This window comes from Talpa occidentalis, unplaced genomic scaffold (genome assembly GCF_014898055.3).
Source record: "Talpa occidentalis isolate TD23 unplaced genomic scaffold, MPIMG_talOcc4v2.1 talOcc4.7, whole genome shotgun sequence".
Lineage (NCBI taxonomy): Eukaryota > Metazoa > Chordata > Mammalia > Eulipotyphla > Talpidae > Talpa > Talpa occidentalis.
In genome coordinates this window covers 47,476,399-47,620,577 of record NW_023605083.1, presented here as the reverse complement: position 1 = coordinate 47,620,577, position 144,179 = coordinate 47,476,399, and the positions used below count along the sequence as shown (strand labels likewise).

Here is a 144,179-nt window from a genome sequence, read left to right as displayed (position 1 = left end):
TGTCCTTTGATCCATTCCCAAGACTTAGAAAATTTGCAGTTGTAATCTTTTAACATTTTTCTTTTTCTGCCTTGTCTACCACTATTTGAGGTTAGAGTCAGATGAATGCTGTCCCGTTCTATTGAAAGATTCTAATTACAGGTTGTCCTTCCACTACACATTCTCTACTTGTAACCCATTCTGTATGTCACTGTCGGAGTGATTTGTCATTCCCTCATTCAAGAAACTTTCCTTGGGGAATGTGGGCCAAATTTGGAGCCAGACAGCTCCCCTCAAATTTTTTTCTTTGACGCTTTTTAGCTATGTTCTCTCAGGCAAACTTTTAATTCTTTAAGTTGAAGTTTTCCTACCTTTAAAATAGAGGCAATCATTTAAAAAAATATTTTATTTATATATGAGTAAAAGAACTGGAGTCTTAGCCAGAGGAGTGAATGGGTGAGAGGATTCAATAGACACAGAGTGGGGAGCAGAACAGGCAGATCTACTGAAATACATTGCTGTGGGGAGTAGTGGGTGAGACAAGAGATGTCTGCTGTGTCATGTGGGTTGTTCCCTAGCTGGGCATCAAACTCATGCTGCAGTGGCTGGTGATAAATTGATTGTGCTGAGACTTTAACCCCTGCACCACTAAGGAGGCCCGAAGCAATTATTATTATTGTAAACCAGCTATAACTCAAATTCTCTCAAACACTCTTCAAGGTAATCATTGATGTTATCACTCTAAGAATGAAATGTCTGTGGCTTATAAATTGTAAGTGAATTGCCCGGCATTAAAAGACTAGGTGCTTGAGGTATTATGAATTTTAAACGGGCACTGTCCACTTTCCTGTCAAAAGCTGTAGAGCTAGAAAAATTATTTGAGGATTTTAAGAACTACGATATTAATAAAATATAGTTTTCTAAATTATTTGCTGATGCTAAATAGCACTCTTCTTATGCCTTCCAAGCTTAGCCCCTCTCCTCATGGACTTATTAAAGTTTGGACTTATGAACTCATACCTGGACTGTATACATGTGTCTCATCTGTAGGGAGCTGAATAGACATGGACACAGGGCCAATCAGTATCATATTTATTTTCCAAATTTTTGAACTAAGAGGAAACAAAGACATTAATCAATTATGGATCAGAAAGTAGAGCTAAAAATATTTGTAAATGGAAGGAGTCCTTAAGTCCCTAGTGAGAGAGAGAGAAGAGAGAGAGAGAGAGAGAGAGAGAGAGAGAGAGAGAGAGAGAGAGAGAGAGAGAGAGATAATGGTGACAAATGATAAGAAAATGTATAGATGCACAGAGAAAAGGAAGAAAAAGAAGCAAATATGAATAGACTCAGGGATGAGAGTCTGTGTGGTTCCATAGAGTAACAGAGAAATGCAAAGAGAAAGTGCCTTGACTCTCAATGACTTTTAGTTTCTAACTCCAAGGTTTCTTTGCATATTCTGTGAGGATATGCCTTTCCAAAAAATTGCTTTTTTTCCCCCCTTTGGGCTAGTTTAAGTGGATTTCTGATGCTTGCAAAAGAATGAATTTTGCTTTAGTTAGTTTTCTACAAAATTGCTTCAAGAATAATTTATTTATACTTGCTTCTCCCAAACACTATCTCAATTTACACTCTACATTTATCCAGAGTGGTCTTTAAAGAAAAATAAAAATATGAATGGTTTCTTCCCTGCTTGAAATCATGCATTGGCATTCCTAACCCATTTGGAGTAAAATTCAAGCTCCTCAGCAAGTTCAAGGCCCTTCATATATCTTGACTCCATCCTCAGGACATCTTCCCATCTCAGGACTGCACCATCTCTAGGGGTGTTGCTTCAGCATCCCTGGCAGGCCCTACTGGCTTCCGCCGCAGGGTTTTAGTGCTCCGATTCTCTACAACCAACATTACTCACCACATTTGCTCAAAGTTGGACAAAGTTTATAAACCCCAAATTCATAAAATCAGACTTCTTGAATCAAATATATATTTTAGATATTGCCAAATTCTTATTTTTTTAGTCTCTAAAAACTTACTAGGAAAATAATGAGAATATCAGTCACAGACACAGCTTGCAAACACTGCTGATGTGCTTCCCAAGTAATTTTATGCTTCTTGTATTGTTTTAGATGACCACAGGTACCGTCCCATACTCACATTCCTTTTAGCTTCTTATACAACCCATGTTCTCTTTCTGGTCCTTCACAGAAATTATTTTTTTTCTAAAACTTGTCTATATCACTGACTCCCACCCATGACTGCCCAGCACTTTACTCACTCACAGCCATCTTTCTCTTCTCAGTTCAGCGCAGATGCTTCTTCTGTACACCCTTCTCTGATAGTGGGCTCTAGGAAGCGGGTCCTCTGTGGTTCTCCCAGAGCACCTTGTCTCCCACATCACCATCTTCATCACACTGCTTCTTAGCTCATTTGTTCCATTTCCAGAAGCCCACAATGCACATCGGCACCCCGTGGTCAGGCACTGTGGTGACCTTCTCCACTGCTGTTTCCCTGGCACCTAACTGTCCATTAGGTGCAGTGTGGAAGTTGGGTCACTTTTTGCCACTGCTGCTAAACAGTTCACCTCCAAATATCCACATTCACTGCTTACTGAAATCTGGAGACTGTCACAGAATGCCAGCAACAGCTGTTTGGTATTGACAGTCGTGAATGTACCAGGCACTTGCCCAGTCTCATCAGTCTTCTTGACAAACACATACAAATCATAAGTGAATCTCTTAAGATTCTCAGTTTAGATGGAAAATGGGGCACAAGGAGGTTGAAAAACAAAGACTGATACTGATTTTAACAATTCAAGTGTGGTTTGACATCTGTTGGAAGCCGGCAACTATAGTAAATTGGAACATTTTGGATGTCTCTGATACTCGGAGCAAGAACCGCCCATTTTGGCAGAAAAGTTAGATACCCACAGTGAGAAGACATGGAAAACAATACTGTTCTTTTTTAAAAAAAGATTGTGTAGGCCAGAGGTGCAGGAGGTGAGAAGGTTCATCAGAGACAGAGTGGGGAGCAGAATAAATGGATCTACTGAAATGATCAGCAACTGTTATTGCACTGAGACTTAATTCCTAAGCCACCAGGGAGGCCCCAAACTGTTCTTCTACTAGTAAGGGGGACTGGACCAACAATCTGTGAAATGGTGTCTTGGAAGGCCTCCCCAGTGGTGCAGCGGGTTGAGTACAGCACTGTGAAGCTGTCTGCAGCCTCTGCAGCACAGGTTTGATTCCCTGCCAGCCAGGGAGATACCCACATGGCGCGGCAGACCTCTCCTGTCACGCCCGCTGCACCCCTCAGCAGTGTATTTCAGTCCATCTGCCTGTTCTGCTCCCTGCCCTGTCTCTGGTGAATCCTCTCATCCACCCACACTTCTGGCCTGTACCCCAGTTCTTTTATAAAAATAAATCAATCTTTTTTAAAAAAAAGAAATGGTGTCTTGTAAACAACCATCTTACATTACCTCCACCTTAATTGTTTTAAAAATGGTGGTGGAGCAAGAAGCATTTTGCAAATCTTGCACAAGCCACCCACTGGAAAATGTGAAGGCAGCAAGCATGCTCCACAAGTGCACAGAGCCTCTGTGACAGTCAGTGTGATCAACCTATACCTGAGCTTCTGAGCAAAGTGGTCTCTTAGTTAGGTGTTTGGAATGGAGGAGTTGTCTTTATTGCCATCGACCTAATTTATAAATCTTTGATTTAAAAGTTAGTGATAAAAATATAACTCTATGACCTTAGTAGTGTTACCATACATCCCATATCAAAAATGACAGCCCGTTATGTGAACTTTGTGTCTGATTTTGCTGTTATCTAGGGATATCCAAGGTTATTTGGAGCCTGTGAAACTCTGATATTTAAAGATGTTGCCTGCCTCTGTTGAAACATTCTGCATGATGAGAAGAAATGGTGCTATAAAGGCAAATAGATCCTCTGCTTTCAAAAAGATACTGTATGATATGAAAAATAATATTTATCTTCACTTCTATTTAATAAGAATGTTTCAGTCCCAGTAAATTAATCATAGAGTCTTCAGCTGAAAAAAAAATTGTTAGCTGTATTTAGGTTGTTTCAGGTTCCAATGCTTTGCAAACAGGCTATAAGTTTCTTCAGCTAACACTTCTGGTGACTGAAAGTAAATATTCTGTGTAAAGTGGGTTTCATTATGTGTGCAATTGTTAATGATACGGCTTATCACTCTCAATCCCATCTGGTACTGAACTCAAGTTTTTCATATGCAAATTTATTTCCATATTTTTAAAAATTCAACATTTTGGAAATTTAAAGAACTCAAAACATCATCCTCTACCTGACACTCCTTAAAATATTTGGATACAAACCCTCTCCATATAGATTTTTTTGTTTATACTAATTGTTCATGAGTTCCTCAATTATTAATAATTGTGAATTTCCTATCATTTGCTGGTAATTTGATGAAACTGTAATCTTTAGGATTTTGCAATAGCTTTGAAAATATAAATTTCCTAACTAAAAATGGTAATATTGATTATTTTATGACTAAAATTTTTGAAGAGATGTTATTCACCTTTATTGAAATATGTAAGATTTCATGTGTTTACATGCAATGGTGAATATCCTCTTTATCATTGGATTTTTGTTTTCTTAAGATATATTTTCCCCTTTTCATTATAACAAGACTTTTTTAGATACAAAAATATAGAGTAATTTTTAAAAACTACTCATTATAATCCCACACAGAGACTAAACATTTTAAACTGATGATATTTGGCATACTTTGCAATTAAAAGAAATATGACTCAGACATACATAATATATATTATATATGATATAGTATCTATATAATATCTATAAATATATAGATAATATATAATTATATAATAGCTGTATTATATATAATATAGCTATATAATATTATATTATATAATATAATTATATAATAGCTATATAATATCTATAAATAATATAAATTATATATAAATTATAAAGTATGTATAAATTATATAAATATAAATTTATATAAATTATATAAATTATATATCACACATAAATTATATATATATCTATTTAATAAATAGCATTCTTGTATACCTCTGTATTCCTTCCCCCAAAGTTATCACTTTTCTGAAGCTCAGTGTTTCCTTCCCATGCATGTTTCTCTACTCCATGTCTATCTACATCTGCACTGACACTCCTGTACATATTCATCATCATCCCTCTGCTTATCCCCAAGGTCTGAGTTCGGGCCTCAGTCTTGCCTTCCCCCTCCAGGCACACTGCAGCACACAGGTGCCGGCAAGTACCACAGGCTCTTCCAATTTAGAAGTAGAAATAGGGGCCGTAGAAATTCTGGTCCCTGATCCTCATGCCACTACTTTGCCTTTTTAGGTCTCTTCTTAAAAGCCATTTCAACTCCCCATCCTAAAATGGATGCTTTAACAAAGCTGTGGCATCCTTTATTATTTCTTTATACATCAGAGATATTTATGTGATTATTATTTTTTTTCAGGAAGCTGAGGAGAGAGGGGATCTGTCTTTCTCCGCATTATATTTCCAAGCAGAGCATATTGCTTGGCATATGTAGATGCTTAATAAATATTTACTGATTGATTGAATGAATAGATGGATGAACTACCAGTTTTTAGAAACATATTAAGCTCCTTCAAAATATTTTGATTGATTTAAATAAGGATGTTATTGTTTTAAATGTGGAAATAGGTGGCGGCCGCCGCGCCGGGAGCCCAGGGGCCGCGCCTTCCTCGCCGCGGGTCGGGCTCGGAGCCCCCACCCTGGGCCTCTGCGCCCGAGCGAAGCTGGCCCACCGGAAACACGAGGCCGAATTCCAAACTATTGTCCCGCCTCGCCTGGGGTCGCGCTCTCTAGAACCGGTGAAGATTAATAGAAAACTCAATTGAAAGTCCTTTCAGATCCATATTTGTGTGGTTCCTGACATGGACTTCACTGTCTAGTGGGGCAAACAGACATCAAACAAGTCATCCTACAGTCTCAGGTCATCAGATTTATTCCCTCAAGAAGGTATTTGCGGCTCCCCTCCCCCGCCCACAGAGGCGGCACTCTCCGACCGGCAGAGAGGAGGAAACAACAAACCAAAACGGCCCACAAGAACAAACGACGCAGCAAGCGGGACTGTGAGTGGAAAGGAACTATTGCAGCCACCACACCCCGTGAACGGGAGCTGAGGCGAACCCTGCAGGATCCGCCGCGGCGGTGAGCGAACGGCTCCAGGCGCCATTAGAGAAGAACAAAGACCCCGGGAGAGGCGCACACAGCCCGGGCTGCCGGTAAGCCTGCGCGGAAACGCGGCGCGCTCCGTGCGCTTGAAAAGCAAGTGCAGACCTGGATCTCGGCTGCCCAGGTCCCCGCGCCTGCGACCTAGGCTTGCGGGGAGACGACCTAGGCTTGCGGGGAGACGCGCGGAGGTCCTCACTGAGGTGAAGGTCCCTCCCTGAGTGAGCAGGAACCAGGCGCCCAGGCACGGGAGCTGTGCAAAAGGCGCCATTCCCGCGCCACTGAACTGGGCTACAGCCCGCGTCCTGGAACTGAGGGCTTTGAACTGAGACCCGGGGCACGAAAATTCGGGGCGTGGTTTCTCCACGACGATGGGGCACAAGGCAGACACAGCACCCCAAAGCTGTTGAGGTGTACCCTACCATTCCCGCTCTGTTCTCTGTCCCACGGGGTGGGGGGAGGCGAAAAACAGCCCCCCAAGGACAATAGGAGAGATCTCTGGCGCCACCTAGCGACCAGGAAAAAAAAAGTCACTAACACCCTATAAAACAGGACATTTCTTAAGACTGCTTGAAAAGGGCAGAAGGTTTCTGGAGGACCCAGTGGCCAGCCGGGAAGTTATTCCACGCCAGGCCCCTTCCGACCAGCAGTCTGAGCCCACAGAGGGAGCAGGCACCCACGTCTGGGGCAGACTGGGTGCGCAGAAGAGTGTGCCTGAAACCGGAGGCGCAGGGACTGCATCCCGCTTCGCCATTTGAGAACAGGGACATTTCTTCAGTAAAAACTGCCTAAAACCAGCAGAAAGCTCCCCCAGAAGACAGAGATGGCTCCTGGAAGAGCCAGAGGGGAGCGGAGAAGTTCACCCAAGATGTCAGTCAGTCCGAGCAACACAGTGTCCCAACGCATACGACAAATTAGAAAACAGACAGTAGGGAGTAGAAGAACCACACGCAACCTAAAAACTCCTCAGGAAAGAAGCACACCACAAAAAGAAAACCACTCCCCAGATTGCAACGACAGCAACTTGGAAGAACTTCTGAGCCTTCCAGAAAGAGAATTTAAAATTGCCATGATTAAAAAAGTGATAGATCAGAAGAAGGAAATTGAGTCCCTAAAGAGGGAAGTAAGAGAAATGCAGGAGATCAAAGAATTAATGGAGGAACTAAAGAACTCTGGGAAAAGCAATGAAAGCAGAATAGATGAAATGGAAGAACGAATAAGTAATCTTGAAGACACAGAAATAAAAAGAACCAAAACAGAAAAGGAAAGAGAAGTACGAAGGAAAAAGAATGAAGAAAGACTTCGGGAACTATCTGACTCCATGAGGAAAGGAAATATAAGAGTTATAGGAATTCCAGAAGGAGAGGAGAGAGATGTAGGAACAGAGAAAATATTCATGGATATAATTGAAGAGAACTTCCCAAATGAGAAGAAGGAGCTGAAAATTGATATACAAGAAGCAAGAAGAACACCAAACTTCCACGACGAAAGGAAAAACACAGCAAGACACATAATAGTAAAGCTCCCAAGAATCCAGGACAAGGAAAAAATAATGAAGCTGACAAGAGGGAAGAAACAGATAACATTCAAAGGAAAACCAATCAGGCTGACATCAGACTTCTCTGAAGAAACACTACGGGCAAGGAGAGAGTGGAGGGACATAGTCAACAGACTCCAAGAAAACAGATGCCAACCAAGAATACTCTATCCCGCAAAGCTCTCTTTCCTCCATGAAGAAAGAATATGGACCTTCCCAGACAAAGAGAAACTCCGGAATTTCATTGCGACTAAACCCCCACTCCAAAAAATACTACAAGGAATCCTAAAGCCAGAACCTCAGAGGGACGAATAACAACGAAAGAAGACCAAAAAAAAAAAAAAAGTTATTAAAAGAATAAAAAAAAAAATCAAAGGAAAGACAAACATAATGGCAAATATAGATGCTAACATATCAATATTAACTCTAAATGTAAATGGACTAAACTCTTCAATAAAAAGACACAGAGTTGCAGCCTGGATTAAGAAACAAAACCCAACCTTTTGCTGTCTCCAGGAAACACATTTAGCTACAAAAGATAAAAATAGGCTCAAAGTCAAAGGATGGAAAACAATCCTACAAGCAAATGGGCCAAAAAAAGAAAGCAGGAACAGCTATACTTATATCAGATAAAACAGACTTCAAACTCAAAAAAATAAAAAGAGACCCCAATGGTCACTACATTATGATTAAGGGGACAATACTTCAAGAAAAAATAACACTCATTAACATATACTCACCAAACGAAAGAGCACCAAAATATATCAGACAACTGTTGTCCTCTCTGAAAACAGACATCAGAGAAAACACATATGTAGTGGGAGACTTCAACACACCACTATCAACAATGGATAGATCAACAAGACAAAAAATAAGTAAAGAAACTAAAGCTCTAAATAAGGACCTAGAGCATTTGGGCTTAACAGACATCTATAGAACACTAAACCCAAAAAAAACGGAGTACACATTTTTCTCAAGCGCACATGGATCATTCTCCAGGATCGATCACATACTGGGGCACAAGACAAACATCAACAGATACACCAAGATTGAAATCATACCAACCATCTTTTCTGACCACGAAGGCATCAAACTAGAAATAAATCATAAAAAGAAGGCAAGGAACTATCCTACCTCATGGAGATTAAAAGCCACACTACTGGAAGACCACTGGACTAACGAGGAGATCAAAGAAGAAATTAAAAAATTCTTTGAATTGAATGACAAGGAGGACACCAATATCCTAAATGTATGGGATGCAGCAAAAGCAGTAATAAGAGGAAAATATATAGCAATAGAAGCTCACATCAAAAAACAAGAAAGAACTCAAAGAAACAACCTAATCTCGAAGCTCAAAGATCTAGAAAAAGAACAACAAAAAAACCCCAGAACCAGTAGAAGAAAAGAAATAATAAAAACCAAAGCAGAAATAAATGAAATTGAAACTAAAAAAACAATCCAAAAGATCAATGAAACCAAGAGCTGGTTCTTTGAAAAAATAAATAAAATAGACAAACCCCTAGCCAGGCTCACAAAGGAAAAAAGGGAGAAAGCACAAATACACAGAATCATAAATGAAAGAGGAGAAATCACAACGGACACAGCAGAAATCAAAAGAATAATCAGTAACTACTATGAACAGTTATATGGAAACAAGTTCAACAATCTAGAGGAGATGGACAAATTCCTACAACTCTACAATCACCCAAAGCTAGATAAAGAAGAAATAGAACACCTAAACAGACCAATTACAAGCAGCGAAATTGAAATGGTAATTAAAAACCTCCCCAAAAACAAAAGCCCAGGACCTGATGGATTTACAAATGAATTCTACCAAACATTCAGAGACGAATTAGTGCCTATCCTTCACAAACTCTTCCAAAAAATTGAGAAGGAAGGGACAATACCAAACACGTTCTATGAAGCCAATATTACACTAATACCAAAACCGAATAAGGACAACACAAAAAAGGAAAACTATAGGCCAATCTCCCTAATGAACACTGATGCAAAAATCCTCAATAAAATTTTAGCTATCAGAATCCAACAATGTATCCATAAGATAATTCACCACGACCAAGTTGGATTCATTCCAGGGGCACAAGGATGGTTTAACATCCGAAAATCAATCAACGTTATCCAACACATCAACAAAAAGAAATATAAAAACCATATGATAATATCAATAGATGCTGAGAAAGCTTTCGACAAAGTGCAACACCCATTCATGATAAAAGCCCTTGAAATTCTTGGGATACAAGGAACATACCTCAACATCATAAAGGCCATCTATGACAAGCCAACAGCCAGTATCATTCTCAATGGTGAAAAGCTGAAAGCAATTCCATTAAGATCTGGAACAAGACAAGGATGTCCACTCTCACCACTGCTTTTCAATATAATACTGGAAGTCCTAGCCAGAGCAATAAGACAAGAGAAAGACATCCAAGGAATCCAAATTGGAAAAGAAGAAGTCAAACTATCACTATTTGCAGATGATATGATAATATACATAGAGAACCCCAAAATCTCCACAGAAAAACTAATTCAACTCATCAATCAATTCAGTAAAGTGGCAGGATACAAAATCAACACGCAAAAGTCAGTAGCCTTCCTATACACAAACAATAAATCTGAAGAAGAAGAAATCAAAAAAACCACCCCTTTTATTATCGAAACAAAAAAAATCAAATATTTGGGAATAAATCTAACAAAAGAGGTAAAGGACCTATACAAAGAAAACTATAAAACACTGTTAAAAGAAATAGAAGAAGACACAAAGAAATGGAAAGACATCCCCTGCTCATGGATTGGAAGAATAAACATTATTAAAATGGCCATCCTACCAAAAGCAATATACAGATTCAATGCTATTCCAATCAAAATCTCAATGGCATTCTTCAAAGAAATAGAACAATTATTGATGAAATTCATATGGAATCACCAAAAACCCCGAATAGCCAAAGCTCTACTGAAAAAAAAGAAGGAAATGGAGGCATCACACTCCCAGACTTCAAACTATACTACAAAGCCATAATCATCAAAACTGCATGGTATTGGAACAAGAACAGACATACAGACCAATGGAATCGAATAGAAAATCCAGAAATAAACCCACAGATTTATGGTCAACTAATCTTTGACAAAGGAGCAAAGACTATGCATTGGAGCAAAGAAAGTTTGTTCAATAAATGGTGCTGGGAAAACTGGGTTGCTACATGCAAAAGAATGAAGCTTGACCACTACCTCACACCATACACAAAAATCAACTCAAAATGGATTAAAGAACTAGACATAAGACCTGAAACCATAAAATACATAGAAGGAAATATAGGCGAAACACTACGGGATTTGCACATCAAAGACATCTTTACAGACACATCACCCAAAGCAGTGATAGTGAAGAGAAAGATAAACAGCTGGAACTACATCAAATTAAAGAGCTTCTGCACAGCAAAAGAGACAATAACAAAAACAAAGAGAAACCCCACCAACTGGGAGAACATTTTTGCACCCAACACTAATGATAAAGGACTGATCACAAAAATCTGCAAAGAGCTGATGAGACTCAGCAACAACAAAGAAAATAATCCAGTCAAAAAATGGGCAGAAGAGCTAAAAAGAAACTTCTCTGAAGAGGAAATGCAAATGGCCAACAGACATATGAAAAAATGTTCAACATCACTTGTAATCAGGGAAATGCAAATCAAAACTACCATGAGATACCATCTCACACCAGTGAGAATGGCACATATTAAAAAAACTAGCAACAACAAATGTTGGCGAGGATGTGGAGAAAAAGGAACTCTTGTGCACTGTTGGTGGGAGTGCAAACTGGTCCAACCATTATGGAGAGCTGTGTGGAGATTTCTGGACCTACTAAACATAGAGCTTCCATATGATCCAGCAATTCCACTCCTAGGTATTTACCCAAAGGACACAGAAACATCAATTCCAAAGAGCACCTGCACTCCTATGTTTATAGCAGCACTGTTTACAATAGCTAAGCTTTGGAAACAACCCAAATGCCCAAAAATAGATGACTGGATCAAGAAGATGTGGTACATATATACCATGGAATATTACTCAGCATTCAAAAAAGATAAACACATGCAATTTGCAGCAACATGGATGGCACTGGAAGGGATCATGCTCAGCGAAATAAGCCAAAAAGAAAAAGAAAAATACCGGATGGTCTCACTCATAGCAGGAATCTAGAAAACTTAATTAAGGGACCAGGAAAATGAATATAAGAAAGTGAAAATCAAAATCAACAAAAAACTATGAACCAGAGACACTTTTTGGGGGGTGGGGGGCGGGAGGGGAAGGATTGGGGTCAGAATGGGGCGCTTGCAATTGTATGGGGGAATATAAAAATAAAATTTAATATTTTTAAAAAAAAAAAAAATAAATGTGGAAATAGTCATAAAATGATTTCTATACTTCATTATGACCTGAAAATAACTATTTCTATCTCTTTGAATGCTTAGGTTTTCTTTTTTATTCATGATTTTAAAGTCACACATAAATATTGCAAGAACATTTCCTTGAATTGAAAGATTGACAAAAGAATACTAGATTATGTCTTACTACCAATTCAGATTTTGAGCCAATGTGAACATGAACAGCATTCTCCTAAAGAAGATATGATAACTGAATTGATGTAGTAGATTGATTTAAAAAACAGGCTTGAGACTGGAGAGCCTAGCTATGATATGTTGAATAAATTAATTGTTTAGTTGCTCATTTCATTTATTTATATATAAAAATACAAATATTACCTCAGAGAATAATGGTAAGAATCTCTGAATTAATGTTGATTATGATTGGAATATTGTAAAGAAAGCATGAGTACTACATACGATTATCAAGTTAATGAAGAATGCAAATACTAATGCAAGAGAATTTTTTACTTTAAGAAAATGGAATGTGTTCAAATAATATAAATAAATCCACCAATAATGCATTGCTAATTAAAGCTGACTTCCCTATTTTTAAAATTAGTCTTTAGTAAAACTGCTGGACTAGTTTGAATTACAGCATGTGATGAAAAGCAAGAAAACAACATTCAAAATATAAAAATTTTGCTGGTAGTAATTTACTAAAATTAACATATTAAAACTCATTCATATTTCAAAAGTCCCTGATTTGACTTTTATGTTATTTTCAGGGGTTGCCAAAAATAACCTGCAGTTAAATCTGGGCACTGTTTTTGTGTGGTCCACTAAATTAGATTTTGCCTTTTTTAATGGTTTAAATAATCAGAAGAAGATAAAGTTACATGAAATTCAAAATTCCATATCCATAAATGAAGTTTTATTAGAATTCAGCTATGTTCATTCTTTTACATGTAGCAGTCTATGCCTGCTTCTGTGATACAGCTACAGAGTTGATAGCTGTGATAAAGATTGCAAATCTCAAATATTTATTTATCTGACTCTACAGAATAAGTTTATTATTATGTTAATTAATATTCTTATCATGACACCATAACTAGCCTATTATCGAGTTTGGTCCTTATTGGGATCTCTGTAATCTTGCATATTTGTGTGTTGACCCACTACATATTAGTGATCCTTGCTTTACTGATTTGAGAAAAACTTGCCCAAATCCTTTATCATTATTCATTAATTACCTAAGTGCTCTCCTGTTAAATGGGTACCCCCCCTACCCCTTAACTCCATACACCTAACTCCAGCCTCCTTGTCTATCTCCCTGGGTCTTGAGTTTTAGATAAAATGAACTTAGAAGTTTTCATGGACTGTCCAACCATGTTAAACAAATGTGCAATTGAAAATTATATTGTATAGCAGATAAGCACAGAGCAGATCACAGGCTCCCTGAGGGAATTATTATAAATGAGCATTGTTTTTCTGACTAAGAATCCAACATCAAGTGAAGTAATGATCCAATATAAAAACATATGCAAATTTCTATCATCTAAAATGTATTTCAAAATATAAGCTTTTAGATCTGGAAGTTTCTTTGGAAATAACTCACAATTTTTTTTTGAATTTCAGATTTAAATGATAGAATTAAGTCAGATTTCATCACTTCTCAGCCTTCTGGCTAGGTTCAAGTATAGTTTCTGATCTTATCAGAATTAAGTTATATTTCCTTCATCAGAATTTAAATTTAGGTAATTTCTGTGTTTTTTTCCTTTCTAGAGTCCCTGTCAAAAACAGACTTTCACAAGTACGGTAGTTATTTTTCTTCTTCAAAAATAAAACTTGAATAACTAAAGACTTTTGCAATGCAGTTTTATGCATCAGTAGTCACTACAGTCAGTTCTTGTTTATATTTTATGCTTTCTCTTGTAAAACAAGACTCCAGGCTAAAATATAAAAGAATACAATATTGCATTTTTAAGTAGAAAAGAAACACAAAAAGAAATCTAATCAGCATATGTGAGGAGGAAAATATTGTGGATATATTCATAACCTCTTGGCTAGATTTGTTATTGTGAAACTATTTTTGGTTAATTATATGTATAACACACACACAAATACACACACACACACATAAATATCCCACAGTAGAAATAGCCATTTCTTCCCTTGGCAAGTCCCCACAGAACACAAGAAATGACAAGAGTTAAAGTGATGGTTGTTGGAATTATCGATTAGATAGAGAGTGTAAGAAACTCAAGGTGCTCTGAGTGTTGACAATAATAACAGAGTAAAAGTTTTCTTGACAATGAGTTATTATTCCAGAATGAATTCTTAATCTCCCATCAAGATGCACATTTTATTACAAGACTGACCTAGGTTCTGGGACCTTCCATTCTTCTCAGAGTGATGACACAGGTGTGGCCTGGGATTTCTCAGATGGAGCTTAAGTGTGGAGTTGATGAAATGTGAGGACAACAGAGTCTTGGGAGGTAGATACCAGATGTGGGACCGAGTAAAAGTAGATTGTTTAGAATGGGTCACAAATAATAGGTTTCAAGTGAGAGCTGATGCAGTGCAACTAAAAAATGTATGTTCTGCAAAGGATGAAAATAATTAACTAAATGGATTAAAAGAAAATCTAATTGATTTTAGATTTTTGAACAACTGTGAACGCTAACAACTTTCCTATTGAGCGTCTGTGAATACTAATACCACAGTCACAGATACTCCAAGAATTACTTGGAATATTTTAGAATGACTCCATTTATTATTTTATATTTACTTCTTATCTACCTGTTTACCTAGTAAATCAATAATTGCCATTAAAATGGACACATAGGTGATACCATTTGGTATTTATTTTTCTCTTTATTTTACTTATGTGGATTATACAGTAACCAAACAAAGGTTCAGACAAGGACAAAATTTAAAACCAACTGTTGAAAGCTAACCATAGATCTGAGTCATTCGAGAGGAAGGGACTGGGGAAAGTGAGGACAGGGTGGGAAGAGACACAGTGGACTATGATGAAGGACAAAGGGTGTCTATGGTGGGTATGCTATGCTGACTACAACCTGAGTGGGGAATGCTATAATTCCAAGACACTAAGAAGGTTTAAGGCAATTAAACCTTCAATCAAATTTTCACTAAAAAAAATAAAATGCATGTATAGACAAAAGTATGAAAAGTAACTGTGGAGAAACTGAAGCTATTCCTAGAGGTTATCTAATGCAAACTTTACAACCTTTAACTTATTTCTATTATCAGATGCTTAAATCACTATTCTACTCCCTGAATATTTTAAACTTAGTTAATAAATATTTTTACCCTACATATTGAAATTATGAACTGAAATACATTTCCTTCTAGAAATAAATCCAATATAATTAAACTTTTTCTGTGCTGAAATGTAGCCCTGGCCCAGTAGAAGCTTAAGAAGATGTCAAAATAGCCTTGATAAGGTAGTTGATTTGCAAAATTTCCTCAATTCAGTACTTCATAAAGATTTTGAAGGCTGTAAAATGTCATTGCATTTTAAACCAAATAATCCTTATAGAATATCTGCAATACTCTCAGCTCTAGTTGTTTGGAAATTTTCCAGCAGTCTCATATCTACACTTGCACATAAAATAGAGTAAAATTATAAGTGTGCTGCATGGGAAAATTTCATTTCTCTAAAGAAATTTGTGCTTTTTTCTTCAATTTTTAATATCTTAACACTAATTTTCAGAATGAAAAGGTTGGAGACATTTCACATCTGTTTATAACTAGTTGTTCTTGTCTGTTTCTCTGAGTCTCTCTCTCTCTGTGTGTGTGTGTGTGTGTGTGTGTGAGAGAGAGAGAGAGAGAGAGAGAAAGAGAGAGAGAGAGAGAGGTGGGGAAATCAGTGGGGAAGGAGGGAATCTTCCAGCAGAATTTGATGTTTCGAGTACTTGGAAGGTAGGTAGATATCAGATGTGGTATCAAGTAAAAGTAGAATGTTTAGAATGGGTCACAAATAATACATTTTATTATTTAAAAAGTAGTAATTACCACTTGTCCAGTTCATTTGGCTTAAATGTATGCACTGGTCAAAGTATGAGCTGGCCCATATGGCTGAGTGATCATTCATAATTATTAATTTTGAGACAGTGATTACTATCTCTTTTCCATTAGACTGTAAGCTTTAAATATTCCCAATATTCTAGAATATTTTTGGCACATGGGAGGATTTCCAAGCTTAATTCAAATTTTATTTTTTTTTTTTTTTTTTTTTTTTTTTTTTTTTTAATAATAAATTTTATTGTTGTATTCCCATACAATTGCAGCCCCCCCATTCTGACCCCAATCCCTCCCCTCCCGCCCCACCCCCCTAAAAGTGTCTCTGGTTCATAGTTTTTGTTGATTTTGATTTTCACTTTCTTATAGTTATTCGTTTTCCTGGTCCCTTATTTAAGTTTTCTAGATTCCTGCTATGAGTGAGACCATCCGGTATTTTTCTTTTTCTTTTTGGCTTATTTCGCTGAGCATGATCCCTTCCAGCGCCATCCATGTTGCTGCAAATTGCATGTGTTTATCTTTTTTGAATGCTGAGTAATATTCCATGGTATATATGGACCACATCTTCTTGATCCAGTCATCTATTTTTGGGCATTTGGGTTGTTTCCAAAGCTTAGCTATTGTAAACAGTGCTGCTATAAACATAGGGGTGCAGGTGTTCTTTGGAATTGATGTTTCTGTGTCCTTTGGGTAAATACCTAGGAGTGGAATTGCTGGATCATATGGAAGCTCTATGTTTAGTAGGTCCAGAAATCTCCACACAGCTTTCCACAGTGGTTGGACCAGTTTGCACTCCCACCAACAGTGTAGAAGAGTTCCTTTTTCTCCACACCCTCGCCAGCATTTGTTGTTGCTAGTTTTTTTAATATGTGCCATTCTCATTGGTGTAAGATGGTATCTCATGGTAGTTTTGATTTGCATTTCCCTGATGGCAAGTGATGTTGAACATTTTTTCATATGCCTGTTGGCATTTGCATTTCCTCTTGAGAGAAGTTTCTTTTTAGCTCTTCTGCCCATTTTTTGACTGGATTATTTTCTTTGTTGTTGTTGAGTCTCATCAGCTCTTTGCAGATTTTTGTGATCAGTCCTTTATCATTAGTGTTGGGTGCAAAAATGTTCTCCCAGTTGGTGGGGTTTCTCTTTGTTTTTGTTATTGTCTCTTTTGCTGTGCAGAAGCTCTTTAATTTGATGTAGTCCCAGCTGTTTATCTTTGCCTTCACTATCACTGCTTTGGGTGATGTGTTTGTAAAGATGTCTTTGATGTGCAAATCACGTAGTGTTTCGCCTATATTTCCTTCTATATATTTTATGGTTTCAGGTCTTATGTCTAGTTCTTTAATCCATTTTGAGTTGATTTTTGTGTATGGTGTGAGGTAGTGGTCAAGCTTCATTCTTTTGCATGTAGCGACCCAGTTTTCCCAGCACCATTTATTGAACAAACTTTCTTTGCTCCAATGCATAGTCTTTGCTCCTTTGTCAAAGATTAGTTGACCATAAATCTGTGGGTTTATTTCTGGATTTTCTATTCGATTCCATTGGTCTGTATGTCTGTTCTTGTTCCAATACCATGCAGTTTTGATGATTATGGCTTTGTAGTAGAGTTTGAAGTCTGGGAGTGTAATGCCTCCATTCCCTTCTTTTTTTTTCAGGAGAGCTTTGGCTATTCGGGGTTTTTTGTGATTCCATATGAATTTCATCAATAATTGTTCTATTTCTTTGAAGATGACATTGAAATTTTGATTGGAATAGCGTTGAATCTGTATATTGCTTTTGGAAGGATGGCCATTTTAATAATGTTTATTCTTCCAATCCACGAGCAGGGGATGTCTCTCCATTTCTTTGTGTCTTCTTCTATTTCTTTTAACAGTGTTTTATAGTTTTCTTTGTATAGGTCCTTTACCTCTTTTGTTAGATTGATTCCCAAATATTTGATTTTTTTTGTTTCAATAACAAAAGGGATGGTTTTTTTGATTTCTTCTTCTTCAGATTTATTGTTTGTGTATAGGAAGGCTACTGACTTTTGCGTGTTGATTTTGTATCCTGCCACTTTACTGAACTGATTGATGAGTTGAATTAGCTTTTCTGTGGAGTTTTTGGGGTTCTCTATGTATAATATCATATCGTCTGCAAATAGTGATAGTTTGACTTCTTCTTTTCCTATTTGGATTCCTTGGATGTCTTTCTCTTGTCTTATTGCCCTGGCTAGGACTTCCAGTATTATATTGAAAAGCAGTGGTGAGAGTGGACATCCTTGTCTTGTTCCAGATCTTAATGGAATTGCTTTCAGCTTTTCACCATTGAGAATGATACTGGCTGTTGGCTTGTCATAGATGGCCTTTATGATGTTGAGGTATGTTCCTTGTATCCCAAGAATTTCAAGGCTTTTATCATGAATGGGTGTTGCACTTTGTCGAAAGCTTTCTCAGCATCTATTGATATTATCATATGGTTTTTATATTTCTTTTTGTTGATGTGTTGGATAACGTTGATTGATTTTCGGATGTTAAACCATCCTTGTGCCCCTGGAATGAATCCTACTTGGTCGTGGTGAATTAACTTATGGATACATTGTTGGATTCTGATGGCTAAAATTTTATTGAGGATTTTTGCATCAGTGTTCATTAGGGAGATTGGCCTGTAGTTTTCCTTTTTTGTGTTGTCCTTGTTCGGTTTTGGTATTAGTGTAATGTTGGCTTCATAGAACGTATTTGGTATTGTCCCTTCCTTCTCAATTTTTTGGAAGAGTTTGTGAAGGATAGGCACTAATTCATCTCTGAATGTTTGGTAGAATTCATTTGTAAATCCATCAGGTCCTGGGCTTTTGTTTTTGGGGAGGTTTTTAATTACCATTTCAATTTCGCTAATTGTAATTGGTCTGTTTAGGTGTTCTATTTCTTCTTTATCTAGCTTTGGGTGATTGTAGAGTTGTAGGAATTTGTCCATCTCCTCTAGATTGTTAAACTTGTTTCCATATAACTGTTCATAGTAGTTACTGATTATTCTTTTGATTTCTGCTGTGTCCGTTGTGATTTCTCCTCTTTCATTGATGATCCTGTTTATTTGTGCTTTCTCCCTTTTTTCCTTTGTGAGCCTGGCTAGGGGTTTGTCTATTTTATTGATTTTTTCAAAGAACCAGCTCTTGGTTTCATTGATCTTTTGGATTGTTTTTTTAGTTTCAATTTCATTTATTTCTGCTTTGGTTTTTATTATTTCTTTTCTTCTACTGGTTTTGGGGTTTTTTTTGTTGTTCTTTTTCTAGATCTTTGAGCTTCGAGATTAGGTTGTTTCTTTGAGTTCTTTCTTGTTTCTTGATGTGAGCTTCTATTGCTATATATTTTCCTCTTATTACTGCTTTTGCTGCATCCCATACATTTAGGATATTGGTGTCCTCCTTGTCGTTCAATTCAAAAAATTTTTTAATTTCCTCTTTGATCTCCTCATTAGTCCAGTGGTCTTCCAGTAGTGTGGTTTTAATCTCCATGAGGTAGGAAAGTTCCTTGCCTTCTTTTTATGGTTTATTTCTAGTTTGATGCCTTCATGGTCAGAAAAGATGGTTGATATTATTTTAATCTTGGTGTATCTGTTGATGTTTGTCTTGTGCCCCAGTATGTGATCGATCCTGGAGAATGATCCGTGTGCGCTTGAGAAAAATGTGTACTCCGTTTTTTTGGGGTTTAGTGTTCTATAGATGTCTGTTAAGCCCAATTGCTCTAGGTCCTTATTTAGAGCTTTGGTTTTTTACTTATTTTTTGTCTTGTTGATCTATCCATTGTTGATAGTGGTGTGTTGAAGTCTCCCACTACGTATGTGTTTTCTCTGATGTCTGTTTTCAGAGAGGACAACAGTTGTCTGATATATTTTGGTGCTCCTTCGTTTGGTGCATATATGTTAATGAGTGTTATTTCTTCTTGAAATATTGTCCCCTTGATCATAATGTAGTGACCATTGGGGTCTCTTTTATCTTTTTGAGTTTGAAATCTGTTTTATCTGATATAAGTATAGCTGTTCCTGCTTTCTTTTTTGGCCCATTTGCTTGTAGGATTGTTTTCCATCCTTTAACTTTGAGCCTATTTTTATCTTTTGTAGCTAAATGTGTTTCCTGTAGACAGCAAAAGGTTGGGTTTTGTTTCTTAATCCAGGCTGCAACTCTGTGTCTTTTATTGAAGAGTTTAGTCCATTTACATTTAGAGTTAATATTGATATGTTAACATCTGTATTTGCCATTGTGTTTGTCTTTCCTTTGATTTTATTTATTTATTCTTTTAATAACTTTTTTTTTTTTTTTGGTCTTCTTTCATTGTTATTCGTCCCTCTGAGGTTCTGGCTTTAGGACTCCTTGTAGTATTTTTTGGAGTGGGGGTTTAGTTGCAATGAAATTCCGGAGTTTCTGTTTGTCTGGGAAGGTCCATATTCTTTCTTCAAAGAGGAAGGAGAGCTTTGCGGGATAGAGTATTCTTGGTTGGCATCTGTTTTCTTGGAGTCTGTTGACTATGTCCTCCACTCTCTCCTTGCCCGTAGTGTTTCTTCGGAGAAGTCTGATGTCAGCCTGATTGGCTTTCCTTTGAATGTTATCTGTTTCTTCCCTCTTGCCAGCTTCATTATTTTTTCCTTGTCCTGGATTCTTGGGAGCTTTACTATTATGTGTCTTGCTGTATTTTTTCTTTCGTCGTGGAAGTTTGGTGTTCTTCTTGCTTCTTGTATATCAATTTTCAGCTCCTTCTTCACATTTGGGAAGTTCTCTTCAATTATCTCTTTGAATATTTTCTCTGTTCCTACTTCTCTCTCCTCTCCTTCTGGTATTCCTATAACTCTTATATTTCCTTTCCTCATGGAGTCAGATAGTTCCCGAAGTCTTTCTTCATTCTTTTTCCTTCGTACTTCTCTTTCCTTTTCTGTTTTGGTTCTTTTTATTTCTGTGTCTTCAAGAGCACTTATTCGTTCTTCCATTTCATCAATTCTGCTTTCATTGCTTTTCCCAGAATTCTTTAGTTCTTCCACTAATTCTTGATCTCCTGCATTTCTTTTACTTCCCTCTTTAGGGACTCAATTTCATTCTTCTGATCATTGATTATTTTTCCCTTATCATTGTTTTCCTTTATGACTTCTGTCAGTTTTTTAATCACGGCAATTTTAAATTCTCTTTCTGGAAGGCTCAGAAGTTCTTCCAAGTTACTGTCGTTGCCATCTGAGGGCTGGTTTTCTTTTTGTGGTGTGCTTTTTCTCTGGAGAGTTGCTAGGTTGCGTGTGGTTCTTCTCCTCCCTACTGTCTGTTTTCTAATTTGCCGTATGCGTTGGGACACTGTGTAGTTGGGACTGGCCGGCATCTTGGGTGAGCTTCTCTGCTCCCCTCTAGTTCCTCCAGGAGTCATCTGTCAGTTTCAAGCAGTCTTTATTGGAGAAAGGTCCCTGTCCTAAAATGTCGATGTGGGGACACACTCCCCTGTGCGCCTGGTCTGCCCCGGCGGTGGGTTCCTGCTCCCCCACTGGGCTTGGACTGCAGGCCAGAGGGGGTCTGGCGTGGGCGAACTTCCCCCGCTCACCTCTGGCTCCTGAGGAAGCCTTCTGCAGGTAGTCTTTACTGAAGAAATGTCCCTGTTCTAAAATGGTGATGTGGGACACACTCCCTGCGCGTACGGTGTCAGGCACACTCTTCTGCGTGCCTGGTCTGCCCAGGCTGTGGGCGCTCGCTCCCCTGTGGGCTCAGACTACTGGTCGGAAGGGGCCAGGCGTGGGCTAACTCCCCAGCTGGCCACTATCTCCTTCAGGAGCCTCTGCTGGCTACAAGTCGCTAGGTGGCGCCAGAGATCTCTCCTAGAGCCCTTGGGGAGCTGATTTTCCACCCCGTGGGACAGGGAGCAGAGCGGGGATGGTAGGGTACACCTCAACGGCTTTGGGGTGCTGTGTCTGCCTTGTGCCCCACCGTCGTGCGGAACCCACACCCCTAATTTCGTGCCCGGGTCTCAGTTCCAAAGCCCTCAGTTCCAGGACGCGGGCTGTAGCCCAGATCAGTGGCGCGGGAATGGCGCCTTTTGACTCCCGCTCCCTGCCTGGGCGCCTGGTTCCTGCTCACTCAGGGAGGGCCTCCGCGCGTCTCCCCGCAAGCCTAGGTCGTCTCCCGGCAAGCCTAGGTCGCAGGCGCGGGGACCTGGGCAGCTGCGATCCGATCCGAGCAATCCGCGCCGCTTTCCCCGCGCAATCCCGCTCCGCGTCTGTTTTTCCGGCGCGCCGCTTCCGCACAGGCTTACCGGGTGGCCGGGGCTGTGTGCTGGGGCTGGTCTCCTCCTGGGCGGGGCTCTCTTCAATGGCGCCCGGAGCTCACCTCCGGCGGATCCTGCGGGGGTTCTCCACAGCTCCCGTTCACAGGGTGTGGTGGCTGCAATAGTTCCTTTCCACTCCAGTCCCGCTTGCTGCGTCCTTTGTTCTTGTTGGCAGTTTTAGTTTGTCGTTTCCCTCCTCTCTGCCGGTCGGAGAGTGCCGCCTCTGTGGGCGGGGGAGGGGAGCAGGGTTCTGCGCTTCCCTGCCTTCTGGTCCTCTTTTATGGCAACTTTCTTCTTCGGGCAGTTTGCTGGAGTCGTCCGTTTATCTTCCGTGTCACAGTTCTCACTGGGACCTGCCGCTTTTCCTCCCTATTAACTTTTTTTAATGGGAGATCTTACTCGCAGCGTCTCCTCGCCGCCATGTTGCTCCGCCCTCTTAATTCAAAATTTAACAATGTATTGAAATGTATACAGAGAAAGATAGGCATTGTTGAATTGTTCATCCTTCTGTCCTTAGTATTTCCTTTTAATCCATCAGTTTTTGGTCTTTCCTTCTCTCACCTAACTCCATCAGGACCATAGCTGCCTTGCTCTGTGCTCATGGCAGTGGGGGCACAGACATAGGTGAGCCTCTGAGAAAGAATGGTCCTGTATTTTGCTCCACATACTGTCTGGGAGGCGAGTACTGGTCAGGGAAAATCCTGGGAGAGAGAATGTGATCTCTATTTTGGATGTAGAGCCCCCAAGAAACCCCATAGCTGTATGTTTGCATGGCATGTCTAAGTAGAAAGCTCCATAGCTCACAGAGTGTCCCATGCTGTGCATGATACAGAAGTGAGAGTGACCAGATCAGGAAGCTGGACTCAGGACCAGATGTGACAGAGACATTGACCATAGTCAGTGAGATTCAGAGGTTAGGATAGGGCCATGGCTATGACAGTGGTCAGAAGCAGTCACATTCTCAGGATCATGCTGTAAATATCAACAAGGAAATGTGAAGGTAAGGGCCTCTCTGGTGCTGCAAGGTATTAAGACACAGCCTGTGAAGCTGTCCGCAGCCTCTGCAGTACTAGTTTGATCCCTGGATGGTCAGGGAGCAATCCATACGGCACAGCAGATCTCTCTGACTCTCCCGCTGCTCCCCTCAGCAATGTACTTCGGTTGATCTGCCTGTTCTGTTCCCCTCTCACCACACCTCTGGTCTGTACCCCAGCTCTTGAATGCATAAGTAAATAAATCTTTAAAAAAAAAAGAAATGTGAAGATAAAATCATATTAATGAGATTCAAGGCCTTAGAAACCTAATCTATTGTTATCTACGAGAATTGCAAATTGCCTTAAGGAATAGATTTGACTTGTGGATGTTTTCATTGATTAATGTTACCATAATTTTTAATTAATTTAGTATTTGTTAACATTGGATTATCAGGTTAGTTCATTTAAAAAAGCTGTATTTGCTATTTCTTTCCAAAAAGTCAGTACATTCAGCAATCCTTTACCTTTACCTATGTTCCAAAATATTTCACCATGGATAGAGTTGATGCACACAATCCCATGTAAATAAGAGTATGCATTATGTATAGGATTTGGGTTTGTTATATGAAAATCTTGCTCCCTATTCTCATGCTAGTTTATGACCCCTGATCTAGACCATAGCTAACAACAGTCAAATCCACACCCAAACCCATCTTTTTATCACTGCAGTGCTTTTCATGGGAACACTAAGCATCCATTGATTTGAAATCTCGCTTCTGCTCATGTTCTATATACTGAGATTCTATCTAAAATATAAGTTGACTTTTCCAGTGACATTATTCCTCAGTAGGATAGACACTAGAATTCACTTTTGAACTTCTCAAGAGTTCTAACAATTTTGCAGTTTCTTTATCATTCACAATCACGGGCACCAGAACACACAGGGAATTAGAACTTGGAGAGTACACTCCATCTGGTAGAGGGGACTAAGACCAACATGTCAAGACAAGGAAACCCTAATTTGATTTTTTAAATCAAGATTTAAACTTTAAGACATAAGCTGTGTATTTAGGAGAGCAGAACTGATGGGGAAAGGCCAGGAGTCCAGGGAGAGAAGATATAGCCTCATTTATTATCTGGCAGGAAAAACTCCTCTGGCCACAAACAGTTCCAGAGTATGAAGGACCACAAAGCCAGAGTGTGGAAGCTGAGCAATACAGAAATGCTCAATGTTCCTGGCTGATGGTCCACCTTCAGGGAACCACTTGGGCAAAGTGCCATTAGTAGGATTTTAAGTATCTTGGAAGACTACAAAAAACTTATTTTCTATTTACAAGCACTATTGGGATGGGATACAGAGAACTGGGTAGGTGCCCACAGTCAGGGTTCTTTCTAAGAAACGAGAGAATTAGAAGCAAAGTTCCTGGGACGGTGGTGTTTCCATGGTGGAGGATTCTTAAAAACTTTGGAGTCAATGACCCCAACCTCCTACATCACTGGCAAGTATCTTCTATTAAAATTATTAACACTATAATGGACAAATATTTGTGGATGTTTTAAAAAGCAATTTACCATAAGATATAAAATGTGGTATTTTAAATGAAATCCAAATCAGTGTTCCCTTCTGAATAAGGAGTCGTATAGTGGTGGGGTGGGCCATTCTTTACTGAGTGAAGAATTATTTTGTTATTTGATCCTCTGGAAGTTTCTGATCCTTCTGAAATCAAATAAAAAGATAGAGGATATTTTTAATGAAGAAAACTGGAGACTGGGGATTTCCTCTTTGCTAACTACTCCTTTATCAGTCAAAGACAGACAACCTCATGGAGCGATGTAATCAGCCTTTAAAACATGCTGAGGAAATTCACTGAAGGAGAGCAAAAATATTGGGATGAGTGATTGCCCTATCTCTAGCTTCCTACAGGGAAGTTCCTTTTGCATCTATAGATTATTTATTATTTCGGTAGCGTAGGAGATTATTCCACATGAAATCATTTGGCAGGTAAAAAGAAACAGCCCAGTAAACATCAAGGGGACATTCTTGTGCTAAAAATGAACAGAGACTGTACAAAAAGCCTCCTGGGATGTATCCATAAATTATCTTGTGATGCCAAGGCATCAGCCCAAGCACAGTATGTTAACCAATGCTCACAGTCTGCACCCTAAACCCTGAAGTGTTCACTTTAGCAACAAGAAAATTATTGAAGCTGTCGATTACAGGGCCCTTAAAGTTGGAGTTCTAGAATTGTATGTTGTTTCACTGTATTGCTATTTCTAAATGATAGTTTGGTTAGAAAAAGTTGATTCTGTCCTGACACAAGAAATGCATGCACACACAGGGCAGGTGGAAAGAGCTGGTCACCTGAGCACAGCTTCAGTTGGCTGCAGTCCCTTATGTGTTGGAAGGTGCCCAGTGGGTGATCTGGAAATGTCCTAGTTGTTTCCTTTAATAATCTAATGTCCCTTTCATCACTGGCTCCATTATTTTTTGTTGTTTATGATTTTTATATTTTAAGAAAGGTAACCTGTCATTTGAATAAAAATCACTGCAGTTCTCTTAAGCAGAGTTGTGCTCATTTACTTATTTTGATTACTCAAATATTGTCAGACTAAATCTGTTATTTTTCTCAAAAGCATTGGCCTCTCCGTACTCAGGGGTCTTATGAACACAAAGTTGTTGTTTTTAATAATTTATATTTCCTTCCTGAATTGAAAATATTTTGCAAGGCCAGCATATTGTAATATGGTAGAAAACCGTTACTAGAATAACATCCTTACAATGTGAAAATTAAACAATGCTATATCATTATTGCTATAGTGTAAATTTGTTTTATGGTAAATTTGAATTTTGAGATGTTATTAGCTTTTGAGATGTTTTCTTTTGAGATGTTTATTAGCTTAATGGTAAATATGCAAATATGGCAAAATTACACTTTCATAGAAAAATATTAGCTTAGTGAAAAATAATTCCAACCTTATAAGATTAGGGAAAAAAAGAATTTGAAAGTACTTAAGTTTTCTCTCAATACTTTTTAAGTTTTTTCATCATGATATATTGAATGCAAATTAGGCTGTCAGTCTTCTTAAAAATTTAATGGAAATTAAACATGATTATATATATGTTTATGTATATATACATACATATATACATCTATTAATTCTGAAATACTAAAGTGAATCTTTAATGTAAATTGGCAGGTGTTACTGTCAAACAATTAAAGGATTATGTGAGTTGGGAAAAACATTCCCCAAAACTTTTACTTAAAGTTATTAAAAGCCAAAATCAAGGTCAAGTTTTCTGGCATCATACTATTGCTCTTATTTGACCGTTGTTTCACCTTTTTGCCAAGTTCTGATTCTTAGGACACTCAACCAATCATGAGTGTTTTTCTGAGTAAAAATTAAAATCTATTCTTCTGCCATTAAGAATATCTGGACAAAGATAGAGGAAAGTGTAAGGTGGTTGAATTTTAAATATTATTTTATTTTAATTTCTAGAATTTATAAAAAAATAGATTTTTTACATTTTATTTGAGTGTTTCTCATAACTAAAATATCTTCACATTGGAGGTAGCACATTTCTAAAGTTAAGTATTATAACTTCTAGTTATTAATTTGTTCAGGAAAATTTCTATAAATACATTCTCTCAGTGTTCCTGTTTAATTATTTCTTCTTATTATCTATCTGTCTCGTCATCTGTCATCTATCCCATTGGGTTTTAAAACATGGCCCTGTTTACCATGAACTATCTACCTGAGAGTTGTGAATATCTGCATATCTTTGTTTTGTGAAAAGAAACATGCATTTGAAAATATTAACCAAAACCCAAATGGTGCTCTCCATTTTTACTTACTGACATTCAGTGGAATTTCATTCATGAAACAGTCAAACAGGACTGGCTACACAATTTGGGAGCCAGTGCAAATTAAAAATCCAGGACCCTTTGTTCAGAAATTAATAATAATTTCAAGATGGTGACTCCAGAGCATTATGCCAAGCATCAGATCCTCCCATGTTCAGGCTTTGTGTGATTGACAAGTTACATGCCCATGAAGTCAGCCCTGCAGCCAGGTGTCTGATATGATAGGCAATTAACTTTTACAGTTCATCAATTCAACTTTAAAATATATTCTCTCAATAAATGAACAGAACAACTAGTTTTTTAAATGACAACTGTGACTTTGTAATTAGACAAGGTTCAAAATGATAATAGCTTACAGAACACAATATTCATGTACAACTTATAAATGAGCAGTTTAAGTATGTGTGCCCTGTCTAGAGTCTACATACCTTCATGGTTCTTGCATCACATGATGTTTCTTCTGGAGTTATTGTTTACTTTTAGACTAATTGATGAAAATAAAACTACTGTCATGAAATTGAAGTAGGAAAATTTACCATTAAATAGAAAGTATTTTAATAAGGAGATAGCATTTTATTTATAATTATCCCATCCATATAAAAAAGCAAAGTTGAGCCTCCCTGTTGACACAAGGGGTTAAGCACTGCACTATGAAGAAATCCACAGCCTCTGCAGCACGAGTTTGATATCCCTGGCCAGCCACAGAGAAACCCACATGGTGAAGCAGACCTCTCCTGTCTTGCCCGCTGCTCCCCTCAGTGTATTTCAGTCAGTCTGCCTATTCTGTTCCCCATGCTGTCTCTGATGAGTCCTCTCACCCCCCACATCTCTGGCCTGTACCCCTCCTCTTGTATGCATAAATAAATAAATCTTTAAAAAAAACAAAAACAAAAAGCAAAGTTCTGTAATGCATAGTTTCTTAGACATGTTTCTATTCTGGAGAGAATCAGGAGTTTTAATTCAGTCTCAGAACAGACTTAGAAACTGATGCCCAGAGATACCTCAACAAAGCATTTTATCTTTAGCAGCAAATATGCAAATGTAATAACTTATTTGAAGTTAGTGATCAGATGTAAACTTTAATAGTACAAGTTAAGAACTAAAGCCTTATCCTGATTGGTAGTTCTTATCTATAAGATGGGGAGGAAAGGTTGATACAGTGTAACTCTAGGCTTTCAGTGGATGTAAATTACATTTCAAGTAACAGTGTCCCAATTCTCTGATAAGGAGAGTGAGACTGCTTAGATAAGAAAGAGAGAAGGCAGATAAGGGGGAGCAAATACAGAACACGGGCAACTTGAACACCAGGCTGAGATATTCTGTGTAAATAGCACACTATTTAATTTTGGCTTAACACAAAACATTGGAATAATGAATCCAAGCAAAAGAGACGAGTGGATCTGTTAACTCTTGGTCTGCTCTTGTGTTAGCTTTCCATTTACCTCTTCAGTTTTCTCTTACACAAAGGTAGGGATTATAGAGGAATCATTTTCAAGACTTTGATAGTTCTAAATGTATGTCATGTTCTCATAAGAGTTAGATAATTTTGCAGCAAAGATTCTTGGTTTTCCTTAGTCTCTTTCTCTGGCAAATCTATTGATATCTACTTTAGCCAACATTCGCTAATTGCCTATTTAACACAGATACTTAGTGATAAGTCAGGAAAAACAGTGGCAATTAAAACACAGGCAAGATTAGTGAAACATGTTTCTTCATATTGAGATGAAATAGAAGAAATTTATTTTGTTTTTCTCTTATCTACTGATATTTCTGACAAAAGGGTTATAATCATCCGGATTATAACCTCTCAATAAGATATCCTGCTGTACACTTAAATAAAAGTTTATGCAATTTCAGACTGTAATCTAGAATCTGGTATTTGCTTCCTAAGGTCAAAGGATGTTCTGTCATATTTAAACTTCATTAAGGGAAAAGAGTAAGTTATTAAAATAATAATAAAGCCTGAATGAAACTTTTCAGTGTGATCACTTTAGAGAACAGAAGAGGATTCTGAACCTAGACGTCTACTGTTCTATCCAAGTAGGTAACCTAGAAGTGCAGGAAATTGAGTCCTTGAATTCTAGAGCTAGGAGCCCCTTCAAAGTTAATTCTTTTATTTACTTTCAATTTTTCATTAACATACCATTGGACCATTGGTTTACATCATTGTTTAGTATTTGGGAGTATAGCATTTCCCCCCTCAGGTGTAGTCTCTGTTGTGCACCCACCGCCAAAGCACCCATAGTCCTCCACACAGTCCATTGTGCCCTCTATCCAACCTGGTCTGTGGATAGTCCCTCCCACACCCAATCATTCTATTTTTTTCATTCTTTTTTTTTAAAGTATATATATATATATATATATATTTAAGATTTATTTATTTATTTATTCATACAAGCACTGGTATAGTCAGAAGTGCAGGAGGGTGAGAGAATTCACCAGAGCCAGAGCAGGGAACAGAACAGGCAGACTGACGAAATACATGCTGAGGGGAGCAGCAGGTGCGGCAGGAGAGGTCTGCATGCCATGTGGGACCCTCACCCAGCGACTGGGGATCAAACTGGCACTGCAGAGACTGAAGGCAGCTTCATAGCCCAGTGCTCAACCGCTGCACCACCAGGGGAGGCCCCCAATCATTCTATTTTTATCTCCTCATTTATGGATGAGAAAATTGATACATAGAAAGAATATGTGTCTTAGGCAGGTTTACCAAGCTAGTAAGAGTGAGAATCAGTATTTTTTTTGTAAGATTTGTACCCTCTACCACAGGTACCTTTCAGCACAGGTACCTCAGTGTTACAGTGCCTTAGTGTAGGCTTGACAGGATATGTGATAGGAGAAGTCTTTATGCTGTGTGTGGGCAGGACTTTGGAGTGATTCAAAAGCTACCCTGATTGAAAATCTTGTCTAAAACATATAAGAGGAAGAAGTGGTTTGTCTTATAATAATTAATTTTGTTTTTTGAAAAGTATAGAGCTACCTAAGGAGCTAAAGTTTTTGGAGCTCTAGTCCTGACTAACCAATGGGTCTGAGATACCTTGTTAAGATTATTCAATTCCTAATGTTCTTGGGTGGATTCAGAAATTTACTTTTTCTTAAATGATGATATTGTCTCTGGAACTATAAGCTTCTACACAGATAGGACAAAAATTCTAACAATAACACAAATATAAGATCACCAATTAAATTTCACCTAGCAGAGTCTCTTCCATTTCTGTCCATGTTGTTCCAATTTTATATATATAGCTGAGTAGTATTCCAATGTGTATATATACCTCATCATCTTAATCCACTCCTCTGTCATGGGACACTTTTGTTGTCCCATAAGAAACACGGCTATTGTACACAGAAATAACCTGGGATCACACATATCCCTGATGATTAGTGTTTTTGCATGATTTGGGCAGATGCGTAAGAGTGGAGTTACTGGAGCATATGATAGATCTATTTTTAATATTTTGAGAAATTGCAATACTGCTTTGCATAGAAGCAGTACCTGCCTACATTCTCTGCCTACCAACAGTGTACAAGGGTTCCTTTCTCTCAGCATACTTGCCTACACTTATTAGTACTGTTTTTCTTAATATAGGCCATTCTGAAAGGTGTGAGGTGTTATTTCATTGTGGTTTTGACATGTATCTCCCTTATAATAATTCATAGTGAAAATTTTTTCATTTGGCTATTGGACATTTACATGTCCTATTTGGAGAAATATCTATTGTAGCTCTTCTGCCCATTTTTTTTTTTTTTGATTTGGTAATTGGCTTTCTTTGTGTTGAGTTATATGAGGACTTTGTATATGCTAGATATTACCCCATTGTGTTATATCTGAAAGAGAATCCTACAGATATTTGTAGGGTTCCCTAGCTACTGAGACCTGTTTTTGTAATTATTGAATCAATAGCATATCAGAAGGGTTTGAACTTGTCTAGTGACCAGTGTGAATGTATAGGGAGAGGAAGGGGTAGTTCCTATTTGTAATGCCACCAATAACCCTTTTCTCTGCTGTTCTTGATCTTAGAGTTTGTAGTCTCTGCACTGTCAGTGGTTTCACGAGTTAAGTACCATTTCTGAGGAATGGGCGAGTATAGCTCAGAGCACAGTCTCTGATCTCCTTACTGGGGAACAGGTGGTGTGAAGCACCACAGAGCCTCTGTCTGTGTTAGCCATTGGCCATCGGTGTGTGTCTTCACATTGTTCACTAACAAAAGACATTGAGCTTTCTCTTCCCCAAGCCCCTTGCTCAGTCAGCAGCCCTGCTGTCTGTATTCCTCATCTATGACTGCCACCTCCAGGTGTTTCTCTACAGCTGCCTCCTGTTCAATAAAGCATCACTTTCCTCTGTGTCTCTCTGTGCTGTCTATGTTGGTGTCTGATGTCCAAGGAATATTCCAGTTTCACCCAAAGCCAAGGAAATCTTTGTGTGTAATTGTGTTTTTTTAAGATGAAAGGTTAGATTATTTACTTGAGTAAACAGTTAGATGATCCTCTCAGGAGCAAAGCATGTTAATTCCTCTGTCATGATCTTTGGGATGTTGGCATTCTTCCCTTCTAATGAATTATTTTTAGATCATCTCCCCTGATGTGAACCAAAGGGTCATAAAAGATGAAACTTGTTTCTGTACCCTTGGTGAAAGATGTTTAACTTAGAGGAACAAGTGCAACCCACTTTCCTTTCTTATAGACAAGGACATGGAAAATACTTCAAATATTCCTCAGAGATTTGTAGATGTTTCTCAAATTTGTCATAGGGGAAAATAATATGGAGACTAAAAGTCATACTTTACTTTATAAGGGAAAAATTATTAAATGTTATGAGAAGGGTTGCATATTGCTGTGCACAGTGGAATATAGGCAACTGCTTTTATTTTTTTAATTAAAATTTAAATTTTAAATTTATTTATTTATACAAGCACTGGGTACAGTCAGAAGCGCGGGAGGGTGAGAGAATTCACCAGAGCCAGAGTGAGGAACAGAACAGGCAGAGTGATGAAGTACACTGCTGAGGGGAGCAGCGGGCGGCAGGAGAGGTCTGTGCACCATTTGGGACCCTCGCCAGGGGCTGGGGATCGAACCGGCGCTGCAGAGGCTGCAGGCAGCTTCGCAGCCCAGCGTTCAACCGCTGCGCCACCGGGGAGGCCCAGTAACTGCTTTTAAACTGGAGGAGATCTAACGGAAAAGAATAGTTTGTTCTGGACCCATGATTTGAGGATCTTTGAGGGTTTTTTTTGATATTATATGCTAGAGATCTTGTTGCTATACATATAAACCATAAAATGTTAGAGCTAGAGTAATTTTAAAAATTATTTTGTTATACAATCCGGATGGCCTTTATAGGAGAATAATTAAATTTGACAGACAATTGAATATCATTCCGTGCTAAAAATTAAGCTCTTGAGTCATGTGAATAGAGGAAACTTAAATGCATGTTGTGGAGGAAACCAATCTGAATAGCCTACATACTTGAAGATGTCAACTCTGTGATAGATAGGAAATGCAAGGCTAGGGGGACAATAAAAAGAGCAGTGGTTTTCAAGGGTTAGAGTGAAGGAGAGTTGAGTAGGTGGCGTGAAAGTGATTTTTATGGCAGTGAAACTCTTAGATATGAGTTACAATTGCACAGTTGTAAAAAGCCATAGAATGTACAACACAAAGAATGACCCTAATATAAAGTGTGGACTTCGAGTAACAATGATGGGTTAATGTAGGTTCAACAAATGTGTCACTCTGGTGCAGGATATTCATAGTAGGAGAAGTGGTGGAAGTGGATAGTGGATGTGGGAACCCTGCTTCCTGCTAAATTTTGCTGAAAACCTAAAACTGCTAAATTTATAATAAAATCTATTAGTTTAAAAAATGTATTCAATATAGCTCTATAATTGATGCAGCAGTTAACGTCAATTTTTGGCAAGCCTCAAGTATGGACATTTATATATGTAATATAAAGCATCAACAACACTGAGGATAGCTAGGACACAGCACTATAGTAATTGGGATGCAATTCAATTTCACTGTGGGCGCGCCATCATTCTTTCTTTATTAAGACATGCCCACTCCAAAGGAATGATTTGATGTGTTTAAACCAAGTTACATCTCCTTTCCCATTGCAAATAATCTTTTCATTATCTTCTTATTCCTCCCAGCACACTCAGGGCATAGCATAGTTTCATCTAGGCCTGGAAATGAGAAAGTGCAGGCCAGTAACAAAAAGAAAGTGATCATCCTCTTGGAAGTATCAGGCCCCTGGACCCATTTTGCAAGGCTTTGTAGGAGAACCCAAATATTTGTATATGTGAAGAGAGGTCTATCGTGGATCACATACCATCTGACACCATCGGTTTGAAGCCAAAATGGCTCAACAGATGTAGGAATAAGACAAGAATTCTCAGCTTTAGGTTGAATGAATCTTGCAACAATTCTTACCAATGATGCCAACATGAATTGAAGTTATCACTCAATCTCTCGTTCCGTCTCCATCATCTTACAACTTTTCTGAATCTTTGCTCTTTTGGAGGCCATCTTGCATTTTATTGAATATGACTGCTGTCTAGCCTCCTGTGATTTCAGAAATATTCTGATTACTTTCACAATAAGCGTGTTTCTGGAGCCTTGATTTTCTGGCCATTGGTACTCATTTAATTGTTGACGCTAGTTCCACAAAGTAGCCTGGTAGGGTTTTCCAGTGAGATTAAAGCTTTTAAACTAGACGAGCTTGGAACTTAACGAAGTCATCTGTGTCCCCAAGGTTAGAGTCCTCACCTGAGAATAAAGTCAGTATGAATGAAGGGAGGCAGAACTGAGAAAGGTAGGTCGGAAATAGATAGGACTGAGGAGTGAGAAAGAAGGAAGGTTGGGAGGGAGGAGTAAAGGTTGAGGGAGTAGGAGAGAGGGGAAAGAGAGAAAAAAATGTTTTATGTCATATCTTGATCCTCTAAAGCAATCTTGGACAACTGAGCAAAATAAAACAAGTAACAAATAAGACAACTGAAATATACAATCATGTGAGTAACTTTTCCTTAATTTGGTTGGAAATCTCATACATAGAAGGAATTCTAATATACTTTCTTTTTTTTTTGAAGAAGAAGAGATCATTTTTTTAATTGAGATATAACTCACAATATAACATTCACCATTTAAAGTGGTGGTTTTTACCATATTCATGGAGTTGTGGAAACCAGTACCACTATATAACTTCAGAATATTTACATTAACCTGGAGACACTTTATACCTATTAGTAGTCAGTCTCTATTCCTCATCCCCTAAGCCCCTGGCAACCATTAGTCTATTTTCTGACTTTATGGATATACTTATAGTAGACATTTTAATTAAATATAATTTTACAATATGCTGCCTTTTGTATCAGGCTTTTTCTGCTTAGCATAATATTTTCAAGGTTTATCTTTGTTGTATCATGTATCATTACTTCATTCCTTTTCATGACTGAATGATATTCCATTGTATGGATATACCATGTTCTGTTCTCCCATTCATGAATTGATTGACGTGTGTGCTGTTTGTACTTTTTGACTTCTATGGCTATGTTATGATCATTTGCATACAAATTTTCTTGTAAACATACTGTCTTAGTTTTCTTGGGTATACACTTAGGATTGGCATTAGCAGGCTATATGATAATCTATATTCAACTTTGAGGAACTGACATTATCTGACAGTGGCTGCGCCATTTTATACCAGTAGTATATGAGGATTCTAATTTTTCCTTATTCCTGACAACACTTATTATTTTTTTTAACATTGTGTGTATGAAACACTGATTGTGGTCTTGACTTTTTTCAAATGACTTATAGTGTTGAGCATCTCTTCATATACTTATTGGTCATTTGTAGTCCTTCTTTAGAGTAATATCTATTGGCATTCTTTGCCTATTTTAAACTTGGTTTATCTTTTATTGTTTAGTTGTAACAGCACTTGATGTATTCTAGAAAATAAGGGGGTTGCAATTGTATGGGGAATATAAAAATAAAATTGAAAATAAATAAAAAAAAAAAAGAAAGTAAAAAGATAAGCCGTAGACTGGGAGACAATATTTTCAACTATGTGTGTGACAGGCCCTAGAATTCTAATATACTTTTTAATCAAAGAGTATATATATTATGTTTATGAGTCACATCTCTCTTTCACAGACTGGAGGACTGAGATTCAATTTCTTAGTGACATTAGATGCTACTCCAAAATGGTATCCATAGCTGTTCACTCATCTCTAATTTTGTTCATATCTGAGGTCTAAACAACATGATCACTCTCATTATAATTATACTCAGATAGTTACTGGAGTGATTGGAGAGGGTCAGAAGCATCCTGCATTTCCTAATATGTTATTTTATTGTCCTATCTGTCACCATAAAACCTAATATACTCAAAATATTCTGCTTTGATTCATTGCACTAACCACAGACCTAGAATGAGCTCATAGAATACTATATGTGTATACATGTATTTGTATAGTTGTGCTTGGGGGAAAGTGTTAAAAATAGTTATTGATTGATTTCACATTCAAAATAAATTATCAGATGGAAAGTTTATCAAGGGCAGTGACTCTCAAGCTCTTTGTGTATACAAATCTCCTGGTAGTCTTGTCAAACTGTAAATTCTGGTTTATTTGCTGCAGGGTAGGGCCTAAGTGTCTACATTTCTAACAGATTCCCCAATGATGGCAAGGCTGCCAATCACAGATCTATATTTTAATGTGAGATTTAGCAAACCTCAACCTCACCCAACCAAAGTGTATGCACCAGAGATAAAGTCTCTAGTAGTGTTCTCTAGCTGTAGCAGATCCAAGAGAGATGGTTACAATGGTGCCAATAAGTCTGAAATAATCTAGATCTTCATTATTGCTAAATATCAAAAATTGTACTACAGTTACTGTTTGTCATATCTTGAGTCCTACACAAGAGGAAATACAACTGTAAAGAATACATTTTGCATTATTTCCCTGACTGACAAAAATCATAAAAATAATGATTACAGAAAGAAAGTCAGAAAATTAAAATGTATACCCATAAATAATAGGATAAAATGGGAATGTCAGGCAGAGTTACCTTTGAATAATGTAATTTTGATTCAGAAGCAAATTATTTTCAGAAGGAGTTTATAGTAACGATCCAAATTTCCATCTTTTGATGGACACATGGAAATGCTGAGCAGCTTCTATATTTAAATGGCGAGGATGCCTGCATTAATGGAAAGCAACACATTCATTATTACTAATCAGTGCTGTTTAATATTAAGATGTGCTTTTAATATATTTTATATTTCAAATCTTTGAAGGCAAGCAACCCCTCCTTAATGGCAGTTCTAAGCAATGGAAATCTCACTGTTTGTTGTCTGATAAATATGCTTTTATTTTTTAATATTTTTACAAAGACCACTCACATTTTGGGGGCAGACATGTGGGTTTTTTGCTATTTTCAAAGAATATAAATATTTATTTTATACATTTACATAAAATAATACAAATAAAACATTCCATAAACTTGTCAGACTGAATTAGACACGCGTACATTCTGTTTGTTCGTGTATATTGACTATTACTTTTGGATTATTTATGTTTTTCTTAGTCAAATCCATGAATTGGCTGCAAAACTGATTAATAGTCAATGCAAAACTGATCTATTGCAAATAAAAGCGTAACAACAGTTGCATTTAAAATTATAATAAAATTCATATGTTCCTAATAAGTGAGAAATGGAGGTGAAATTGTGTTCTGTTGTTGACCTGAAAGTAGCAAATATCTGTATCAATAATTGTCTTAGAATTATCCAACCTTTGTCTGACTTGATGGGTAGATTATTTTCTACTTTTACTATCCGGGCTCAACATCCTTGCCCTGAATAATGAGGCAGAAGTACCCTTTTTCACCTAAAGTACATAGTGGAGAGAAGAATAAGAAAAGGGAGTAATTAGAAAAATGGTTTTTGAATTCTTTGTATGAAATCCTGAGCAGAACTTGAGTAACCCCATGTATAAAACCAACCAGAAACAGCATCGCAGAGGCTCGGTAACTGCATTCCAGAGTGGAATATCTCCAAGGTTTCAGTCCAGGTAACATACAAGTGAGGCAGACTAGAATTAACACGGTAAAGGTTTGGAAAACTAAATTGACATTTGAACTAAAATGTACAAAAGTATACATTATGTAAGTTCTGAAGTTAAATAATTTGACAGACTGATAAAACAATGTTTAAGTGGGAAAAATACTCTCTTCACATACTTAAATTTTCTAGAATATTCCTCATATCAAGAATTGAAAATTGCTTTTCTTATCAAGAATCTGGAAAATCTCTACTCAAATGAGAAAGGCAATTAACACTTTCATATATCAAGCAAACACAAATATTGGGGGTCTCCTTGGTGGCGCAAGGTGTTAAGCATCGCTCGATCCCTCGCCAGCCAGGGAGCAACCCATATGACGAGGCAGACCTCTCCTGTCTAGGCCGCTGCTCCCCTCAGTCCATCTCCCTGTTCGGTTTCTCACTCTGTCTCTGGTGAATCCTCTCACCCCCTGCATCTCTGGCCTGTACCCCAGCTCTTATATGCATAAATAAGTAAGTCTTTAAAAAAAAAAACACAAATATTGGAATAATCAAAAGAGGATTTTTAAGCAGCTTCAAAATATGGTTCCAACAAGCAATTACAAACACTCTTAAAATAAATTTTAAAAACTATATATCTGCAGGGAAATAGGAAGGATTAAATGGGACTTCCAAAACATAAAAATAACATGTTTAGGGAATATAGAATAAATACGGATTTACCTGAAAAAATTCTCATTGGAGGAGTTCAATACAAAATTGACAATCACCAAGTTCTGAAAATGGACTTCCCAAAGAAACCAGAGTAAATTCTCTGTTGAAAGTAGTGGGAATGAATGAATATTACATATATATTATGTAATATTATTATTACAATATAATAATAATGGTTAACACTACATTCAGTCTTCCCTCAATAGTATACACTTGACCTGAGCTGCAAAATAACCTTGTGAATGTTGCATTTAGTTTATTTAATACCAATCTGGTACATTAAAAACGCTATTCTCATATTTTATTATTTAAGACAGAGTACTTGTATGAGATATTTCTATGTTAAAATAATTTTATGTTGGGCTATATGATATTACTCTTAACTGTTATTTGGGCAATATAATTTTCAGTCTCCTGGAAAAATAATGTATTTCAATTTTCTGAAAAGAGGCAAAGTAATAATTGAGTAGTTTGGTCCTCCCTGGTGGCGCAGGCAGTTGAGCGCCGCGCTGTGATGCTGTCCTCAGCCTCTGCAGCGCAGGTTCGATCCCGGCCGGCCAGCAAGAATCCCACATGGTGAAGCAGACCTCTCCCGTCTCGCCTGCTGCTCCCCTCAGCAGTGTATTTCGTCATTCTGCCCGTTCTGTTCCCCACTCTGTCTCTGGTGAATCTTCTCACCCTCCTGCACATCTGGCCTGTACCCCAGTTCTTGTGTAAATAAATAAATCTTAAAAAAATAATAATTGAGTAGTTCTCTCAATAAACAAATTTGATACGGTATCTGTAGTGATCATTAAAGCATTTTGTACCATAAGGACATTTAAAAATACTATTGATGGAATGTTGAATAAGACAATTCTTCATGATAGTGTTGTTTTAGATCCCTTGTAACTTTCTGTTGCCTGACATCTGGAAACAATCAATTGTGATGTAATTGAACTTCTCTTTATTTTTTATATTTTCAAAATGGCGTCCTCTACTCAATAGCCTCAGAGTGCAACTGTAACATATAAAGAATGCAATATATTAAAATGCTTGAAAAAACAGCTTAGAGCAATATTAAAACAACATGACAAATATCAGTATAGTGGTGAATATTACATCTTACTACATCACTGCATGTGACAATCTGGAAACATTCTTTTGCATTCTTTTTGTATATAATTTATTAAACAATTTCTAGCAGACTCGAATAAGTGCATGTTGTGTTAAAGATTAAATATGTAAATAAATAATTAAACACTTAAGGACAAAAGTAAGAGGGGAAAGTTTTATATAGTGTTTTAGACTCCCTAAGGAAATCAAAACCCTACTTTTCAAAGGGACTGACATGTTGATTTGTATCAGTGAATTCTTTGTATCTATTAAATTTTAATAAATTAAAATATATATTAAATCATTACTGATTGGAATCATTTAAGGGATATATTTTACATAAGGGGAAAATAACAGAAAGAACAATGATCTATTTGCAGCATTTTACAATCTTAATCACATATCTTAAGATATCTGCTTGATGAAACTTCAACTATTAAGTATTAATATACTTATCAGGTTTTTGATAAGTATATTAAGTCTATTATATGTATAAGCATTTTGAAAAAGGCATAAAACTTTTTGATTAAATGCAGAAATAATAAAACATATCACTAAAGTAAAAGTCTGAAAAACAAAAAGTTTAATTTTGTATGGATCAATTTTAACTGAACAACCCATTTAAAATGTTTATATTTTAGGCAATAAATGTAATATATCTGAAAATTAATATTTAATAGATTATTTTGAGCCTAGATAATAGCTCGTCACACCTTTCATGTAATTGGGAAGCTCTCCTTTTAAATCTGTGCTCAGTTTCTCATCCATAGTTGAAATACATCATAACAACTTTTACTTTGTCTTTGAAACATTCATCTATTCATAACACTAAAAATTGTATTTCCAATAGACTACAAGCTTAATTAGCCCAAGTGCATTGTTGTTGCATTTGTCAGTATATCACACTGGTTAGCAAAGTCCTCGACATATTGGGTTCAATGGAGATAGGTTGTGTAGATATTAGCTTGCTACGGGGCTCAGAGCTCCTTCATGTCACAGTGCAATCACCTCCTTGAACACTTTCTTTTCTTACTGCAAGGTGCTAGGGACATGGAGAGAGTAGGTCATCTCCAGAAGGGTGGTACAGAAATGAGTACTTGGGCCTTCCTGGTGGTGCAGGCGGTTTAGCACAGCGTTATGAATCTGTCTGCAGTCTCTGTAGCACCGGTTCGATCTGGGCCGGCCGGTGAGAATCCCACATGGTGCAGCAGACCTCTCCTGTCTTGCCCTATGCTCCCCTCAGCATTGTATTTCAGTCGTCTGCCTGTTCTGCTCCCTGCTGTATCTCTGGTGAATCCTCTCATCCTCCCGCACATCTGGCCTGTACCCCTGCTCTTGTATAAACAAAAAATAAATCTAAAAAAAAAAAAGAAAAAAGAAATGAGTACTTACAGGAAGCTGTTAAGCAAAACGGAAGATTCAAAAACTAGAAAACCTTCTTATTCTATTTACAATAGCTAAGCTTTGGAAACAACCCAAATGCCCAAAAATAGATGACTGGATCACAAAGATGTGGTACATATATACCATGGAATATTACTCAGCATTCAAAAAAGATAAACACATGCAATTTGCAGCAACATGGATGGCGCTGGAAGGGATCATGCTCAGCAAAATAAGCCAGAAAGAAAAAGAAAAATACCGGATGGTCTCACTCATAGCAGGAATCTAGAAAACTTAAATAAGGGACCAGGAAAATGAATAACTATAAGAAAGTGAAAATCAAAATCAACAAAAAACTATGAACCAGAGACACTCTATGGGGGGTAGGGGGCAGGAGGGGAGGGATTTGGGTCAAAATAAGGGGGTTGCAATTGTATGGGGAATATAAAAATAAAATTTATTATAAAAAAAAATCAAGGCAGTGGTGACAAACTGTAGTAGTAATTGTATTCTTAACTACTATCAATATATACTCCTGTAGTATAAAAGGCCAGTTTCACTTAGGAATGTCTTTGATGAAGCAGTAAATATTACAACTTTTATTAAATAATCTGTGTGATTAAATTTCTTTTAATCTATGTAAAAAACAAAAAAAAAAAAACAACAAAAACTAGAAAACCTTTTATTTGAAACTAGTTGAATGGGAAGATACAATTTCTTCTTTCTGCAGTCAATAAATCATAGACAGGGGGTAAAGAAGAAAGCAGTTGTCACAGATGAGATTAAGAAAAAAATCAGGATTATCAAGGACAGTTTTGAGTCACTTTGAAATGCATTACTGATATATTTCCTCTTAAATAGCCATTAGAAAGCTGATCTGAGTCCATTACTGGTACCTTCACATCTCTGAAAGATGTTGGCGCTATCACAGGTGTCTCCTAGGTCTTCATTGGTACAGTGGTAGATTCAAAGCTGCATGTAGTTCAGAAGTGGAAAGGCTCCTAGAATTATAGAACCATGGAGTGATGACAGACAGAGGCTGAAGCCTAAGAGGGTAATTCCTCAGTTATAGCACAAAAGAATTGTCCGTAATCCACCATACCAAACTCTAGGAAAGCATACGACTATCAGATCAAAATACTGAATGTGGGTGTTCTATAAACTGAGCCCTTCTTCACTTGAATGGATCAGATCCCTAAAATAAATGATTTGGTCTTCTCCAAAACTGATAACTATCAGACCTAGCAATCGGTCTTATTCATATTTACTTTGGTGAAACATAAGACTTCTTAATGTGAGGCCTTTAATTCAATTTGCAGTTTGGACTACTGAGAAGGAAAGATTCATGAGCTTTGCACAGTCTATATAAAGTAAACAGTCAAAGCTCTTTCAAGGGAGCTTTTACAAGTTCATTGAAGCCTCAATTCTATGTGACTTAGATTGTCTTTTATGTCTGATTTTAGTAAGGGGGGAAAAAAAAAACAAATCTTGCCTTACACTATTTTATCATGGTTAATGCAGTATTAGCATATAAACTATGGAAACAGTTTTAACTTTTAGACATTTAACGTTATTCTAGGGTTTTTTGAAGTGTGACCGTGCCAAAAAAAAAAAAAAAAAATCAAGGTGACTGGATAAAACAAAATAGGTATTATAGAAAGCAACTAAACTGGATGAAATGTTTGGAAATGTATTATAACACTTCAAAATAGTTATGTGCAATTTCTATTCACCTGTATAACCAATACATCAATTTTCATGTATTTATAAGTAGATGCAAATGTCTTGATGTGTCTTGGGGTTCACATTTCAGAAAAGAACATGGAGAAACACAGTTGAGCTTTTTCATTCTATCATTGGTTTCATTTCCACATTCCTCAAGTACCTTTCAATGTTACCTGTTGATTTATAAAGTGGTAAATATTCAGTCATAAAAGGTTGAACTTGAAAGGCTGTTGTAGCAGATGCCCTGTCAGAGCCCTCAGCATCCACTCTATAGTGCATCTCAATGTATCTTCCTTTTATCGTCTGTGACTTCCTTTATGCACAGGAGTACACCCCCCTGGGAGTACTCAGAATACTGAGACTGGGAATACTGAAAGGTGGAGTAAATAGCTAGTACTCCTGGGAACAGCCCTCAAACAATGAGGAAAATAAGTTTGTTAATAAACACACAATCTTCCTTATCTGTTAGGTGAGATTATTGCTGAGGAATGTTCTGTGTTGTTTCCTAGGACACAGAATTGCATCTCAGCCCCTCTCTGTCTCTGTCTCTGATTCTCTGTCTCTCTCATCTATGTCCCCCAAACCTTACTGATTCTTCCTGGAATCTATTCTAAATAAGTATTATCACTCATATCCTTATTTCAGTTTGTGTCTGGGGAGGCTAAACCATATCTCTGATGATATTGTGATCATTTTAAAAAGTAAAGAAATACTGAATCTAAAGAAGGGAACTGTGCAGAAGAAATGGCCACAAGGTGAGGAAATGCCAGATTGAACTATAATTCAAACAGAACAGCAGGGAAAGGAAATGAAAGAATAAAAGAATAAAATGCTATGGAGCAAACACAACTGAAAGGCAAAGAACATGATAAAATTAGGTTTTTTTAAAAAGGAAGAGTGTAAAAGTTAAGGGGGAAATGAAGAATAAAATGGTTAATCACTAATTCCTTCCACTGGCCATTTTTTGAGCTTATTATCCTGATCAGGAAACTAACCTCATTAATATGTCTCCTGAGGGACTGGCAAAGAAGGTAACATTAACTCACCCTTTCTGCAAGAGTGTAAAAACAGCAATCAATGTCAGTGCATAACCAGACATTTGTTTAATATGTATATCAAGAAAGAATAGTAATGAGGAGTTAGTGCACAGAGAAACAAAGAAGATTAACAGAGGGGAGATCAAATCAGCATGACTCATGAACCACATAGCCCAAGCAAATTTGAGAACCGGCTAATGAGCCACACTTGCCTTTAACTACTGGAGAAAAAAACTATCTCAGACTTCTCCGTGACATTTGATACTAGTTTCTTTAAGACACTGGACATTTGTTTGCTTTCTTTTTGAGTAGACAGGTAAGAGTAGAATTTCAGACTTAGGGAAAGTAGATATTTACCTTTATAAGAAACTATCGACATGTTCTCTGAAATGGTTTTACACTCCATTGAGCAATGTCTGAGAGTTCTGGTTGTTCCACATCTGTGCCAACATTTGGTCTTGTCTGGTTTTAAGTTTAGCTGTGGTAGATGGTGTAAAGTGATATCCCCAGTACAGATATTAAAGATAACATCTGCTAAAAACATCTTCATGTGCTGTGAACTACTTACATTTCTTCATCTATGAAGTGCTTATTCAAAATGTATCTTCTTCCTTATTTTCCTCTTCCCTTTGGCAAGAAGACAAACTGTAATATTAAAGCAAATCTTTCTCACTATGTACCACAATACATGTTATCTTCAAAGGCAATCACTTTGTGCAATTAGATTCTCATTTAAGTTAATCTGAAACAACTTTCAATGCAAAGTAGATTTGTTGCAGATTCACAGTGTTTCAAAAGTTTTTAAAGATGGTGTGATATATGTGTTGGTATTAGCAGAGAAATAAATCTTTGCATAATTCTAGATTCCCAGGGGCCTCATATAAATAGTAGGTTTAATTTCTCAAATTTGACAAGATAAACACATCTTAATTGTTACTACTTATCTATTTCTCAAATTTAACAGAGAGCTCCATTATCCACACTCAAGTGCCTAAGGGCCTTAAACATGTGTTGTTCCTTATTTTCTTTAGTAAAGAACAAACAAGCTACCTCCTTATCATATATTAGCATGAAAATAAAAACTGTAGCCATTTTATGTAGATTATATGATCCCTAAACATCAGGTATTGTGGAAATACTAGGATAATAACTATTACATAAATTAAAATAGAAAGTATAATATCAACTTTATATGTATGTAGTATAGTTTCCTAATTATTTTCCAAAAATATACCAGAATATAAAGATCTCATCAACTAATCCCATTCTAACCAACATTGAATTGATGAATGATCAAAGCTAAAATCATAAGATTTTAGAGATTGTACCCAAAGGATTCTTTATACCATGTTGCTCCAATATTTGACATATGTATTCCAAAGGATTTGCTAGACACATGAATTGATATGTTTAACTATATTTTTAAAAGATTAATAACTAAAAATTATCTTGATATTGAAGTAATAATTTCACGACAATAAAAATGATTATAGAATTTAAGTTTCGATTCAATGAATTACTTTTGAACCACAATCTTTAGGCCTACAGAATATTATATAACTCAATAATAAAAAATGCATATTTTACAAACTTAAGCAGTAAAATGTCATGATACCAATGTATGTTTTGAATGCACACTGTAACTTATTTACTGAAAATAAGTTATTATCAAGTTCTTAAAAGCCCCTAAAGCTTGTGGCTACTCCTTAAGAAGTTCATGATTAAAGCTATAATATTCTTTTTTTAAGATTTATTTTTATTTATTTATGCATACTAAAAAGGGGGTATAGTCCAGAAGGTGCAGAGGGTGAGAGGATTCACCAGAGGCAGAGAGGGGAGCAGAACAGGCAGATCTACTGAAATACACTGTTGAGGGGAGCAGTGGCAGAGGTCTGCTGTACCATGTGGGTAGCTCCCTGGCCTGGGATATAACTCATGCTAAAATGGCTGCTCATAGCTTGATAGTGCTGAGATTTAACCCCTTGTGCCACTAGGGAGACCCAAGACTATAATATTATCTCTTTGTAAATCATTATGAATTTTATATTTCAAAAAATTTGCAATACAGATAGCAAAATTATATGTCTTCTCTTCCTCTAACACCAAAAAACTGCCCTCATAGCACATATTCTGTGATATCATAGTCTAATACATCACAGAGTTAAAATTATTAAAATACAAATAATTTATTCAGAAGCAGAATATGATCAAAGCAACTTTATTAAGCAGAGTCATGAAGGATTGAATCTTCTCTAACTGGTCCAAAAATTTCAAGGAAAGTTTTAACCACAGAACAGATATGGCAAAAATACTTCCTCTTGAATAATCACACAAACTGGTTAAAAATAGCTGATTGGAGTACCATATTGAGATATATGGATTGAGAGTTCTGTCTGGACTAGAAGGAAAGATGTTTTATTGGGATTGGCTGCTGTGAATATGAGGTTAAGAGTACCACTTGTGATGGTCCTGCTTTATCATTTTTATTGATACTCTCTTATTCAATATATTGAAAAGGATGTGAATTTTACTTACTCATATTTTATATCCCTGATTTTATATATAATGTACATGTATTAACATTTTGTTCATTTGTTCCTAGTTTACTATATAATTTGGGTAGTATTTCTTTGTAACCCTTACTTAAAAATATTTGACAAACTGGTTGTAAGAGTAGAAGGTTTTTTTAAGAGTAGAAGTTTGCTAGACTTTTTTGTAATGCTTCTAAGATATGGAGTATGTAAATTGCAATATGACTATAGAACTACATTTATTAAAAATACTGTTGTTTGGTATAAAATGATACTTTTCTCTAGAGATAAAGAACAGATGATTCAATCACTGCTATTTTCTCCTGACTTCAGGACAATTTTCTTGGACCCTAGGCATCTTTTATAGTTATGACCTCAGACTACATTAAGAAACAATGACTGCAGGATTTCACTATAGACAGGTAGGACTGATCTACAAGTGATAGATTGCTATCCCTTAATGTGTTTTATAAAGTACAATGCTATTTTGCTAAATTATATGTTTATTTGGGTATGTGAAGAATGCTGACAAAGACAGTCAGTGACCAATGCTCTCTCATACTACAGAATTTGCAAAGTGTGTTTTCTCATACACCAAATTTTTTTTGAAGATCATATAATAGTGAAGAAAATGATTGCTTTGTAAGAAATAAGCTGTCATGTGGAGAGACCACACTCATCATTTAACTTGTGATGGTTGCATTGAAGGAATTTCCAGTGCCCTTTTGAATAACCTAAGAGGTTTGATAACGTAGTGTGTTTCCTAGAAATTTTATTTCTAGTAGCAGAATGAAAGAGTTATAGGATGATTCACAGCATCATACCTGACAGATTAGGGATTAGAGATCTCAATACCACCTAATCCAACTGCAGTCTCTTTTGCATGAATCATGAGAGTTTTATATAGATATATAGATATATGGGTATATAGAACATCATCCACTTCCCAAACAGAAGTAAACATGAGTCTATAGGGGCATTCCTCTCTCTAACCAGTGGCTATAGTCACATATGTATAAAATTCTCATCTAAAACTAGTAACCAGACAAAACATGTCCAACAATAGTTTATGACTCAAGAGTGCCTCAACTATTTATTTTTGGAGTTTGACAGTAATGGTTTAAAGGGAGGGCCTGTCAATGCTTAGTGCATACATAATCAAAACAGTAGAGGGGAAAAGGAAATTTAATTTTTTGATTCTGAACACGTTTTGTTTCAGTGAGGAAAAATTACAACTATTGTTCAGTTATTTAGTGTGTTATTGCAACATTATGTAACACAGAACATTTATTGTTATAGAAAGTGCTTTTCATTTTAAAGGCCCAAGTCATAAAAAGTTGTGCACCGGTTATTACCATTTACCTTTTTCTTAGGTACATTACTTTTCATATGCTTTCATTAGTGTTATGCTCCCTAGTGTGCAAGTAACTTAAAATACATTTGCCAAAACTCAACTGGGGAGGAAAAAAGGAGTTATTCTTGCTTCAATTCTTTAAGTTGAAACAAAGCATTCTGTAAGAGACTGTAGTTGTAAAAGAGCCAGACGTGTAGCCTATTAAACGTGGCTAGCTAGCATAGTACTGCTCTTCCTGGTCTGCAAGACTTAATAGGCCTTAGGAAATTAATAGACACTATTAGAATTGTATGTGGTCTTAATTCCGCGTAGCACCTTAACAATGACTGTTTGAAAATGCTTGGTTAATCTTTTCTCACAGAGCTTGATATTTGCTGTCAGCACAAGGTAGATTTTTGTTGTTATTTTTGGGAAAGGGAAAAATATTTGTGATAGTTATCTTGATGATTTGCCTAAAACTTGAAGACTGAGTAAGTCCATTTTTATTTTTCTGTTTACTAAAGTGTCATTTCAGATGATATGATGTCTGTTTCTTGTTACATTTTGGGCAATAAATCAATACCACTCATAAGAAACAATATGCTTTCAAAATGTTGATATTTTCCAAATATTCTTTCAAATGTTTGAAATATTTTGCAAAATATTAGATAGTTTGGGGTGAAGTAATACAACTTGGATTGCATTATCTCTATGTGGTAATACTGGAAAAATTGCAATATAAAAAGACTAAGATGGTAGAGAATCTGGATAATAGTGTCCTGGTGACCCCATGATTTCCTTGGATTTTCCTCTAGAGTTGAAGAAAAAAAACATGCAAAAGAACACTCAAATTGTGGCTTGTCAAGTGGAGCCATCAATTATTGAGTATCAATAATTGTTCTCTCCTTTTGCCAATAATTATCATATTGACAGTGGAATTCACTTAGAAACAAAATGAAATTACCCACCAAAACTGAATTAACATCAGTAGAAAATAGTAAGGAAAAGAAGACCCAGATATCCCAACAAGATAGAGAAATAGATTGAGGTACAGCCTCGTCCCTCTCCCAAAGAAACCTTAGTGATGTCTTAGGAAGGATATTGACAAATCTGTGATATTAATATACAAGCTCTGAGAAGCTTCTGAAGGCAAAGAATAGATTGGGTCACTGTGTCTGGGGACTAATGAGAGGTAAGACTTGGGATGTAAAGAATTTTATCTGTATTCCTCACACCTGCTGATAAGTAGTTAGCTTTGGAGTGTGCAAGTTTAACATCCCCCCTCAAAAAAAAAAATCCACTCACTTTTGCTTTCCATTTGACTGATTTCAGAGACCAGAGAGACTCTTAGATGGGAAGCAAGTAGAAGTCTTTTTCAGAGTTAAATGGATTATTGGAGTTTATGTCATCCTATCTCTGAAACCTATTCCAGTGATAGGCATTCTCAAAATGAGAAATTACTAGAAATAATTTGTTTTTATTCTAAGTACTTCTATTTAATCATTGAACTAGTTAGTCCCCAACTCAATTACTTTGTTCTCAAGGAGTGTATAGTTCTGCAGGATTCACATCCAATGGCTCTAGTACAAGAGTTACAAGGCTGGCAGTAGGTACATCTGTAAATAAAATATTCCATCACTTAGAACTGTATCATGTAATTCATTCCCAGTAAATCTCTGTGTCCTCTGGACAAAATTTACTTCTCAGCTAGGTGTGCCCTTATATACTACCCTCTACCACAGGAAAGTGAGAGCAAATCTTAGTCTACCTTGATATTTCCAGGGTAATAAATGTCAGATGCAAAGACATCCTTAGCTGTATGGTCTCAGAAGAGGCAAACTGGCTCCAGCCAGCACTGTAGGAACCTTACCTTCAGTATAGAGGTAAGGTTCCACCTCATTGGATATCTCTAGTTGTCTCTTCTTATATTCACTACTACCCTTCACTATTCTCCACTTTGTTCTGTGCCTCCAGCAGACATTTTTTTTCTTTGCTCCTGGACAATATAAAGGAGGAGCCTGATGTCAAAGTATCTATAATGCCCACCCCATTCCCCATCCCAGGCTGCATACATGAACTAAGCATCTCAGATTTCATCCTGTATTCACATGGCCACACAATTCTCTCTTGCAGGTCCCTGTTATCTTGCTCCCTCATTGTTTTGTGAATTTAAAATGGTAAAAAGTGCCCCTACTCCTAATTTACTGCCCTGGTGACTTCCCTGCATTCCACCCACATTTTAATAAAGTGTCTCATTATTAATCACTCTTCAAATCTACACTTATTTTCCCCTTATTTTCTAACAGTCCTAGAATGACACATTACAAATAGCTCTTCCTCTTCTCATTATTGGCCCCTGTCTCCTGGAAATATTCTTTCTGGCTTATTTCGCTGAGCATGATCCCTTCCAGCTCCATCCATGTTGCTGCAAATTGCATGTGTTTATCTTTTTTGAATGCTGAGTAATATTCCGTGGTGTATATGTACCACATCTTCTTGATCCAGTCATCTATTTTTGGGCATTTGGGTTGTTTCCAAAGCTTAGCTATTGTAAATAGTGCTGCTATAAACATAGCTATAAACATTGATGTTTCTGTGTCCTTTGGGTAAATACCTAGGAGTAGAATTGCTGGATCATATGGGAGCTCTATCTACATCAAATTAAAGAGCTTCTGCACAGCAAAAGAGACAATAACCAAAACAAAGAGAAACCCCACCAACCAGGAGAAAATTTTTGCACTCAACGCTAATGATGAAGGACTGATCACAAAAATCTACAAAGAGCTGATGAGACTCAACAAAAACAAAGAAAAGAACAAATACATTTTATATGGTTATTATCAGCATAAACCCACTCATTTTTCCACATGGTAGCCAATATATTTTTGAAAACATTTATATAAGTTTGAAATATGCACCCTGAAATTTGACCTTTATTTTTTCCTGCTGAACCTATAAAAAAAAGAAAAACCTTTCTTATGATGCTCTTTCTGATATTTAAATACTGCTACCTTTTCATTCTAAAATACTATTATCCCAGATGAAAATGAACCCATTTTAGTTATTATTCTTAAATGAAATGGTTTCTAGATATCTCTTCATTCTGGGCACAACTTTCTAAATATACACATGTGCAAATACTAATTTTAAGATATGGTGGTCCCCACCACTCCAAAATCATGATTCTAGATTCCACTAGGCAGACAAGTGCATAGCTTAAAAGAATAAGCCCTTTTTTCCGAAGGTTATATATCTAGTAGTAGAGCCTGAGTTCTTGCATACACTTCATTCTTTTGTTCCTTTTTTTAAAAAGATTTATTTATTTATGCAAGAACCGGGGTACAGGCCAGATGCGCTGGAGGGTCAGAGGATTCACCAGAGATAGGGCAGGGAACAGAATAGACAGACTGATGAAATACACTGCTGAGGGGAGCAGCGGGTGAGTCAGAGTGGCACTGCTGTGCCACGTGGGATTCTCTCAAGCCAGGATCGAACCCACACTGCAGAAACTGCGGACAGCCTCACAGTGCAGTGCTCAACAGCCTGTGCCACCAGGGAGGCCCCCCTTTGTTTTTCCTATTCCTTTGTTAGTTCATTCCTTCCTTATTTTCTCCCATTCTATTTTGGCAGTCATATCATACATTAGTTAGTACTAATGTTGAGTTTTCAGTAGCCTAAAATCTGGAAACTATATTGCATTAAAAGAATTCTTTAATTTTTATTTAATTGTTTGTATTATTTAATCCAGCACCGAAAATTTATGATCGCATAGTCTCAGCACATCAGTGTAATTTGTAGATATTGTTTTGAATTCTGATTCTTTCATTCACTATTCATTGTTCCATTTATAAAACCGTTGCTTATTTCCAAACAGAAAATAATCATCTTCTGCATTTCCATGACTTTCAAATTCCTCTCTTAGAGAACTGGTCACTTTTTATCACGTTACAGTTATCTAGGAATAGAATATATTGTTCATAACTGATAAGTTCCTTGATATCAGAATCCATTCTGACTTATATTCATTCTATGGTCTATAACAGTGCTCAGAAAACAAAAATGATGTATATTTTGAAGGGTAAATGAGTGGGTAAATTTAAAATAGCAAGACATTCTTTACCATTTTTTTCAAGTATATTTTTGTTTTTACAGTCAACTTTGTTCCACTCATTTTAGATTGATTTTTTTTTCTGATAGAGAATTTAAAAAAGGAAGAGAATTTAAAAATAAATAGTTCTGATCAATTTTTCATTTATAAACATTTTCTCATCTACTGTGAGAAAGCTGAACTTTCCCTTATTTTTTCTGTATATAGATTTATAAGTATTATGCCACCATCTAATTATTACATTTCCTTTGTTGTGACATGTATCCTTTGAAGAGCTAACTGATCCTCTTGTATAGACATACTGGAATTTTCTCAACAAAATATGTGATTATTTATAGAAATTTAATTTTTAAGGACTCAGCCTTCCTCCCATAGTATAATTGTATATTTTTTAAATATCATACATGTATTGACCCTTCATTGAAATTATATTTTTTGGCAATGTTAAATAATATCTAATCACTTTCCAAGATTCCCATATTTTGTCAACTCACATGTCCTCAATGTTCCATGTTAAGTCTAGAAAATTGTGGTTGCATTATCAACTGTCTGAGAGACAAATACTACATAAAAAAACCTTAAAATTATAGATATACATATGAATATATCTATATTTGGAAAATGTATGTGACTTTTAATGTCAAAGTTAGTGACATATCCAGTTGGTAAACACAATCAATAATTTTACCAAGTAAACACAAAATAAAGATGTCTTCCATCACAAATATTATTACCATTTTTCTGAAATTTTTTGCCAGCGATATTAAACAGAGAGCTATTTTTTTTTTTTTTAATAAATTTTATTGTTATATTCCCCATACAATTGCAGCCCCCCCATTCTGACCCCAATCCCTCCCCTCCCACCCCCGCCCCCCTAAAAGTGTCTCTGGTTCATAGTTTTTTGTTGATTTTGATTTTCACTTTCTTATAGTTATTCATTTTCCTGGTCCCTTATTTAAGTTTTCTAGATTCCTGCTATGAGTGAGACCATCCGGTATTTTTCTTTTTCTTTTTGGCTTATTTCGCTGAGCATGATCCCTTCCAGCGCCATCCATGTTGCTGCAAATTGCATGTGTTTATCTTTTTTGAATGCTGAGTAATATTCCATGGTATATATGTACCACATCTTCTTGATCCAGTCATCTATTTTTGGGCATTTGGGTTGTTTCCAAAGCTTAGCTATTGTAAACAGTGCTGCTATAAACATAGGGGTGCAGGTGTTCTTTGGAATTGATGTTTCTGTGTCCTTTGGGTAAATACCTAGGAGTGGAATTGCTGGATCATATGGAAGCTCTATGTTTAGTAGGTCCAGAAATCTCCATACAGCTTTCCACAGTGGTTGGACCAGTTTGCACTCCCACCAACAGTGCAGAAGAGTTCCTTTTTCTCCACACCCTCGCCAACATTTGTTGTTGCTAGTTTTTTTAATATGTGCCATTCTCACTGATGTAAGATGGTATCTCATGGTAGTTTTGATTTGCATTTCCCTGATGACAAGTGATGTTGAACATTTTTTCATATGCCTGTTGGCCATTTGCATTTCCTCTTCAGAGAAGTTTCTTTTAAGCTCTTCTGCCCATTTTTTGACTGGATTATTTTCTTTGTTGTTGTTGAGTCTCATCAGCTCTTTGCAGATTTTTGTGATCAGTCCTTTATCATTAGTGTTGGGTGCAAAAATGTTCTCCCAGTTGGTGGGGTTTCTCTTTGTTTTTGTTATTGTCTCTTTTGCTGTGCAAAAGCTCTTTAATTTGATGTAGTCCCAGCTGTTTATCTTTGCCTTCACTATCACTGCTTTGGGTGATGTGTCTGTAAAGATGTCTTTGATGTGCAAATCACGTAGTGTTTCGCCTATATTTCCTTCTATATATTTTATGGTTTCAGGTCTTATGTCTAGTTCTTTAATCCATTTTGAGTTGATTTTTGTGTATGGTGTGAGGTGGTGGTCAAGCTTCATTCTTTTGCATGTAGCGACCCAGTTTTCCCAGCACCATTTATTGAACAAACTTTCTTTGCTCCAATGCATATTCTTTGCTCCTTTGTCAAAGATTAGTTGACCATAAATCTGTGGGTTTATTTCTGGATTTTCTATTCGATTCCATTGGTCTGTATGTCTGTTCTTGTTCCAATACCATGCAGTTTTGATGATTATGGCTTTGTAGTATAGTTTGAAGTCTGGGAGTCTGATGCCTCCATTCCCTTCTTTTTTTTTCAGGAGAGCTTTGGCTATTCGGGTTTTTGGTGATTCCATATGAATTTCATCAATAATTGTTCTATTTCTTTGAAGAATGACATTGAAATTTTGATTGGAATAGCATTGAATCTGTATATTGCTTTTGGTAGGATGGCCATTTTAATAATGTTTATTCTTCCAATCCATGAGCAGGGGATGTCTCTCCATTTCTTTGTGTCTTCTTCTATTTCTTTTAACAGTGTTTTATAGTTTTCTTTGTATAGGTCCTTTACCTCTTTTGTTAGATTTATTCCCAAATATTTGATTTTTTTTGTTTCAATAACAAAAGGGATGGTCTTTTTGATTTCTTCTTCTTCAGATTTATTGTTTGTGTATAGGAAGGCTACTGACTTTTGCGTGTTGATTTTGTATCCTGCCACTTTACTGAACTGATTGATGAGTTGAATTAGCTTTTCTGTGGAGTTTTTGGGGTTCTCTATGTATAATATCATATCGTCTGCAAATAGTGATAGTTTGACTTCTTCTTTTCCTATTTGGATTCCTTGGATGTCTTTCTCTTGTCTTATTGCCCTGGCTAGGACTTCCAGTATTATATTGAAAAGCAATGGTGAGAGTGGACATCCTTGTCTTGTTCCAGATCTTAATGGAATTGCTTTCAGCTTTTCACCATTGAGAATGATACTGGCTGTTGGCTTGTCATAGATGGCCTTTATGATGTTGAGGTATGTTCCTTGTATCCCAAGAATTTCAAGGGCTTTTATCATGAATGGGTGTTGCACTTTGTCGAAAGCTTTCTCAGCATCTATTGATATTATCATATGGTTTTTATATTTCTTTTTGTTGATGTGTTGGATAACGTTGATTGATTTTCGGATGTTAAACCATCCTTGTGCCCCTGGAATGAATCCAACTTGGTCGTGGTGAATTATCTTATGGATACATTGTTGGATTCTGATAGCTAAAATTTTATTGAGGATTTTTGCATCAGTGTTCATTAGGGAGATTGGCCTGTAGTTTTCCTTTTTTGTGTTGTCCTTGTTCGGTTTTGGTATTAGTGTAATGTTGGCTTCATAAAACGTGTTTGGTATTGTCCCTTCCTTCTCAATTTTTTGGAAGAGTTTGTGAAGGATAGGCACTAATTCGTCTCTGAATGTTTGGTAGAATTCATTTGTAAATCCATCAGGTCCTGGGCTTTTGTTTTTGGGGAGGTTTTTTATTACCATTTCAATTTCGCTAATTGTAATTGGTCTGTTTAGGTGTTCTATTTCTTCTTTATCTAGCTTTGGGTGATTGTAGAGTTGTAGGAATTTGTCCATCTCCTCTAGATTGTTAAACTTGTTTCCATATAACTGTTCATAGTAGTTACTGATTATTCTTTTGATTTCTGCTGTGTCCGTTGTGATTTCTCCTCTTTCATTTATGATTCTGTGTATTTGTGCTTTCTCCCTTTTTTCCTTTGTGAGCCTGGCTAGGGGTTTGTCTATTTTATTTATTTTTTCAAAGAACCAGCTCTTGGTTTCATTGATCTTTTGGATTGTTTTTTTAGTTTCAATTTCATTTATTTCTGCTTTGGTTTTTATTATTTCTTTTCTTCTACTGGTTCTGGGGGTTTTTTGTTGTTCTTTTCTAGATCTTTGAGCTTCGAGATTAGGTTGTTTCTTTGAGTTCTTTCTTTTTTTTGATGTGAGCTTCTATTGCTATATATTTTCCTCTTATTACTGCTTTTGCTGCATCCCATACATTTAGGATATTGGTGTCCTCCTTGTCATTCAATTCAAAGAATTTTTTAATTTCTTCTTTGATCTCCTCGTTAGTCCAGTGGTCTTCCAGTAGTGTGGCTTTTAATCTCCATGAGGTAGGATAGTTCCTTGCCTTCTTTTTATGATTTATTTCTAGTTTGATGCCTTCGTGGTCAGAAAAGATGGTTGGTATGATTTCAATCTTGGTGTATCTGTTGATGTTTGTCTTGTGCCCCAGTATGTGATCGATCCTGGAGAACGATCCGTGTGCGCTTGAGAAAAATGTGTACTCCGTTTTTTTTGGGTTTAGTGTTCTATAGATGTCTGTTAAGCCCAAATGCTCTAGGTCCTTATTTAGAGCTTTAGTTTCTTTACTTATTTTTTGTCTTGTTGATCTATCCATTGTTGATAGTGGTGTGTTGAAGTCTCCCACTACATATGTGTTTTCTCTGATGTCTGTTTTCAGAGAGGACAACAGTTGTCTGATATATTTTGGTGCTCTTTCGTTTGGTGAGTATATGTTAATGAGTGTTATTTCTTCTTGAAGTATTGTCCCCTTAATCATAATGTAGTGACCATTGGGGTCTCTTTTTATCTTTTTGAGTTTGAAGTCTGTTTTATCTGATATAAGTATAGCTGTTCCTGCTTTCTTTTTTGGCCCATTTGCTTGTAGGATTGTTTTCCATCCTTTGACTTTGAGCCTATTTTTATCTTTTGTAGCTAAATGTGTTTCCTGGAGACAGCAAAAGGTTGGGTTTTGTTTCTTAATCCAGGCTGCAACTCTGTGTCTTTTTATTGAAGAGTTTAGTCCATTTACATTTAGAGTTAATATTGATATGTTAGCATCTGTATTTGCCATTATGTTTGTCTTTCCTTTGATTTTATTTATTTATTCTTTTAATAACTTTTTTTTTTTTTTGGTCTTCTTTCGTTGTTATTCGTCCCTCTGAGGTTCTGGCTTTAGGATTCCTTGTAGTATTTTTTGGAGTGGGGGTTTAGTCGCAATGAAATTCCGGAGTTTCTCTTTGTCTGGGAAGGTCCATATTCTTTCTTCATGGAGGAAAGAGAGCTTTGCGGGATAGAGTATTCTTGGTTGGCATCTGTTTTCTTGGAGTCTGTTGACTATGTCCCTCCACTCTCTCCTTGCCCGTAGTGTTTCTTCAGAGAAGTCTGATGTCAGCCTGATTGGTTTTCCTTTGAATGTTATCTGTTTCTTCCCTCTTGTCAGCTTCATTATTTTTTCCTTGTCCTGGATTCTTGGGAGCTTTACTATTATGTGTCTTGCTGTGTTTTTCCTTTCGTCGTGGAAGTTTGGTGTTCTTCTTGCTTCTTGTATATCAATTTTCAGCTCCTTCTTCTCATTTGGGAAGTTCTCTTCAATTATATCCATGAATATTTTCTCTGTTCCTACATCTCTCTCCTCTCCTTCTGGAATTCCTATAACTCTTATATTTCCTTTCCTCATGGAGTCAGATAGTTCCCGAAGTCTTTCTTCATTCTTTTTCCTTCGTACTTCTCTTTCCTTTTCTGTTTTGGTTCTTTTTATTTCTGTGTCTTCAAGATTACTTATTCGTTCTTCCATTTCATCTATTCTGCTTTCATTGCTTTTCCCAGAGTTCTTTAGTTCCTCCATTAATTCTTTGATCTCCTGCATTTCTCTTACTTCCCTCTTTAGGGACTCAATTTCCTTCTTCTGATCTATCACTTTTTTAATCATGGCAATTTTAAATTCTCTTTCTGGAAGGCTCAGAAGTTCTTCCAAGTTGCTGTCGTTGCAATCTGGGGAGTGGTTTTCTTTTTGTGGTGTGCTTCTTTCCTGAGGAGTTTTTAGGTTGCGTGTGGTTCTTCTACTCCCTACTGTCTGTTTTCTAATTTGTCGTATGCGTTGGGACACTGTGTTGCTCGGACTGACTGACATCTTGGGTGAACTTCTCCGCTCCCCTCTGGCTCTTCCAGGAGCCATCTCTGTCTTCTGGGGGAGCTTTCTGCTGGTTTTAGGCAGTTTTTACTGAAGAAATGTCCCTGTTCTCAAATGGCGAAGCGGGATGCAGTCCCTGCGCCTCCGGTTTCAGGCACACTCTTCTGCGCACCCAGTCTGCCCCAGACGTGGGTGCCTGCTCCCTCTGTGGGCTCAGACTGCTGGTCGGAAGGGGCCTGGCGTGGAATAACTTCCCGGCTGGCCACTGGGTCCTCCAGAAACCTTCTGCCCTTTTCAAGCAGTCTTAAGAAATGTCCTGTTTTATAGGGTGTTAGTGACTTTTTTTTTTCCTGGTCGCTAGGTGGCGCCAGAGATCTCTCCTATTGTCCTTGGGGGGCTGTTTTTCGCCTCCCCCCACCCCGTGGGACAGAGAACAGAGCGGGAATGGTAGGGTACACCTCAACAGCTTTGGGGTGCTGTGTCTGCCTTGTGCCCCACCGTCGTGGAGAACCCACGCCCCGAATTTTCGTGCCCCAGGTCTCAGTTCAAAGCCCTCAGTTCCAGGACGCGGGCTGTAGCCCAGTTCAGTGGCGCGGGAATGGCGCCTTTTGCACCGCTCCCGTGCCTGGGCGCCTGGTTTCTGCTTACTCAGGGAGGGACCTTCACCTCAGTGAGGACCTCCGAGCGTCTCCCCGCAAGCCTAGGTCGTCTCCCCGCAAGCCTAGGTCGCAGGCGCGGGGACCTGGGCAGCCGCGATCCAGGTCTGCACTTGCTTTTCAAGCTCCCGGAGCGCGCCGTGTTTCCGCGCCAGCTTACCGGCAGCCCGGGCTGTGTGCGCGTCTCCCGGGGTCTTTGTTCTTCTCTAATGGCGCCCGGAGCCGTTCGCTCACCGCCGCGGCGGATCCTGCAGGGTTCGCCTCAGCTCCCGTTCACGGGGTGTGGTGGCTGCAATAGTTCCTTTCCACTCACAGTCCCGCTTGCTGCGTTCGTTTGTTCTTGTGGGTCGTTTTGGTTTGTTGTTTCCTCCTCTCTGCGGGTCGGAGTAAACAGAGAGCTATTTAAGAATAGAAAAATAAGGTAGGAGGATCGATAATCACCGTGGCAAATGATTTGTTTGATTTATCTGGAAACCCCAAGAAAACAAACTGAAAAGTTGTAAAATGCAACTTGGAATATAAAAAATATAGAGGGTTCAATTTTTTTTCTCTTTTTTTTTTAATTGAGGCAACATTGTTTTACAACATTGAATATGATTTAGGGGAACGTGTTCATACTTTCTCATATGTAAGTCACCATTATCATACCCATCATTAATGACAGTGCCCTTGCTACTAGAACTAATTTGTTTTTGGAGACTATGTCTTATAATCAGCAAAATCCTTGGTTTGAATATCTCCCCCCCCCCCACTCCAAAAATATATATGTTCTCTGGCTTCAGGTGTTGTTGTTTTGTTGGTTGGTTGGTTTTATTCTTAGCAGAAACCCAAAATATGTAGACAAAAGTCATGTGTTAGGTTACAATAAAAATGACCCAGACATTTGCCTCTCCTGACTGCAGGTCTGTATCAGGTATCTGAGCATAACTCTTTTGCTCTGGTTTTGTCTTTAATGATGGGACTTTGTCCAGTGCAATGTTAACAAGGATAACATAAGCAGACTTGGAAGATACTTGTATAATGGGGTTTACTGCTTCTGCATTATCCTCACCTTGAAAGTTTGCCTACTTGAGAATGAAAGATATTAGGAATAGAGACAAGTCATGGAAGTTATTCCAAATGAAACCATCTGAGATCAGCCAAAAGCCAGCCACCCCCACTCCCTCATATTTTAACAGTTCTCAGAAATAAGCAAAATCATCCAGTCAGTTTGTACTTTTGTATACTAATAAATACTTATTGTTTTAAGCTGATGATCTTAGAGGTCATTGGTTGTATAGCATTGCGGTAGTTAAAGATTCCTGATGAAGAATCTTTTGATGGCTATTTTTCTGTTTGTTTGGAATAAGTGCAATATTTCTATACCACATGGTAACGTCAAGTCCTCATATATCCATATAAATCAATACTCTCTAGCAATTGACATACAACTTAAAAAGTCATCAAAGGACCATTTAAAAATTCTCTTCATCAAATAATCAAAATATTATTGATTTTTTTTGTAAAGTACCAAAGAGCTAATAACCTCTGCTTGTCTGTACTTTCTATTAGCATTAATTTATGTTCTTTCAACACATTCTGTTCAATTGTTATATAATTCTTCTCATTTGCCAGTCTTATCCTACTTCTGACAGTTGCCTTCTCATTTCTGGCTCTCTTGGTTGTGTTTAACCTGCCACAGCCTTTTGTTTCCCCACCCTGTGCTTCAGGAAAAAGAAGATAACTTGGCATACCTGCCAATGACTTGTGACAGTAATATATGAGCAGGGTGGTCCCTGATGTCTTAGAATAAAACACTATCCTCAAGAAGACAAACCCTCTGTCACTTGGTTTCCAGGGATACAAACATATCAAAAAATGCAGAGCTAAATACATTTTAAAGTAAGAAATCCTTTTTTAAAAAATGGAAGTGGAGACAATGATATAGAGGAAAGAACATAGGCTTTGGAGTCAGAACTCCTGGGATTGAATAGTGACAGCCATTTACCTCTGGCAAGTAACTTTACAGCTTGAGCATTCCTTTTATCTTCTGCAAGATGTGAGGACTATATGATATGAAATAACTAAACTCCTAGCATAACTGTCATGTTTCTGCCTTCAAATCTCTCTGGACTCATCAACAACTAAGACATCTTTTACCTCATCTCTAAATATCTCCCAAACCCTTTAGCAATTCTGCTCTATCTCAGCCCCTCCAAACTGATACTCTTTATGAACAAAAGCCTGGTCGTTACTGAGATTCAATCACCAAAGACAAATAGAAGAGAAAGCTAAAAATGATATCAAAATGTGTTATTTTGATACATTTATAAATTGGAATATTTTATCCTTTTTAACTTTTTAATAAAAAATGTGAGCAAAACCATTTCAGAAACACAATTTTAAGTTCCACAGAATTTGCTAAGCAAATCTTGAAAATTATTTAGTAGACCAATTTTGCAAACACTGTTATATACAATTACATGCAATAGGTAATAGGGTATAATTAATCAGTTGGATTTATGGATCTATAGAATGATATCTATTTCCTGAAGGACCTTCCTAAAAGATTGATATTTGACAAAGTGAAAATTCACATTTAGTTTGGATGATAAGTTTTCTTACCTGTTGATTTCATTGGGATAGCAACCACTGAGATATTTTTTCAATTAAGTACCCAAATTTGTGTCACATCCTCCTTCATAGGCTTTGAACTAAAGTTGATAAAGTGGGCCACTCCTCTTTTTGATCATTAAGGTAAATTTCTTGTTCTTACACCAGTCTATACTGGCATAACTACAAATGAGACACTAAGCACCATTTACTGAACACTTCAAAAGTCCTATGTAGTCAAGGCACACCATCTTATTTAATCTAATGGAAACACTTCAGGGTAAACAGCCTATCATTTTATGGGATCATTCTCTAGCAACACTTAACTTTTTTGAGTTAAAAATAATTTACATATAAATGTATTTGGGTGCAAAACTATTAAACAAAGGGCAAAATAACTCCAATAGCCACCACCCTATCCTTCTTTTAACACTCTTATCTAAAAACAATGTACCCATATTTCCCTCCTCCTCCTTTATATAGTAAAATCCATTTATATCCTAATTAACCCCAGTTGCTGCCATTTTCTCCTTATATTTTCCTCTCTCAGAATCTAATTGCATCTTGCATTTGACTAGTAACTCCTGCTTCTCAAGTGAACATCTTATGCTATGTTTGAAGGATTTTAGAGAAGGGTATTTTCATATCAGTGGTCAAAACTTGAACTTTAAATGAAGATGGAGAGAGCTCAAAAGGGGAAGGAATTCTATTCAACTTTTCAAATTCATAATACAAATGTGAAAATAACTTATGAAAAATCAAATTTGGGGATAAATTCAATGAATGGGGCTTGGGTTGTCATCATGAGGTGTGTAAGTGCAACATTTTTTCTGTTCTTTTCTCATTAGCCGTGCCAGGAAAGCTTCTTATCATCCCTTGTAAGATATTTTTAATTATCTTGGGGTACAAAGATGCTATTAAAAATGAACAATTATTTAATCTGTCATTTTTGTATGAAATATCATGTAAGAAAAACATGTGGAGTTTCAGAATCATTTTATCTATCTCTGAATTTGGATGCCAGATTTTCATGACTCTTGGGGGGGGGGCAAAGGAATAATAGTATATAAAATACTAATTTCATGTGATGCTGATAATATATTTTTTTCTCTGATATTTAGTTTATGTAAAACTAAAGAGAGCACATTGGTTTTTAGGAATTCTACAATGATGTTGACATATTGCTCTCAGAAATAGTGGTAAGAGCCATTGGACTATGCCATCAGAAAATAATTCTGAAATAATGATAAACTAGATAATGGTGAGACAGTATACTCTCCAGTCAACCCCCATACTGAAGAATTATTTGCTTTTCAGAATTATTTCACCTAAATAAAACTGGGAAGGAACCATTATTTTAAGGAAATGTAATTTTTTCTTCTGTGTCACGCCTCTATTGTATTTCCCTACCATCTTTTTCTCAAACATGACCTGAGTCTCAACTTCTCTGGAAGACTGAATGAAAATTAATATTTTGCAGCACTTGACCTGATATCACACCCATGCATCACTTCTTTCTCTCCATCACTCCACTTCCTCATATCCTCACCAGGTTTTCCAGGGAATACTTCCAAATAAATCATGTTCACATGGATCCTCATCTCAGGTCTGTGATGTGGAACCCAAACTGAAATAAATCTAAAGTAGCAACATGAAAACTTGATGTCCAATAAGAACTAAGCTTTATTAAATATCCACTCTGTTGTAGCACTGTTAGACATACCATTTCTAATTTTTCTGGAACTGACGTGTCTCATTTGCTTGTTTCAAGTTTGGGTTATAAAATTACCTGTAACTTAGTGTTGCAAAGTACTTCCCAGACTATGTCAACTAGCCCTAACTTTTTGTAGATACTTCAAGAGAAGTTAAACAGTTTAATCATAATTATACAATTGTCTTCAGGTAAAAGCTGGAGCAGGAAACTTCTGTGCTTTTTCTTGCCAGTACAAAGTGTCATCCTGCTAAAATATGAACATTTCCCCCCTTTATTTGTCTTCAGTGGAGACACAGAACAGCTGGTCACCATCCTTCCTGTTTGGATAGAATGAAAGAATAGATTATTATAGAAATCACCTTTTCCTCTCCAAACTAGTGGGTGATGACTCCACTTAAGGGAAGGAGCAATCGAGGGGAAACTTTCAATGCCGCTGGCCTGCTTCCATGTAGTCTGTGTATAATAGAGTGCTTTGATGTCTGGTACATTCATAACCACGAAACTCAGCTTTCCAGTCAACAGAAAAGCTATTTTACACTACTTTTGATGTGATGAAATAACTTAACTAGACATGGTTAATCACATAGCTGGTGATTATGCCATGCAAGGAAAAGCCATTAAAATAAGCCAACTGCCTCTAAAAAGAACAAAGGAAAACTCCCTAGCAGGCATACACAGAGCTGACTCAAGTACTCTGGCATGACTCGGTATTTTACCATCCAGATTCATTCTCACTATTTTCATAACATGAAACATAAATGTCACTGCTTCCACGAGAATTCTGTATACCTGCCGAACTTACTTATTACTTATTCTGTGAGGCACTCATAATTTGTCTTTACTCTGTTCCAGACATATCTGGCTTTGATCATACCGCCAGGCTGAACACCAACAGATTTTGGGACTAAAGCAGAAAAAGCTCTTTTGTATAAATTTAATCCCACTTAGGTCATCTGTTTATTGCTTTCTCCAAAGCATCTAGGTTTTCAGATGATTTCACCAGTATCACAGATACAAATCTTATAATCAATGAGAGTACCTACAGGTTAGCAGCATTAAAGGAAAAAAAAATGTACTGAGGAGAACAGAACTGACATGTCAGTTTATTAGTCCAGCTGGTTATGAAAGCTAACCAAGGTCCTGTTTTCAACAAGAGTATTTATTTGTATCAGTGCATGATGAGCTATTTTATGAAAATAAGTAAACTACATCTGTTAGAGTAGATTATTTCTATGTAAAAGAAGTTCTAATTTTTCTACAACTATATATAATGGAAATGAATGAAATATGTTTAACTCATATTTAAACATTTCTCCAAACCTGGCAACAAATTAATCAGTAGTCTTGAAATTAAACTGTAAGTTGTGATGTATAATAGCATTTTTCATTTTACCACAGGCTAAATAAAACAATGGACTGCATTACATAACCTAAAAAAAAAAATTGGGTGGACTCTCTAATATGTAAAAGTAGAGAACACTGTTGTGTAAAAAACTTTCCAAGGATCAATATAGACCTAAGAAAGTAAAAATTTTAAATTGGGAATCACAGTAATTTTAGAAACGTAACAAACATTGTAAAACAAATCTAGGTTTTGTATTTCGATGATTGATAGGTTTTAGAATGGAGAATGACAAATCACCAACTCATTCAATAAAAGAAAAACTGTATGTGTTTCAATAATGAGTAAGTTTGCTAACTATTAAAAAGAAAGTGTCAATAGGTCATTGAAAGTGTAATTATAGATAATTTTAGTGAATATATCTCACTATATGGGTATATTGTGGAATAGTATGAGAGAGAAACTAAGCGTTATTATGACTAATTCCCTCATCAATGGAATAATGAGTTTTCTTCACGAAAAATATTTATAGGGTTCCCACTATTCATGAGTCAGACAGACCAAGTCTTTGCTCCATGAGGAACTTATGATCTGGTAAAGGAAAGACTGATATGTGAGTAAATGTTCCAAAGATAATTTCAGATAACAGCTCTGAAGCAAATTATGTGACGATGACTCAAAGAAGAAAGTCCTACTTTAGTTAGGGATACTCTTATGATTCGGTATTAGGGCTGAGACCAGACAAAGCAAGAGTAAAGGCCTGGGACAGACTAATATATGGGAGGAATTGGAGGAGAGACATTCCAAAAAGTTGAACCAACCAAAGGACTTAGACAGAATAGAATGTGGTGTGATAGCAAACACTAAGAGAGTGTGGAACACTACTCAGCTATAAAAAAGTGAAATCTTGCCAATTGTAAAAATATGAATAGACTGTGAGGGAATTATGCTAAGTAAAATAAGGCATAAGGAGAGAGACAAATACCACATGATTTCACTCATTTGTGGAAAATAAATATAGAAGTAAATGAATACACATAAGCAAAACAAAAACAAATCTTTAGACGCTGAACAGAATGGTAGTTACCAGAGGGGGAGGGAATGTGAGGGAATAGGTACAGAGGGCCAGTTGTTGGGGATGGATGGTGACAGGGCATTTGGTGACTGGGCTTGATGTGATATAGACAGAGGCTGAAGTGAGAAACTATGCACCTGATCCCATTACAGTACTACAAACTAAAGCTATTCAATTAAAAAAAAAATGCGGCTAGTTGAAAATTTGGATTCATTAAAATTAAATAGATGCTTCTTAATTTTAAGGATTTTATAACATAATAGGATATTTTGGGTAAGATTTATTTTTTCATTTATGTGGTTCTTCCATATTTTTTTTTCTTCTTTTCCATACCATTGCCTTTTCTGCTATTTTCCCTTCTTGATGTTTCATTTCCTATATTTATTTTTTTTAATTTTTTTAAAGATTTATTTATTTATGCATGCAAGAACTGGGGTACAGGCCAGAGGTGTGGGGTGTGGTGAGAGGATTCACCAGAGACAGAGTGGGGAACAGAACAGGCAGACTGACTGAAATACACTGCTTAGGGTAGTAGTGGGTGAGTCAGGAGAGGTTTGCTTTGCCATGTAGGTAGCTCCCTGGCTGGGGATTGAACTTGTGCTGCAGTGGCTGTGGACAGCTTCATAGGTTGTGTCTTAACCACTTCTGCACCAGGGAGGCCCCATCATTTCCTATATTTCATGTTGGTCTGTCTTATACCAATCATGCCTTTACATTCTTCCCTTCCTTTTTCATTGATATTTCTCTTTCTTCCTGCTGCCCTTTCTCTTGGCCCCTCATCACTACTCTCCTCTTTGACTCAGCTTCAATATTCATTTTCTCTGTGCTCCTACATGCAGGGTGTGCTCAGTTGCATGCTTGTCTTTCCAACCGATCCTAGAAACTTTTGATCTTACAGAGACCTGACCAGCCATGGCATTTCTTTGAACTCAATGCCTTTAGTTTTTCTCAATAGCTCTTTCTATCTTCTGCATGTCATTTTGCATCCTTGAGAATTCCAGTTGTTGAAAGATGTCAGTGTTTAGGTGCCAAATATTTGAGGTATTGTTTTCTGACTAGAAATTTGGATAATTTAAATCAGGGAATGACTGAAGTACACCAGTACTTATCCTTTCATTTAAATAAGTCTTAATAAAACCATATTCAAGAATTATGGCAAGAAAATATAAACTTTCATATGAAAATATTAACAAAAAACAGTGCCAACTGTGAAAAAGATATTTATATTGTTGCTTCTTATCAGACCGATATGAACACTTTTCTTAACTCTGCAAAATATCCACTGCAAACCACTACCACAAATTGTAAAGTGATTTAATGTTTTATAAAACCCATCTTTACCAGTCTCATGTATTTATTTAAGCTGGATTATGATTAAGGCAGAGCTATGGTGGAATAAAGGAATTACATGAGTCTTGTATGCAAAAATATGGAAAAAATAATATAATAGCAATTCCTAAAAAGAATATTGAAATAATTACTTACATTGACTCAGATAAATTAATAACAGAGTTGCATGTTACATTAGTCAACTTTTTAAAGAAAATTTCAAACTAGGAACAGTGTAACTCAATTGCTGTTAATTCCCTCCTTCTCCCAATTATACTTAAAGGATTGACCTAAAAATTTTATCTGGAAAAGGATAAAAAATATCTGATTGAATTCGCTAAGCAACCACAATATGAAATTACTTATGATTCTGTGATTTAACCACATTGATTGTGAATATAAACACCAGTGGGTTGTTCCTATGTGGTATAGCTGGAAGCTCGCTGGTTCAGATTCTTTATAAGTAAATAGAAAAAGAAAACATTTTACATTTTTAGTGTGTGTGGAAAATTTTCTAAGGAGTTCACTTAGAAAGAAAGAAGACAGGCAGATAGCCATACAGGCAAGGAAAGAAAAGCTGTTCCTTTCTGTTTTACTGAAATTTGGAGATAACTCTAATAAGATCTAAGAATACTCTAATAAGCTTTGGAGCAAACTTGCTAAAATTATACCAGTTTTGAGAGGTTTGAGAATTGGACTCTGCTGTTCCTAGATTTGGAAGACTGAATATGTATGGTGTTTGTAAGTCACACCCTTTGAGAACATTCTAAGGATCACCAAATTGTCCTCTGTAAATCACCTTATCCTTGGCATTGGTTGGAAACTAAAATTCCACATGTTAAAAGTTTATCCTTTTATTTGAGATTATTGTTCCTTTTTAAATCATAACTTCCCCTAGGGTAGGAATCGCTAAAAATGTGGAAGCAAAATATAAATGTGCTTGAACTCCTTAGACAACAATATGAAACCAGTGGTAACTGTATTATATACAATCACACTGATTATAGCTATGAAAGAAGGGTCTAAAGTGTTAGTTTGGTAGGAAAGAAAAGGGTGGTTCTAGATCAGAAAATACTACCAAAAGAAAAAAAATATTTGAAAAGTAAAACAATAAAGATATTTATAACAAATGTCACACCTTTCATTTTTTTTCCACTCTTGTCCTTAATGTAGACCAATTGAATCTATATCATATTGAGCAAGGTCTGTAGTCCTGAATATTTTTTTCATGAATAAATATCTATTGAGTTTTTACTATGTGAGTCAGGCTTTTGTTTTAGATTCTGGTGACACCACACATATACACACTCATCCAACATCTTCAGTAAGTAGTTGAGTTTCTACTACCTGCTCAGTAATGGTCGGGTGCTCAGGATAGTGAGGACAAACACACAACACATATACCCTAGGCCCTGTTTTCATAAGAAGCAAAACTCCTAAGCCATTGAGAAAGAGGCAGCAAATCCTCCTGCTACTGCCTCTGCTGGGAAGGGTAGGATCATCTCCTCTTTATGAGCAGCCAGCAGAGATTCACTGCCTCTGGGGGAAAGGTAGAAAAACTAGTTTCCAGCCTCTTAGGGAAAGGATAAGGAGTTCTCCCAGGACTCATTACCATGACTGATATCAAGCAAGTGTCTACTAACTGCTAAGGTAGAGTAGAAAATTTGTTCCTTCCCAATCCCTGTCGAAGATAGATGGCAGAGAGTTTTTCTCACAAGAGGAATAGGCATGCATAATGAAAAGACACCATTTCTTACTTTCAGACATAAACACCTGCTTAAGACTGAAATTCAGGACAAATATATATATATATATATATAGAGAGAGAGAGAGAGAGAGATTGAGATTGACTGATTGATTGACTGCTCCTATCACAATCTTAGGAGGCTACTGAGAATAACAATGCACCAGAGTCTGTATATAGAAGGGGGGTGGCGACTAATTGGGAATGTAGAGAAAGGCCCTCCCCTTGATGTGGTACAAATGTCTAAGATCTACTGAAAATTATAGGTACAGAAAAAAAAAAAAAGAATAGAAAAATCTCTGGTAGCCAGTCCCCCACCAAGAACAAGATAAGAGAAATCTACTGTTGGAGGTATTTGAAGCTTGTGACGATTGAAGGTAACAGTAACAACCACACAATCCATGTCTAGCTAAACTGCTGAATTGATTGGCTAAGTCTTCCCAATTAGCAGCTAATTAAAGAACAGACATGTCAATTTCTATTCATAACTACTATTTATTTCAGAGTCAACTGATTTCCATGAAACATGAAAAGCATTCCATTGAAATTAGAAGACAAAAAAAAAAAAAAAACAGAACAAAAGGAAATCAAAATATCCCAACTCAAATCTGTCAACAGATGCAGACTCACGAATGACTCATGATGACACAATTAGACTTTGAAATAACTATCAGGAATATCTTAAAGGATCAAAAGGAACCTACGGATTCAGGGTAATTCGGTTGAAGAATAAAAACAATGAAATCCATATAAATTAATCATTATTGAAAACCTGAAAAATGATAAATTTTAGGACCAGCTTAATTTGTAATCAAAAAGGAAATTATAGTATCCTTTAGTGGCAGAAGAGACAACTTGTTATAGACCTTTGACGTTTTTAAAAATATACAGACTTTTTTGCTTAATGAAGATAACGGCTCTTTAGGAGAAATAAAATAACTTGATTTATTTGATGAGCCAATGGATGTCTTATCAGTATTGGACAAATAAACTATTGTCCTTTTGCTCTTGATTGGTAAAATAGCTATTTTTTAAAAGAGTAGATGGTTAATAAAAGATCTTTGCCTGTTGTCACACAACCAGACAGATTTAGAAGAATATTCTGTTATAATAATACCAGATATTTAATAAATGCATCTATGGAAATATTGCATTGAAGTTTACTACTCAAGGATAGATGTTAGCACAGTATAATTCTAGGCCAAATGGACAAGGTCTTTTTAGGTACCTGTATTTTGAACTTATTGATGCTACTGTTCTGCTCTATTAGTAGGGATAATTGCTATATGACTGCATTGAGTCATTTTGAAAGCTATTAGACTCAATTGAATGCTAAATGCATTTTGCTACAAGTAATATGTTTGGTACTGAAATGAGTTATCAACAGTAAGTTCTGGAATCTTCAGAATTCATGTAACCAAACATGCATCCTTTTCACTTAAGAAATGTGTAACTGGACATCTTGGGATTGCAGTCGAAAGCTTCTTTCTTTTTTTAGGGGGGAGGGTAGTAAGATTAGGATTTTAGTAACTTTATCCCTAATTGCAAATGAGAAGTCATCTGATTTACAAGTGTCACAGGGAAGAGGTGCTACTCATTATATATTACTCAAAAAGATAAAAGAAATTTTATCTAGATCATTGCATTATAATTTATGTAAATTTGAAACTCACATGCAAATTTAACTTGGTCCCAAATCAACATAACTTTGTTAGCCTTTGAAAACACTTCTTCCAGGTTTTATTAATTCTGCAGTTATACATAATTCTCTGGAAAATCTTTCTTTTTTAAATCTAGACATGTTATTTTATTTTCATTTGGTAGTCCAGATGAAAGAAGCTGTAGGATGTACAGTTGAATGTTTCTTTTCTCTTTCTCTTGTGTTTTCACCATTTTACCATCCCGATCAGTTGGTCTAATGATAGCTTTCTCTAGATTCAGAATCTCAGTTTCAAGGCTACCACCTTATTCTAGGGGTAAACTGATGAACTATCAAACTTGCTGAAAACATAGAAAAGTTTTTACTTAGTTTAGGTCAAAAAATGAATTTAAATTCAAGGTGCTCTATAAAATACATGCAGATGCAGAGAAATAAATTAGTATGATGAAGGTCTCTGAGTCTACTGTAATCTGTCTGGCCTGAGCATAGATTAACAGGTCAGTTTAGGCAACATCTAACTCTATCTTTCCTTCTGAAATATGTTCTTGTTATTGACTGTATGACAAACAGGGACTCCATGATGGCATAAATAACTTAAGCTTGCTTAAATCTTTTCTTTTTCTGTTTTATTTTTTAATTTTTAAAAATTTTAGATATCTTTTTTTTTTTTTTAAACAATATAAGCTTTCTCCCCTCAGGTACAGTCACCATAGTTTTCCCATCACCTAAGTGCCTACAGACCTCCACCACACTATCCTTTTCACTTCCTGTTCGTCACTACCCTTCCCCCCTCCTGAGTGTCTCAGATCTATGGTCAATCTTTTTCTGTTTTAAAGTCTCTGATTCCTGGCAGGCTACTATTCAATTCCAATTTCTTATGTGATTATATGTTCCTATGACTAACACAGAAGAAATGATTGTTAGATTGTCAGATTCCCACTGAAAAGTCAAACTGACTCAGGTTGCCTATCTCTGAAAAGAACTCTTAGAAATTCTTTTTGATAAAATTTTCCTTATGCCGTTTAGGGGATGGGTTCAGTACCATTAAGACTTTAAATATTCCCCCATATTAGTAAGATTTGCCATTTATTTATGTCAGTATCCCTGGCCTTATGGGTTAAGGCAAGGAGAATTGTCACTGAGACTATTAGATAATCAGATCCATCCCATTAAGAAAAAAGAAAAATATTTCATTATTTCATCCCCTCTCCAAAGCCATTCTCCTATTAGTTTAATTATAATATTATTTTCAGATGAAGAGATGTTAATTCTCTGGAAATACTTGTAAATGGAAAACATTAGAAAAAGAATATACCATTGAGTTTTGTGTGTGTTGAGGAAGTACTTTGATTTAAGACTACAAATGTCTTAGATACAAGTTTCAAATTTGTAAAAATTATCAGAATACTGATGTTCTTGTGCTGCTTGAACTAAGACTCTTTTTTAATTTTAATACCCTTGATAGAATTCACATATTATCTTTTATTACGATCAAGGTATCAGGCTCCCAAATGGTCTAATAGATCCAAGTTTCTCATCCTGTAGACCATACCCTAGTATGGTAGCCAACGTGTTCTTGCTAAAACAAAAAGCTAATAAGGTATTTCTCCTATGTAAGCCATTCAGTAACTCAATTCAGGGGACATATCTGGCCCCATCCTGTCCTTTCTTGAGCTTTGCATTCTAGTGACTGTCTTCATTTATGTCCGCAGTTGCACCATGCCACTCATCTCTAGTCTCTTACATGGGCCATTCTCTTTCCTAGAATGATCTTATTCATCTACCTCCTCCAAATAACTCCCAATTCCTGCACAATTAAGTCCTTATCATGCTTATACACATACACTTGGCTCCTTTTCATGTCTGTTCATGTCAGCTACATGAACATCCACAGCTCAGTTTCTCTGCAGAGCTGCTGAATAACTTTGTTCCTAGAGCTGGTGATGGTGGTGGCATTGGTGGGTGTGTGTGGGAGGGTTACAGAAGGGAAGGAGATGGATGGGCACCGTGTAAATAGAATTCCCAATTCCAACACTCTTTCCAGAAGCTATGGTTAAAAATGATGTCCTTAAAGATTAACATGTGCCTATAAATTGTGATAAAACACCTGTGATAGTAATCTATGAGTATACAGCCATATTAACAGTGCCAAGCATGGGAAATAGATGCATTAGCTAACCTTGTGTCAAATTTCTCATTCTAAGGCAAGAAATTGGATATAAAATTTATTGAAAATGAGCACATTTTCTATTTGATTTTCCTTTAAAAATCCAGATGGATTTGAAATTGGAATTACAGATAATGCCATATAAGCATTCCTAATGATGTCAGCTCCACTGGGATAAAGTGTCTCACCCCAACCCCTCAGATGGTCAATTATGACTTAAATCCTTCTGAAAGCTCCCTTAAGGCTCCATCGTTATCTAATGTCAATTGTTCAATTATAAATCAGGTTGCAAATGTCTCCAAATTCTGAACACTGAAGAGGTAAATGGGGAAAAAAAAACTGAGAAGTGGAGAAGAACCAGATCAATTTGGACTTTCATTAAACTACACATAATTAACACAGAACAGATGCTTCCCAATTAATTGTGCTGGCTTCAAACCTAGGAAAATCTTTACTGAGTCTCTCGGACAGTACTTAGCAGGGGAAAAAAGCCATTAGAACAACTTATATTCCATAATCATTTATCATAATATTGCTTTAGACACCTACATTCTCTTTGTATATGATAGAATTAACAGCTACTCAGAAGCATATACTTCCATCTAAGAGTTCAAGATTTAAAACATACAATATTGAAAATAACATGTGAAAGGTGAAAAACTTCTAAGTTAGATATGAAGCAAAATCTTGAGAGAACACCTTATTTATTATGTGTAATTATAAATTATATAAACTTTATAGATACACATGTATAATATGTGTAAATCTAAGTGCAAATACTCTACATCATTCATAAAATATTAGTAAAAGAATAAACCTTAGCATTATAGAATATATCACAAAATAAGAAAAGGTCTAATGGACCCTGAAGAAAAAACATCATCTACTAGAAAAAAAGACTGCCTACACAATAAATCCAAGAACTTTAAAAGTTTTCAAAAAGCAAAATTTCAAAGAATGTATGGTCATTACAGTGTCTAACATATTGTTTCTAGCTTTAAAGAGTTAAAAGTATTCATCCTTTCGTTCCCTTCAAAAACTACAATTTTTAAGGATTTTTCTATATCTTTACATGAAGAAATCAAAAAGTTGTAAGAATGAAAATTTAATTGGAGAGAGAATTGTACAATCTAGCTACTCACAAAACACACTAGTCTAATGTATGTCAAAGTATTCATAGTAAATTAAGACTAATTTTGTTTATATTTTCAATTTTTTCCTAAAATTTTGACGATAGCATAGCATTAAAGATCTTTCAAGTAAGATTCTCTGTGAATTTGGTTGTCAGTCTGTTATTCAATAGATATCTGAAATTTTATAAGGTGCATAAAACTGCTATGTACCTCAGTGACACTATTTAGAAAATAATGATAATAGCATTTAAACAGTAGTAGTGTTGTAGGAATCCAATTATGTGAGAGAATCCAAGAAAAATATTTACCAAATTTGCTTAGTACAGTGCAGACAATTTCAGTTGTGCTAATCATGATAATAATATAGATATATACACTATGGGTTAAGTGAATAAACAAGGTTTGGCTAATTTTTCAATTGACTAGCAAGAGTTGGAAATATTATAAATCGAAAGCTGAGAAGACCAGGGGAGAAAGCACAGAATCAATAGCTTGATGAAAATTATAACTCTGTAAAAGTGTGACAGATACTGTTGTCATGATTTGGGGGTTGGAGAGAGGAGATAATCCAATCAAATACGGTAGATTATGGGTGCTTTGGTGACGAGTATGATGTGCTATCACATATCTGAAGAGTGGTGAATCTGTGCCTCTTATATAGCATATATAAGAGGTACCTGTGCCTCTTATATGAGTATCTATGGACTATATAGATATTAGTATTTTAGATGTAGTATTTGAAACCAGTGTTTCCCCAATTAAAAAAAATCAAGAATAAAAACTAGGAAACAAAGTAAAGCAAATTGAGTCTGTGATTAGTGAGTTTTTAAGTCCTTCCTGCTTCCCAGCATCTTCTCTCTCTTTCTAGAGTAGTTAATTAACTTCAGCATTGAGGGATAAAAGGATATACCACAGGAAATCAAAGAGTTGTTATAACCCAAAACAATGCCGAGAGTCTGTGTTGGAGGAGAATCCCTTCAATGACAGAATATGTCATCTGCAGTAAAATGTCATTGTGAACTTCTTCTGGGACAAACAGCTTGAATGCTAAGACACTAACATCCACATCCATATGTCTCAGTGTATGCTTTGCCAAGATGTCTGCTTGCCATTTGCTCTGTCTATACAATGCCAAACACCCAGGTGAAAAGTGAAAAATTAAGTCAGTGTTTCTAAACATCCAGATGTTTGGCACAAAGTAAGTACAATATCTGGATGCATGACAGTGTTTCTCACATTTTCATCTGACTGTTTAGCATCACGTAACATGAACCATTGTTTAGATGCTTAGGATAAGAAAACAAATAGAGAACATGTCACAAATCTGTACCTTTTCTCTAAAGTATTATTAGAGAATCTTGGTCTTAAAAAGGGCTTTAGAAGAGATCTAATGTAACTTCCTCCAATGTCTTTGTGGTATCTCCGCAAGTAATTCCAGGGAACTCCAGAAAAATATGTTATATATTAGGAAAGATTAACCTTTGATCTCTGGTTTTAGGTTATAAGCACGAATACAATTTTATTCTAAAGGTATTGATGGGGTGATTCTGCTGACCCAGATCTACTCATTTTAGTCCTGAGGGGGCAAATTTTTGAAGGGTGAACTGTGAATCCTCACTCTGGTCTTCCATGACTGAGCAATTGTTTCAAAATTCCTTGTAATGCTTAATTTCAAAATGTAAATAATCTCACACCTGACAGAGGTTTTTTTGTATCCATGTTTCTGGTAAAAGATATATGATTTCTTTGGCTATATGGATGTTTACTTCCTGCCTCCCCCAGTTTGATTTTATTTGTATAGCTGATTAAAACAGATCTCATCCCCACTAGTAACTTTGAAAAACTAAGATTGTTGCCATTAAGTAAAGTTCAATTATTAAAATGCAAGCTTTATTTTGGTAATATGAATGAAGTGAAAAATGCAATAGAACTTGCAGATTTCTATTATTTTGCTGTTTCTTTTCTGTTAGAGGAGTTACAAAAGAAAAAAAAAACAGTAAGCTACTTGAATAGTTTATGACCTCTTTAATTTACCTCCTTCTTTACAGTTTGGGGAGATTTCCTTATACTTTCTCTATGTAATTACTCATTGTAATCCAAATTTTCTTTTATGGAGATTGAGTTATACAAGCAAAGCAAGTAAGATAGTCTTTAGGGACTGCAACAGGCAAGTCACTTTGGATTAATGTAGGTCTTACAAGTGCAATATGAAAGTTGTAATGAAACATATGGGAGTCTGGATAACTTACTTCAGTATACTAAAGACCATCACATATATCCCAGGGGTGAAGTCTTGGAATATTCAAAGTTCAAGAAGACAAACTGAAGAAATACCTCTTTATATCTGAAAAAGTCTGATTACAATGTGCTTTGGGATTGCTGGCAACAATTTTAATTTCCTGGGTTTGTCAAAAAAAAAAAAAAAAAAAGAGGAAAAGAAAGAATGCAATAAGAGAAAATACCATAATGTCAGGATGTGGTCATGAGTAAAACTACTGGCAATTATTCAGGCCTGATTAAAGTGGTGGAGAAATAATCTATATAAATAGTATGGTGTTTTTCTTCTGTAAATGAATGATTAGAAAGCTTGCAAAGTTCATTTCTTCAGTGCACGATAGACTCTGAGACTGTGATACCAAATACATCTTACTTACTGTTCTGCCTATCAAAACATATTTTGTAAAAAAAAAGTAGTGTCTAAAGATGGTCAAGTGTGAGTAGTTGTTACTTAGGAACAAATATAACTCCTACCACTGTTATGTATTTTATTTATTTATTTTTTATTTATATAATAGCTTGGGTACAGGTCAGAGGTGCGGGAGGGTGAGAGGATTCACCAGAGACAGAGTGGGGAGCAGAACAGGCAGACAGACCGAAAGCACTGCTGAAGGGAGCAGCGGGCATGACAGGAGAGGTCTGCTGTGCCATGTGGGTATCTCCCTGGCTGGCCAGGGATTAAACTAGTGCTGCACAGGCTGTGGACAGCTTCACAGCACTGTGCCCAACCCAGTGCGCAACCGGGGAGGCCATGTTCTGTATTTTAAATGAGAAATTGCAACATGGATGGCGCTGGAAGGGATCATGCTCAGCGAAATAAGCCAGAAAGAAAAAGAAAAATACCGGACGATCTCACTCATAGCAGGAATCTAGAAAACTTAAATAAGGGACCAAGAAAATGAATAACTATAAGAAAGTGAAAATCAAAATCAACAAAAAACTATGAACCAGAGACACTTTTTGGGGGGTGGGGGGCGGGAGGGGAGGGATTGGGGTCAGAATGGTAGGGTTGCAATTGTATGGGGAATATAAAAATAAAATTTATTATTAAAAAAAATCAATAAAAAGGCAAGCTCGTAAAAAAAATGAGAAATTGAATTCTTTTCAATTATTGGGTGAGATGGGAAAGTAGTAAACAATGTTTTAAATCTCTAGAATTCACTTTATGGTAATACTGCATTAAACACTTCAACACTATTATTCACATGGCCAATTAGAGTAAGAGGGCACACTATCATATAATTCTACAAGGATCATGGACAGAACAGAAGAAAATGGGCTACTCAGCACCAGTACTGCTGTATTTTATCTAATTGCACATGGCCTGTGTTAGCTAAGATAAGGGCATCTCCTGTTATATCAAAAATAGATAACAATTCCTGAAGTTGATAATAATTGACAAAGAAAAAGATCATACTGCAAATGACAAGATGCCTCAGAGGATTATCAAATTTTTTATCTTGAAAAGATTGGATTTTCACAAGACTATCAAAGAGGAGGAGGGAACTGAGAAGAATAAGAAAAACGAGACAGTTAATTGAATTTGAAAGACACATTGACTGTCAACAAGGAGAAAATGAAGGAAATTGCACAGGTAATTCAAGGAAACGCTTCCGAAAAGATTTGACTTTTCAGTTTATAGTGTGTGTATGCAGTGTATGTGTGTGTGTCTGAAAGAGACTGAGAGTTGAAATCATCTTAATATGAATGATAAAGCCAAAACTATTCTCACCATGGTTTTTAGTCAGATAAGAAAAATATTCACTTGTGTAATGAAGTGGAAAGTATATTGTCTTAAGAATTAGGAAACCTGAACTTTGCTGCTCACTAATTGTATAACTTAGACAAGACTCTTAAATTTAAAATCATGGTTTTATTTTGGTTTTTTTTTTTTCTGTTTTTCAGTGGTCCACAGTATCTGTTATTTAGTTACTTAGAACTCAGGCATGCACATATATATCATCTGGTATTTTGTTATAAACAAATTCAGTGAAATAGTTGATTTGAAGTATCTTCAACTCAACAATCTAACAATTTGGAATTTCATCACAAAAGCAAAGTTCAGAAGTGAGATTGCTAGATCATATGATAATTCTATTTTAAATTTTTTGAGGAATCTCAATACCATTTTCCACAATGATTACACCAATTTACATTTTCATAAATAGTGTGCAAGCGCCCCCTATTACCCACATTCTTACCAACATTTGTTATGTTTAGACTTTTTTGATAATAGGCAACCTAAAAGGAGGCATCTCATTGTGATTTTTTATGTGAATTTTATGATGATTAGTGAGTTTGTGCATCTTTTCATGAACCTCTTGCCATTTATACACAGTCTGAGAAAAAGTGTCTATTTAAGTCCTTTGGCCAGGTTTTGATCAAGTTATTTGGGTTTTTTTGCTAATTGGGTTATTTGAGTTCCTTATATAATATGGACATTAATCCCTTATCTATAAATGGTTTGCAGATATTTTCTCTTATTCTATAAGTTGTTTTTCATTTTGATTGTTTATTTTGCTGCGAAAACAAAATTTAGTTTGCTGTAATCTCACTTATTTTACTTTTATTGTCTGTGCTTTTAGTGTCTAATCCAAAAATTCATTGTCAAGACCAATGTCAAAGTGAAACTGAGCAAACCCAAGGGATGTCCAAGTTAGTGGTTCTTATCTACATTCTTATGATTGCAGGACATCACCCAAGAGCAGACACACAGTGCGAAACAACAGTAAGACAGAAAGGATGAGAATTCACAGACGGGCAGGCAGATTGCCACAAGACATCTGTCTTATAGAGAATCTGCTTAACTGAAACCAAGGCTCAAGTCAAAGCCATACATGGCAAACTGGTGGCTTCTCCACGGATACCCCTATTCACAAACAATTCACCAGGATAAATCCCAGGTATACAACTGCCAAAGCACCAGCAGTTCAATTGCCAAAAGTCTCAACTGTTTAAATTGACAAAACCCTTCACCCTGGCCATATTTCCCATTAGCCCCCACTCAGAAGCTGGCTTTTGAGAAGCTCTACCTTCTACCACTGAGTTGGTGTCAGGAAGTAGAATTTAGAAAGTCCCACTTTCTGCGACCAAGTTCACTATGGCTGGAAGGTTGCTCCTCACTTTTCCTCTTATAAAGGAACTTCTCTGCTTTATTTTCTTCTAGAAATCTTAGTGTCAGTCTTACATTCAATCCATTTTGAGTTGAATTTTGTATATGATGTAGATATTCTTCATGGATGTTCAGTTTTCCCAACAGCATTCACTGAAAAGTATTTATTTTCCTGATTGTGTATATTTAATGCTTCATCAAAAATTGACTGCATATGTGTGTGCATGTAGGGTAAATGATTTTCAGGCTTTTCTGCCCTCCTGCCATTAGGATTGCCCTGTCTAATGGGGCACCTGCATTTTGTTACATTGTTGTAAGTTATGTTGTTTACCTCTGTGGGCCATGGCAACAGTATTGAGATATTTGCCAGGAGAAACAGAGGCAGGAGAAAGAGGCAGGAGAGAGAAGGGGAGAAATAACTCCAGAGAAGGCCAGCATGAAGACTTGCCAGGGGCTTAAAGGCCGGCTGGGCTCCAGCCCCCCCCCCCACCACCCATGCCACCCCTGCCTGCCATGTACCTGGTTGCTGCACTACATGTAAAAGCTCAATAAAAGCCTGAGAAAGCCACCAAGGTCTCCAGGACTCACCTTTACCTGGTCTGCTCAGATCATAGACAACCTGCCCTGTGCCCATCTTGCTGCTACAGTGCATCTATATCTGTCTGTCTGTCTGTCTATCTATCTATCTATCTATCTATCTATCTATCTATCTATCTATCTATCTATCTATCCTATCTATTTATCTATCTATCTACCTACCTATCAATCATCTATCTACATATGGGTTTATACTTGGACATTCTATTCTGTTCCATTTAGTTAATATTTTTGTGTTTTTTCCAATACCATATTTGGATTACTATTTATAGCTTTATGATATAATTTGATACATATATAGAGAGAATTCTGCTAAAATATATAACAATATTAATATTTCAATATTCATTTTTGTGACCTAGTGACCAAGTGAATGTGCTGAAACTAATTCCTCCTGTAAGCACCTGTCTTAGATTATAATCTAAGAGTCACAAGTAAATGAGAAGCCCTGATATGCATCTTCCAACATCTCCTGCAACACCTGTGACTGATAAACTCCATTTCAAGTTTTTTAACATGATTTATGTCAGTACCCTAAGGTTATAACAAACGTTAATTTAACAACGTTACAGCAATATACAATAGAATATTATATAACCTTTAAAAAGAAGGAAATCCAAATATACCAACATAGAGGACATTATGATAAATGAAATAACTGGGACAAAGACAGGTACTGTGTGATCTAACTTATATGTGAAATTTAAAATTAAAAGAGTTGAACTTATAGAGCCATTTGGTGGTTATCAGGTTCTGAGGGGTGGCCAAAATATGGAAATATTAATCAAAGATTACAAAGTTGAAATTATGTAAGAGGAGTCCATATGGAGATCTAATGTATAACATGATGACTATAGCTATTGACACTATGTTAGATACTGGAAATATGTTAAAACAATAGGTTTCAGGTGCTCTCATCACCAAAAAAAATTCATAGCTTGAGATATACATTAACTAGCCTGATTATGGTAATCATTTTAGTATATATGCATATATATACATATATTTTACTTTTCACAAATGTACATATATTAAGTAATAACTTGTACACCTAATATATATGCATATATATGATTTTTATTAAAATAAATAGTGAAAGGAAGAAAAAGGTAAAGCAAATACAATAATTTGGCACAGTTGCCTGCTTGATGGTATGAATAATTAAAATTGTCATGATATTAATTGAAGAAAGCCTACTTTTCTCTGTATAATATCAGTATATTATTATATACTTGTATCACAAATATTTTTGTGATATTACTAGAAGTTTCCTAGCCTAAGTGTTTATCCTCCAAACTTAATGTAGATGTCATGAAGGTCAGCCTTAATTTTCTTGATCTGTATAAGGATCTAATAAAATAAAATCAATTCTATATCTTGCATTTTCTTCTCTGTATTAAACTATCTCTCATACGAATGATAAAGACATCATGGAAATGGTCCTGAATTAGTTAATAATAAAAATTTTCTCCCTGAAAGAAATTAATATGTCATTTTGAATACAATTTACTATTACATATTAATTTTAAACAGAATATCAGGCAGGCTCAAGTAAAGATGTTATAATAGTGTCCACAAAGTCCCTCCCTATAAGACAATAAGAAACTTGCATACTTAATTATTATTACACATCAATTATCCACGCATTTGGAAATAGCAAGCTAATGCATTATTTAATTTAACAACAGAATATAAATGCTTCAAAATGTCATTTAAAAATTTTTACTTTAAATTCTCTCTGTATAGAGAGAAAAAAGATGGCAACAAGATGAAGGAACTGGACTTACTTCTCCTTATACTCCTACCTAGCTTGCAGGAAAATGAAGTCAATAACTCCTGCAGGAGGAAGCAGACCACACAGCATACACTGGGAGCAAGGTCCAGAGGACAGGACCCAGCACGCAGTGGAATGGGTCAAGCACATAGACGACCATGTGAGTTGAACTTAGTGGGGCTGGCAGGTCCTGCAAGCAGCAGAGCAGAACTGGCAAGTGGCCCTGAATCAGCAGCCCTGGCAGACCCCAGTGACCTCTGAGATCAGAAATAGAAATGGCCAATTCATGATAGACTGGCAGACCCAAGTGAACCCTGGGGTGGGACCTGGAGGTAGTTACTGACTAAACAACAGAATGCCTAGTAACAGATACAGAGGAAGTTGAAAATTATCAAAGAGAAGATGTGAAGTACTAAGAACTAGAACAGAAGAGAAAGAAATTACAGGGATTTGGGATTCCATTGACTTTCTGTGATATGAACAGGAGCCAAAGACTTATTAAAAGTACCTGCATTCATAATCATATTTACTTATCTTTTTCCATTAGATTAAAACACAGGGAAGACAGGACTGATTTTTTCAGAATGATCTGAAATGCTAAGGAATCACACTGTTAAATCAGGAGGCTGTCAAAATTATCTCATTCAGAAAGACTAACAAATGGAAGCTCCTATCCTGGATGAGAGATGCTACTTACGCTTGTCACTTTCTACTTCCTAGTTGTGTATCAGAAAGTGAAATGAAACTGAACAACTCACTCCAAAAAGCAGCAGTTTAATTTAATGTTATTATTTTTGTTCTTTTATATCCAAAAGGACAGGTTTATTATAAAAAGGGAAGGGAAGTGGACGCTTGCACAGACACAAGCAGGCAGAAAGTGCTGCCCCTGAAAGGGACAGGTTTGCTTAAAGAGACACCTGCCTACTCACAGTCGAGCAGCCTCTGCTGCTTTGCAAAGGGAGGTTAGTGAAGAGAAGCAGCTGCATGGCCACAGGCTGGCAGGAGGGCTGCCAACAAGCAGCAGTTTTACAAACTGTTCCTACCTACTGTCCAAGCAATAAAAAGCTGCCAGAGGACCCCATCCATTAGATGATCCTCTTTAGGTGACACCCACAAGCCAGGAACCCATGCTTTAGTTTTAAGTCCTTTCCTCTTGAGCCCAGAAGAGTTAATATCAATTTACATCTTGTAAAAAAAGTCAAGGGCCTCTGTCTGTTTTCCGTGGGTTGTCACATATCCTTTGCATAAAGTAACACTCAGCCAAGGAGGAAAGTTAAAGCATCCTTAGTAAGTTTCTTATTATTTACTTCTAAATTTCAGGCCTTCTGTAAAACTTTTCTGAGCTCTGTTACCTATAATTTCCCCTTTCTATAGGCAAGTATCTAATTTTCCTGAAGCCCCATTAGAATTTCCTCTCCTTTGAAGAGAAGTTAAAAAATGTTTGTCATTCATCACCCAGACTTACTCTCCTGCCAGGGACCATCCTTTGTTCCCACTGCAGGTCACGCTGCAATGGCAGCAATTGGCAAACCCAGGGCCTGAGTCTTGAAAATAAAGTTGAAGTAGTCATTAAGGCATCTCAATATCTATGTAGTCAAGACCTGAATACATGGGAAACAACTTTTCAGATAATGGCAACTTGGAGGATAAGTGATTTTTATTTGTTTGATAATTGAATATATTACTCTATTATAAACTCCTATTAGTCCTTGGGCAAAAATTTTTATTTTCTGTGCCTTTGGTGTTGGGATTATATGATCTCTGTGTATACAAATTATACATGAAACCAGAATAATATTTGAATTGTGTAGGTTTATTGATCAGGGATTCCCAATTTAGATTTTTATATAAAATGTCAATGTCTGTGATAAGTAACTCTTCATGAGATATCAGACACCTGCATAAAACATGTCAGGTAGGCACAGTTTGGGGTACATTCAAATAGCCTTTAAAATAATTTCTTCTTTTTTTCTTTTTCTATATTTATTTTTTTTCTAAATAAACTGGGAACCCAATTTGTTGTCCGTGAAATTACTCTGCGGACTCTTCAAGTGTATTCCTCTCAGAACTGTCCTCTTGGAACATAATTTGTTCTGAAAGCAGCATTCATCTGATTTGTCTCTATAATCATTGTTTTAGATGAGCGTTCTTCCAAGGACAAATTTAAAAGCACTAATACAGCTTTATCTGCTTGAAGTGGCCTGCTCCGTCATGGGCATTTATGAAGTTTTCCCGTCCGGCTCTAGTGTTCGCAGTAAGTAGTGCCATGTTTTTATTCTGCTTTCACAAGAGCCCTGTACTCTTTGCTCTAATATGTTAGGGAAGGTGCTTCTCCAAAGAGGGAGGATGGGGGTCTCAGAAAGATCGAAAGTGGTTACAGTTGAAGGAGAAGAAAAAGCTTTGTCAGTTGTCCAGGCTTGGTGAAATCATTATCGCATGAAAGTGACCATGAATCTTTCTATTGTACAGGTTGACAGGGGTGCATCTAAGTTAAGTTGACATGGTCAGTATATATTGTATATAGCTGTGGGGTGTGTGTGTATGTGTGTGTGAGTGTGTAGTGTATACATGTAGACATGTGATTTTTATTTCAAAATCAAGTAATTCTTGATTATAATCAAGAATAATTGAGCCCACTCTATGGAATGAACTCTGGTGCTTAGTAAACATTTAATTTAATACTAAGCAATAACAGGAATTTATAGAGGATTTTATTATGATTCCTAAGGATCCTTGTTTGTTTCCTGTGCCCCCAGATATAGAAGTGTGGATTTGGAATCAACTCCTTGTTCTATCGTTTCCTACATGTTAGAATCAGGCAAGCTACTTAGTTATTTTTACTTTATTCCTCTGTAAAATAGGAATAGCAACTTGTCAGTTATTTAAAACTTACAACAATATTGTTATGCTATCAGGGTAACTCTCAAGAAACACAAGTAATTTTACTGAACAGTATGTTTCTAACAGTGTATAGGACCCAGCAACAGTGGGATAGATGTTTATTCCTCTAGAGTACATGACTAGAAACTGTTCAGAACTGATGTGAACAATCTGGTTCTAGAAACTCAGAGATTTTTTTGGAGACAAAGTTGAAAATGTTGATGAGAGTGAGTGTTTGTCTCTTCTTCTTAACTTTGCTACCAGTTGCGATAAAGTTAATCTCAGAACAAATTCTATTGTCTTACATACACACATTAATTAAATATACATTAGTGGACAAACACAACAGTTAATACATCATTGAGGTTTGATGTAGACCAAGCTCCCAATCTTTTTCAAACAAATGATACCTCAGATGAATGATTCAGTTCACTAGAAACAGACATAACATTTCAGATGCTTATTTTATCTTTATCAGTTAGCATCGGGCAATAAAAAATTCCACCACACAAAGACCAGACTTGAGACTTTGCAATGTAGATTTAGGTACCATCTTGCTATTTGTGTTTCTCTTTCCAAAGTCAGATATTAAATTCCTACTATCCCCCAACTATGTGATGATACTTGGAGGTGGGAACTTTGGGAGGTAATTAGGTTTAGATTAAATAATGAAGGAAAGCCCTCATGTTGGGGTTAGTGCCCATTTAAGAAGAGGATTGGAGAGAGATCCCTATCCATACGAGGAATAGGAAAAGGCCAGTGTGAGTGCAACAAGGCAGTTACCTCCAAGACAGGAAGAGGAGCTTCACCAAGAACTCAGTCTGCTAACCTTGACCTTGAACTTCTCAATCTCCAAACATGCAAGAAATGTTTGTTGTATAAGCCACTTAGTCTTTGTTATAGCATGCTGCGGTGACTGAGTCACATCCCAAAGAGTACAGGTGGTAGATCTCATAGATGCTAATTCCTCATTTTATGAAAGTGAAGTATGTTTCCAAAAATATTTTATCCAATACATATCTTGAATTCTACTAATTTCACAATTGAGAACCCATTTCTGACATCCATTATGCTGATTAACAAGTCACTAAATTCACCAAATAAAATTTATTTCCAACATTAATTATGCTAATTTATCACTCATCTGGGATTTCATTAACTTTAAAGGTACATGAAGCTTTTGTTGTAGAAACCTCTGAAATATAACTTTTCTGATTTTACACTGGCTGACCATCTATGGAGTAGTTATTTTTATCGGAACAAACAACTGTCTGATACTACCAAAGAAAAGAGAAAAGCACTAATGCATACATTCATATCCCACTTTTTGCTGAAGACTTTTAAGACAGTGAATAACACCACAACAACAGATATCCAACAATTTCTTGCTCTCTCTCTTTCAGACCTATGTTTTTAATTCCTCTTTTCTAGTGAAAGTAGTCTTGCGGGGTTTGTCATGCACTGGAGCTTTTTTGCAGGTTGGTTCTTCTGTGAATCCACATCAGTAATGTATCCTTCTCCCCAACCCCACACAACCTATGCAGAAGCCAGGACTCCTGGTTACTTCCTTTCACCAAGTATTGCTCTCTGGATGAAGACCCCTGATATTTTTAAGTTTGACAATGCCATGATTATCACATGTGGCCCATGATGACCTGACATTGATCCCTACTGCCTTTTCATCAAGGATAGTAAAGAAATGTATGGGGAGAATAATCAGAGTAGAATTTCTCAGGCCAATGAACATAGTACAATTTTCTATAGCACAGAGACTACACATGGTGACATATATGATCATTCTGTTAATCCTATATCTTTACATTTCTCACATTTTGCCCACATACACCTTTAGCCGATTTGCAAATCCCTAAACTCTGAAACTAGAAAATCAAAAAGTCAGCCAGTGGCAGGAATAATTGTGCTTATGGAGAAACCTAAAATTAAAAATGAAAACAAAAAACACAACCAGGTGTAATGTAATCTAAACACATATACTGTACCTGTTCTGTTGTTTCACACAGAAATATAAACTTGGAACAGTTAGTAAAGCATGCAAATGCATTAGATATCTTTGCTGTTGCCAACATGAAATGTGCATGTCTTTTAGTGTGTGTCTGTGAGTAGGTTTAAGGAAATAAACAGGTGATACATGCCTACTTCTGCCCACTGACACCCTCTCCATTTTGGCAAGACACAGATGTTTGCTGAAGAATAGTCTTTCCTTGCCTTTTTGTTTCTCTTTCCCTCACCTTAAGATTTATATAGAAGCCATTTCCTCTTGGTTCATTCTTGCACCTAAATTTAGTGGTCCATTCTAGTTTATTTATTCTAGATGTTTCTTTTGTACCTCATGACATATGATATATTGTGGGTAGCCATGCTTTTTCACTGGCCCTTATCTTGGATTTCTTGGCATCCTAATTTTTTTTAGGTGATGCAATTTCAGGTAAAACAAAACAAAAACCTGCTAAATTTTGCTCTTGGTCCTCAATAGTGTTCACAATATCCCTAGTTAGGGTATTATTCACTGTAAACACAGCAATCACTTAGACAGCTTTTTCTAGGGGTAGAAGTAGCAATGATATGCTTCAAACAGCAAAAAGTTGAAGTTTTTGAACAATGAGGTAATGAAGATCATTGAAAATTAATCAATACCATTATTTGCATTAGTCTAGAAAACAAACAAACTTGAAAACCCTTGGTTTCATGAAATTAACCGTAATCCTTTTCTAAAATAGTGGTTCCAGTAAGTGCACCTTGGACAATTCAATGCAAGATTTAGATGTTTTTCTTTTTACACAGAAAGATACACATAATTTTACATACTGTTTTGGAAATTTACTTGAAGCCCTTTCATGAATCCCAGATTTTATACTCCTAATCTAAACATATACTGCGTTATAAATTTAGATAAAATCAAGCATTGGGGTTCTGGCTACGTGATAATATTATTTCCAATTTCTGTTTCCATAAACTGAATTGTACTTCCTAATATCAAACAAAGTCCCATTTCACTTGGTATACATTAAATAACCAAGTGCCTTTGTTTTGAGATAGACTGTTTGAGTCTTGTCCATTTGAAAGGAGACCCAAAGACCAGTATTGCTTTTGTTAATGTTAGATCACCACACTGTGGAAGACAAATAAATATAAATTAGATAATAATTAGCTTTCACTATGCTTCTTAGTGATTCTGATCAAGTGGAAAATGGGATAAATTGTGCAAGATTTTTCTCAAAATGAAGCTTTTTTTTTTTGTTTTTTGAGAGTAAATTAAGGGCCTTGAAAACTGCATTAACTCTTTGGCTAGTTTTAGTATTTCAGTAGCTTATCAAGCATTAGAAAATGTTATCCTTCACTTAGTAATTTTCTGATGCCATGATCAATCTTTTTGCTTCTAATTTCTTTCAAAATATGATGAGTTTCACTGAAATACTCACATTAATCATTTTTTAAAATGAGATTGTTGTTTTATTTTTTAAATATTAATTTTTTATTTATACAAGAGCTGGGGTACAGGCCAGAGGCGTAGGAGGGTGAGAGGATTCACCAGAGACAGAATGGGGAGCAGAACAGGCAGACAGACGGAAAGCACTGCTGAGAAGAGCAGCAGCGTGACTGGAGAGGTTGCCTTGCCATGTGGCCATAGCCCTGACCGGCCGGGAATCGAACCCGTGCTGCAGAGGCTGCGGACAGCTTCACAGAGCTGTGCTCAACCAGCTGTGCCACCGGGGAGGCCCCACATATTAATCATTTAATAATTTTAATTGCCCTGCTAAAATTTGTTTTAAACCAACATTCTTTCTACAAGGAAGAAGAAATTCAAAGTGAAATGTTAAAATACTAAAATAGCAAGTGATTTTTAGGACTTATGAATGAATAATATAATAATAACTCTAAAGCTAGCAAAATATATAACCATAAACCATAAACATAAATCTCATGTTCCCGAAAGCAGCTATGTTCACAAATATAGCTGATGAGTTGTATGTTCATTGTATGTGAATTTTGTATTGTTCAGAGTAATAGATTTAAATCATCAATGTTATGAAATAACCCAGAGGCTACCAAGTGATGAGTGTCTCTGTTCGGTACTTTAAGGAGATGAATACAGAAATGATGTATTGAGCTAGATTGATCCTTTAATCTGAATGTCTTTACTATGTGAAGGTAGTGGCTTATGATTTAAATGTCCTTTCCTGTCTATAGCGACATCAATGACCTATTAAGTAGGATTTTGAACAGTGATTCCAACAGTGCTATGAGAGATTCATATTTCCAGCCCTATGTAGTGTCAGTGTTTCTGGCTTCTGAATTATAGTGCTGTAGGTGGAGAGAAGAGACTGAGTCAGATGATAAAGTAAAAATTTCTTTCATGGATGATCAAAAGTTGTCTTTACTATTGCCTCAGCCAATTCACTTAAACTCATCATTTACAAAATACTGACCTGGTATTAACTGTAGATTTTGTAGAACACCCTCTAGTGGCATGCAATGGCATTAAGAAAGAATTTAAAACTGGGAGAGGTTATGGAATGGAAAGTTATAATGCATTAATATTTCCAAGCTTACTTTTGGACAACAGATGTTTGTTTATATTAGCAACACAAGCTCTTTCAGTGTTCTTTACATTTTTGGCTCAATAATCACTTGAAGGAGGTAAATAGTCCTGTCAAACACAGAGAGATCACACTCGTGAGCCAATGGCCCAGAAAGTCAAATTCTGTAGTATAAATAGTTATTATTTTGTATCATATTGTAAAATGATTACCTGGAATTTTAAAAACTGTGTTTCTTTACATTTTAACATTTTGTTCTTGGTTGATAGAAATATTTCATAATTTATTAGATGACGTTGTGGAATTATTTAAATATGCAAATGGCACCCAAATTAACAACTTAACCACTCATATTCCAAAGTTTATTCTAAGCTGGCTTTGAAACCTAGGTTAAAACTTCTATCAAAAGGTAGAAATTCATTAATATTTTAAAATGTAGTACATTAATAACATTTCCATATAAGTATAAATAAATTTGGTACAAAATATTCCACAAACAGAATAACAACAGTAAAACAACCCCAAAGATCTCAAAATTGACATCCATTCTTGGTATTTATAGGAGGATATATATGTGTGTCAATTATAGACATTTCAAATATTTTTCTCATTCTGTATTTCTGTTCATCAGTGACGTGATCATACACATTTAGAAGAGACCTTCTAAATGTTTATAGCAGGGGATTTATCTCCTAACAGGGACAATTTCAATCCAAGTCAATTTATAGTTTGTGCAAAATTTCATTGTAACAAACACAAACAATTCAGTGACTACAATGGAGAATATTTCTAGGTGATGCTATTACCAGGTAAGCAAACAATTCTGCATGAGAGGCTGTTCCATGGGTGATCAATTTTTCAAAGTGTTTATTCCTTTCCTATAGCTTCTTTTCTTATTTTAATTTTCAGTACAATATGAACACATAGGATGTATAAAAGTTCTGTATTTTTTTCCTGTATGCAATATTGTGACCTTGAATTTTGGGCCTGTAGTAATCTAAGAGAGACAGCGGTTTATTCATCAAGCTGTTAAAGTGCAGGTCAATCTTAAGGCTAAGCTACAAGGTATGTAAATCATCAAACCTAGGCCTCCCAAGTCTAGACATTAACCCAACAAACCTCCAAATTCTAATTAGCTTTCTCTTTAACCTCATTTTACTTTCCCTTTCCATTTTCATTGTGTAAAATTTCAAGCTGATAATGGGATAAAATTGCTTCTACCTTTGTTTAGGAGATATGTCATTTCAAAATTTAATATCTGAAAAATGTCCAAAGGGGAATTTCATCAGATACACTCTACTCATTAGTAGAAAGGTTATTGAGTTCTCTATAGAGTACATGTAGAATATAAGGACTTTTTTGGATTCTTTCTTATTTTATTCTTTTTCATTCTTGTCTCTTAAGCTATCTATATTTACAAATATATAATCAGGTATATTTGATACATGCAGAAATCCACCAGCAAAAGAAAGCTGTGCAAATAAACATTTTGAATTATTTTAAGTTAAAGCCTCTGGCAATTTACTCTTATGTTCATATATTCTTTAATGTGATTTTTAATAAATCATGGAAAATTGATGACCAAACTATTTTTCAGTATTTTTTATATTTCATATTTATAAAACATAATTATTGCAATTTAAAGTGTTTATATATATTTAATATATAGCACAGTTATTTGTTTCATGGTTGTCAAGAAGCAGGTTGTATTGGAAACATACTCATTAGTAAAAATATTATTCTAGATTTTAGAAGGGTGTAAATGGAATTATTATTTCTTAATCAACATTGATTATCATAGTTAGTCTTACTATTCTTTCTTATTTGAGCTAGCATATAACACTTTGTGCTATGTTTTTCCATTCTACTTTTGATATCATGAGCTCAAGGTGGTTGTAGAAAATGCTTTAGTGTTATAGGTAGAGAAGAGACAGTAGGATTTGGAAGGTGGTTTCATAGTTTAAGGAAAATATTAATTTGGTTTTGTTGTGTTGACTTTTGCTTGCTTTTCCAAAAGTCTCTTCTTCACTGGTAAGCCCAAAATGTCAGTCTGTAATCCTACAAAGAGCTTTACCAGGTGTGTGTACTGTCTGGATCACATAGTTCAATGAGCTGTATTATCTGCCTCAATACAATCTCTTCTCAAGCCGGTTACTAATGCTGTAATCATAACCCTTGAAATGTATGGGTAAATAAAGAGTTTTTTATCAGAAATGTGTAACTTCCATTCACTTTTCTCAAGAGACTCTTAATGGTAGACTATGGTAAAAGGAACAGTTTCTTTTTTCCTCTTTACTTGAAAACAATAAACTGTACCCATGATGTCAAGATTTCTTTCCAGTGCCTCATTAAATTGGCTCCCACGTTATGTAAAGACCCTTGTGAGGGATGTTTCTAGAGGAAATATGTTTTATTAAATTCCCATGCAACTCCTTTCCCCAAGCTGTGCTATTGCCTTTAGACCAAAGAAGGGCCACAGAGATGTTTTATCTCTTCCTGAGATTATTTAACAAATAATTTCCCTGCCATTTTCCCTATAAATAATAATTTATAACAGTACATAATTACTCCAGTCATTTCCTCTATATTGAATGGTCTCATATGCAGGTCCTGCTCTGGGTTGGCATGTGGAATAGATTAGATATATTTTTTTTTATTTTTACAGATTTATTTATACAAAAACTGGGGTACAGACCAGATGTGTGGGAGAGTGAGGATTCACCAGAGAGAGAGTGGGGAACAGAACAGGCAGACTGACGAAATACACCACTGAGGGGAGCAGCGGGCGAGACAGGAGAGGTCTGCTTGTCATGTGGGTTGCTCTGAGTCTGGGCAGGTATTGAACTCCTGCTGCAGAGGCTGTGGACAGCTTCACAGTGCTGCGCTCAACTGCTTGCATCACCAGGGAGGCCAAGATTAGATATTTTATAATACCAATCTGATATCATTTCCACACACATATACACACAAATATTTACCTAGCAGAGCTCTTCTTTTGTTTTCTCAAAGATTGGGGCACAGCAGATAAAGCATTGTTCTTCTCTACCATGAACCATAAAATTAGATTGGATTTTTTCATGTTTTTCCAGGACTTCACTCCATATTACTGGAATAAAATGTTAGATTCTCAGAACTTGAGTAGTTTAAAGTCATTCTGTAATTTCTCCATAGTATTTCTTCAAAAAGGAGGCTCTCTTCAAGAGTTTCACAGTCCACATTTTAAAACTCTGGTCATAGAGTTTTGACCAGTTCTGCAGGTAGAACAAATAAAATATTTTTCCTTATACTCAGGGTGTTTTCTTTCTCAATGCCCTTTTAGATTTTCTGGTTTATACCTTCTGGAGTTTTCTAGATCATTATCCTTCACTTGTAAATATAAGAGGGAAAACATTCATGAAACATTTCTTTTTTGCACATTAGACTTTTGGTAAAGGCTGTCACTAAAAGGCTGTGATACATAAACATACCTCTACTAACACAGACTATCAATGCCATGTATTGTTTAGACTATGTTTCCTTCCTGTGTTTTATGGGATCAGGTCTTCCATTCAAGTCTTTCATCCATATTAAGTTATTTTGTGTGTGTGATGTGAGATAGTGGTATAGTTTCATTCTTTTGCAAGTGACTGTCCATTTTTTGAAGCACCATTTTTTGAAGAGATTTTCCACACGCCATTGTATACTCTTGGCTCTTTTGTTGTAAATTAAGTGACCATGAAATTGTGGGTTTATTCATGGGCTCTCAATTCTATTCCATTGGACTGTGTGCCTACATATATTCCAACACCATAGTGTTTTGATTACTATAGGTAATAACCAGTTTGAAATCTGAAAATGTGATATCTCCATTCATTTTGTAGGATCACTTTGGTTCTTCAGAGGCTTTTGTGACTCCATATAATTTCCAGTACTATTTTTGGCTTTTGCTGACTTTGGTATGTACTGAGACCTGTTTTTGCAGTTGCTGAGTCATCAGGGTGGGGAAGAGTCCTGGAGGGTTCCAGCCACTTGTGAGAATGTGCTGGCACAGGGTGTCTGTGGCACCTTCAGTATTCCTCCTTGCTCAGGTTCAATAGCTGAGACTGTATGCTCTGGGTTACAATGTGCTTCATGAGGTCAGTCACATCTCTAGGAGTCAGAGAAGGAAAGTGCAGCCTAGAGTTCTTCTGTGTTCTTTTCCTTAAGGAAAAGGTGCTCTGTGGAAAGCACCTGTGGCCCTACACTACACTCAGTGGTGTCTGCCTCCACACAGTTTCCACTCTCCCTTCTCAGGGCTTCTGGGTGAGCCCAAAGCCCTGTTGTCTCTCTCCATCACCTCAGACAGCAACCGTCAGGCATTTCTCTTCACTTACCTCCCTTCTGATGAAGAGTGACATCTTTGTATCCTCTCTTCAGTCTGTGTTGGTCTGTGATGTCCAAGGAGTTTTTCAGTTTCACTGAGTCATATGCCACTCTCAAGTAGTATCTCTCTGTTAACTGTTAAATATTCTTGGAAAGGATCCTCCTCTATCATCATCTTTCTGATATTCAAGTTGGTTCTTGACCATCACTTTCCATCTTTTTTCCCTAGCAATGGTCTAAATAGCAAGAATGGAACAGGCAGACATACCTGCTTCAGTATAGGTAATATTTCATTTCTCAGGACTATACCAACCACCAACCAATACTTTGAAATATTTAACTTCTAATAGAATGCTGAAGTGCATGAAAAAATGGTCCTGTAAAAAACAAAGGAAATATTTAAATATGTACACATATGTAGGAATATATGTATGTGTCTGTGTTTGTATTCTATAAGTGTGGCAGGTATTAAAACAAACCTAAAGAAAGTTCTAAAGGATGAGATATTGAGTAAATCCAGGTTGTTGTTGATTCTTTGTTCTTTAGGGGACAGAGTTAAATATGGACATGTTGGTGGAAAATCAGACCTACCATAGGCAGAGTGATCTGCTATCGTTCACAGAAATTAGTGTAGTTGTTAAAATCCTCATAAGTGGCATGCTCTCCTGGAATCTGAGCTATGTCTTCCTGACTACAAGACTTTCCTATGAAATATTTACCAAGAGCGTGGCATTGCAGGTTGCTGGAGGTTGTGTAGGAGGAGAGAAAGATTTATTGCCTTGTACTTTGATCCTAAAGTCCCACTAGTACTGTATCCTGTAAGAAAATGATAATGTAAACACTTAACATGCTATCATCTTCAAAACATCCCCAACCAGACACAATTTAAAATGGAAATTGTAGCCCATTGCTGATATAGAACATTGTGTGTGTGTGTGTGTGTGTGTGTGCGCATACGCACACAGAGGAGATGGAGGACCTTGCAATATTTTAGACATGTTGGTCTAGAAATATTCTCTGCTGAGTTGAAATTTGAGTAGATATTTAAGAAAGTGAGGTGACATGCCATGAAAATAACTTGGAAAGCATTGTCAGCAGAAGGGTTGGTAAGTGCTAAGTCCATGAAGCAAAGACATGAACGCCATGTTGGAGGAGCAATGAAGAATTGGGCTTGCCTCTAGTATAAAGCTCAGGGGAGAATATAACAGAAAAATAAGGCAAGAAAAGTTTCTTGGAGCTAGATGTAATAGGGGTGTTATACCATTATAAGGACTTAACTTACGCTAAGTAAGTGGGAGAATACTCTCCTAACATTGTAAAGGACTCTACTTTGATGTGGAAAGGCAGAAAGAAAAAGGTAGAAACAAGAACAACTAACAGTTAAGTAATGGCAGCTAAGATGTGGTAATGGAGTTGAAGAGATGTAAACAGAATTTAAATATAATTTTTGTGGCATTAGTAGAATTTAAGGATAGATGCAATGAATGATAAAACAATGAGGAATTAATGCATGAGTTATTTATGACTTGGTTAAAATATTAGTGATGACTAATTTTCATCTCTTTTGTGAAATGAGCTGGTGATGTTTTCCTTGAAATGTATTTGAAAAGAACATTTTGAGTTAACGGAAAAATTAAAAGACTTGAGACAATAATGTTGACCATGTTTGGAGGCAAGTATGTGTCAGGTATTTGTAATTATTTGTTGAGATCAAATAAACTCTGATTCACCTGATTTTTCTGCTCACTTTGACAAAATGTTATCTTAATTTGGTTTCATTTATTTTATTTTATTTTTTTAATATTTATTTATTTTTATGGATACCAGAGCTGAGGTATAGGCCAGAGATGCGGGAGGTGAGAGGATCCACCAGAGACAGAGTAGGGAATAGAACAGGCAGATTGACTGAAACACAATGCTGAGGGGAGCAGCCGGCGAGACAGGAGAGGTCTTCCTCACCATGTGGGTTTCTCCCTGGCCAGCCAGGGATCGAACTCGTGCTGCAGAGGCTGTAGATTGCTTCGTAATGTGGCGCTTAATCCCCTGCACCACCAGGGAGGCCCTTCATTTATTTTAAACTGTTAAATATTTAGTTTACTTTCTATCCCAGAGATTCTTCATTGCTTTTATTGCAATGAAATTTACATAAACTCAAATGCACAAACCTTATGTGTAAAATTTAATTAGTGTTGTAAAATACACATATCACACCACATATGACCATGTAACCCTACTTAAGATAAAGAAAATTTTAAAGAAAAATACTGTTTTCTCAAATCTCTTCAGTTAGTTTCAATTCTCTATTTACAATAACAAGATTTTTTTCATTCTAAATTACTTTACCTGATTTTAATCTGTGTTGGCTTGGCTTTTTTCACCTATCATAGTATTTTATGATTTGTACATACTGTTTTGCGTGTCAGTTGTCTTCTTTTTTTAATTAATGCTGAGGAGCATTCCATTATGAAAATATATCAAAATATTTTTATCTATTTCGTGTAGATTGGTTTTGAGTGGTTTCTAACTTGGAGCTATTAAAAGTGATACTGAAAAATATATTCCTATACAAATGAGCCTCTTCATTTTAGTGTATTTAAATTTATGATACCTTCATAGGGAGCAGGAGACAAAATTTGGGGTTGACACAAATTGAGGTCTAAAAATCCCAGATAAAGCCACAATCCATTAAAGGAAACCTCTTTTCTACTAAAGCTAAATTATTTTAAAGACTAGAAATCTTGAATAAAATAGATGTTTAGAAATTTCCCCTAGAAGTACTTTTCAAAAAGAAAGTATTTCTCTCTTGCATGTTTAGAACCACATCCAGCTCTTACACAGGCGTGGGATTATAATTGATACGATCTAGATGTTGTAAAAATATACAAACTGGGATTTTGGCTTTAAAGTCTCCTGGATTGCTTATTTATCAAGGCATCTGACAGAAGTTGACCTTTTTCTTCCTCACATAATTTTTAAAATTAAGTTATAGTTCAATCACATAAAATTTACCCTTTAAAAGTATCCAGTTAGTGGTCTTTTCTGTATTTACAGAGTTGCACAATTAACATTACTATCTAGTTCCCAAAGATTTTCATCACCCCTAAGTAAATCCCATACTCACTAAGGGTCAATCCTCATTTTACTTACTGTCTCTATAAAATTGCCTATTTTTCATATTTCATGAAAACAGAATGCTCAAATGTGTGGCCTTTTTTTTTGGTTTCCTTCACTTGGCATAATGTTTGCAAGGTTCATTAATGTTGCAGCAAGTGTCAGGAATCCATTCCCTGTTATAGTTGAATAATATTCCATTTTGTTTTTCCTTCTATTTGTCTGTTCATCACAGGGGGCCCTTCATTTGGGTTATTTTCAATTTTTTTGCTACTACAGATGCTGCTATTGTGGTTGCTCTGATGAATGTTCCTCCAATAAAATCTAACTACCACTTTCTCCCATCATCAATTTTCAGCAACCATGTCTGCTGTTCACAACCTAAAATGCATGTTGTTCTGGTACCAAGAACCCTGTTTTGGTACAGCATTCAGCTGTAGTGAAACTATAATAGTTAATTACACTTTTATAAATGGATTTTAGGAGTACTTCTGTGTTGGCATTTAGGCTGGATGAAAGTGCAATTATCCTATCCTATGTTTTTACTAGACTCAAGTTTTCAAAGCAAAAATAAAAAGGATAAACTATTTTAACTCTTATTAAAACTATGTGCTCTGGAACAGATCACTTATAATTCTCTAATTACAACACACTGTCTATATTGTATCATTTTTATTTTTTTCCTAGAGGTCCATGAAAGAGTTTGGGCCAAAAACATTATTTTAAAAAATCCTCATTAAGCATAACCATTTTTATCATTTATTTTTATTTTATATATAATTTACATCATTCCTCCTTTTTGTACAATGCATGTTTTCTCGTCTCAAGTGTAGTCCCTGCAAAATTCCTACCACCAATTCACCCATGCACCATCACCATAGTCCCTTGTGTAAGAACAAATTCCTTCCCCTGTTTTGATCCTTCTCCTTCTTCCTTCCCTACAGAGTGTTTTGATTAATAGTTGCCTGTTAATTTTGTTTTTAAATTTATTATAATTATTTTTTCCCTGTCCCTTATTTGGTTCCCCTCCATTCCTCCTATAAGTGAACCATCCAATATTTTTCATTCTGGGATATTTCACTGGGCATAATTCCTTCAAGCTCCATCCATGTTGCTGTGAATGACATGAGTTTATATTTTTTGATTGCTAAATAGTATTCCATTGTGTATACATACCACATCTTCTTGATCCAGTCATCTATTTTTGGGCATTTGGGTTGTTTCCATAGCTTACCTATTGTAAATAGTGCTGTAGTAAACATAGGGGTGCAGGTGTCCTTTTGTGTCCTTTGGGTAGATTCCTAGAGTGGAATTGCTGGGTCATATGAAAGCTCCATTTTTAGTAGAACAAAACTATTTCTTTATAAATTCTTCTTATCCTTTGCTAGAAATACCACTCACTGTGGTTTGAGCAGCATCTGATTGAGATTTTAAGTGCCATTAGGGTACAATGAAATAGCTTAACTGAGCAAAGGGGAGCTTAGCAGAACTGAAAGGGAAGACTCAGTTTCAACTGCAGTCTTATTTCTGTTCTGGTCCTCAAGACTTCCAGTCTGCCTTGGAGTATGCTGTCCTCTCTCCTTTGCTTAACATCTGATGTGTACAACCAAAGAACTCACAGCTGGTACTGATCAGACCCGGCCAAACACTCAAAAACTTACATCAGTGAAACAAGGCCGGGGGTCAGACAACCTTGGCAAAACTAACTAAATATTTTTGTAAAATTACTTGCAGACTCATCAAGTTACCAGTAATTTTTCTGCATGAATTAGATCCAAAATGCATTTGTGTGCCTGTGGATGTGCTTTAAACTCAAGCAAAAAGTAAATAATTGCCCAATTTGCATTACTGAAAATATGGGACCTGAGGGGTGGGCACAGAAGGGGCAAAAATGAGTATTCCCAAAGAGCAGCTATTCTAGAAGATACCATGATAACTTTAAAAAGAAAATGACCTTGATAGTTGGAGGTCCATTTTGAGGAAAAGAAAAAACAGGCAGCACTATGATCCAGAATGAAAAAGAAAAAAGAAATGCTTTAATTTTGCCCCAAAGCAATGGAAATTTATTATGTATTTGGATGTAGATTTTATATTTTTTTTTACTACTTTGGTGGGTAAGTTGAAAAATCCATTTTATATATTTTATGACATTATGATCCTTTTGGATGGAGATTCAGATCACTGGCAAGAAACATTAGTTTGGTTGAACAAAGTTTAGTCCAAAGTTAAGGCAGCATTCCCACTAAGCAGGATTGCCAAAGGAACTCTTAAACTGCATGCACCTTGAAACAATGGGAAATTAACCATTCATAGAAAAACTAACTGTGATAGCTATGCCAGAAATACTTTATTGTCGCTGAGTAAACAAATCTTGTTTGATTACCAATGAAATAAGCAAAAAATATAGGAGATGCTTCAAAATTAAATTTAAAATCAACCTACAGTTCGATCCCCGGCTGCTCCCCGGCCACCGGAGGAGGGTCCCACATGGCGCGCAGACCTCTCCTGCCCCCCGCTGCTCCCCTCAGCAGTGTACTTCGGTCCTTCTGCCTGCTCTGCTCCCCGCTCTGGCTCTGGTGAATTCTCTCACCCTCCCGCGCTTCTGACTGTACCCAGTGCATGTATAAACAAAACAAACAAACAAACCAGCAAACAAATAAATAAATCATGCCTCTATTAAAAAAAAAAAAAAAAGTTTAAAATCAACCTACAATTTGATTGTGTTGCTTCCTCAAGCCTCTTGGATCTCTCTCCTGGAAATGCATTACATTTTTTCTATGACCTCTCTCACAAATTTTGCTACTTATTTGTCCTTAAATTAGTGCAATTGTTTATTATTGGATCCATTTATCTTTGGGGAAAAAGACCAGGTCTTCCTTATTTTGCACATCTTTGGCATGCAGTAGGTGATCAATAAATACACACATGCTAAATCATTCATTGGCAGCCATCAAAATTATGAAAAGGATGCTCTGCAAACTATATAAATTGAGATTAAGTTCATTATTCCTTGTTTAGCATGTTTCCTCTGAAACTATATAAATCCTTTGGGTTTAAAAAAATGTCTGAAAAAGTTCAGTAGATTGGTTTTCCTTGTGAGACAGCCAACATTTTCCCTCTTGATCCATAATTGGAATAAAGTGAGGATAACCATTTAGATGTTCTTTTGGCAGTTCCTAAGTTAATCATGACACATAAAAGAAGGGGTGAAGAACAGACAGGGAGGGAAAAGATGAAGATAGACACAGAAAAGAAATGGAGCTGGAGAGGGAGAGGGAAGATTGACTATGAAATTTACTGCTCTATTTGTCTTAAGACATTGTCACCTTTTATGTAACAAATTTTGGCCTAACATTTTATTTTTAACACATGTGCCTCATTTTAAATTAACTCCAAGAACTGTGCCATGAAATACTCCTAGTTCAGCATCACACCTGGGTTCTATTCAAGAACCTAACTACTTCTAGTCCTCACGCTAAAGCCTCCCCTTCATGTGCCAGGAAAAATAGCCATTGCCATTTATCATCTGGATCCAATGAACTCTTTTATTAAGTTTTATATTTATAATTATTTTATAAGAGTAAGAATAGGATAGTGAAAGTCACTTAGGAATTTTAATAAGAACTTGAACACAGAAAATATAAATTTACATTTCATATTTTCCTTATTTTAATGTTGCATATGTCTATAATTGCTCATCAGCAGTCAGACATGAACCTGGGACATACCCATTTTGGAATGCAGATTCTGAGTTTCAAACACATGTATAAGTTCTCAATTAATCTTGTTCATATTGCATTATCAAAATACAAAATTAATAATTTTTAAAACTTTTGGACAACACAAATTTGATTGCATCTACTATGCTCTGTAATTACAAACAATTTTCAGTTTCATATTTATAAACATCTTTGAGAATGGTACATAATTTTATTTTCATTCTTCTTTTTTTCCAGTCACCTTTTTATCCACACCTGTCTTCAACCTTTGTGTGCTTACATGCAGATTTGGTACGTGAATATTAGAGAGATGAAAGAATACTGTCAAATCCTTTTAACACAAAGAGATGGTCTGGTTTTGTCACAGACAATTATTGTGTGGTGATGTGTTTTCTGTATGAGAAAATCATATTTGTTTTTCATCTTGAAAAATTCATTGTTCACATACTTTGAATTTGAGATAATTCATGTAAGATATTGTCATATGAATTTTTGTAATCTGAAATGTTGCCTATTTGATGAATTTAACTATTTCCATTTGATTTCTAAATCATCTTGCTGTTGTGTCATATCTTCCTCTCTCAGTTTCCTTCTGTTTGCAATCATGGGGAGAATGTTAAAAATTCTGAATTTGAAATTGTGTTCAATGAAATCTAAAAGTAGACTACAAAGATGATATCTCTAGTCTCCTTTTATCACTTCTCAAAAGGTGATACAGGGCCTCCCCGGTAGCGCAGCAGTTGAGCGCTGGGTTGCAAAGCTGCCCGCAGCTTCTGCAGTGCGGGTTGGATCCCAGCCGCTCCCCGCCACTGGAGGAGGGTCCCACATGGCACACAGACCTCTCCTGCCACCCGCTGCTCCCCTCAACAGTGTACTTCGGTCCTTCTGCCTGCTCTGCTCCCCGCTCTGGCTCTGGTGAATTCTCTCACCCTCCCGCGCTTCTGGCTGTGCCCAGTGCTTGTATGAATGAGTAAATAAATCTTTAAAAAAATAAAACACAGAATTTCTTTAAAAAAAAAGGTGATACAATACTTTGAACAGAAAAATAGGAAAACTGAAGGATGATGCGATAGTGATTATTTTAATATTTTATGTCATTAGGTGACTTAATCATTTTGTTTTTAATTATGAAAGTTTATTTAAGTATATGTGGGAATAATTAATAAGTAAAGAGAAAATGATTCCTGGAATAATTTTAAAAGATGTTCCAAGATATATGGAAAAAATGAAATCAAGAATCTATAACATATCTTAAAGATATAAAAATTCCCAATGCATCCAAATAATAATTACAAAACAGAATAAACTTTATTCTAGTCTAATTTTTTAAATGTTAATATTTTTCTTTAGCTTTTGGAAGTTCCCTAAAAGTTAAAAAAAAAAAGTCATGAAATACCAATTGCTGTTCTAAGAAAGAAATTTAGAAACTAAAACTGGGTCATGTGACTTCTGATGGTTTACTGAGTTCAACAGATCTATAACAAATAGACTTTTTTAACAGCAAAACTCAGCAGTGTGTATTTGTGAGTGTGAAACATGCTATCCCTTCTTTTACATTCTATACAATATTGGGGCCTGCACTCAGGTGTTGCATGTTCATTTTATTCATTGCAACTTTCCTTATAAATCCAATTCAGCATCAGTTTTGCTTGGATCAGTCCTGAGGACTTTGATCTAGTTCACTGCCTCGATAGGTGGAAGACTGAAAATCTCGATTCAGTAAACAACTTGAGCTTTTGATCTGAAAATAAATAGCTTCCAGGGAAATAGGGCCAAAATACATTATATTTTTTCCTGACTCTGTCTCTCTTTTTTACTCAGAAACTCCAACTGCATACAAATCACCTCCTTCCACGTTATATGAAGGAGCACCCAGTGGGTACCTCACACATGTTCAGGAAAATGTTCTCCCTTTTGCAGGCACAGTGTTTTCTGACACTGCCTATTAGGAATTATTTGCAGATATTATAAGTCTTTAGGGTATTTACTCTTTATCAATGGAATGAAGAATGTCCTCCTTTAAAAAAAATAATGCACGAGAGGGATTCCTAAGAAATATAGTTTGGATGTGAATGTGTTGTAGAGTTTAGAAAAGCAGCATGCCTAGCTTTAACCTACAAATCTTTCTCTCTTTCTTTTTGCCCCAGATAAGATTCCACTGGATTGAGCAGGACTAGCTTTGAATAGAGGCCACCTACAAACAGCATTTTCCTCTGACTGTGACTAAAAGTATCTGTCTCCTATTTCTTCACTTAGTTTCGTTATATTCCAATAGGTTTTCTGAAACTTTCTTGGAAGCAAATTTCTGTGGTGTCCACTTAACGAGTTGGTCAGTTTGTTTCCCAGTGCGCTTTCTCCTTTGGATATTCAGGTGAACCACAAATCTAATTGATTTGGCCCATCCAAAAATTTGCTAAATATGCCTCAGATTCCTTAGTGTAGTGGTGCAGATTAAAAAGTGATATCTTGAATTACAATTCTGTAATGCAAACAAAACAATATTGCTTTTTGCTGACAAAAAATTTTATAAATCCTTATGTCAGAATTTATAGGTCAACAAGTTGTGAAGAAGAAAATATGGATGGTATCATATTCTACTCATACTTAATAATCTGAGCTGAAACAGAGAAAAGAGAGACAGCAATATTTTATTCTTAAGCTCCCCATTCATTTTTCTTAACTTTGTAAGCTTTGACACTATTTTGATTGAGTACTTAAAAATATTTTGAATAAAAATAATTATGTGAAATGCTCAATTTTACAAAATGGTATCACATTGAAAATTCAGTTTATTTTAGTTTTTGAATTTTATTTTTTTTTTTACTTTTTACAGAGGTAAAGTTGGTTTACAACACTGTGTGTGATTCAAAAATAGAGACTTACCCCTCTTCTGATACATGTTACCACACCACAGCCCCCACCATACACCCCTCGTCCTCCACAAAAGTCTACTGGGCCTATATCTTCTCTGCTCTCCACTCACCTCTTCTTGTTGCCTCAATTCTGCTGTCAGATTTCTAGGGTTTGTTTTGATTTATTTGTGTTCATTTCTTTGTTTTATTTCTTTATATTTCACAGATTAGTGAAACCATCCAGTATTTGTTAAATTCTATTTCATATCTTCCTTTTTCACTCAAATTTATGTCTGAGCATTTTCCACATCATTAAACATTATATGAAGATACAATTTTAATGGGCTCATAATAGACTATTGTAAGGAAATACCATAATATATTTTAGCTAATTTCTTACTGTTAGATGTTTAAGATGTATAAATTATATTCCCTTTTCCAATAAAAGTTATAAACAGTCTTACACTTAAGTTTTTAATTGTGTAGCTCTAATTGTTTTAATTGTGTAGCTCTATTTTTCTGTAATATATTTGTTAGACTGGAGATACTACTTCATAGTATGCATATTCAAAGGTTATGAATATTGTGACTAATGCTAATTTGCCCTCCCAAATGGGTATAGTTAACCCTTGAAACCATGGGTTCTCATCTGATATATTTTAAAATGCTCTGTTCCCCCTCTTGTCTGGGGCTGAGATATTCAAGAGATTTCAAATCAGATAGCTCATTTAATTATTTATATAGGAGGCTGGAAAATGTGCTTGCAGCCAAGAAATTATAGTCTTTTAGCCTTTTCCTCAGATTATTAAGATAATTTGTCATAATCAAAAATATTTCATTTAAAAGTGAGAGATTATGCTTCTGGCTGGGGACCTTATTTTTTAGATATATCTTTTCCCATTTTTGTTTATCTGTTTTGAGCAAAGCAAAGTTATATGACATTCTACATGAATTTAGAGCGAAAACATTATTAACCTGCTGTTTGAATAAACACTGAAGGTGAGAAACAGAACTTTGCACCATGTGGCACAAAAAGGATGATAAGGCCATGATTCAAACCCAGTTCTGTTTATTCATAGAGCCTCATGAAGTCCTCTGTGTTATCCTCAATATTTAATTAATAGATATACAGATTTTTGTTATATAACAAAAGCTCCAGTTGTAGCTGAATCCTAAGCATTTGACATTAAACCAAATAAGGAGAGGCTTATTACGTCTTAAGTCAATCATTCAAGTATTCAACCCTGTTTATTAAGCATCCTCTATCTGCCAGGTATTATATAAAATTCAAGATAACATGGATTTGTAATTCAGGAAGCCCAAGTTTATTTTGGTCAAGGAGTTTTAAATTTCCTATATCTAGTCTGTAAAAAAGTGCAACAAGCTAGAAATTCTGAGCAGGCCCAAATAAATCCCAGGATCTACTGATGTCAAGCTTGACACTCCAATTTCTCTAAATTAGCACAGTGAATACTCTGAAGAGCATTTGCTATTGTTATTTGTCAGCTCTCAAGTTTTTTCCCATTTATTTTCTCCCCACCTATATTTGCCTATAACTATATTCTTTAGTGTGTTTAGGAAAAGGAAATGGCAAAATGATGTGGTATATCAGAAAAAAATACCAAGAGCAAATGGGAAAAAATGGAGCTGAATCCATATGGAAACCACACTTTGGGTTACATTTGTTTGTAGTCAGGAATGCTTAAAAGGCTCTCCAGTGATTCTAGATACTTAAGATCATAGTCATTCCCTTCTGAAGAATCCAAAATTACCCAGTAACTTTTTGAACAAGAAATCAGTTACAAACTTACAGAGATGTAAACTCACTGGTTTTGCTTTGCCTGTATCTTTCTGCTTGAGACTAAAGGGTTAGAAATATATTTACAAAGCATGAAATGAGGAGGCAAAACAGCTATTGTTAGTGTGGCCTTGGGCTTCCTGGAATGTCAACTGATCCATCAAAGAGTTGTAGTCAAATTGCCTGTGACAGAATATATTCTTTTAAAGAAACAGACAAATGCCCATCATGCAAACTTGCTGTTCTCAGGAATAGCATTAAGGGTACTGGCAGTATAATGAGTTTAAAAAAAAGAAAGGGTCAAAAATCTTCAGAAGACAAAGTTTTCCATTCCTTCTTTTTGTCTGCCATTACTCCTATTCCTAACATAGTTGTTTACTGTTCCCTGAATTGTTTAAGGTATTATTTTTAAGTACTTCATATATATACACATATATATCCTTGTTCTACCCAAAATATAACAAATGGTTGATGACTGTTTCAGCAGGAGATTGTCATATGAAAAATCATTACTTTTGAGTCTAAACTGTGGTTTACCTGCTTTATTTTTTCAATAGCTAACACCCTTTTCACATGAAAAGAGATAGCAACAGGAGTGCACCTACTCAAATAAGAACCACATTTGCTATAAAATACTGTCCTCATCTTTTATTCAGAATACATAGTTTTATAGGAAGAGAGAGGCCTTTCTATTGCTACAAAAAGTTCTCTTATGTGGAAGATTTTCCTCCCAGGTTTTTTTTTTTTACAGAAAACAACCTACCTGATTTGTACAAAAGAACACTGCTCTCTAGTGGAATAAGGGAAAAGAAATCCATTACCTCATTCACTCACTTTTCTTGCCTTCTTGTCTGCTGCTTAAGAAAGGCGGCTGAGCTTTGTCCTGGGCTTATGACAAGTTATGATATATGGCTACAATTACTGTGATATTATACTGTGAAGTGGTTTTGCTCTTGTAATCAAGCAAAAATCTTTTCCCCCTAAACCTTCTTTTGTAATTGAAACCAGTAGGTCTCCCCCATCCCTTCCTATTCTGCTGCGGCCTATACCCAAAAGAAAAAAAAAAAGCCTGCAACTAATAATGATTTAATTTACACAGGAACTTGCAATAATTTAACTCACATCAGGTTAATTTGAAAGTGATTAATGGCAGCATTTATGGGGCTGGAAATTTTTAATAATGCTTTACTTGTGAATTTGTGGCATTTATGTTTTAAACCATCGGCTGGCTGCCTTGCTTGTGGTGGTCACTGCCTCCTCATCCCCATGCATGACATCCATACCCTTCCTTCTCTGTCCTGTGGGACATAGGTGGGGGAGAGTGGAACCTGATATTTTTCATGCCAAATTTCCTGTTTTGCTGGGAGGGGTTACAATATTACCAAAAATTTGCCCAGATGTGGGGTTATTTGCCTAGAAATGTGTGTTGTCATACATCACATTTTATCAATACTTAACAGAATCAGTACTTCTTTGGCATCCATAATCACTCTGCTTATGCATTCTGAGCTAGCCAACATGAAAAGGACTTTAGGAATTTGTTGTGGTGGATTCATACCACTGGGTTGGCAGAAATGTTGGGAATGAATAACAGTACATCCTAACCATATACGCACAATTTGCAAAACTAAACCAGCACTCAGCTGTTCTCCACCCTCATATCGTCAATATGCCCCATTCCTAAGCCCCATAACTTCATAACTTTAAAGTTCTCAGAGTAGTCTTTAGAGTTCTTTATTATCATGTCTTCAGCAAATAGTCATAGTTCTACTTCATCTGTCCCATTTGGACTTATTTTATATTCTCCTCTTGCCTAATTGCTCTAGCCAGGGTTTCCAATACTATGTTGAAGAATAATGATGACAGTAGACAATCTTGTTTTGTACCAGATTTTAGTGGAAAAAGCTTTCCATTTTGAACCATTGAGAATGATATTAGCTGTGGGTTTGTTGTATATGGCTTTTATTATGTTAATATAAGTTCTATTTATCCTTAGTTTTTTTAGGGTTTTCGTAAATGGATGTTGAATCTTAGGAAATGTTTTCTCTGCCTCTATTGATAAGATCATATGGTTTTATCTTTCCTTTTGTTCATGTGGTGAGTTATATTGATTGATTTTCTGATGTTGAAACACCCTGTATCCCTGGTATAAAGCCTAATTGATCATGGTGTGTAATTCTTTCAATGCCTTGTTGGATTCAGTTTGCTAAGAATTTATTGAGGATGTTTGCATCTGTGTTCATTAGAAATATAAGTCTGTGGCTTTTTGTGTTGTCTTTGGTTTTGGAATTAGGGTAATATTAGCTTTATTGAATAGTTGAGAGTATTTCTTCTTTCTCAATTTGTCCTTTTTATTATTTATATCCCTCTGTTATAGTCGTTTTTGTTCTCGTATTGTTTTCCTGCTTTCATTGAATTCTGGTTTTGTACCTCACTGAGTTTCCATAAAACAGTATTTAATATTCTTTATTAGAACAAAAATATAGGTCTCTATTTCTTTGGGGTTGTGTAGCATAAATGAATTGGTCAGGCTTTTGTGCCACTAGCCTCTGTGGCTATCACCTGCAGCCTTGATGGTGGTAATACAGGAGGCACTTGAGAGCTTGGGCGAAGTTGATCATGGGTGTGTGCGCATGTGCAAGTTTGTACACCTGTGCCTAGGAGACAGGGGACATAAAGGCAGCATCACTCAAGAAATGACTGCCAGGAGGATGGCTATGAGGGGATGAGCTACATGACTACAGAGAAGGAGACCATGAGAGAACACCCAAGAGAACCCAGAGAAAAAGTGTAAAGATTTACTGGGGTCTGGGAGGTTTGCAAGCCTCCCCGCCACCTGACACTTGCCTGCCAGCCCTGTGCCTGGTTTCCCTACTACAGGTTGGTTACTGAGAAATTACCGTGTTGCGTTGGTGGCACCATGTTTCTTTCATTTTTCAAGGAAGTCTTGAATTGTTGTGTCTACAGTGAAGAAGTAGTCACCTCCTCCAGTCTATTCACAAACTAGCTTCAAGAAAGAAGTACTTCTGCTTATCAGCCCCGATATGTGTTTTGAGGCTTTTTCAGAATTTTCATATCAATACCCTTTTCTCCACACTTCTGTTCTTTCATGGGGTGGGGGAGGAAGATTCTTAAATTTGTTTACCCTCTCTTCATCATGCAGAGCCAGGACAGGTTCTGATAGTTTCTTGTTTGCTTTCATTAGGATGATGTTAAGTGATTGAACTTGTGCGTTGTTTCCCAGGCCTACAGAATCAGGCCAGCTTCTGTCCATGATCTCTGAAAAGACATTTGTTGCCCACCAAGGTGTACACAGAGAGTTAGTCAAGGTGTGTGAGTGTGTGTGAGTGTGTGTGTGTTTGTGTGTGTGTGTTTTTCTGATCCTGAACATTGGAATTACTTTGAGCCACTTAGGGGGAGATTCACAGGAAAAAAACATTCCCAGTGGGTGCTCTAACCCATATAGAAAGTCGTATGGAATTTCCGAGGTGTCTCAAAAACCCATGGACCGATGGAGGTGCCTCAAAACTTTAAAAACAGATCTGCCATATAACTCCCTAACTCCACTCCTAGGTATTGACCCACAAAATTCAAAAACACTAGTTCAAAAGGAAACTTTCACTCCCATGTTTATTGCCATGTTATTTATAGTAGCCAAATTACGGAAGGTACCTAAATGCTGAAGAACAAATAAGTGAATGAAGAAGATGTTGTGGATGATACACACACACACAGACACACACACACAGTGGAATTTTGCTCAGCAATAAAAAAAAAGTAAAGTCATGCCATTTGCTACAAGATGGATGGAACTGGAAGGGATAATCCTATGTGAAATTAAAATGAGAAAGATAATACTGGATGGTGTCTCTAATATATGGAATCTAGAGAAACCAAACTTAGGTTCAAATAAAGACAAACTCAAAACTAAGCCTTGAATGCTGACTATAGAACTGAAGCATCCAAAGGGGAAGGAGGTGGGAGAGGTAAGGACTAAGAAGGAAGAACAATGGGCTAAGGTGGTAGACTATGTGGACAATATCTAATATTACCTTAATAAAAATAAAGTTAATTTTACAAGTAACTAATTAATAATAAAGGTAATTAAATAAATTTGGAAAATTATTTTAAAATATATATTATCTTTACAATTTTAGGGTAGAAAAAAATTTACTTAAACAAGATACCAAAATTATAAATCATGAAGAAAAAATAACTAATTTATGTTCTTCCCCCATCAGACTTCATTCTTTTTTTTTAATTTATTTTTTTATTTTTATATTCCCCATACAATTGCAACCCCCTGATTTTGACCCCAATCCCTCCTTTCCCCATCCCCACCCCCCAAAGTGTGTCTCTGGTTCATAGTTGTTTGTTGATTTTGATTTTTTTCTTTCTTATCGTTATTCATTTTCCTGGTCCCTTATTTAGGTTTTCTAGATTCCTGCTATGAGTGAGACCATCCGGTATTTTTCTTTTTCTTTCTGGCTTATTTAGCTGAGCATGATCCCTTCCAGCGCCATCCATGTTGCTGCAAATTGCATGTGTTTATCTTTTTTGAATGCTGAGTAATATTCCATTGTGTATATGTACCACATCTTCTTGATCCAGTTATCTATTTTTGGGCATTTGGGTTGTTTCCAAAACTTAGCTATTGTAAATAGTGCTGCTATAAACATAGGGGTGCAGGTGCTCTTTGGAATTGATGTTTCTGTGTCCTTTGGGTAAATACCTAGGAGTGGAATTGCTGGATTATATGGAAGCTCTACCTTTAGTAGGTTGAGGAATCTCCACACAGCTCTCCATAGTGGTTGTACCAGTTTGCACTCCCACCAGCAGTGCAGGAGAGTTCCTTTTTCTCCACATCCTTGCCAACATTTGTTGTTGCTAGATGGTTTAGTATGTGTCATTCTCACTGGTGTAAGATGGTATCTCATTGTACTTTTGATTTGCATTTCCTTGATTGCAAGTGAGGTTGAACATTTTTTCATATGCCTGGTGGCCATTTGTATTTCCTCTTTGGAGAATTTTCTTTTTAGCTCTTCTGCCCATTTTTTGACTGGATTATTTTCTTTGTTTATGTTGAGTTTCATCAGCTCTTTGTAGATTTTTTGATCAGTCCTTTATTGTTAGTGTTGGGGGCAAAAATTTTCTCCCAGTCAGTGGGGTTTCTCTTTGTTTTGGTTATTGTCTCTTTTGCTGCGCAGAAGCTCTTTAATTTGATGTAGTCCCAGCTGTTTATCTTTGCCTTCACTATCACTGCTTTGGGTGATGGGTCTGTAAAGATCAGACTTAATTCTTTTAAACCTTATCTTCCAAAGTAGCAAAGAGGAGAGACATTTTGACTTCATGCCAGGACTTAGCAGATTTATCCACTGTAAAGGAAAAGTGTAACAATGAAGTATTTAGTTATGCCTTTCATGCTCATTATTTCTCTCTATATATATACACACACACTAACAAATTTAAATAAAAAGACCATTGTGTGTGTGTGTGTGCATAAAAAAAAGGTTCAGACTTTTGCCCTATGTTCTCACAATCAGAAATATAGATTGCACATCTGACATTTCATTTTTATCTATCAAATGTAGACAATGTATTTTCCACCTACTTTGTAAATAGTAGAATCACATAAAAAGTTAAGTTTAGATACTTTTGGGTCTTTCAAGCATAATTAAAAATTGTTATTAACACTAAATCAGTTCTGATCTGATTAAGTAGAGATTTAAGATATGCATTAGAAAAACTGAAAATTTTTAAACTCAATGCTATTTAAGTTTTTGGGTTAGTGTAGACAAAAAAAGGTAAGTTTTGATTTATCAAATAAATTGATTTTATTCTGCATTTCATTTTCCTAGAGTAGACAGAGGCAGTTAGTATCTTGAAAGATATATAATCACTCTGGATAAAATGTAACCACAATGATTATTTACATTAAGTGTTACATTTTGTAGAAAAATGGAAAATATGAGAGGTTTCTAAAACCTTAGACTCACAGGAGTCACAATTTTTCTAAATTGCATTTTTCTTGTTTTCTAAAGTATTAAAACTGCCTTGGAGGGGATATTATTCTGTGCGTTTGAGTAAGATAAATCATTCATGTCAGCAGATGACCCAGAATGCAGTTACTTGAACAGCCACAAAGCATCAGGGAAGATTATTATATACATATATACATACACACATACATTAACAGGGGCATTTAGTAAGATGATTGGGAAAATACATTCCGCTTTTGTTAACAACATTGATATATTTTAGATAGGGTTGTTATGTACTTCAATAATGATGTAGAGATGACAAAACAGTCAGAAAAATGAAGAAAGTAGGGAAGGAGGAAGGGAAATGGAGGAGAGAGAGAGGGAGAAGCTATTGAACTAAACCTATAAACCAGGTTATAATAAATCCAGGGCAAATTAAACTCAGGTTTCTTACTAGCTAGCATTCCCATCAAAGTAGATCCATCCTCCAGATGGCACAGGAATATACTGCCATTAATGATGCCAAGTTATTCATTCCTGATCTCAAATAGTAACTGGTATAGATTTCTCTCAATCTCAAGATGTATCAAGAATAATAATTTGTGATTCTAAGGAGAAGTGTTTGATGAGGTTGGCACAAGATACTGTTTTGTTCCCTTCATGATTATAAATTATAAATAGGATCCTTATTGTGTTCAGAAAGCAAATGTCCATCGCTTCTCGGCCATTTGGCTAAGATCAAGTGCAGAAAGCAAGTGTCCAAGACAAATAATTGTTTAGCAGTCCTTGCAACTAAGGGCAGTCATGTGACCTGTGAGATGGAAATGGAAGGCTGTCTAAAGAAGAAGCTTTGAATATGTTTTGTTTTGACATTAAAAAGGAAGGCATGACTTGCTGCCCTTGGCCTTTTTGCTTTTTTTCTCATCTTCTTCTATGGAGGATGGATGTAATATTAAGGGTGGTGGATTAGAAGATTAGAAGAAAGCTGAGTTGTTGATGACTTTCTCAGGTATCTGTTCCATTCCTGCACTCTGATTAAGTTAAAAAAAAATATTAAATCAGAGTTGGATTTTTTTATATGCAACTGAACAAAATCCTGTATAACCTAGCAGCCATTATAAGGGATCATTATCTTATCATGTTATCTTATGACGTGATACTCCTACCATGGAGGCAATTTTGACAATATTAAATGACTTAGTTACAAAAGTAATTTCCAGATATCGTTCAGTCTCCATTACTTAAAGGAAGGGTCTTAGTTTAGTACTAGTGTGTTACAAAAAAAATCTCCCCACTCCCCCAACCCCTTGCAACAAACTGAGAGATACTTTAAGATACTTTGTTAAGCATAATTATTTTGTTAACATTTTGTAATGTTGTTTTGTGTCCATTCAATTTGACTTATAGTCCCCTCCTCATCATGGCTCGGGGTTGTTGGTTTTCCATTCATCAAAATGGCAAAAATTTCCTCATGAAACAAATTTAAAATAAAATGTTGTTTGATTTAAATTGTAAATAAATAAGAAAAGTGATATAGAGAGAGTTTATTCCTAAAAGTAAAATGTATGTCAATCACCAAAATTTGGTAAATCGAATCCTAGATATATTCATTTCTGCTTCTAGATCTATGAGAATAATTGTGGACTCACTAACATATTATATTTGTCAGTTTTAAATAACCTGATGGGATATATTTTATAGGTCAGATATCCTCAGGACCCAGAGTTAACCAGGTTAGGAAAACACACTGTGTATGCAAAAAACTTTTCACCTCCTACTTTACTTGTAAATAAAAACAGGATACATTAGTCCTATGCTACCATTTACACTCAGTTACCACAATCTCACTGCAAATTTCTTCTTTTGTAATCCTAAAAATTATTGCACATTATTTTCTAAATAGGTGGTTGATCAATATTCATACAATTTCAATTACTGCACAGAAGGATAGCTATTGAGCTGAAGCTGCACCTTCATTACCTAGGAACATTTATTCAGTAACCTGAAAAGTTACTCACACCTGAGAGTGGATGCTAAATGTCAATAGACTCAGCATCTCTTTGCTCATTTCTTTTCTGCAGCAAGTTTGGCTTTTCATACAAATATTATTTGCTGTTACAAATTGTTCTTTAAGAAATTTGAGGTTTCAGTTATTGAGTAAAATCTTACAGGACAAAAAAAAAATCAGAGCAAATGTCAAATTGTACAGGAAAGTTGAAAACCCAAGCTCTGCTATTGTGGGCAAGGAAACCATAAAAGTATGCATTGTGGATATCTGATTTTAAAGTTTTATCAATTCTCTTCTGTAGTCATTGTAATACTCAAATAACTATCATAGCAAATTTCATTGTAGAGTTCTTAGTTGGTGTGCTTAAAAAGTCGTAAAGACTAGAGAAATGTCCACTAACTATATATACATTAGATCACATAATTTCAAAAGCAATTTATTTATTTACAAATGGTATGCTTCTTCCCTATTGGTAATTTCAGTCATTCTACTTTAAAAGTTAATAGATAGACATTGTTAGAAGAGTTATAGGCATGGAAAATAGTGATAATGGGATATAATATAAAGAAAATAATGTAAGAAAATAATTGAAAAGATAATTTAAATAATTCAACAGATATGGGTTTGGATTTGATGCAAGCAGATCTGGGCACAAGACATGACTGATAAAAGGAAAGCTGGTGAGCCAATGTGGATAATGCAGGCCTCAGGAACATTCCTGTTCCTTCAGGGTTTGATAAAAAAAAAAAAAAAAGAAAAAAGAACAATGGATTGTTAGATATATTCTCCACAGAACTGACTCAAAAATTGTGTCTCAAATATAAATTATTTGTGTTGAGATGTCAAGTTGGGTGAGGAATGTACAATAAGAAGGGGTCTATTGGTTGAGTAGGATTACGAGGTACTGTGGCTGCCCTACTATGGTATATTTAATGTTAGATCTCATGACCATTGATAGCTCTTGCACTACAGATTGAACCCCATTATATGTGCCTGAACTAATATATCCTAGATTGCAGAATATTCCTGGGATATTCTGGATCAGTTCCACAAGCCAAAGCATCATTCATTTTGGCTCCATTATCTTTAGAGTTAAGTCAAGAGGCAAGATCTATGAATAGTGGGAAATCAGACACATGTATCTGAGAAATAGCTAAATGGTATGATGATAAACAGTAATCACTGTCCTGGAGAATAAACAAACAAACAAACAAGACACACAATTCATGACAAAACATCACTAGTTATCAATGAAGCAAGGAAGTAATTTGGGTGCAAGGGAAAATCAAAAATAACATCAAGTTTTTGCTTTAAAAGGCAGTTTATCATGTTTCACTTAGGCTTGGTGTGGCTTCTAGTCTAGGGTACCTTAAAAATAAGATACACAGTTAGAGCACAAATTCTTCTATATATAATGCTCATTATCCATTTGTCCTGCTATGACTGAAACTATTATAAAGTATCAGTATAATTCAAATGTAGTTGGGTAAGCTTGTGTGAACACGAATGTAAGTTTTAAAAGAGATATAATACATACGGATAGATGAGAACAGCAGGTTGTTTTAAATCTTCATATTATATAAATATCATTGCTGAGCAAATGTGCTCCCGCCAACTGTTGGATGCAGAGTCAGTTTTGAATATTTAAACAATAATTGACACTGTCTTCAAAGTAACAAATGGTTCCCATGTTGAGACCACATACTGCTATGTGTACTTAGGGGCTGAGTTGATGACAGGCTTTATACGATATAAAATGAGAGGATCTGAAAGGTGTCTCGTGGTATTATCAATGTCAACATTGGTCTCTGGTAGGAACTTGGAAAATTTTGAATTCTTAGCAAAGAAGTAAAGTTGTAAGTTTTAATGGGATACTCAACTACCATTAATCAAATATTCAGGGATGAATTTATACTATAGAAGTTTGTTTACATAAATGTTATTGGTAAGGAGGAAGTGAAAAATTTATATTGGAACAAGGTTGTTCTAATTCTCAGATAGACTCTCCTCTTTTTGAATTCTATGTATAATTTAAAAATATCTATAGAATAATCAGATTTTTTATTTAAGTTTTATTTAGTAGGTAAAATAACCTGATAGATTCTATTTTTCTTTTACCTGAGTTTGAGAGTTTGGTCCAAGAAGCTGGATACACAAACTATCTAGAGACATCTAGGAAACTTTTGATCAAATGAAGTAAATAAGCCTCCACATTTTTAAGAGAAAAAAATTGGACATTTTTATGTATCTTTTGGACAGTTTTCCAACTGAACCTCAGTTCCTATTTTGATATTATATCTACTCTAGTTAACATATTGATGTTATTATAGATCAGATTTTTAAATTTAAGAATACTAGCATCTGAGATGACCACCCAAAATGTATAGTAACCACCTAATAAGTGAAAATTGACAATTTTATAAATTGAATATTCTAAGGTAAGTCACAGTGATCCATGAGCTCTCCAGAGTAAAAAATGTGACCCAGATGTTGCTTTCTGCATTTCATATGTGTGTGAATTACCCAAAAGTAGTGAAGTACAACTTAAGTTTTAACTTTAGATGGATCCATGCTGAGAATATGGGTATGAAAATCTGTGCTTGGAATATTCTTAGAGAACTCATTGACCCTCGATCTTCTCCTGAAGATGTAATTTATTGGGTGTTGTGAATTTAATCCATCTAAAGCTCCCAAGTGTATCACCTGTCTTTCTGTAACTCAATTTGGCCAGCTCACTCTTTCTGCTGAGACCATGAAGATCCTTTTAAGCCTCTATCATTCCCAGAACATAAAGGCATTTCATATCCTCTTTAAAATGGCCATGTCTATTTTAGGTGCAGCTCTATCTTGACACACAGAGTTCCCTGTAGGCAAATAGAAATTAAGTGGGATTCTTTGCAATTGATTCTTTTTAAAGTTTTCATATCTATGATGTTAACATGAAAATATAATTTCTATCTAAAATATCCTACTATTCATTCTCAAATAAGATAGAGTACATGTTTTATGTTTATTCAAAGAGTCAGATATCAACCTAGTGACAAATGGTAGAATAGCTATTCCAACATAACCTAATAAAAAGTGTATTTACAGAGCTACCTAGCCATGTATTTTACTAACTGTCGATAAATTATAATATTAACCAAAAAGTTCCAGGAGTCAGTGATTTTTGTTTGACTAGTTACCCCTCTCCAGCCCTTCATGCTCCCTCATGTCCTATGTTAAGTAATCCTGATCAAGCAGCTGCTGTTCTACTTTCCCATTCAACTCAGAGCAATGCTCTTACAAGCACTGTTCCAGCCTCACATTTCCATCTCTATCATACATGTATTCCTACCTCATGTTCCCCTTATTCCTATTGGTTTCATTCTGTCTTCCAACTCTTAAGTTTCCCTAATAGAACAGAGTAGGGTAGTAGGTAAACTCTACCCCATAATTTTCCCAAAATGCTGAAGAATAAATGGTCTAATAAGGCCAACATCACCACCTTTATGTACTGTGCACATCTTGGTGAATATTCATTTACCATCCTGTAGGCATAGAAATCCCTCTGAGAATTATGGTGTCCATAGTATGTCTACTCACAAGGTTCTTGATTTGGGAGAGTATAATTTTCTCTGCAATTTTCCCTTTGGTTCCAGGGAATTAATATTTGTAAATCATTTCTTCCAAATATCAATCAAACAATCACCAATAATTTATTTAAATACTCCCCAGTGGGAACTGTGGAAAAGGGGGATCTCTTGTTTCATTGGTTTCCTGAAAGAAAAGGAGCAAAGTATTGACTGTTTTAGGGAGTCATGTAAGAGTGATTTTTAAATCAGTGCTTTCCAAGTGAAGCACTCACCTTTATCAGTGCTGCATTTTCTGGCAAACTTCAGCTATACTTGTGATGAAACCTTTTCACTCTAGGGTGGTTCCCACACTGGTTTTGACCTAGCAGGGTGCTCATTATTATCCTAACTAACCTCTGGTAGCATGTGAAGTTTGCAATTAGCAGTGCTCCCTTGTTTGATTAGGGGCTTCCTGGAGTAAACTGTGTGTACCCATGTTAGTGACCAAGCTGGACTGTGGTTTTGAAACAAATGCTTGAATAGGTTACATAAACTGTTTGGCAGCTCCCCATCAGTAAAAGTTTGAACCAGAATCCAGATCCAGGACAGTCTGATCTCAAAGTGCAGATATATTCAATACGTCTATGATGACTTACAAAATGTATAGAATAGATTGAAAATGGAAAATTTTAAAAGAGCTGTTTCTTTTTTCTCAGGGAGCACTTTCCTACTCACAATTTAATATATCATCATTTATAAATACATAGTGAATGAGATCAAAGAACATGCAAACCCCAGAAATGATTTCAGGAGATTATTTTTAGTACAGATCATTCCTAAATATTTTTTTATTCTTTTCTCAGTTCCTACAAGTATGCACATTTGTCAAATCTCTGGTTATATGTAAAAACATTTATTACTATTAATATTCTTCAAAAATTGCTATTGTTTAAAATACTATTTTTGAAGAAAAATATACTTTTTTTCATAGTTTTACTAAAATACTGGAACTTTAATCAGTAAGTTCATATTCAGTTTTTCCCTTTTTTTTTTTTACAGTAAGGTTAGGAAGCAGGGCCTAAAGAATTAACAACTCTGAATAAAACACTTAAGAAATAAGGAAGTCACTGAGTTCTGAGTTCAGATTCTGATAAAAGGTTCTGAGTTCAGATTAGCATAGATTCTGATAATGCTAATGTGCTAGCAAAAAACATTGAGTTTTTCTGCTTGAAATTGATATATGAGAATGATATTTTGATGTGTACTATAATTTAAGGTTTAAGGAAAGCTGTAGTTTCCACAGATAGACATGTATCCTCTGAACTTCTAAACATTTCAAAATATATCGATCACCATGATAGAAATCTGGCATGAAGGCACAAAATGCAGCTATAATGTAGCATATCATCAAGTATTAAATCTGTTTTCCTTTGAAATTTCCATAATTTCTTTTAGTATAAGTAAATATTAAAGTTTCTAAATAACTATCATTTGTCAAAAAGAGAAATGCACATGAATCTAAGGGTTTTTTTTTTTTTTTTCATTTTAAGGATCCACATCAGCACAACTATTTGAAAACTACAAATTTTATGCTTAAATTGAATAGTTGCTCCATTCCTTTGAAACTGATTGGCTGGTTGCCTCTGCCTTGGATAATGAATAAATAGGTTTTAGCACTACACTGGTGGTCAGATCTGAAACTTCGTTTAGATATTATAATGATGTCTTTAATTATATGGTTTCAAAAATTCTGTTTCTGCCCTTGGAGAAATTAATGCAATTATCATTTAAAGTTGTTTTTTTTTCCCTTTTTGTTGCTAGAGACACAAATCTATACAAGAAGAGGCTTTCACAGTGCTTTCTTTGGCTTTTGTTTGAAAACGTACCCTTGATCCTTTTAGCTGTTATACAGACTTTGATAGCACCCATTCAGGGAGACAGAAAAACCAATCTTGGGTATGAGAGTCAGGCAGTGTTTGAATTGAAGTTCTTCCACCAATAGGCAGAAAAATTGGGGACAGACTGTGCTCAATTTAGTCATTTGTTAACCGGACATAATATCTTGCTGACAAGGTTGAAATAAAGTTTAAATGATTTGTATGTCACCTTCCATTTATGTAGGAAACGGCTCATGAATTTACTTTTATTTTCTTTCTATGTTGGGGTGTGTGGGGCAATTAAGAAGCACAAAGCCTTTGTTTTGCAGTTCATTTTCTATTGTATGTCAGTGAACATGTATTTGTATGCCCACTTTATTATTACTGTTCAACACTACAAAGGAGATTAACACACCATTTGTTTCTTGCATGAACAGACCACAAGTTCAGATTTCTGTCTTATGAATATTCTTTACTTCTGAACCCCTTCTGGAGCTGTGATGTAGCTATTTTGCAACTGCTGGGAGAGGGGAGTAACTTCTCTTACCATTGCTATCATAGGAAATGTGTTTTTGCTTTTGTAAGTGTCATTGTGGAATATTAAAAAGCCAGCCCTGGGCCTCCCCGGTGGCGCAGCGGTTGAGCGCCGGGTTGCGAAGCTGCCCGCACCCTCTGCAGTGCCGGTTCGATCCCCGGCTGCTCCCCGGCCACCAGAGGAGGGTCCCACATGGCGCGCAGACCTCTCCTGCCGCCCGCTGCTCCCCTCAGCAGTGTACTTCGGTCCTTCTGCCTGCTCTGCTCCCCGCTCTGGCTCTGGTGAATTCTCTCACCCTCCCGCACTTCTGACTGTACCCAGTGCTTGTATAAATAAATAAATAAATAAATCTTTAAAAAAAAAAAAAAAAAAAAAAAAAAGATTGCAGCCTCTGAGAGTAGAAAGCAATCAACTCTCCCGCATACCTCTTTTAAAAAAAAAAAATAAAAAATAAAAAGCCAGCCCTTCAGTAACTGGCATGCAAAATTAAATACCATTTATATTATTTCTATGGAAAACTGTATTCTAAGTTTCCATATATTGACAAGAGGACAAACTTTTGTACAAAACCACCCTACATAAAACCCTTAATTTTGTATATGAGTACATATATTTTTTTCAAACTTATTGTATACCCAACAGTGCATTACTGCTATTTAAAAAAAGAAACTGATAGGAAAGGTCTGGGAATTATAAAAGGAAAGTAAACTGTATATTTAACTAAATAACATTTTTCATCAGAAAAAAATGGAAGTTCTCTTTTTCTTGCAAATGTTATGTTTTTTTTTGTTCTCTTAAACAAGTGCCATATTTCATAGTTAAGTGTTGCTATAGATTAGAAGCCTTTCATTATTAAATAAGACAAGGACCCTGGCACTTAACCTCATGGAAATTCTTTATGGTAGTATGTTTACAAAGACAGATGTCTTTTAAATCACTTTTTTTCATTTCTTCTTTGTTTTTCAAATGTATTTAATCTCCAACACTTGACTTGAATTAACTGAAAGTCTCTATAAAAGTTCAAGTAGTTCCTGAAAGCCTCTTTATTGCAAGTTAATTAAATGGAGTAATGAGCAGGATTGGCCAAGGGAGAGAATGGAGAAATCAAATTACTTCACAGAGTTATACTTAAAAAATATAATGGTGAATCCAGGCAAGAAGCCTAACACTGGGCACACCCTGGCATGGCTGTTGGGCACTGGCACTGCAAACTGCTGACAGCCTGAGCATAGTTATGCAGCAGTTTTTCAGTATCTGTATGTTCAGAGACATGAATTAGGCAACTCAGCATCTGCCACCAACATACGCTCTCTATGCAGGTAAACCATATAAAGCCAGATGAAACTGAGACTTTTGGTGGTTTCTTCAGACACTTGAGAATGAGTTGCTTGTCCCATGTGATAATGGGGGAGAGATGGCACAATGAACGAGTCCAAATGATGCAGTAATTATTTGTAATTATTTAGAAATGACATTTGCATTTGAACTTAGGTATTTGGGAGCAAAGTGGTTTTAATTGCATGTAATATCATGATAAGAACACAGTGAATGAAAATGTTAGGTTGAAGAAATTAGACTGAGATCTAAAAATATAAAAAATTCTCTCCACTTCCTTAGGTATATATTTTGCTAAAATGTGATTAGCTGACTTCATATTTAAGAAGTTTAAGTAAAAAAGACAAGCTTAGTGGATTACATCATTAGCTGATTAAAGAAAATGTTAACTAAAACATCAGCATCAAGCATATGGACTGATCTAATTAGTTGATTACTAATTCAGATTTAGTGCTGAGTACCTTTACTTTGAACATCAATTTCAGCTTAATAGGAAGTTCTTCCTGCTTCTCTAGCCTCATAGAAAACAAGACTTAGCAATTGGGCAATTAAAGAAGTAGATGAATGAATATTAGATTATGGCCTTTCCTGACATACATTACTCACTGCCAACAAATGTTGTTCAGAGCATATTTGTTACAGAACAGGAAGCCAATTCTTTTCAAAGTGGCACCTTTCAGCCTTATCAAAATCTCCCTTCTTCCAAATCCATGTTGTCATTTTTCTTTTTCTTTTTCTTTTTTTTTTTTTTTTTTTGAGCACTAGTAAGTGACTGACTGCGTGTCCTATTCCTTGGACGTAGGGACAAATGTTTCAACATTTGTTTCTAAGTTCTATATTGTACTGGACACAAAGTCAGAATTGTGACTTGCTGTGATTAATTATGATTAATGTGATTAATGATGGGAAGGCAAAGTGGACATTGGTAATTAGAATGAAAGAACACAGGAAATGTGTAAAATGTAGTACTGGTGGGGTGGTATGGAGTCAGAGAAGACAGAACTGTGTTAGAACAAAAGGAAATAGAGGGAATTCCCTCTGCCATTGTCACTACCTTCCTTTATTTGATCTTTTTAAATGCTGATGTCATTACCTCGCTCTCTTGCCAGTCTCTCTCCGATTTCATCAAGATTTCCTTCTCTCTCCCCAAATCCTTCCATCCCTTTTCCTCTAGAAGCCAATAATTTTATCCATGTAGTGACAATGGCCTGGAGGTCTACTGACTAATAATCTCATTAATTCTCATTATATCTATTCAGAAGAATAACATGTAAATGGAAAATATTGATTCGATTTACATAAGTAAAACTTGAGTAACAAAGAATGAGATAGATTTGCCCAGATTTACACACACACGCACACACACACACACCCATGAAAAAATGGAGGAGCTAAGATGGGAATGAATAAAACCCCAGAATTGGATCCTTAGACAAATACTTCATATCATACACAGTCACCTTGGGCTTCATTAATAGACTTTTTATTGGAACAGAAAATGTCAGATTGCATCTAGAAATATCATAACCCAATTCATGTTCAAGGATAATGCAGAATAAATTTAAAACTCTGCATTATAAAGAGTTGAATGTATAAAATGTTATGTATTTGCTTTTTGTTACATGCATTATCATTTAGAAATATAATATGAAACAAAAATGCAATTCTTGGGATGATTCTGTGAGATTGTGTGTGTGTGTGTGTGTGTGTGTGTGTGTGTGTGATATTGAGTCTGATTATAATGGCAGTTTGAATGGTTGACTAGCCTATAGAGATTGGTAGTAATTAGCATGACAGACAAAAGGAGCAAATGTAGTCCATTTATGCCTCAGGCTGAACTAATTTTAGTGTTAAGCATGTATCTAATATCCATAAATAGGGAATAGTTATTAGCAAATATTGAAGTCAAAATTACATTTGTAGTTTGCAGCAAAGGTGAAAATTGCCTAGCTTCAGTAAAATCATGGGTTTGGTGCTTGAAGATAATGTTATGAAAATATTGACTGGATAAAACTCTGCTAGGAAAATTAGTGTCTACTAATTCATATACATAAAATTTGAGTTCATCCTTTCTGATAATGTTAATGATTTTTAGCACAACATGTTTTCAATCAAGAAAATGTTATAGGCTTTTCAGAACAGTAGAAAATTTCAATTTTATATCATATGTATTTATAACCATTTATAAACATCCAATATATATTTATATTTATAAACTCTTATTTCTACACATTAAATCAACATTTTTTTTCTGACTTTAAGTAAAATATGGTATTCCAAAGAAAATGACTGACTCAAAATTTTAAAGCATGAGGTGAATTGGAGATTTGGGAATTTGATCCCAGTGACTTTTTATGAACTCTAAGTCATTGTTGTATTATTAGACTATTGAAAGAGAAATTTTGTCATCTAATTTCCATATTAGCAGAGAACTGTAGCAGCAAAATTTCTTGCAACATGTCCCTGTCCCAGGGTTTTTCCTCAGCTTAACTGTTGAGATACATATGAAGAAATTACTTAAAGGACATGTAGCTTAAAGAGATCCACATTCATGTTGGCAACTTGATGTGAGAACTTAGGTAAATAAAGTATCCTCCCAGAATTTAATAATACAACTGTGGAGAAAATATAGATCTAGTATGTCATGATATTATTTTAAGTATTTCAGTGGTTGATTATTATAAAAACAGGTCAATAATATTCTGAATCAAAATACAATATTAAAAATAGTATTACTATTGAACATGGGCTAGTAAAAACTAATTAGAACTAATAAATTTCAGAAAGTATACAGGATACAAGGTCACATACAATATCAGTTGTTTTGCTTTGTAGTAGCAATAAACAATGCAAAATGAAATTAAGAAAATAATTCCATTTAAATACCATCAAAAAAGAAAAATATTAAGAATAAATTTACTCCCAAAAGTTTGAGATTTATATAGTTGGAAAATTAACACTTCTTAATTTTAAATGATACTAAAAAGCTATAGCAATCAAGACAATATAGCACAGACATAAAGTTCAATAAAGTTGAAAGCTCAGAAATAAACCTTTACATTTATGTTCAACTAATTTTTGACAAGTGTTGTAAGGTAATTCATTGGAGAAAGAAAAGTATTATTATAAATGATGTTGGGGCAACTTAATATCAACATAAAAAGGAAAGAGCTTGAATGTTTATCTCAAAATATATCATAAATTAATTCAAAATAAATCATATAATTAAATGTAAGATCCAAAATTATAAAAAATTGTAATAGAAAAGCTAGGGATAAATTTTCAATAATTTGGATCAGGCAATAATTATTTGGGTAAAGCACAAGCACAGAGACAAAAGATAAAATTAACTGGATTTCCTCATAATTACAGTATTTTGTGCTTCAAAGGCTAATATCAAGAAAGTGAAAAGATAACCTATAAAATGAGAGAAAATATTTATAAATCATATATCTGATAGAATCTATTAACTAGAATATATGAAGTATTATTATGACAAACATAAAAACAATTAAAATATAAATTAAATAGGCATTTTTTACAAATAAGATATACAAATGTTCAATAAGCATAAGAAAAGATCCTCAAGATCATCAGATTAATGCAAGTCAAAACCATAATGTGAGACTGCTTCATAACCACTATCAGAGCTAGAAGGAAGGAAGGAAGGAAGATTAAACAGGACAATAAAAAGTGTTGATGGGGATGTGGGTAAATCAGAATCATCATAATCTTTGGAAAACAGTTGGACAGTTACTAAACTGTTAAACAGAGATATTTTATGCTGCAATTTCACTACTAGGTATATACCCTCCAAAAGTGAACACTATTTTTAGAAAACAATTGTACATGAATGTCCACTGAAACATTATCCATAAAAACTATAAAATGTAAATGAGCAAAATGGTGAACCAAACTGATGAGTGGAAAAAAAGTGATTCAATGGGATATTATTCAATCATATAAAAGAACGGAGTGCAGATATAGTCATGCAACTGTTTAATGACATTTCAGTGAGGGACAACACATGTATGAAGGTGGTCCCAACTGGCTATAAGATGTAAGCCAGGGGTCCAGTGGATTTCCTGGTTTGTGTAGTTATACAACTCTATAATATTCACACCGTGATGAAGATTCCTAGTGACACATTTCTCAGATCATATTTTTGGTGTTAAGTGACACATGGCTCTTTTTTCTACACATGGCTGAATCTTTGGAAATATGATGTTACTAATTAAAAGAAGTTAGATTCAAAAGGTCCTATGGTATATGATTCCATTTATGTGAGATGTACAGAATAAGTAAATTCATTAACACAGAAAGTAATTAGTGATTTTTAAAGAATGAGATTGTGGGGGGTTAGGGAAGAGAATGCTAATGGATTTGGAATTTCCTCTTAGGGTGATGAAAATTTTAGTGCTAGGTCATAGTGATGGTTTTAAACCTTTGTGAATATATTAAAAACCATTGAATTTTCTTCTTTAAGAGGAAGAATTTGTGAAATATGAATTATATGTCAATTAAGCAATGATAATGATAAGCCAGTAAAGGCTTAAGGAAAGCCCCAATAGCTTGCTAGAGCACCTGAAATATTCACTATTAGCTGTAGTTGAGGACCAATTACCTGAAAGAACAATTTTTTTTAAACTAAACATTTTCCAGAGACAGATAAACACATTTAGAATTGGAGAAGAATGAAGACCTAGAGATTGAGGCAATGTCCATTATGTGAGGCCCAGAAATGAAAAGTTCTGTGTCATTCTGGGCAGTCTGAAAAACTTGTCAGCTTTGGCAGATGTGGAGAGATTAATTAAATAAAATAGGAAGATTCAGGGACCTCCCTGGTGATGCAGGGGCTAAAATCTCAGTATTATTAAGTTATCACCAGCCACTGCTACCTGAGTTTGATCCCCTGCCAGGGAGCTACCCACATGGCTCAGCAGACCTCTCCTGTCTCACCTGCTGCTCCCCTCAGCAGTGTACTTCAGTAAGGCTGCCTGTTCTGCTCTCCACTCTGTCTCTGGTGAATTCTCTCACCCCTTCCCGCCCACTCCACCACCGCCCCCCCAACCTCCGGCCTACACCCCAGCTCTTGTATGCATAAATAAATATTTTTTAAAAATAGGAAGGTTCAGAGAATGAATAAAAAGAAAGAAGAATACAATCTTCACATTAATCAAAATTTTGCCCAAACCTAATTCTGTTTAGAAACCTAATCTTCACAAGATTGTTCCCTTCATCTTAAGAAGCAATGCCTTTTAAAAATAGTCTTTTTCTTCTTACATTCTCCTTTTTATATTACAAATATTGCATAGCACATTTAGTTAGATTGTTTGCAAGTTTATGGCCTCTAACTTTGTCTCAAATCCCACAAACAGCTCCTTTAACCTCAGGTGTATTAAAATTGTAGAATAATTATGCAGGTATAAAAGCTAAGGTAAAGGAAATTCATCATAATGTCCAGTTCATGAAAAATTATTTGCTCGATACCTATGGGGCTTGGACTATGCTTATCAGGGGAAGCTTGAAGTGAAAATTTCCCTGGGCTGTTAATTCATCTTGAATTATATAAAATCATATCATACTCCTGTATCTAATATGCAGTAATAATATTATTTTAGAGTGGTACTTTTATAGAGAAATGTCCACTTCAAGAAATGAAGTTTTAGATCATGTTGATATGACCATAAAGAATGTAAAAAAATTTATTGTCTCCACAGGCTATCTTAATTGACATTCTACAAGTAGCAATACCAGGTCACTACTCTTGGCATACTCATAAAGATGGAACCCATCAAGGAGAAAACTATTTGTGTTGTTTTTTTTCCTTTTTCCCCCCACAATAAGATGATTTTATGGTTATGTAGTCACAGCTTAACAGACCAATTTAGGATAATTTGTTAAATTATTCCCAAAAAATGATGCTGATTATCAAAGGAGGGAGTATTCTTTTTGGATTTTAACAATCTTAGTCCCAGTGTTAAATGTTAAAATTTAATGTGGAATTATATGTGAGGAAGGCCCTGATACATTTAGAAAATTTTCTCCTTCCTCTTTCCTTCTTTTCTTTCTCCCTCATTTCCTTCCTTCCTTATTTGTTGTCTAAATAACCATTGTCACATTACTATTTAGAATATGTTGTTCGGGCCTCTCCGGTGGCGCAGTGGTTGAGCGCTGGGTTGCGAAGCTGCCCGCGGCCTCCGCGGCGTAGGTTCGATCCACGGCTGCTCCCCGGTCACCGGAGGAGGGTCCCACATGGTGCGCAGACCTCTCCTGCCGCCTGCTGCTCCCCTCAGCAGTGTACTTCGGTCCTTCTGCCTGCTCTGCTCCCCGCTCTGGCTCTGGTGAGTTCTCTCACCCTCCCGCGTTTCTGACTGTGCCCAGTGCATGTATAGACAAACAAACAAACTAAATAAATAAAGCATGCCTCTATAAAAAGAAAAAAAAAAAAAAAAATAGAATATGTTGTTGGAAGTGTCATTGTGCTTATGTACCTATCTCCTAAAGGGTGCTTGAATTACAATATGAAGTTTTAGTAACTCTTTAGAGTGCACTTTCAAAGGTCTAGGATTGTCATCTAAAAGAACTTTCTGCAGTGATAGAAATGCTTTAAATCTACCCTGTCTGTGAATTGCTACCTCTGAGCATCTGATGTGAAAGTAGTGCAACTTAAGCCTTGAATTTTTTAACTAAATTTAATTTAGATTGAATTTTTTAAGTTAATTTAATTTAGATTAATTAAAATTTAAGTATTTACATATGACTAGTGACTACCAAATTCAGCAGGGCCAGTTTGGAATTTTCTTCTTACCTTAAATATTTAAGTACATATATATATATATATTTATATATATATAAATATGTTATATCTTCCAGGACTTCTAGAGGTTATTTGAAATAAGAAAAGTTGTAGTTATTTAGAATATAAATGGGAGTCCATGCAAGAGATAGTGTGAATAGACAAGAACAACATTAAATTACATACAATTGCAAATTAAATAGCATACAATTAATTGCATAAGATCTGTCCACCCTTGGTTTGGTGATTTAAAAAATCTCCAATTTCAGGAAGTTCAGTTTATGTGTGTTGCTGGAGCTCTTCATAGCCTTGGTGTGTTGAAGCTGAAGGCTAAGCAACAATGTAGTGGGTACAACCTGTGTGGTTGAATGATCCCATTAGAGGTGAGACTCTGAGGAGCACTGGTTTTAACTTCACGAGGACCCACCAGGACTAGTTCTAATGTTTTTAGTCTGGACAGCTCGGAATCATTTAGAGCCTATCTTAAGCTAAAGTAAATCTAGGAAACTTGCAAATACAAAGATTGAGAAAGTATGGACTGAGTAAACAGACACCCTATTGCCTGCTAACAATTTAGAAATACATATTTTGTAATGTATGCTACAAATAAGAGTGGGGGAAAAAAACCTTAGATTCTCTAGAAAAGCCAAAAACCAGTAAATGATATCTAATTTCAACAGCAGGCTAAAGATTTTAATTATAACTCCCTAAATACTTAGACTAAACTACATCTGTCATGTATTTAGGTAAATTTCAGCCAAATTCTGCTATTTTTCCCTCCTACTTTCGATTAATCAAACAATAGTGTTTCAAAATAAAACATTATTTCTTTCATTAGTGACTGTTTTATGTTATTTTGTAGTATTCCTCTAGACATTTTTAGCTATATTGAGAAACTTCTTTCTCAACTCTTGTAATTAATATGAATATTTCATCTGGGTCCTTTCTACATTGCACTCCAAATAGCAATTATTAATAGAATTTGCCACCCAAGAGCATTGTGAATACATGATCATTTTGCTCAAAGCATTGTTTAGCTGAACTGAGAAAATATAATACTGGCTGTTAACATACTCTTTGGAATTAAAAAAAAATCAATATTGTATATTTTACTTAATGTGTAGTCTTTATAACAGACTTTATCAATCTAAAAGCCTTAGAATAAGCTAAAGTGAAGAGGTATTTCCTGAAGTAATCTCTGTGTCGCACCGAAGACTTTAAATATATTGTGTATTTAATCCTTAAAGTATTAGATTGACATTATCTGGTTTACAGACTGAAAAAAGAAGACTCAAGACAGTTAAGAAACGTACTCAAAATCAAGCAGCCAATTAGTGCCAAAGTCAGAATACAAATATAAATTTAGAACTATAGGAGTTAATATCAGTTTTGACCAGAAGAGAATGAATTAATTTGCTCAGGTATTTGTCTATGGTCATGTATTTCCAGAGCTAATGTGATTCTTCTTGCCACAGTTTCATAGTGGCATATGGGCCATTTCTCTGAACCCCAGGTGAGCAATACTGTCAATCATTGTTCCATTGATATAACAAATAACATCAACTGGGACATAATTCACTATAATAAAAAGGAAAAAAAATACATTTCATCCAAAGGAAAAGAGAGAAATCATCTCTATTTGTAGATGATGTGATTTTATATAGAGAAAATCATAAGGCCTCCACCGGGAGGAAAAAAGTTAGAATAAACAAATTCAGGAAAATTGCAAGATACAAAATCAAAACACAATAATAAACTGCATTTTTATACACTAACAATGAATTATATAAACAATAAAGGAAACAGCCCCACTTACAATAACATTAAAACAAACACTTCAAACTAAATTTATCCAAAGAGGTGAAAGAATTATGCATTGAAAACTATAAGGCACCGATGAAAGAAACTGAAGTGGCACAAATAAATGGAAAGATGTCCTGTGTTTATGAATTGGGAGAATTAGTATTTTTAAAATGCCCATTTTATGTCTACCCGAAGTTCAATATAATTCTTATTCGATAAAATCCCTATGAAGATTGCAGTGATCTTTTTTACAGAAATAGGAAGAGAAATTTAAAATTCATATATACAGTATGTGTTACATACACACCATATACTACACACACACATCAGAATATTAAAAAATCTTGAAAAAGGAATGACATTTTTCCATAATGCTTGTGACATGGATGAATCTTGAAGACATATGTCAAGTGAAGTAAATCAGTCATAAGAGGGCAAAGACTGTAAAATTCCACTTATACAAAGTACAGAGTAGGCAAATTTATAGAGACAGAAAGTATTGATAGAATAGTGATTGCCAGAGGCTGGGGAAGGAGGAACTGAGAACTGTTTTTAATGAGCCTAGAGTTTCAGTCTTTGTAAGATGAAGAATTCTGCAGGTTGGTTGCAGAATAATGTGAATGTATTTAACACTACTGAGCATACTGAGTGTGCTTAAAAATGGTAAAGATGATAATTTTGTTTTGTATTTTTATATTTTTTTATATTTTATTTTATCTAATTCTTACATCATTTTTCATTTTTGCACAGTGTATGTATTTTCATTTTGGTTATATTCCCCATACAATTGCAGCACTATTTACAATAGCTAAGCTATGTAAATAACCCAAATGACCAAAAATAGATGACTGGATCAAGAAGATGTAGTACATATACACAATGGAATATTACTCAGCAATCAAAAAAGATAAATACATGCAGTTTGCAGCAACATGGATGGAGCTAGAAGGCATCATGCTCAGTGAAATAAGTCAGAAAGAAAAAGAAAAATACCAGATGGTCTCACTCATAGCAGGAATTTAGAAAACCTAAATAAGGGACCAGGAAAAAGATTAATTAATACAAAGTAAAAATCAAAATCAACAAGCAACTATAAACCAGAGACACACTACAGGGGAGGGCGGAGGGGTGGGGAGAGGAACGATTAGGGGCGATTGTTTTGTATATTCTACCACAATTAAAAATAAATTTTAAAAAGTTAAAAAATAAACTATTACACCCTTAATGGTAAAGGAACAGACCTTTCTTATTTTTCCCCCCAGAATTCTCCCTTATTTGTAATAGAAGGTTAGAGACAATTAGGAGTTTACTGAATATTTTTGTGACTGGCAGCTTGATTAGAGAACTCTAGAACCTGTACAAAATGAGCTGATTGTAAAGTAGATCTTCCCATCTGCTCCCTGTCACCATGACACTGAGAGAAACTGAAAATCTTTAACACTGTGACAGAAATCCCTAAAAAAAGCACTTTGGCTGCATTGCTACTACTTAGTAAAGGTTATCCTCTGGGTCCCTTTCCTAAATCATAAGACACTCCAACTGGAGAAAATTATCAATCATCCACACGAGGTACTATTACCAGCCAGAATACTACTATCTCTGTCCTGTTTCTCCTTCTCTCTTTTTTTTTATCCCCAGATAGCCTTAGTTCACCAATCCTCATCATTGTTTTTTATAAAAACGGAAAGATACTTTCAAAATTATTGTTCGTAAAGCTTCTACTTTAGAGGCCTTGTTTTGTTTTGTGACCTTGTTATTTAATTTTTACAAAACAGTCGGGATTATGTATTGTAACCAGACTTGTCAAGAATGGTCTGAGTCTTACTTTAACTGCAGGAAGCTGGAAGGATGTCCTCTGACCTGCTCTTGCTGGAAAATTTAATGTAAACAGTCAAGCCAACTAATTTTGTGCAGCTTATAAATTCTAGTTTTATTCACTTTCTAAACATCTTCCCACTAAATTCCATTTGAGGCTCCATTCTTTGTCAGCTCTGACTCCAGTGTTCTGCTAGTTTCCAGACCTGCAGAAAAAGCAATCACAGAGCTTTCATACTCAGAAGGCTGTTCTCAAAAAAGGTTTCCAATTCTTGAATTTTAAAGACTCCCTGACACTTTCAAAATGGATGAAGGTATTAGTTAATAGGAATCCATTGAGAAAAAAAAATTAAAATTGCTTAGATTGGGTGAGAGTAGTGTGGAATTATCTTACTGGTTTCCAGCCTTTTTTCAGCTCTCCTACAAAAAGTGTTAAAAAACTGTGTTAAAATCTCTGGTAACATTCTCTTCCCTGCCTGAATTGATGCTTCAGATATATGAGATTTGATTAAAAGGCATTGGACAAGTCATAGTACTCTTTAACAAATCAGTTTGGAGAATGTGTTTTCATCCTGCTTCTTACTAGCCTATCCGCATTTGGAAAGATGATAATGAATAGCACAATAAGTAAGATACTCACTGAAGAAGCTGTGGGTGTAACATCCACTTTTACTTCCCAGATTAATTTTCAGTAAAGTATTTAAGAAATATTTGCACAGAAAGTTGATGTTTGCACAATATCCAAGTTAGTTGCCAATAAGTCCAAAGTTTCTCTTTATATTTAAATTTGAGGGTGCAAAGAAATACAGTAAAAGTTAATAGAAAACCATAGGAGAACTAATTCTCTAAGAAAAAGGCTGGACTGTTGTTTTAGATCTTGTATCTCAAATTGTAAAGCAGTTGAGTAGTTGCTTGAATCTATCAGTTATTATTAATTTTCAGAGCCGAAGAGTTTCCTTGTTTGTCACTACTTACTGATAGTTTGGTTCAGGCACGAGACATCTCTCATAATCTGTTTGGGGAGTGCTCTGGAGAATTGTGGAGTTAATTTCGTCATCCTAATCTAGTGCTGAAGCATAAACTCTAATTTATAAGTGAGGCCAGAGTCACCTAGAGGTCAAATAACATTCAGTCTTCATGCAGTGTCTCAGCCAAAGTTAACATTTACCCTAGAAACCCACATTATCACACGAGACAATTTACTCAAGCCCAGAACTATGAAATTAAACAGAAATTATCCAGAGTTTACAAAATATTTCATGGAATTCACTAATATTAACAGAAAATTTGCAGACTTCAGAAACTTGTTTTGCAAACTGAATACAAGTTTATATGGATATTAGAATTCCATTGATAGGGTTTTTTTTTAAATCACTATCCCAGAATGAGCAATCATACAAATGTGATTTTCAAATTTCAAAATTTTGTTCTGACTTTAATTTTCCTCAAAACATTTTTTAGCTAATGAAAATCTTAATGTCCTTAAGCATAATTCAATTTTGTCATGATGATTCATGGTCCTTGCTCTAAGAATCCACAATGATTCTCTAAGGGAAGTAAAAGTAAGCTAAGTTTTTTAGTTATGATTAGTTAGTATTTATTGTGAAATTATTTCAGTAAAGAGAGGAAAAGTGAATTCCAGTGTATTATTGAAATTAAAGGTTACTAACAGTAGAATTCTTTTTTATTTTTATAAAACTTTTTATTTTTACCTCCACCAAAGAATCTGTGCCCATACCCAATCTGCCTCCCTCTCTCACCTCCTCCACCCTTACTCCTATTCCCTCTGATAACCATTATCTTCTGTTGTGTCAAGTTCAAATTTTTATTTCTTCTATTGGTTGTGTGATATGGTGTGGGGGTTTTTTTGTGTGTGTGTGTTTATATTCCAAAGATAAGTAAAACCATCTGAAATCTGTATTCAGTTTTTAATTGTTTTCACTCAGTATAATCACCTCAAGTACCATCCAGTTTACCCCATAGCCACCACTTCATCTTTCTTCACAGCTGTGTAATATTCTGTTGAATAGATGCTCTGCATTTTCTCTCACTATTTATCTGTTGGAGGGCAGTTGGGCTGGTTCCATGATTTGGCAGTTATAAACAGAGATGCTATGTACATAGGTATTGACAGATCTTTTTGTATTAAATTGTTCATGTTATTTGAATAAATGCCTAATAGCAATATGACTGATCGAATGGGATTTTTATTTTCTTGAGATATCTCCATGTTTCCCAAAGGGTCTGTAATAGCTTGCATTCCCACCAACAATGAAGGAGAGTTTTTTTCCTCCACAATCTTGACAACATTTATTAATTGCATTCTTTATTATATGGACCATTCTCCACAGGGGTAAGGTGATATCTCAGTGTGGTTTTAATTTGCATTTCTCTTATAATAAGTGATGTTGAACATTTTTTCATATGTCTATAAGCTATCTGAATGTCTTCTTACAGAAGTTTCTATTAGGTCCCTTGTCTATTTTTTAATTGGGTCATTTGTTTCTTTGTTGTTCAATTGTATATATACACTGTACATTTTGTCAATTAACCCCATATCAAATGTATAGTATGTAATTATTTTTTCCTATTTGAAAATTGCCTGTCAACTTATGATTGCTTTTAAGGTACAAAAGCTGTTAAGTTTGATATAGTACCACTTATTCATTTTTGGTTTTGTTTTCCTTGATGCTGGGGTTGTATTCCCAAATACATGTTTGTGGTAGATGTCCTGTGTGTGGTTCCCCTCTATTTTCTTTCAAGTACTTTTTGTTTTCAATTCTTACATTCAGATCTTTAATCCATTTTGAGTGAATGTTTATGTGTGGTGTTGAAAATGGATCTTGCTTTACTTTTTTGCATGTAGCTATCTAGATATCCCAGCACCATTTATTAACAAGTCTATCTTTTCTCCACTGTTTCTCCAAAATTTTATTCCTGAAAATTACTTGTCCATATTTATGTGGGCTTCTCTCTGGGATTTCAATTCTATTCCCTTGGTCTGAGTTTATTTTTTTGTTCTGGTACCATACTATTTTGATTACTATTGCCATGTAATATGTTTGAAATCAGAAAGCGTGATGGCTCTATTTTACTTCTTTACTATCAAGAATGCCTTGGCTGTTCGGGACCCTTTGTGACTCCATACCAATTTACTAATGTTTGCTCTAGTTCCTTAAAAATTCATTGGTATTTTAATAGGTATTGCATTACATCCATGAATTGCTTTGGGTGGTATAGTCATCTTGCTGATGTTAATTCTTCCTACCCATGAGTGTGAGATATTTTTCCACTTCTTTGTGTCTTCTTTCATTTGCTTTAATAGAGCCTTATAGTTCTCATTGTACAAGCCCTTCACATCCTCCATTTGGTTTATCCCAGCTATTTCTTTCTTTTTTTTATTGGCATGATTTTAAATGGAACTATTCCTTATTCCCTTTCTTCCAATACATTGTTGTTCATGTATAGAAATATCATTAATATTTTTGTGAATAGATTTTGTATCCTGTCACCTTATTGTATTCATTTATTGTTTCTAGAAGTTTTATTATAGAATTTTGGTTTCTGCAAGTATATTATCATGTCATTTGTAAATAAGGGCAGTTTCACTTATTTTTTTTCTTTTTCAGATCCCTTTTATGTCTTTTTTTCTTGCCTATTTGCTTCAGTTAGGACTTCCAGGGCTATGTTGAATAACAGCGGTGACGGTGATAGTGGTCTTCCTTGTCTTCTTCCTGATCTTAGTGGAAATGCTTTCAGCTTTTTACCATTGAATGTGTTATGGACTATGGGTTTGTCACATAAAGCTTTCATAAAACTTAGTTTAGCTCTGCTTATTACATTTTTGAAGGGTTTTTATCATAAATGGAAGATGATTATTATCCAATACTTGCTTGGCATCTATTTAGAAAATCATGTGGTTTTGTCTTGCTGTTGTTGATCTGATGGCTGGCACTGGTTTGTCTTCATATGTTGAGTCAGTCTTGCATCACAGCAATAAAGCCTACTTGCTTGTAGTGGATGATTTTCTTGATATACTGTTGTATTCTGTTTGCTAGGATTTTGTTGAGAACTTTTCCATCTATGTACATAAGAGATATTGCCATATAATTTTCATTTTCTGCACTATATTTGTTTGGGGAATTAGGGCACTGTTAACCTCATAGAATGTATTGAGGAGATTTCCTCCCTCTTTAATTTTCTTGAAGAGTGTGAGTAGGATAGGTATTAGATCTTATTTAAAGGTTTGGTAGAAATCACTGGTAAAGCTATCTGGTCCTGGATTTTTATTCTTGGGGAGGCTTTTTATTATTCTTTCAATCTCAGCACTTGTGATTAGACTGCTTAAGCTGTCCATTTCATCCTGGTTCAATCATGGGAGGTTATACTTTTACTGATATTCATTAGTAAAACTGTAATAATAGCTACATGAATTTCTCTTAGCCTTGGTAAAGGAAATGTCCTCTGAATGCCCCCAGCAGACATATTTTAGCAGACAGGCGAGCAGATCTGAACACAAATATTCACTTTATTACTCTAATCTCCCTAGCCTTTTAGATAGTTTCTTCTCCAATATTACCAAGAAAATTCTAATATTCAATTTCATTTCATATAAGCATATTTGGTACATGTTTCAGTCAATAAAATGAGCACCCTGTTAAAGTTACTTTTATTCCCTCCAGCTAATTGAAAACCCCTGCTTGGTTAAACCCTAACGATGCATTTGGTCTAACCAATTTCACATTCTTTTAGCCCTAATGATATGCCTTTAGGATCAATTGCTATATTTATTTCCCTGTTTATATTAAGATAAATAGTCAAATATTTCCATGAAAAATGTTCTGTGGTAGCAAATGCTTGGTTATTCAAAGTGTTGCCTTCTGTAGGTATTTGATTATAGGTGTTTGCAAGTAATAATTTAAGTAACTGTTTTACTATTTCATGCCAGGGGCAATTAGTATTTCCTATGCAAATTGAATCAATGCCTTTAAATTTAATCAGTCCAGAGAACTGACAAATAATCCAGAACTAATTTAGATAACCCATGTTTAACTTTTTTTTTCTTCTGGAATTGCTTTTATTTCAGTGTGAATAAAGCATTATCCCTCCCTTCCATGATGAAGGAGACTCATTGGAATAAAGCTTACACCCATAAGTGCTCACCATCAGTCTCTGATTGGGGAGGGTGAAACTCTCAGCAATAATAATAGATAAATCAGCTTTAGCAAAGAGAGCTTCTTATTGCGTCTGTTCATATCTTCTCATCCTGGTGACCAGGGTCAGTTTGTTCATGGACACATTATGAAGACTAAGGAAAGAGTCAAATTCATTTCCAAAGAACATGTTATTCTATGTTCTCAGTCACTGAAAGTCTCCCTGAAAATATATGCTCCTTGTGAGCATCAACAATGTGCACAAATATCTTCACAGTTTGTGTTCATTCCACGAGGTCCATCTGCATAACTCTTCCTCAGACTTTCTTGTTTCATTTTTCAGTCCTGTTATTCTGAAGTCCCTGATTATCCAGAGATCCAAACTATTAGCCACTGTCCATGATATAGTGCAGCTTTAAGTGTCTCTAAATTAAGCTGAAGTCAAGGCTAAATGCACTGCTTGAAGTTTTGCTCACTTGGAGAATTTCTCATGACCATCAGTGTTCAGTGTCAGAACAAACTGAGGGTGCTGAGTTCTGCAGTCATCTCTTTAAAATGAGTGCCAAGTTATCCTGCAGAACCATCTGTAAATCTGACTTAAGATTTTTATCTTCAGTTGGTTGGGCATAAGGAACTTCCATGAGAACGTAAGTGAGGGTTAGGAGAGAAGAGACAAAACAGACGAAGTCAAAGGAGTCTGATCATCTGCTAATGCAACTTACTTGTATTTGTTGAGTCTTTTCTAGCCAGCTATCTTATATTGCATTTTTAATGGTGATAAATTGCTGCTCTGAATACCCAACCTTATGTCCTAGAGTGTCATAGAATACTACTATTGTTGAATAGCTCAAAACTCATAGTCATTTATGTTCCCTAATTACAGACATCATTAGCCTACTAACGAATGAGGAGCTGTTTCTCAGAGACTTAGAAAAGTTCATAGATTTACTCTAAATCCTGGATGTATACACTGTGATTCTGCTACTATGGCTATAGAAAACTTCACATAGCATTCATATCCAAATGTATTTCATGTACTTTTGGAACTTTGGATCATAAATCTCAATTATGCCCAACCAACTGGCTACCCTATTCAGTACATGGGTCATGGAACAGACAAAAATGTGAGATACATTTCAAAAATCAAAAAGATTTCTGAAAACAGTGTGCTTATTTCATAGTGCAAGGTATTTTCCATTGAAGACATATTGTGATAGGCTATAAACTATTGAACTCCAAAAGATTTGCTGAGTTGATGGGTCTCAATTTCTCTTCAGTATATCTTTGAATTGCTTATTCTTACTAAGGCATTTAAAGTACTTGATGCTGCTTATTAAATCCAGTCCACAGATCCCCATGTCAAAAAATATATTAAATAATGTGACATTCTAATTAATGTCAAGATGATCAAGATATCTGTGTACTAAGAATAGAGATGAGAATAAGATAATTAACATATTCTTGAGCAAGACTGTGATCTTGGCTTTTACTTTGTCAAGTAAAAGTATTCTTATGATCCTTGTATACTGGTATAGTAAGTAAAGCAAATTGCAAGGTCAATAGTTACATATCATAATCCAGATGGCTCAGTTCATTTACTAAAGGGACAATGACACATCTGGAACAGCAGCAACAATTGTAGTTAATACCTTATTAAGATCATGATAATCTAAGACCCATCAGCATTTTGCACAGGTAGAAAGGCAAATTAGTGGTTTTATGACTCTTTTAAGTCTTTGGTGGTGTTTGCCATTCCCCCAGGGAATATGCTTTGCTTATGCTCACTAACTCACTAATGTGGTAAGGTGAGGAAGAACCAAGGGCTTACAGATGGCCCTTCCTACTGTAACAGTCAAGTAGGAATTTTTCCCGTTATCAAATTTGTGTATTATTTAAATGTCCAAAAACTAAGGAAGTAACCATAAAAAACATGGACTTGGCTGAGCCAACTCTGAATTAAGCTTTGGTCAGCATGTTCTTTATCACTTTTCCTCCATTAAACCTTAATTTGATCAAAGAAATATAGTGGCTTTTTGGGTTCTCAGTGATTAGTATCAATTAAGAAGCACCATGTCCTATAATCCCCTGTGCTGGCTTTTTGCTTTCCAGCGATGCACAGCCACTCTATGCTGCATGTCCTTTTGGAGGAAGATTTGAAATAAAAGTTACAATATAAGCAATAGAGCCTGAGAGATGAATTTCAAGGTCCCTGCACAAGAGACCCCAGCCTTCTCCTCTGGTAAGAAGCTCTAGATATTTGGACTTGCTTTAGTGTGGAAACTGAAAGAAAGGCCATATTTGTTCATTAAGAAGATGACACCAGTAAGATTTCTTTTCTTCAGCCCTTGTCTTTTCTCTGTTGTAAATCTGAATGTGTCACTCTGCTTCAATAGTGTAGCCTGCTCACAAGTCTCATATACCAAATTCAGTGAATTTTAACTCTAAATCTCCTTCCTTTGCTTACCTTTTTAAAATTTTTTTTTTATTTTTTAAAGCATTTGTGTTATTAACAGAAACTCATGTTTAATGTGGCTTAACAATATTTCAGAAGGTCATCAAATTTCAAGACTGTTTTCTTGAGACATTCTTGTGCTACTATTTTAAACATAATAATAACCCCAAAAATTGTATTAATAAAAATGTCAATGTGAAAAATACGTATATCAAGTAAGATTATTGTAGACTGCTCAGCTGTTTCATTCCTAAGGACGGCATGTTATTTGGGACAAAGCATTTTAAGGAACACTCTGTCTTTGTTGGCCATTTGGGAATTTAGTCCTGTCACTTGCCTCTGGATGCTCCAAGAATCCATATTTCCATGGGAATTGTCAGATCACTAAAATACTTTAGATATGGATGCCTGCCAGTATTTTAGATTTAAATTTTCTTACTAAGGCAATATGACACAAGAAAGTAATATCATATATCTTATGTATTCAAAGGAAGCAACATAATTATCTTCCATTCTTTTCCTCCATAGAACTTATTTTTTAATATACTATTTCCTACATAGATGATAGATTGATAGATGATAGATATTAATAGATGATATATAGACACTCTAATCTCTAATCAGTGAAACCCACATTAATATCTGATCCTCAGAATTATAAGACAATGCATCTATGTTATTTTTGCCATGAAAGTTGTGGTAATTTGTTATATCAGCAATAATATAAAAAAAGCTGCCAAATAAATATTGCAAAATGATTAAATTCTAATAAAACAAAAGCACTGGACATGAGGTAATAAAACCTGGATTCTATTTCCAGCTTTGCCATATTAACTGTATGATCCTGAGAAAAATCACAATATGCCTGTAAAGTGGAAATGATGGCTCACTTTTTCTAATGTCAGAATTATTTATAGGGAGTATTAGTATCCTATTGCTGCTATAATACATGACTATGCTAATAATAACTGAATATAACCCACAAATTAATTTTCTGATAGTCCCAGTGGTCAGATGTCAAAAAAACAGTCTTGCTGAACTAAAATCAAGATACTAGATAGGTTGCATGTCTTCTGGAAATGCTAGAGGAGGACCTATTCCCTGGCCTATTGTAACTTCTAAAAGCCAGGGTCCTTGATCCTGTGTCCCTTCCTAAGTCTTCAAAGCCATAAGCATGGCTGTTTTAAATCTCTCTCTGCTTCCTTAGACATGTTACCTTTTCTGATTACAACCCTTCTTGACTCTACTTTATAAGGACCATTATGGTTCAAATGGACTCACTCAAATAATCTGTGATGATGTCCCAACTCAAAATCCTTAACTTAACCACATATGCAAAGTCCATTTTGTCATGTAGCATATTCACCAGTTTGGGGATTAAGATGTGGACTTCTCTGGTGGGAATAATTATTCTGTCATTTTTGTCTACCCTTATAATGTAAAAATGCTCTAAATCACACAGAATTTTCTTCATTTCATTAATTTAGTCCTTCTTTTAATCATTCTCATTTATCAAATAATACAAAGGGAAGTTATGTGCGTCCCTGAAAAAAATAATGACCTAATTAAAAAATAAAATCTAAAACTGCCTCATACACTCTCAGGAGCCAACATTACTTTTAATTATTGCTGATAGACACTGTGCTACTGTTATTCTCTGCCAAATAATCATTTAAGTTTCGATGAAAAATGTAAACTTCATCTGTAGTATTCATATTATAAAATGTTTTTTGATATTTTCCAGAGGCAGCTCATCATAGTCTCATGCTTTAATTCTGTGCTATTTTCCTACAGGCATCTAATAAAAGACTGATAGCTAAAAATCACAAATTGTAACTATATATCACAGCTTGTATAAGTACATTGCCAAAAATCACTTGTTTTGTGAAAAAGTGATACTCAAGTGTAGATTTCCATCAAAGCTTCATTGGCTAAAGACAGAAAACCTTTTTTATATATAATTATGTGATCTCCACATTGGAAAGATATCACAGTCAAATGCTTGTTGAATTTTTGAGTTCCCTTTCTCTTTGCCAAAATCATGAACAGTTTTAGGTCAGGTAGGAGAGTGATAATTAAACATTTTTGTAGCATCATTACCCAAGCATGTGGAAATTTTCTAGGTTCAGTGAGTGGAAGAAACTCGTATATTGATTCAAAAGCACAAAGCCAGATGCAATTATGTACTCTGAATGTTTTCCAGTGGATAATTTTGTGGTGCTAGTTGGAATAATTACTGAGCAAAGTAAAGAGTTACCCTTTTATTTCAATAAGGGAAGCCAAGAAATTTCTGACTTACACATGCTTTAAAAAATATTTAATTATAAAGGGTTATTTCAAAAATCTATATTTAGTCAACAATTTTAGTTTTTATCTAAACATGTTTTTATATATTTACATGTTTGCATTATTTATGTATTTTTATTACACATGAATACATTTACATTGTACAGAAAATATATTTACCCACAAGAATCTCTAGAGAAGAAACAGTTTTTCTTTATTAATGCAGAGGTATTAGTACAGAGAAGCTATATTCTTTACAAAATCCCAAATTTTGGTAAGGCATCTCATGAAAATGAAGGTGAAAAAACAACATAATGTATAAGTGATGATTCTAAATCATAATCACTTTGACAGGGGAAGATTAAAAGTGTTTTGATGTATTTTTTATTTTATGTTGAGGGGTGATATATCAAAATAAACAAAATTTAAAGCATTATCAAAATCATTTAAACAGACAAAAGTATCAATAAGACTTATTTGGAATGAAGCTTTATAAGTAAAGTCTTTACACAAGAATGCAAGAGCAAATAGACTAAACTTCATTTCTCAAGACTGAGATAAATGAGACTAGCATTTTAATTTGCACAGGCACAGAGTGATGGGGAAAGGAAAAGGAGTCCAATATGAAAGCACTCTCTTGAAATGTTTCAATTGAATTCTTGGCCCTTATACTTAATAGAGAAAACCACAAATTTAGAACAGATAACCTCTCAGAAATGATAATCAGTTTGCAATCTGGGTAGTATCAGGATGATGTGCTGCTTTCCAATGAGTCCTGCTCTTAATAGGGAGGTATTAGAACCCACATATTTCACATCTCTCTCTGGGAAATAGAAGAGGGTGGCATCTACTAAAGTGATTAGTCAGCACAGAGGACCCTCCAAGAGAGGTCATGTTTTTAGAGAAAAGATTGAAGAATTGCAGATAAGCAAGAACTAGCAGAAAAGATCTCAAAAACTTAAAGAGAAATTATTTGGTCCTGAAATTGGTACCCTCCCTCCCTCCCTCCCTCCCTCCTACCATCCATTTTTCCTTCCTTCCTCTCTCCTTCCTTTTCTCCCTCTTCCCGCCTCACCTCCTTTCCTCCTTCTTTCCTTTCTCAATTCCTTTCTTCCAAGGAGATTTTAGAAAATATGTCCAAAAATGAAAAATTTCTCTTTTTTATGAAATGAAGTTTTTGTAATTTAAAAGATGCAAATGAATTAAGGTTATTTTGAAAAAACATTTTTGATGATTTTGTTTAAAGTATTCTTTTTTTTAAATAATAGATTTTATTTTTATATTCCCCATACAATTGCAACCCCGCCTTCTGATCCCAATTCCTCCCCTCCCACCCCCCACCCCCCAAAACTGTCTCTGGTTCATAGTTTTTTGTTGATTCTGATTTTCACTTTCTTATAGTTATTCATTTTCCTGGTCCCTTATTTAAGTTTTCTAGATTCCTGCTATGAGTGAGACCATCCGGTATTTTTCTTTTTCTTTTTGGCTTATTTCGCTGAGCATGATCCCTTCCAGCGCCATCCATGTTGCTGCAAATTGAATGTGTTTATCTAAAAGTATTCTTTTTTTAAAAAAGATTTATTTATTTATTTATACAAGAATCGGGGTACAGGCCAGATGAGCGGGAGGGTGAGAGGATTCACCAGAGACAGAGCAGGGAACAGAACAGGCAGACTGACGAAATACACTGCTGAGGGGAGCAGCGGGCGAGACAGGAGAACTCTGCCACGCTATGTGGGACTCTCGCCAGCCAGCCGGGATTGAACCAGTGCTGCAGAGGTTGAGGACAGCTTCACAGTGCTGTGCTCAACTGCATGTGCCACCAGGGGAGACCCTGATTTTTGTTAAAAGTATTCTTAATAAAGATTTGATGTGAATAGGTAATACTTCACTTGTGACAGCAACCCCAAAATTGCATTGACAATATTTTTTAAAGCTATTTTTATTTATTTGTTTATCTATCTATTTATTTATTTATTTATACAAGCATTGGGCACAGTCAGAAGCGTGGGAGGGTGAGAGAATTCACCAGAGGCAGAGCAGGGAGCAGAACAGGCAGACAGACGAAGTACACTGCTGAGGGGAGCAGCGGGCGGCAGGAGAGGTCTGTGCGCCATGTGGGACCCTCACCCGGTGGCCGGGGATTGAACCGGCGCTGCAGAGACTGCGGGCAGCTTAGCAACCCAGCGCTCAACTGCTGCGCCAACAGGGAGGCCCTTGACAATATTTTTAAGCAACTGAGATTATTCTGCTGTCTACCTGACAGAGGGATATAATCATCAAGTTCAGCAACCTTTGCATTATGATACTGGGGACTCTGGATTTCCCAAAAAGATGTTTCTAAGTATAGAAATGAAGCCACTCTGAATTTCCCAAGTGACACCAGCCAAACAGTTTAATTGTTTTATGTATATATTAGACCTCGACACACGAATATAGGATACTTCATCTAAAAGTATTTGGAAAAACTAAGTAAACTTGTATTTTTTAGAAATGAATAATGAAAAATTCAAAGAAATTATTTTCCCAAAGGTCTGGGGTTTATCCTAGTTGTAGAAGAATCTAGATTTTTTTTAGGAGGTTGTAAATTTACAAGATGTATGTCATTATTTTCTTAGTGAAGCCCAGGCACACCATGGTGTCTTTACCTCTGGGGCTGTTAGCCAGTGGGTGAAAGGTGCACAGGTGTTCTCACATCTGTCAACCACTTTGCGATCAGCTGCAAATGATTGCTACATGTTGATAAACCATTCTGATGAAAATACCTTAAAAATTTCAAGAATTGCAATGGTAAAAATAAACCAAATCTGTAATTCCTATCATTATTTTTCCTCCTCTGATATGTAAAGAATAGATTCAGATTAATGACCACTATTTTCTGTATTATGGTTAATGCTATATATGGCTTACAGGGGGGCTGATCTTGGAGAAAAGTAGTGATTCCTTGGAAATCATTAGATTTGCCTTTCAAATTTTGACAGGAGCACTGTTACATTGGAAATAAACAACAAAGAGTATTACTATGCATAGACTGAAAATGACTAAGTAATTAATGTTACTCATTTAATCAAAATTTTGCTCTCTGAAATATTATACTTTTTTTAAAATTTTAAATGCCTGTTTTTTAATTTTTAAATATAACTGACAGATAACAGTAGTTATCGAATCGACTAGTAGTTTCAGATATACAAAATAATTATTTCATATTCATATATATTGCAAAATGATCCCCACATTAAGGTTAATTAACATCTGTCACCATATCGTAGATTATGTCCACAAGCCTATGTTTTAAAACTGGAAATTCATAACTTTTAGCCTCCTTTACCCATTTTCCCTGCCCCTCATCTAGTGTATCTGGTAACAACCACCCTGCTCTCTGAATCTATTACCTTGGTTTTTGTTTGTGTGTTTTCTTTAGATTCTATATTTAAGTAAGATAATGCAGTGTTTATGTTGTCTGATTGATTTCACATAGTGTAATGCTAAGTAAGATCCATCCATGTCGTCATAAATGGCAGCATTTCGTTGTTATTTATGGGGTGAATAATACTCCATTGTATATACAGGCATGAGTCACTTAAAAGTGAAAATATATTATGAATCTTTGTTATGCAATTTTGTCACTATGAGAAAATCTTAGATTGCAATTACATAAATCCAGATGGTATATCTTGCTTATATGGTAAAACTCACTGGTGCCGCTATAGTAAATGCAGTCATTTATTGACTGAAACATCCTTAAGAGACACATAACATATTTTCTTTATCCATTTATCTATCAGTGGACATTTAGGTTACTTCTTTGTAAATAATGCTACACTGAACACAGGATTACAGATATCTTTTCAAATTAATCTCTTGTTTTCATTGTCTGAAATATCCAAGGAAAATTGCTGGATTATTTGGGAGTTCTGTTTTTAATTTTTGAGGAATATCTGTACTCTTTTTCATTGTGACTGCACCAGTTTACACAGATTTACATTCCAATCGACAGTGCACATAGTTTCCTATTCTCTACATCCTTGCCAATGTTTATTCCTCTATTTAAGAATTGTCATTCTAACAAGTGTGAAGTGATAGATCATTGGAGTTATGATTTATATTTCTCTGATGATTAACGACGAACTTTCTTTTTCATGTTACTGCTGTCCATCTTCATGTATTCTTTGGGAAAATGTCTATTACGATTCTCCAGTCATTTTTTTAATCAGAATTTTTTTTTTGCTATCAAAATTCATGCATCCTTTATATGTTCACAATTGCATTAAAAAGAATTAAAAAACAGAGGTTAACCTGTGCAGTGAAGATATCACTGAAAGAAATACAAGATACAAAGAAACAGAAAGATATTTCTTGCTAAATAGATTGAAAAACTTTTTTTTTTTTTTTTTGGTTGGGACCCTTGCCGGCGGCCGGGGAACAAACCAGCGCTGCAGAGGCTGTGGAAAGCCTTGCAGCCCAGCACTCAACTGCTGCTCCACCAAGGGAGGCCCAAAAAGACTTAATATTTTTAAAATGATCCAACAGATATACAGATTCAGTGCAATCCTAAGCAAACTTTCAATGGAATTCATCAAAGAAATAGAGCAAACATACTGAAATTCGTATGGAATCACAAAGGACACCAATTCACCAAAGCAATCCTGACCAAAAAAGAGGATAGAGGGCCTCCCCTGGTGGCGCAACACTTAAGCGCTGGGCTGCAAAGCTGCCCACAGCCTCTGCAGCACCAGTTCAATCCCTGGCCGCTGGCGAGGGTCCCACATGGCACAACAGACCTCTCCTGCCACACCCGCTGCTCCCCTCAGCAGTGTATTTTGTCAGTCTGCCTGTTCTGCTCCCCGCTCTGGCTCTGGTGAATTCTCTCACCCTCCCATGCTTCTGACTGTGCCCAGTGCTTGCATAAATAAATAAATAAATCTTTAAAAAAAAAAAAGAGGAGGGATACTGCTATCACACTTAGATTTCAAACTACACTATGCCACAATATATCTTAGGGATATAGGCACAATATATCTTAGGGATATAGGCTCACACATCTGCA

General features: G+C 35.7%; 1 long non-coding RNA gene across 1 annotated transcript; it reads left to right on the top strand.

Moving 5' to 3' along the window:
• Window positions 1-46,156: 46,156 nt before the first annotated feature.
• On the top strand, window positions 46,157-136,625 carry LOC119232142 (uncharacterized). Its single transcript, XR_005122017.2, has 6 exons — window positions 46,157-46,235; window positions 76,260-76,385; window positions 77,482-77,694; window positions 80,310-80,434; window positions 82,414-82,528; window positions 136,504-136,625. It is a non-coding gene; the product is annotated as an uncharacterized LOC119232142 (long non-coding RNA).
• Window positions 136,626-144,179: the final 7,554 nt, after the last annotated feature.